Consider the following 125,196-nt stretch of genomic DNA (forward strand, 5'->3'; position numbering starts at 1 on the left):
TACTTTCAGGCTTGCTTTGCTCTATTCTTGCTGCTTTGATGGTATTAGGTCTGTTTTGATGTGCCGAAACTATAAAAGTATCAGTCTTCAATCGCTATAAAATTGAGCTCTTGCGTCCACGTGGTCACCTTTGAAAATATGAGTTTTTAAAACAAAATATGTTTTCCACAAAACATATTATAGTGGGTCAACGTTAAAAACAATCTAAAAAAATGCAACTTCTGTCTAAACAAACAATTCTCTATCATTCAGTATTTGCACAAGTACAAGTATCCAAAGTCGTGTGTGATGAATTTGAAAGGAATATAATAATGGTAGACAAAACTTCCAAACTGTATGATATAAGCTAACGAATTAAATGAATTGATAACTTTACGTTTGCAACTTGGGTTCAATGCACGCGGTTAATTTAATTTCGTTACCGCCTACTTAAAAATGTATCGTGTAAATTATTGGATAATCGAAGTATTGTTTTCACTTTCAGTGGTATGATAATTAAGTTACATAGATTTGTGAAATATGTTGCACATAGACAAAAAAAACAATGTTGATTATATGTAGTCATATTATGTGATTTCTATGTCAGTTCCAAGTTTAGAATTCTAATTCAAAGAAACAAGTCCGGAATTTCTGAACAAATTAATTCTTCCGATAAAAAAAAAACGTCAAAACATTCACCTCGCAAATTAAAGCTACCAATCAACTGCATAGGCCCCGTAAATAACAAAAGGCATTCATGTTCGAACCCAAAAAGTCCAATTGCCTATTCCGAAAATGACTTGCACAACTGCGAACAATCCATTCACACCGATGCTTAGAATGCAGCCAATAAAACTCATAACTATCGACCAATACCGGTCAGTTCGCAGATTCGGAAAATGGATTCGAAAACTCCGTACCGCGAACGCCACCCCGTTGCACTAAACACGTACATTTACAAAGAGCACTTCGTTTTTTCGGCTCCCTGTTTTCTGTGATGAACATTAACCTGCTCAAAAGCTGAAACGGCTCTCCTGCGCTGAACGCTCCACTCCAATAAAACTTTTGTTTTTCGCTCACTAAAAATGCACACGACCCATTTCAACGCACCCACTGCAATTATGTTGCGTCCTATTTAATTTTTTAGAGTTCGATATAAGGTTTCATTATTTTTGCGAAACAATTGTTCTTGATTGTACGGTTGTATTTTCAGCCTTGTTTGTTCGTTTACTTCGTCAGTTGCGAATTTCAATTAACTGTTTTACATGATATTTTTTGTGATGTCTTTAAACTGACATTGATACATTCACATCAAAAGTTAGCTATTAAAAATGTTATTCTCTTGATTTAAACTTTTTCGACATGAACTAGATGACACCAAACCCTAGTATTGGTTGGCGGTTTGAACTCTCATTTCCATACAGACAAGTGTCCAGCATGTAATTTCCATGACAATAACTCACACGAAGTCATGCCGACATGACAATTCACAAAACGCAATCGTCGAACGAACCGCAGTTAAAGCGACGTTGCAAAGGGTTTCTTTACTCTATACGTGGCATCGTTATAGCCAATGGTAGTTGAATTAGAAGTCGTATGCATGCGTTTTAGAACCCTAAATATTTACGCACTAAGTACAAATTTGCGTGAAAAGTTATCGGGAACGTGAGAACAAGGGTTGCCCCGTACTGTGTTTACGCGACCAACACTGCCATCGAGAAAGCAAACAGCGAGTAGTGGTGGTGCGTATCGATAAAGGTTTATCGAATTTATCCATTATCTTGTGTGTTTTGGCGCTAAAATCGTTCAAGTATATTGTAGTCAAACATGAAGAGGTGTTTAAGATTAATCTGTATGGAAATGGCGGTCTGAGTTGGAGCTTTGCTTACTGAGTTATAATGGGGATTGATTGCGCTGTGTATAATCAGTGATTAATTTACAATACCGTTGTTATAGTTAATGTGTAGCTTCAAATTCCGTGTAACGAACTGTACAGCCATTTAACGTAATCCCGTCTATTGTGTTTGGTTCTTGAAGGAAGCGAAAATGTAGATAATAGTGATTTAGACAAACAGACAATGGATTTCAGTGAACGTTCATTTCCTTACCATGAAATTTACAGTTTTGATGAATGTTATAATATAATAAATGTCAGATACGGTATTGTGTTTGCATTTCATCATACAGCTAATATGAAAGTACACACGGAATAGTAAAAAAATAAATAAAACAATGTATAGGTAATCAAATAAAAATTACATGGTTTATCGTAAAAAAAGTCGATAAGATAACGTAATGAAATGTGCTCTCTTATTTAAAAATAAGTTTGAAGTCGTGTATAACATCGGACTTGATATAGCAAATGACCGAAGTGTATCTCGTCTCATAAAAACTAGTGCCGCCATTGTTCGCAGCTGACTTTCCGAGTTACGTAGCTTGTTCATCTGTTACCACAGACCTATGTTTGTGTAGATAGTATATACATAAAACTTGTATAGAACCAGTTGTTAGTAATAATGTACTGTAAAATTGCCTTGTTTTATTGAAAGGGACAATTTTTTAATGGCTATACGTTTTTATTTTAGTTCAGTTTTCAATTTAATTTTAAAGCATTTTAGGTGAAATCGAAGGCCTGTGACGTGTCTTCATTTATTTTAAGAATATAATCTTACAGCCCATGATCCAAGGAATCTTATTTTTCGACTTAAAAATAGGCAGAAGAAAAAATAAAAAGGTATTTTTTTAGAATAGTCACTCTATATCGGCTTAGAGACTTCTATTTTAAGCTTAAATACAGCCAACGAACCGACTATTATTGTAATAGAAAAAGAACCGATTATATAAAAACACTTTGAAAAAATATTATCCTCGCAATAGGTTTTCCTTATCCTTATCACACTATAATAATATTTGTCTACTAAGCTGACAGACAAAGACACTTAAGTAAGTTATTCTTTACTGGAATCAAATGTTTACTGTTATAGCTACATTGTTACAATATTTATGTAGTCCGAAGCTTATGTAGGATTTCAGTTTTCTATTTTCTTATAAAAAACAACTCCCACATTTAGGAATTTAATCCTTGTGTCGCCAGGAGTTTTGGTAACGTTCAAGTCACATGCACAAAGACACCAGACTAAAAGCATGCATTCTTAGATCACACAAATTTTTGCCCTACTTGTGGATCGAACCCGCGGCACGTCGCATCTTGCACATTGGGATTTTGTTGATAACTCTACACTACTCGGCTATCCTTGCAGTAAATACATTGCTTGCATTGATTTAAATTACAACAAGACATAATTTTCAACATTCCATTTTAGCCCTTCGTATTAAAAAGCAAATGAACTCAGCATTATTTTAACTTGAAAAATATTAACAAATAATAATTAATTAAAGATTATTTCCTATGCAAGTTACATAACAATTTAGCTGCAGGTCTAAGCCACTTAGCGCGCTTGCGTGCCTGATCCGATCCAGTGCCATTATATCATTAGTTAATTAACAAAAGCTAAACGACCGCTTATTCATTACGCTGACCAGGAATGAGTAATGACGTAGGTTTTACAGCTGTATTCTAATATAAAAGCTAGTGGGGTGGAAGCTATAGAGGGTGAATGTGGTGTAGAAATAATTTGTGGCGTGAAATTGGTGGTTTTGATTTTTAGTTTGGTTTTCAGTGTGTAGTTGTTATAAAGATAGAAGGCATTATTTATTTTCTTTATTTAAGGACCTAAAGAATTAAAAAGTAACTCAGTTGTTGAATTTCCGGTACCGTATGTTACCAGGCTGTATCGCATGAACTATGATAGCTAAGTCGTTCAAGTTCAGAGCTAATGTATTTCTCCTGACGCTATACCAGCAAATACGTAGAAAAAAAGAAACATTGAATTTATATATTATTTTAAAAAAACGTGCTTTCAATTGGTAAAAACGAGTCACTAAATTGTGAACATTTAACTATTCGCCTTGTAAAAATTGTCCAATTTATAAATTGTATCGAATTCAATCCATATTATGTTCGTATTTTCCACTTTTGTATATTGCCAGCCTTTGTTAGAATTTCAGGCACGTAGAGTGAGCACTAATCTGTCGGCATTCACTATTGATATCGTGTTGACTATACTTGTTTTTAAAGCTACATAATCTATACTAATATATAAAACTGAAGAGTTTGTTTGTTTGAGCACGCTAATCTCAGGAACTACTGGTCCAAATTGAAAAATTATTTTTGAGTTGAATAGACAAATTTATTCATCGAGGAAGACTTTAAGCTAAACCATCACGCTGCGACTAATAGAAGCGAAGAGACAATGGAAAATGTGCAAAAAACAGGGCAGGTATAAATCATAACTTATAATATATCTTCTACCCACGGGGACGAAGTCGCGGGCAACAGCTAGTAAAACATATACAGGGTGTCTGGAGAAGTAGTGACAATCGCTTGCTCAGTAATTGAGGACACTTAGAGGTACCCGAAGCAAACCATGTAGCTACCGTAGTATTTAATCGTTTTCGACTTGTCTTTCTCTTTATTTTTTTAACGAACTCCGATTTATGAAAGTTTATATAAAGATTTTGGCTTCAGGTGGCTCTACATCTAGCAACCAACCACTTCTTTAGTTGCAGATGTGAAAACGAATTGCCGTTTTACGCCGTGTAGGGCCCGGTTTTGCAATAGTTAGTCGTAACCTACTCACTAAACCTCTAACACTCCTCTGAGTTCTACTCTAGTTCATAGTTTCCGGAAATTATTCTGTCTAAAAGGTGAATTCAAATTTTGTTGTTAAACTTATGTTTTTGTTAGCAAGTAGTGTAATTTGTTCATTTGCATTGCCTATTTGCAGTACAAGACTCAAATAAAGAACTCTGTAACTAATCTTATCAAACTTGTGTTTACTATCAGAACAGTAAGCTATTTCATTAGATGTGCTCGACTCAAAGCAACTATTGTAAGCTCTTTACTTAAAGCAAACCGTGGCGAAACAATTGGCTTCCACGTTATACTAAGAGCGGAAACGATACGGAGAATATTTCTAACGTTGGTTCACATAGGGATAATAGTCATTAAATCTTGAACGTAATTGCTTGTTTTCTTTTCGCTTATAAAACATGCAAGCTGCAGTGATCAAAAAGTTACATTCAAGTCGTCTTTCTAAAAGAAACGAAAATTAGTAAGCTGTGTCTCACAATCTCACAATCAATAAATTGTAGTTGAATACTCTTTATTACACGTCATCATGTGAGTACAGGACTGAATAAAAATTTATGTTTTTTCTTACGAAATATGAAAAACAGTATAAAATCGAAAAAAAAACCGTTCCTTTTTAAAGAATGCTTGCAGCGTAGTCTTCAAATGATACCGGGCCCATTTTTACTCTTATTATATCATCGGTGCGTTTATGTACCCTATACAAAAAATCTGACCATAGTCACTATTCCTATCGGGTAGTGTCGTATTCGACATCTAGTGAAAAATTAAAACTTACGAAACATCACGAATTCAGACCTATTTTATAACTGACACAACATTCAGAATTTATTGCGTTTCTCAACTGTTATTTAGCTTTTGTTCGGTTTATTTTTTCTGTAGACCCGTTATTTACGGTAAAACTTACACAGGGAAATTACTCGTTGTAAAATTGAGTTAGAGGATTGCGTTTACCAAGGAGTTCAGGATTCCGTGTCAAATGCACGGTTAACCGGGATTTAAGTATCAAGCAACAAAAACAGAGGAATTACAGGGAAAACCTGTCCTGCACAAACTTTAAGCACTTCGTAGATAAGTTTAATTTTTACGTACGCTTTCGATTTTTTTATGGTGGTTGCATGTTAAAAATGATCTGGGCGATTGTTTTACATAAATATAAATGTTACATATAACACGTAACGGTTGAATGAACTTTAATATAATAAAATGCAGTCCAGTAAGAGTTTGAGTAAACTAATTTTACAGAATTGTTTTACAAAAATGGTAAGATGTGCGATTCACCACTGTAAGCTTATTTCACCGGCGTCCCATACAAGCTTTTTCTGGATTGTGATACGTGATCAAAAATCTAGACTGAAAGTGTACGAAATAGATAGACGTTTCAATTACTATTTTGTCAGCGAGATTCTACGCATAGAACTAAATTTACTAACTTTTTTTATAAATGTAATCTGAGTTAAATAATAATTCTTGAAAACTAAATAATCTGTAGTTTTCCTGTAAATCATACAGCTCAAAAATGTTGAAAAGATGACTCCCACAAGTCCGTCGATGTAAAAACTTAATGAAGCATGTCCAACTCAGAGAAGATCATTAAAAACAAGTGTCCGTTGTCAAGTTCCCCCGCCAAGTTACTGTTCGCACTAACCGCAATGAAATTAATCAGGAGATAAAATGCAGAGCAGGCAAAGAGTTTCCTAACTCCACTGTTTAATGGGTTACAAAGACGGCTAATTGAATTTAACGGAAGGTAATTTAGAGGATACCGTTGTTCTGTAAAATGTGTTAAGTTCAAAATAGAACAATTGGTCTAGCTATGTTTGTTAGCAAACTCAAGTTTTCTCAATAATGTGACAAATGATAAGGGTTGGTCAAAAGTCTTAAACAAACAAAGATGATACATTTTCCATGAATTACGCACATCCAATTCAAGATGAAATAATAAAACATTCTTTGATTTTATTTTAAAAGAGTAACTTATGGATAAATTCTTTCCGTTGGCTTCTTCTTCTCCCGTATTGGAACTCATAGTGCACATAGACTCAATACTGCCACATGTTAAAAGAGCTTGAAATACCTACTTGAAATAAAACCTTTTTAGTTTGATTTAAAGGTACTCACTGGGATTAACCGCATGGCCCTCATCGACGACGTGCATCGAAAGGTGAAGAAACACCAGCAACGTTGCTGATAACTGAAACAAAATACATTATAGCTTTATTACTTTGTATAACGTTAGATTTACTTAATGTTAAGAACCCATTTGATAGACTTAAAACTGATATTAGTTTTTATAAATAATATATTTCGATACAAACATTTTTTATTCATTATGCTTTTGTCAGTATGTATTATTGTACTTGTCAAAAAATGTTTTAACTAATGTTTAGAAGTGAGTTTTGCCCACAATTATAAAAAAGTATTTTTAAATGAACAAATTTGATTACTCTTGAAATAAAACATATCCTAAAAGACGTCATGTGTGAGAATTTAATTTGGTATGATCCTTTCAGCATGTCTAGTATAAAATCTAACCGTAGGGAGCAAGAATAGCATTATATGTATTCAACTCTACTTTCACGAAAAACACAATAAGAACTTTAATTTTGTTTCGCCGTCTACGTCGAGCAAGTCTTGTAAGACGGGAAAACAAGCGCGATTTACGTCGACAAACTGGCAATTAAAAGTTTAAAAAAAATGTTTGATAAAACCTTTTTGTTAAGGCTTTAAAAGAATAGCGACACTTCATCTCATTGTTTAGATAAGGTGATTGATGATGTTGAACTTGTCGTGTTGGTTTGGGGTTTCAGGACTTACTTCAGGTGTACATACGTACAAGGCAGCTTTTTGAAAACCACTTTGTGACCAATTATTAATTACATTCTTTGTAGTTTCTCAATATCCTGATTTTCGACATACTAAAATGTGAAAAATAAAAAAGGATTTTATAATACCTATGTGAGTGATGTCTCCTATTAAAAGTAATAGATTAAATTATTCTATCTAGTATTTTTAAATCCTGTTTCGAGTACGTATTTTTGAAAGAAAGAAAGAAACTTCTACCTTCGAGTTTCATTATACATTTAAAAATAAAGGATTCACATGAGTGAAAAATGTAGACCCTTTCACGTTATTTAGGCCCCTTTAAAAATTCAGGCTTTACTTATATCAGTGACTCGGCTGTAAGTAATTATTTTAGGTCCATTCTGTACGTGACACCTTTCGTAAGGCATGTACTTTAAAAATGCCAACTGCTCTACAATGCGACTACTAAATTGCATTAAAATTCCTCTTTGTTCAACCCCGGAGGAAAATGAAAAATTGTATTTGTACGTAAACCCGGTCTTGGCTCCACCTCTGGATTTTTGTAAATAATGCTGCAAGTATTTTTATGAGCTACCTCCGCAATCTAATATTTAACTTCATAGTGCAACTAAAGATATAATTTTATGTAAATCATATTTCATCTGGTATTATAAGTAGCTGGATAATCTAATAGGGTTGGGTTTTCAGAAATATTATGATATTTTTAACCGTGTGAATATTTCATGCAATGCTGCAATGGTAGGTATTGAATTTTGAAAATGCCTACAGTTTTAAGCCTCAGTTTTTATATGTATTTTTGACGGCAACACAAATACATGATCTGTGAAAATTTCAACTGTGTAACTTTTCCTAGGGAAAAAGAGAGAGCCCTTGAGTACTAAAACTGTTTATTGCAAATTTTTGAGAACAAATTTGATTGGAAGCTAAGGATAGGTATCTAATAGGCTCTGATAAAAGAAAACCGTAGCATCTTTTCTTATTTTCACGAAAGTTGTTATAAAACATGGCCCTAATTTAAAAAAAAAAAAATAGTACAATTTCCATATCCTATAGAAAACCGCATAAAACCTCCGCTGAAAATCAGATTATCATGCTTAGTCATATTTCATCAGTCACTTAACACAACAATGTTTATTGCATTATAAAATGTGTGACGTTGCACTAAAACTACTAAACACAGTTTTATTAATGTCAGGTACTATATCAACGTCGTTTTATGTTGTAAACATTCTCATTTGTGTAATTAAATAAGGACACGGAAAGCTTGTTATACTATCAATGGTGTGTATGTGTGTGTATGGGAGTGAGTTGTTGTGTGTTTTAGTGTGGATTTTATCATGATACTGACAGATTGTCTCTTGTTATGAATAAAATAGAGTTACTAAAAAGAAAACTCGAAAATCTTGTTATTTATAAAATCAGGCTAATAAGTTTTGAAGGTCAAACAACCTTGTTTCCTTCCTTCTTTTTGCCAACCCTTCAGAAATATATCGAAAGTTTGGTCTGGGTTTGACATACTATTTTTTTTTCTCCTAAAGGTGAAAAATTAAAAATTAGAAATAGAGAGTTTTTGGACGAGTACTTAATATATCTAGTTTTGTTTCTTTTTCTGCTACGATTGTCGCTTATTAAATCACAATTGATATTACATCAAAAAAGAAAACTATCATTTATAGAAGACGTTGTATGATATTATCATTATAAATTCATTTTCGTACTTTCTCTCACACAATTCAACTGAAAAATACCACCAAAATCATATCACTCTCAGCCCTCCCTTTTATCTAAATAGTTTTAAATTTAAGCCATGGCCAACTTTTGCCAAAACAAGAGAATCGTATATCAGAAGAGACCTACTCTGCACAGTGCAGGTCAAACTCGTAAATTATGACTTAGCACGGCACCGTATTGTATTGTTAGAAAAGAATAAAAGGCAATTTTGTCATCGGAACGAAAACTAGGATTTATTAACTCGTTCGCTCTCGGCTTGGTGTCTTTTTTCTTTTACACGTACCTACTGAAGTTATTTGAGTTTTGATTTTGTAGCTATTTTGGTCTTTACAAGATAAGAAAATACTGGAAAGCTTCAGGTTACTAAAGAGGCAATTACAACTTTAAAGTAAATATAATAATGACAATATGTGCTTAAATGGCAAATGAATTTCATGAAAACATCCTGTAAAATATTTTTTAGGGTCACCAAAAAGATAAAAATGGAACGATAATACGAGGTACTGGTGTCCCTCTGACACCAGGTTGTATCTCATAAACTGTGATAGCAAAACAGTAAAATTTTCAGATTATGTATTTCTGTTGCTTCTTTATCAAAAAATACAAAAAAAAAGATATTGAATCAAGGTTAGGCATCGATCGTACCAGTTAACTTTCACCTAGCCAAATTGTTTATCTTTAGCCTATTTGAACAAAACCCTCAGTGACGCGATTCAAACTTGACTAGATTTTTCGAAGACATAATATTAAACAAGCCAAATAAAAGGTACTTGTATTGTTCTATCGAGCGACGTCAAAGTAAAAACAAATACTAACAAAACTCGAAGTTTAATAGCACTTCGGCGAATGTTTTAATCGCAACAGACAGACACAATATTGTAGCCATTTATCAATTTAGTACAAGTCGCAAACAAACGTTAATTGCTGTAATTGGCTACACCAGCCTTTGAGTTGTCTCACGTAGTAATTTGGTCTTAATTGCTATCTGCTATTTCTGTGTTTAGCAGTTATCTATTACTTTCATAATTCTATATTGGTTTGTCCACTTTGTCTTTTATATTAGTTGTTTATCTAATCGTCTTAACCTGAAGACAAATAATTCCCTAAAAAAAGAAGTTTTTTTTAAAAAATCTCTGTTTTTTGTTTCGAAATGATGTGATGCATAAAATTATTCATATTACATTTTTTTTATAATCCATCAATGACGTCGATATAAAAGAGTTTCATTTGTAAACAAAAGAAAACTTTCTAACAAAAAGACCTGTTCTTAAAACTACGAACTTAAATTCGGGTTCGATTGGCTTCCAAACGTTTGCAAGTTGAGGATATAAGATCTCGTGATTTATTAAGACCAACAATTCACATTAATCTTTTTCCCATTTGTATTGGGCCAGGTGTTATTAGGAGCGGAGGGGGGATTATTGATGGACGCTTGTCGTCAGCCTGTCAAACCTTAATGTCTGTTATTATACTTACGAAATAAGATGAAACGTCTTTTGTATTTAGAAATTAATGGTGTCACTTATTTAGCTGTACACAAGAAACTACAAAGATTACCTAGTGCGTTGGCGTTTGGCAGATAAACTTTTTTTTTATTTTTTGACTGTTGCATTCTTTGAGAATTTACCTGAACTGTCTCTAATATATTATTAAATGATGCAGTGGTTTACTCACGCGTTTTTATCGGGGTTGCCCGACTAGATTATTAACTCTATGCGTTAGTAAACCGTTACATATTAATAATAAATCATTCTCACGATACTTACTATAAAAAAAGTCTCTAATATAGTTACCGATAACCACGTTCAGTTGTTTTCAAATAAAAAGAGAAACAATGTCTAAAAAGTTCCTATATGTAAATGCAACTTTTCAAAAAAATAACAACAACCTTACTATACTACTCTCCTCACGTAACACCGAGAAATAACCGATACCTCGAATTGACGGAGCAGCTAATTCAATACATCTGAAATTCTGAACGAAGGAACACGTTTCCACCACAACCTGCACGGTGCGGCCGTCCGAATAAATATTGAAAGAAACAAAACATGCACCAGTAAAACGCATAAACCATTCTCGTCCAACAATACTTTATCTTGTCCGTTTTTAGTGCCCCGAGTTAGTTCTAAACAAACTTCCAGACTGGTTTTGCGCTTAAAATTCAGAACGAACAAATGCCGTCTAAAATTTTAGTTTTATTTTATTTTAAACTTAATTTTAGTAAAGTTTATGCTTTATAGGTAAGGTTTTGTGCAATTTTGGGTTGAATTTGTAAGGTAAAGTGGAAGATGTGTTGCTCCATTTTCCTGACCGTGTTTTGTGAAGTTTGTAACTTTTTAGATTGTTTTCTGTTCCTGTTGAGTAGCAGGGGTCTGCCTGCAATACGAAGTTTAATACCTGAATTAATAAAAGTGTGGGCGATAAGAAATTGCCCCTCTTTCAGTTATCTAGAGGCAATCAACTACTTGAAATTTGAACTTTACTGTGGAAACAAATTAAATAGGCGTGTAATAATGGTTCGTCTTTGTTCTCAACTAAATATTTGTCTCACAAAACATAAAAAACTGAGTCAATTAAGCATTACGTTACAAAAAAAATGACAGATCAGATGATTATGATAGATCAGAAAAATAAATCTTCCTCAAATCCTGTCATTATGGGGTGCAACAAAGATTTCCAAAAAAATATAATAATAAAATAAAACACTGTTGGAATTTATAACTATTATTTATTCCAAACTTAAACTGCCACACTGCAGCGTTGACTATTTAATTTGTTATATTAATTAATTTAAAAATTCAGGTGTCCTCTCTCTGTGCCGCGTGACTCAACAATGAGGTCCCAGACAATAACCTCGTTTCGAAAACGTGTTTATACACAAATTAAATAAGTTGTTTTGAAAGCCCTCAAAACCATCCTCATGTTTATAACGGAGTGGAGAATTAAATTTATTTGAAATTCATTTTCTGTGAGGAAACGACCGAAGCCAAATGACATTTGCAGTACTTTTTCAATCTAACTTATAATTTATCACTTTTACATGTTCATGAAACTTTCAGTCTGAATGAAAAATTCATAAAAAAACTATTTTTGGATATCTGTTGAATGTGCTTCGTTGCTCTTTCAGTGGTCAGTTTTGTCGAAAGTAAAAAGCTTTTAGTTTAATTTTTTCATGTTCGTTATCATGTGGAATTTAACAATTTGTTCGCCTTACTATACCCTTAAAACAGTTATGCACGTAATATATGAGCTGAGCGTCGAAATCCCGATACGAAACTGCCAGAAAAGTAACTGATCTAAACAATTGCCATACGACGAACGCTGCTCCATGACTTAAATGGATTTCAATTTCGGAAATCCGAGAACAAAATACGAAGTTTTCGGGAAACAGTTGTAAACGGACTCTTCTCGAATTAATACGGTAACTTCGGACGAATATTCCTGATATTCCAACGTGCTATTTGCAATTTCGTATTTATTCTTTTGTTAATTCAGTCTCTTTTAGAACGTTATAGGGAATGTCGTTATTTCATAAATTGTAAGTACCTACTCAGAAGTGAGGTATTATATGAGTTAGGATTAAGTATACAAAACTAAGAAACCAACCTTTTTTCAAACGATTCATACCACTAAAATATTCTAAATTTTACTGTCGCTACAGACGTAAATCTTTTCATGTATTAATGTCAATGTACGATATTTACTACCTTTTAAATCCACCAAAGCCAAGCTTTTAACCGCACATTTTATTCATAAAATCTTTCTGTTAAACTTGTACATTGCTATCACTATTTATTCATAAACTGGTACAAGGCAAATACTTAATCCTACAACGTGCCCGGAACACTGGTTCTGTATTTCAGTGGTACATTTCCGACGCCAAATGCCAAATATAAAATATATATTCGAAACGTTAAAGAACTACGAATAAAATATATCATATTTTTGTGAAACTCAGTTTTTAATGCATATCACACGTACATATGATATTTACGTACAGTTATTATTAACTAGCTAGCTGTTGCCCGCGACTTCGTCCCCGTGGGTAGAAGATATAAGTTATTATTTAGGTATACCTGCCCGGTTTTTTTCACATTTTCCATTGTATCTTAGCTCTTATTAGTCGCAGCGTGATGGTTTATAACCTAAAGCCTTCCTCGATGAATGGTCTATTCAACACAAAAAGAATTTTTCAATTTGGACCCGTAGTTCCTGAGATTAGCGCGTTCAAACAAACAAACTCTTCAGCTTTATATATTAAGCATAGAAGATATGCGGTTCCTGGTAATTCAAAAAACAGTTGATTGACATTTTTTTTTTGTTATGTGAAGCAACTTAAGCAACTTATGTGAAGACGATTCATACTTAAATAATACAACCGGTTTACCCTCAAGTCTTTATCGGCATCGCCCGATTAGTTGAACTTAAGAGAGACCTTAATCATGAGCTGCAACGCGGCGGTAGGGCCGCAGTTTAAAAAGTAAATAGTGATTTTTCTTCTTTAATTCTAGTTTATAAATACAGTGTCTAATTATAGCTTAAAATATTAGCTATTTATAGCGATTTATATTTCTTATCTTTATCCTTCAATCGGTAAATGTCACTGACAGCATGTTTCAATACCTATAAAATAAACTTTTAATTATCTTGTCATAACAGCGATATTCTTCTAGGTAACAAAGTTTAAACAAAGACAAATTAACAACTAATTAATTAAAAATCTCGTAAGAGTAACTTTAAATTTTTCCTTTGTAAGTTTCGGAAACTTCTCGTAGGTATTGTTCAAAGTTTAAATTTCTAATGAATCATTAGGAGCGGTAGACGTTATTATGTTTAGGTTCAGTTTAAATTTTGAGCACGTCCTGTATACCTTGCCTTACTTAAGTAGGTAGCTATACAGGTTGTGTTTAAAATCTTGTATTTGTGGAAAGTGGGTTTTGGTAAGTTACGTGTATTGAAGTTGTGAATTATAAGTTTGGTCTTCATCGATTGCAGCGATAGCCCAGTGGTATGGTTGTCGGACTCAAGAGTCCATGTCCGTACGCACAGTGACTTTTAGAATAAATTCGCGTATTTCAAAGTCATTATAACTTGCCAAAAACATCGAAAGAGGGCATTGTGATGTAAACAGGACGCCTGAAAAATTACTCAAGAATGTGTTAGAATACCTATGTTTGAGTTATATACGCGATTTAAACTCTGTCATTAGGTAAAACATCTATTATTGTGAAGAAATGTGCAAGAGGACGGCAATCGCTTCAAGATTAAAGTACGCACTATCGTTTCTCAAAATAAAACAAAACTATTTATTTTATCTAGAAATTAACAAAAACACACAATATGTCGTGCAACAAACATCAGAAAGAAAATCAATATAATGTCAATCATGAAACACATCCTAAACCCTTTTTGTAAAGGGTTGATTCCCAAACCTCCAATTATGTCGATTGAAAGTACAAGATTCTCCACATTTTCCTCTTCAGAACATTTCTCCAAGCAGTTGATTTTTTATCGTTGCCAGCTTAAATATAACTCAAGCGCGCAGTATCTACTAATTATCACAAAACGGAATCAGTAAGCCGGACAATAGAGCACAGTATTTAACGAAGAAGACTAGTATTATTTTAATTAAAGGAGAATACTAAGTCCAATAAAAAATGCTAAGTATTACGGTATTACTATTTCATCGTCCTATTAATCCTTGGATTTATATCGGGATGGAGTTAAATGGGGCCTTTTAATGATAGAGCTTTGTTAAAGTTTCGCTATTCACTAATAACTTGAGGGTACTCTACTCTATGATATTATTTGATAGGAGTTAGGTCTGAATACGGATTCCGGGATGGGATAAGCCTTTTCTTCATGCCGGCTTCATACGTGATGATTAAGGGAATATTGTAAAGGGTGATTTGAAACTGTCATAAAATAGTGAATTTCAATGGAATTGATAGAATTTGCCTTTTAGAATATTATTTGAACGTTGAAATTTTATCATGAAAAGTTAATTGGTGTGTATTTTTTAATACCTCTGTAGCGTATATTCACTATAATTATGTATTTATAGGTGTTCGTACCAAAGGATTAAAACGGTTTCCTATTACCAAATCTCTATGTCTGACTGTCCGTCTGTCATCAGATTAAACGGGGTAGCAAGAAAGTTAAAATTACCACACCTTAAGTGACGGATGAAAAGGTCATACGTCAGATGCGGCGGGATTCAGGGCGTCAGATCATTTAATAATGAATCATTTTCACGATAGTTACTATCAAAACATTAATGTTATTTGCTTCTTTGAAGCAAAAAGGCCCTGGCATTATTATCTTATGAAGTTTTTCTTTATACTATTTTTACGGTACCTTCGATATCGCACCTCGCACTAGACCGTATTTTTTATTAAAATCATGTGTCCATTTTCTATTATTTACAGTTCTGCATTTCATTTCGTTAGTTAAATTTGTTGTCCCGGAAAATTAACAGCATTACTTTTATTTACGCTATGCCTTTAACAAAATGCAATGTTTTTTTTTTCAGTGTCATTTTTACGATATTAAACTATTTGCAGCCACTTCCAAAACTTTTAAAAGACGCAGCTACGTACTGCGTCTGCTTTTTAAATAAGTTTCTAAATATTGTAGCCGAGTGACATTTTAACAATCGTTAACGTCAGCAAATAACGCTCAAATGTATGAAAATTACATTTCGCTCAAAAATGTCACGTGACATTGACATTGAGCGTTTCCTATTAACATTAGCGAGCTGTTATAGCTTCCACTCTTCACCTATTAGCTGATTCAGCCCAGATTCTGCATTTTCTCCTTCAGAGATAACTCCTTACAAGCTACCCCAAGTCAGTCTACAGCCATCATCCTATAAATACGGTTGTGACTCAAAATTCAATGATAGTTCTAATTATGCTAATTATTTTTCCTAGTTCAAAGTTAGTGTCTTGGAAAATTCTGTATTACATTTACAGAATGTTATCAATCCGATCGTAGTAATTTCACTTAGCTAGAGAGACAGACGGTATTAATCCCCAACATACGTAACACTAAAACACAGGGTGTAGCTAATATAAATTCTATGTTTACCACATCTGACCTCACTATAAATAACATTCTGGTATTACCTAATATCACAAAGATGTACGGCATATGTTCAATATTAGCAATCCTAGGAGACGCCTAAATAATTCAGGTCTAATATTTAATTAAGATTATTGTAGGCCGAAACTGCTTAAGCGAATTCCTTTGCCTATTGGCTGTGGTAAAACCAGGCTTAAGAATGTGCCTAACACTACAGTAATTATTTACGAGCTGAGGGCTTAGAAACCCTTTTAGCTATATTATGTTTGCTCAGACTTGTGGTGTATTGGGAGCAACGTTATTTGGGATCGTATTGGGTATGAAGTTGTTTATTTAGGCAATTCATCGTGAACTTGCGATACATCATAGATATAAAGAAAATACCAATGGACTTTTTGTTTAGTTCTTTGTGTTAAAACAATGTAAATAATTGTTACAACGATTTTTTGAGAATAACAAACCATTTGTGCGACAAATGAATTTGAGGATGACCCATAAATATTAGTACAGGCATCTCATAAACAACGTTAAGCAATGTTACGAGTAGTTGCGGTATGCTATAATGATTTTGGCTCAAATATTTGCCGCCTAACTGATTTTTCTTCAGCACAACTGTACGAAACACTCTCATTGTCGCGAGTCCGACTCGCCCTTGAACGGTTATTTTCCAAAGACTCTTACTAGAATAATCACAAACATGCACGTTTGCATTTCGAAACAAGACGTTGCCACAGAACAGCAATACCTAAACATAATAATGCATTTAGTCAGACTAACCCGAAACCAATACATATCAAATATCCTGCCTAATTGAGCGAACTAACAGCGCCCTAATTATAAATATTCAGTTCGATGCAAGGTTAGCAAGATTAATTAATCATGACGATATTAGCATACGTCCCACGAGAGATGATTGTATCTAGCGTGATGAATAATGGTCATAATACTCTAGAGACAAACGCGTCAATCTTTGAGTTAATTGAGATCAAAAGTGATGTGTGTTTGTGATCTAGAATAGTTGATTTGTTGTTATTTGATGGAGTTTCTTGCTGGTTCTGCTCCATGGGAATGACATTTTGCGACATCCTGATCTGAGTCAGTTTGAGGTTTCAAAAATGTTTCATTGAAACCAAGTCTCCTCCCCATATCGTCTCAGTGTACGAAAATCTTAAACTTCATATAAACTAGACACAAACTGGGTTACGTCGCCGTAAATAATTTTCTAAAGCGTGTTTATGTTAAAATTGCATCAAGAGCTTTGTTCTACTCTCACTCGTAGTCACTACAAGCCTGCGAAGTTTTTAACGCGATTTGTCTGCATATATTTTTCAGGTTTTACTTAAAAGGTAAAATTGTACTTGGCTCTTACGTAAAAGGTATAAATTCGTTCAGCGAAGATTAAAAACTATTTTTTAGAGTTAAAAGTGTTTTTTTATAGTAAAAGATGTTTGAAAGATAGTTCTAAGTAGACGCCAAGATTCGATCTAACAAGCTGACTGCAGTGACTTGTATCGTCGTAGACATATTGAAACCTAGCGTATCAAAAATGGCACATCGTCGCAAAAGCTATATAAAAATATTAAAATGTATCACTTCTTGTCAGATATTCGGTCAACTAACCAGTTATTTCATTCTCTAAAATATTTAGGCTAGAAAAAGTAAAATCTAATTTATAAATAGGATAAGAACGATAAGGGTTTCCACAAGTATTTTGTATGATATTTCATTCGTTTTGCAACTTACGGCTTTATAGAGTACATCAGATAGCAAATCTATAGAATATCTGCTCTATGCGTGTTACAAAATAACACGAGAGTCGTAGTATAAAAAATAAAACCAAGTCTCTGCACCAAGTTCGCAGACAGAGCCTTATTTCAACAATTGGCGCGAATGTGGGCCATCTCCCGGGATTTGGTGAAGGACAAGTCGCCTTTTTGAGAGATGTTTTTCCAGGAACTTTATCAACTTTGACGACGTTGATGTATGTATGTTTACATATTAAAAAAGGGTAGTGTTTTGAGCGGTCAATAGAAGGTTACTCTCTAAAATTGTTAGTTTATCTAAACTTTAGTGTGCTTATAAAGTATTTACTAGAAATTAAAGTTGTTTTTTTTTGTTTTTGAGCACGGCTTATATTTGGAACCTTTTGTAAATACAGTTCCATGAATTTACGGTATCAATTGACTGTCATTACATCAATTACCACTCATTAAAAATTAATCCATCTTAAATACTAATAACTATATTAAATAAATCCATCTAAATCCTCAATAAATCTAGAGTTGTGGCATATTTATGGTCTAGTCGAAAACACGCCGTGCACGCTTTGAACTAAACGGGCCACGATATATACAAATTATGGTATTATATGGTGAACTCGCACAAATCATGAGCGCGGCAAAGGAGCTAAGTTAGGCAATAAAAGGGGCACAATATGGCGCACAGCAAATGGCCGAATGATGATAACATATGAACAAATGAGTTTGGTGACCTCCAAACTTTAGCGGGACTTTAACACCAACTATTAGTAGTAATGACCGCTCATTTACTGAATCCCAAAACTCAGATAATTAATTTTTGAAAGAAAGAAAAATAAATTATTAATGATGCCTTATAAGTTTTCAATTACTGATATTGAAATGGAAATTAATAAGAAATAATTAATGATTCTTTTAAATTATATTCAACTCAAAAGGAACAATTAATATTTTAATCGAAATAAGACGTCATAAAATATTACTTGAACGACTAATTATTTCTTGTGATTACTACTTTTAAACATAATTACAAACCTTTGATAGTTCAAAAAGAAATGTTACATTTAAAAAAGAAAAAAGAAGAAAAATAAAAAATGCTGTTTCAGCGGTTATATTACTTCTTTGACATTTAGACCTTGAAACCTATTTGTAAGAGAATTCAGCTCAGTCATTCCTGTACAGTCAACAACAAAAGTCCACAAACACTATTCGATTCGCAATAGATATTAATGAATAGGTACATTCAAACAGAAAAACTTAGTACTAAGATAGGCAGTTTGAAAACGAAGGAACAAACACCAGTCATTAAAAATTTTTGACTGAATACAAACTTTACAAAAAAAAAAATGACAGTTAACATTTGTTATCAGTCTTTTGTTACTGACCGTACAACGATTTATGATTTCGATGTCTACAAAGAAACGCGGTTCGAATGGGAGACAAATCTAATATTGTATATCCCGATGAGAAAAACGCGAACAAAAAGCCATCATATGATGCCTCTGTGGGATAACTTTGATGTTTAAATGCGATCAAGAATTCGTTGTGCTACCGTGACATTGGCGAATATAATAATGGGCTGGGAAAATTATATAGAAGTTCTTCGTAGATCGTGTTTTTTTGCCTTTCTTAGCTTTATTGGTATCAGCCTGTGTCGTAGTAAGTAAATCTTATATCATCTTTAGTATGTATTGAGTGTCATTCTAGTTCCATTGCAGAAGCTTTATTTTTAAAGATTTTAAATTCCCGTATGGTATGTTTTAACCTCGATTCTTAAATCTATACATATAATAAAATTGTAGAAAAGTGAAAACTGTACATTGAATATTTAAAAAAAAGAATAATTGGAGGGTGGTCTACGAACGATTCCGATGCCGAAAATATGATTTTTAGAATTTTTGTCTGTTTGTCTGTTTGTCTGTTTGTCTGTATGTATGTCCGGAAAGATCTCGGAAAGTACTGGATAGATTTGATTCATATTTTCAGAGAACATCAACAAGAGGTCCGGTCAACATACTTTTTACTTATTATCTCGCTTTTCGTTACAGGGGGTGAGCAGGAGCCTTTTATATCTATACACAAATATCAAATTATCTCATAAACTACTGAATATGTTTCGTTCAAATTTCGCATGAAGCTTATCGTACACATGATACAACAAATATACAAAAACCATAACGCTACTATGCAGGCGGCATAAGCAGTAATGTTTTAAATTTTTAGACTCACCCGTAACATCATGTAATACAATTATGAAGTGTATTTTCACCCCATTGAGTAGGAGGCAGCACGATCATCAATTTACTCAAAAAACATCACGCTATTTATCTTAAGACTTTTGGCAGAGCAATAATATATTTTTTCGAATCTATACATATAATAAAATTGTAGAAAAGTGAAAACTGTACATTGAATATTTAAAAAAAAGAATAATTGGAGGGTGGTCTACGAACGATTCCGATGCCGAAAATATGATTTTTAGAATTTTTGTCTGTTTGTCTGTTTGTCTGTTTGTCTGTATGTATGTCCGGAAAGATCTCGGAAAGTACTGGATAGATTTGATTCATATTTTCAGAGAACATCAACAAGAGGTCCGGTCAACATACTTTTTACTTATTATCTCGCTTTTCGTTACAGGGGGTGAGCAGGAGCCTTTTATATCTATACACAAATATCAAATTATCTCATAAACTACTGAATATGTTTCGTTCAAATTTCGCATGAAGCTTATCGTACACATGATACAACAAATATACAAAAACCATAACGCTACTATGCAGGCGGCATAAGCAGTAATGTTTTAAATTTTTAGACTCACCCGTAACATCATGTAATACAATTATGAAGTGTATTTTCACCCCATTGAGTAGGAGGCAGCACGATCATCAATTTACTCAAAAAACATCACGCTATTTATCTTAAGACTTTTGGCAGAGCAATAATATATTTTTTCGAAACTAAATCATTTTCACAAAATCAGTCATTTTATTCTCTTTCAAGTCTAATGTAGACCTAGCGCGACAATAATTAAAATAAAAGAAACATAAACTATTAATACTTTTATTATTATTCTTTTGATGCAAATGTTACTTCGTAATCGGTACATTCTTGAAACAAAGGAACTTAAATTATTTTTATTTTTATTGGTGTACTAAAATTACTCAAGTTCAAATGTAGAATGCCGTAATATGATTTTGTGTTTATTTACGATAGGTGTATATACCTATGTCTTTAGCTCGGTAATGTTGGCGATGCTACTTCAAGATAAAAGAATTCGTAGTGACACTCAACCCAAAGTTGCATTTAGTTCACATTGATCTCATCTATAATTATGCATAACAATAAATTACTGAACGACACAGTTAATTATATTACCTTGGTTCATCTGTAACAACTAGCAACAAAAATATAAACTTTCAAACAAAAAAAAGCCTTTCAAACAATGAAATAAAGTTTTCTTAAATTTGCAACATTACATAAGCCAAAAGTATTTCGGATAGAAAAGCCCAGAAAACTTGCATAAAAACTTCATAATAGGTATGCAATGTGAAAGATCTATAAGACTAAAGCTATCAATGAATAAGAGCGTACGCTAGACGGTTTTTGACATTACGTATCTATTGATAAAACAATGTCTACTGATACCTGGGATTTTTCAATATTTTAACGATTTGATTGGTCTACATCCGCCATTACAGAGAACGCACACGTGGCCTTTCCAAAGATTCCTTTAACAATTTATTGTAATCTCTACTTATTTAAAATTTTCTTCTATCGTAGCCTGATAAACACAGGGGAAGGAACGAGACTGAATGAGTTTTTGAGATCCCAAAGCTAAGCCGACGAGGATTAGAAACATATTTTTGGAAATTTCTCCAATAAGGCTGATAATAGCATGTAGCTATCAGCACTTACATCCGTTATACAATGTCTGGAAGATTCATTTTGGTTGTCAGTATCGACAGCGTAACCTCATAACCAACCTCATGTAGTCTTTATTTAAGTTCCATTTATGCAGTAGGGATGACGGTATTTTACTTCAATGATCGTCAGGTAGGTTAACGAATAAAATACGTATTTTTTCTTTGTAAATTGGTACAGTAAATAGAACTCATGCGCATGAAGTCACTTTTATGTTCATATTTTGCTTTGTCGTAACATCACAAATTAGACATATCGTATACTTTAGATTTTTGTCATTGTCAATTAAAAAAAAAGGGGTGTCTAATATTTTTTTTTCACGCTATTTATTTATTAGCAATTTAAAGGCAAATCATGATCAAAACACCAGGTTTACCAACATTTTTATTTTGGAAATATTCCAAATGTTTGTGAGGAAGATCAGTTTTAATATTAAGAGGACAATCAAACATAACGTGTTTCAGGAAACCGTTTATCTGGGCGCAATTTTGCAAAATCATATATCTTATGACACTATGTAACATCCACAGTTACCGAGCCCGACTCTCACTTCACCAGCTCCGTCCACAAAAATTATTTGACATCTTATTTATATCGTCAGAAAACATCGTGTGTGAAAATAACAACTGTCTGGCTATCACTGTTCCTGAGAAAGGTGACAGACAGACGAACGGACACCGGGGCCTCAGTAATATGGTTCTGGTTTACCTCTTTGGTTACAGTACAATAATAATTTTATGATACCTCATAATCCGTCTAACAATTTCAGGTGTAGGCCGGCCAAAGAACAGACGTGCTCGAAAATCATAACCCACCCAACTAGAAAATGGAAACCCTCGAAAGTAAAACATTTTTAGCAGAAGTGCTAAGACTGAGTTATACCTTACCATACTTGCACCCCCCCCATTTTTAAACGGCTCGATTTGTCAAACATGTCTTAACGAACTCTCGCACATAATTCACGTTTAAATTAAAATTGTACAATTCGTTCGGAAGCTATGATGTCACAGACAGACGGGCAGGCAGGCAGATATGTCAAAGTTATAAGCCCCTCTTTTTGGGATTAAATAAGAAAAAATCATTAAAACAGCTGTGAAATATTTGACACCAGGATAGTATCGTAAACGATGAAATGTGTTTGATTCAAACATTTGATAGTCTTTGGGGCGCTCAAGATTCATTATAATTTAGAAAAAAAAGCAAGCTTAAAATGTAAAAAAAAGTTTTTCATTTTCAATATTGCATTACATTTTTGCGATGATCGTTATTATTAAACTTCATAGTTTTTCACATCTTGAAAATCACGCAGACGAAGTCGCGGGCAACAGCTAGTTTATAAATAACAAGGGTGTGGAAATTGCAAGTTTTAATGGCATACGATGGCACCAATGATTTTATGAGCCAAGTCATTTGAGCAATGTTTTCCTAATTATAAGTTTTTGTATGGATATACAAAGCGGCATTGATACTTAACTCATTAAACGTTAATTGCCTCCATTTAAATATAGTAAGTAAACTTATACCCTAAATCAACAATTCTTATTTTTTTAGAGAGACTCTAAATAAACTCTCAATCCAGGGTTCAATGGCTTTTACAAGAGGATTTCTGGAATCTCGAAGCAGCGAAGCGACGAGTCTCTACCAACTCAACTTTGTTGCTAACTTGAATTAACTTAAGCATGTTTCGCTAACCAGAAAGCCTATGTCATAGTTCAGCTTTATTAGGGTGTGCACTCATGTGTCTCTACAATCCTACTATTATCCCTCATCATATTATAAATGCGAAAGTTTGTATGTATGGATGTTTGTTCCTCTTTCACGCAAAAACCACTGAGTGGATTTACACGGAACTTGGTACAAAAATAGTTTTTAACTAGGATTAACACATAGTACATATGTATACCTACTGATTTTGTGTTCTCGTGGGATCGTTTTCGATTTATGTCGGGCCGGCCCGCGGGCATCAGCTAGTATTATCATACTACATTACTAATACTTCATATGTAATACTCTTCTTTGTGTAGCTCCTAAAGCTGAATGGTTACAGCTGTGAAAAAGAGAAGGAACTACATGCAAGTAGAGCGTTATCTCTTTTCCGCAACATCAAGAGTCCTACTTATACACAGACACAGGTTAATACTTTTTATGCGTAAGTATACTTCAAGAAGTTGGGTTACCCTGATGCTATGTTCCGGAACAATTGAACAAGCCTAGTTCGGTTTTTATACACAAGTCAACACCATACGTAGGTACTTATGACCATTTTGTTCTCAATTTTGTTAGTCTAGTCAACTTTTCACTTCACTGAACTCTATACAACTTTCAAAATGAATATTTTTAGCGACGGTTATCTATAATTCAATTCTATTTAAACTATAGTCCAAGCAACTAAAAGCCTAAGTCTTGTTTTGCCGCAGAGCGTGACGCTTCCAGGACTTACAACCTTCTAAGCAATTTTCTGAATTTGACAAAGACTATAACTAAAATGCGATTTTTTCAGAAAGTATATTATCAAAAAATTTCATTAGAATTACAAATGAATTTAGTTAATAAATGTTCAAAATGTAAAATATGCTTTAAACTTCAGTTCTAAATACTTAATAAAAACACACTGACGTAACAAAACACGATCAAACTCAAACTACAAATCATGTTCGTTATAAGTGAGCTAATCCGTAAACACGTGTGGCTAATATTTCGTTCCATTACCCGTTTATATTATGAAGGCACAAGTAATGGAGCACACGGCAGCAGTAAATCTTCGTTTACTTTGACTGGTGTGCCCACATACTGAATCCAGGAGTGTCTTAGACTAATACCTGTCAACACGGGGGACTTCTAATGGTGATTAAATAAGGGCTCGATTCACTGTACCAGAACAAATGACGTCGTTTATAGAAAGCGCTGTGATCTGCGGCTCCGTGGGTGGATTCCTTTGATATTTTTGCTTCGGTTCTTGAATTTTACTGACGAGCCATTTATTTAGCTTTATCTGATGTAGTCTAGACTATGTAATGTATGGGTACTTTGTTACATTGTCAAAGGGCTTTGAATTTTTGTTTATGTATAGGACGATCTTAAGTGTTACATGTCTGTAAAGAGTCTTCCAGGCTCTTCTCAGATCTGTCATGTGTGTGATATGTTAAACACTAAAGCTAAAAACAAACATCCTAATTCAGTCGAACGTATCAACGTATCATAATTCCATAACATTGCTTTGGAACCATGTCAAAAGCCCTATGGATCAATATTATATTTTAGGATTTCTATTTGTTGTTTACAGGTACATAAGATCAAAAAAAAAGCTTCAGTATATACTTGCTTTTCTTGCAATAATATTTTTGTACCACAAATTTCTTTTAAAACTTTTTTAATGGTTCTAGTTTCAAAACTACTTTTGTTACATTATTCATACAACGTGGCGAGCACATAGCAGGGTCAGGCTAAAAAGAATAAATAACGCTTCGAGAAATCGAAGTAAAACCAAAGAATTACCCACTAGGATTCTTGTAGCGAAACGGCTATAAGCAATGAGCCAGAACGAAAAAACACGAATAAGAAATCGTACATTCGTCCTACATTCGAATCTCGAACTTACATTTTGCGGTTAACAAAAGAGAAATAAATGGAACATACTTTAATGGAATTTAAACCTTCATGCTATTGAATTACGGTCACAAGATTGGAGTCATTTTAAAATGTAATATTTAATTAAAATTTTATAGGTTGAATCAAAAATTCCCTTAAAAAAAATAAGGTTCTTAACTCAATTAGCCTTTATACATTATATGTATCTAAATTTTCGTAAGTGTTTAAAGGTTGAATACTTTTCGTTCCTAACACATAAACATTTGTCTTGAACAACTAACACCAATACTTAATCAATCAATCAATTTACCTATCAAGGCCCACTCCTGGACATAGTCCTCTAACACCAGAACTGCCGTCTTTAAATCACGTCAAAAGCCAATGACCAACACCGATCATAAATGAAGTGGCAGTAATCGGTTTTGGACCAACACAAAATGGGATTTATAGGTCCCGAGAAGAAGTAGAGCCATAACATTTTTTAGAAGGCCAACGTTTTTCTCTGAGATATAAAGTGTGGATTTACGATGGAGTTACGAGCTACTATGTACATTATGGCCGGTGTCGGAGTGTTATGTTTTGTTTATGTCTGCTGTGGTTTGTTGATATCATATGCCAATATAATGATTAAATAAAATGTTTGGACTAACTGTAATGGTAGCTCAAATGGTCAGTATGGGTAAATATCGTGTAAGTAAAAATACATCGGATTTGTTTTTTATACATAACATAACTGATAAATATAGAAGTTTCAGAAACACGAATATTATGTGACACAAAAGTGATCGTTTCGTGTCACAAAATAAACAACAACACTAACATTATATTCACAAAAGTCCTCAAAGAAATAATAAAAGCAACAAAGTATTCAGCTCTATGAACTACATTGACGACACTTGTATAGAAATTGTATCAACTTCACAGCTTATCTTAAGCGAGCGACAAAGGGAACGTAGCGCCAAAACACGAGGCAAAGAGAAACGCGGAGAACAGCGGATAGACGAGGAGAGGTAAGGAGAGGAGAGCAAGGTCTCTCCCCGCTTCGTAGCGATCCGCAGCTTTTTGATAAGCACACCGCTACATCGCCTTCAAAGTGAAGATTTGCGTAGCCGAGCATCGTAGTAACAATGTAGCTAAAGGCTGAGCTCAAGGAAAGATTTACGACTGCATTTGACTTGAACACTGTTGTTCCATTTATTATGTTTTGTATTTTAGTGTTATAATAATAATAAACTTGAAAGTGCACTCGATTGATGTAAACTTAATTTATTGCACTTATTTATTAGATGTATAAAAATCTTCGAAGAGTTGCGCTTTAAGTTTGCTACGTCGCACCGCGCTACGCCGTAGCTTGCTACGCGCTTGTTCTCTTTAATGTTGTATGCAATATATTTAATTACCGTTATTGTTTCTTTATCATTGAAGTCATTTATTTTAAAAAACACGAAACCTATAATAACTTTTCCTCCAAAAAATGAAAAACTTCAGTCAGTATCGCATCGTAGAGCCAAAAGTAAAAAAATGTTGACTAAAAAAGGTATTTTAAGTAGATCTTCATAATATATTCAAGACGGATTGTTAATCCTTGATGCGCCAAATATGTCAGACGCAGTGACCTATTTATGTTGAACAGTAAATACAGTTTGATGCGACACAGATGTATCTCGATACATTATTACGTAGGAATATTTAGTGCCTTCTCTGTATGTCATCTAGTACAGTAATGTTCGGAGATACCATCAAGACTCGTGATAATTCAGTCCCTTCTAATACTTAATCACGTTACACAATATTGGACGCAATATTCTGTCTTGTTATTTTACTTTATAATTGGTAGAAATATAATAAAACATTATAACAGTTGTAAAAGTTCTCTACGTTCGTCAACGTACCAAAAACGAACCAAATCCAACATATAAACCTACTAGCTGTTGCCCGCGACTTCGTTCCGGTAGAAGATATATGTTATGATTTATACCTGCCCTGTTTTATCACATTTCCTATTGTACCTATCTTCGCTAATATTAGTCGCAGCGTGATGGTTTATAGCCTAAAGCCTTCCTCGGTGAATGGTCTATTCAACACAAAAATAATTTTTCAATTTGGACCAGAAGTTCCTGAGATTAGCGCGTTCAAACAAACAAACCAACTCTTTAGCTTTATATATTAGTATAGAAGTATAGATTTACATTCTTCTGCTGGACACAGCTTCTTCCCGAATATAAAAGGTAGGTAGGTTAAACCTAGCTTATTCCATTTCCTCCCTTTACTAGGAATCTCAAGTAATATCACAACCTTTACGTTCAAAAGAGCACTAAAGTCATTACTCATTAACCTTAAGCCATAATCTAGTAAAAATCTACCAAAGAAAGTGGACACAGCTACACAAGATCCTTAAATCTTCATTAAGCGTGGGTCGACAGATGCGATCCCAACTCGCGAAACCACAAGAATATTATATAAGAGTATGTGGACGATACTATATTGAATTAAACTACGTGACACTTTTAATAAAACATTCAACCCGTCTTATATCGTTTTTCAGAGGACTGTGAAGTGTTTATTGAGTTATGTTTTTTGAGGATAGAGTTAATCCCAAAGCGACTTCCTTGCTTCCTTGTAGCGAATTACTATATTTAAAAAATAGAGTGTATAGAAACATATTTGTAATGTGGATCTTAGAGAGTCTTAAATTGGCATTGGGCTCTTAGAGCCCATGGTTGGGTCTTATTTTGATTACACTGTTCCACAGAAGACCAGAGAAAGAAGGGCCGGAATAATTTAGCTGGACGAATTGAGACTACTGGAAGAAATGGAGGGAGATCTGCCCACCTAGTGAAGAGGCAAGATAGAGTGAATAATAATTAACGCAGTAATTACGTCAGAATTTCAATAACAGTGAGAAATTACTATCAAATTTTCAGTGCGATCTTCCTGTCAATGCACTGAACAGAGTAAGTTTTTGTCACTTCCAAGCCATTAGATGGCCGCTGGGTTTCCTTCAAATGCCGGATAAGTCGAAAATCTCTCGAAATGTGTTACAAAGATCTTACTTAACACCTTCCACCATTGAACGAGAACTACCTTTTCACAAAGATTACGTGCAGGTATTTTACTCAGGGTATGAAAGTTATGAAGACTGCTGCATTAGTCACTCTACATTTTTAGGTTGAGTAGAGTAGTTTCGGACTTTTAATTATCAATGTCCACTTAAGTTTCTTCTTTTGCTCTTTATGTATGGAAGACGCGGTAACTCTTTTGGACAATCCCGCTGAAAATGATAACAGCTAAAAGAAGAGAAGAGATCTCTAATCTGTTTTTCATAAATACCTTTCATTAGACTTATTCTCAAGCAAAACTTTGTAAAACAAAATGTGTGAGTGAAAATTCTTTTTAATATCAGAGCTTCACAAGACCATATCAGCCAGTACCCACAGCGTCGCGTCGTATATTCGGACGTCAGTAGTTGAGCTCCCGATGCGTCCACGTCCTAATCTAATCTCTAAGTCGGAAATCTTTTTCGTGAGAAACTTTCAGAGCTAAAAGCTCTTTCGACTAAACAAGTATTTTGCTTTTATTTTCGTCGACGTGTGTTCAGTCCAGTGTGTCCTTAGCTTTTTGTTTCAATCAATGTGTAAGGTAAGTAGTTTCGAGGAAATCAGCTTGTTACAGGTGGATAATTAATTATTTGTTGGATAGGTACTTTTGATGACGATGCTAATATTTCCCTTTACGTACTCAAATATCATTTTCCGTTGCTAGTTTTATTTGTAGTATATTATATCAACTGTACTATTTTATGTACTCTGCGTATAAACCAATAATACCTGGAATTCGAATACCAAAAATAATTCGGAGCGCTTCAAATTGTACGTAAAATAAAGGGATATCGGAATACACTGTTATCAGCACTTCACCCACAGATCTGGTTATTACCCACTACCGCAATAACACGAGAAAATAAAGGACATTGAACTTGAAAGAGTTCAAACAGCAACGTAAGGGTCGACCCTTTAAATAAATATAGGTAAACAATCTTTATTTGATCTTTCTTTTGTGTGTTGTGAAGATCAAATCGAACTCGTAAAGGGTGGAAAGGGGTAAAACGTACAGTCAACGATGTGGGACCCAGATGTCTTGAAAGCAATTTTGTCTATTTGGCTGTTTACTGCTCCGACATGTGTTAAACAAATTTTCTTTCATCCACGTAAAAATAAATGCAGATTATGTGCGCAATTTAAAAGGAAACGTTTTCCAACATTTTTTAACGCAGTAATAACTAATTTTTATAGCAATGGTGTTTTATTTCTCAGCGGTATAATTTGTTTCACGTTCCACCGACGCCATTCTTTTCAAATAACAATAGACTCTATATCATATCTTACAATGAACAAATGTAACTTTTACACTGTAGATGAATATAAATTACGAACTTTTTCCTCGGCCTTAAAAAGGATAATAATTGTGTAAAATGTCATTAACTGTGTCTGGATTTATTACGGCGTTTATGAGAAGCTAGTTATATTTGCAAATTCAACCTTGCGCCCATTCCATATAGATGATTTTAGGATGCATTATTTAATATACAAAACAAATTGTAACTTAAAAGCAAAGCATCTTGACTCAAACAAATTAAAGCTTGCTATGTATGATTACTAAAAAACTGATCAACATACTTATAGACTTCTAAAAACGTATTATAAATCAGTAATGCTCATTTATCATAAAACCATTTTTCCTGGGTGGAATCGAGCCCACGATCTTCAGCATAGCAGTGAGGACATACCACCAATAGACCAATAGTCAGTATAGGTATATATATAGACACTTATAAATTTATACCTTTTAAATAACGAAAGACCTGGTAAAACGAATAGATATTTCTTTTTCGAATAAAAAGTCTCGCTTTTCCACTCCACTGAACTTTGATTACGGCCTGTTATAATACAAAAATCAATTGCGCTATTGACTGTGTAATCCATTTGTTTGCCCCTTTGAATCGTTTCGTTTCCAAATATTAAAAGTATTTCTAAAATTATTACAATACTAGACTGGCATTGAAACTTTCGTGTATGAATAATACATTTAAATACAATACCCATTTATAAAATGAAATTGTTTGTAAAAACTAACAGAATTTTGCTACCATAAAAACTGTTCTAAATGTGATTAAACCTAAAATAATCGAAACGTATTATATAAATGCAAATTCGTTAAAACCAATTTCAATAATGAGGCAAAGTTATACATGCAAAACATAATCGTATCATGCCCCACAACTGGGCAAAACTCGCAAACTGAAGTCTCCGAATTTAAATAGCTAATGAAATCTATTTACGAATATAAATGTATGTGTCGACGTTCCCCGGCTTCACTTTTAGAAAGTTAACGGTGTCTCACGATGTTTAACGAGCTAACTTTCTGAATAATTCGTCTTGCCTCCTCTCGGGCTGAGTTGAAAGGAATAGTGGAACTTGTGTAACTATTTATTGTGACTCACATATTAGCTGAGGTCGTCCAAATTAGTTTTATGTTAATGGCCCTCGCTTAAGTACTGACATTCAAACTGGCATTATAACTGGCGACGAGGGTACTGTTGTGAACGACTCACCGTTGATAAGCTTTGCAGATGGGATTGTTAGTGAAGACGATAGTACTTTATCTCTTGTCTTATCAGTTAGTGTGATTGTCATTGTGATAGTTTCTGACGTCATGGTGGTGATATTGCACAGCAAATTGGGATATTAGCAAAGTTACGTGATTTATGATGGCCTAGAAATACTTACTAAACTTATACTACTACTATACCCACTAAAATAAATAGATAAACGAGGGTTACCTTCAGGGCTCATACTTGGCCCCGTATTCTTTTTTCAAAATTAATCGTGAAATCAATTTCTAATGAAATAATTGCATCGTTCTTTTCATTTAATTCAATACGGCAATTAGCTAGACAAGAATAAGGAAAATATCTTCGTTATCCAGATGAACGCTTTATTCATTCGCGCCGCGGTAAAGCAAATTAGCTAGTCAGCAAGTTGTAACGAGTCTAACTGCAAAGAGTTCCCGACTGATACAGTTATCGTCACTCGGAAACTCGCACCGAGCAAATTACACGAAACAGAAGAAACAAATGAAATTGGAACTGGAATACTTATTTTTAAACAATACGGAACAGAAACGTAAGCAGAGCCAAACAAAAGGATACGTAAAACACTGACATTATAACCAGAATGAAAACAAAGGAACGAATTCAACGCTAGAAATACCCAATTGTAAAATGCGGCAAAGAACTTTTGACACAGAGCCGTCCTAAACTGGGTGAATCCAGAAACTTTCGTGAATGTAGGTGAAAGCCAGTATATCTTTGTTTTCGACCCGGCTGTTTCGTTCGTGTGTTATAGAAAACAAAAAACTGTGGCAGAACACATTTTTCATGGACATGATTTATTAGGTTAAGGTCTTTAGAACTCTGTTTCAGGTGCATTAAATGGATATTGTATACACGCAAATTATATTAAAACTTGGGTAATGGATATTGCAAACTTAGATGTATTGTGAAAGGTAGAGAAACATGGGTTCTATTTCTGATCTTTACTAGTCTAGGCAAATACCTACCCAATATTGCTTCACTTCTATTGCTCATTATAACCATCCTAGAGAAACCAGCACTGGTTACACCAAATCCAATTATAGTAATATCCTAAGCCAGAACTTTCCACAATGTCTTAAATATTCAAATACCATGCAAACCGGACTTCTAATCAAGGAATATCCTGTCTAACACAGTCCGTACCCATCCTGATCAGTTTTCTCACAGTCAAAGATTAGTATTCCACACCCATCGCTTCCTTCCACAAATAAACGTTTTTGGCAAACCAATGTTATCGAAACGTAAAAAATCGTGTTCTCTATGTAAGTGGGGATCCGAACTTGTTTTTGTAGTGATCTGAATAATTTTAAGTAAGCTCTTACTGTAAGCTGATTTTAGTGGAAAACGGTCGGAAAAACGAAGGTTTTTTGATGGAAAACGTCCGAATATAATGTATATTTTTAAATATCACTAGTGTTAAAATCTGGTTTTAAACGTGAGCAATAAAAAGTAAAAGAAATTCATATCTTTTTACTGCTGTACGTGCTCACAAAGAGGGTAGAGCAAAATTCAGAAACAATGTTATCATACTTTCTCAGTCACATTTCACCCCTACTTTACAAGTCACGGGAGTCACCATAAAAACGAGTTTCAACTTGAAAAGCAAGCAAAAGACCTGCCCTAAATACTTTCATTCCTAGAAATAACGAGACGATGCATTAAGTCGTTAAGGTCGTTCAATGTCAGCTCCGGTCGCGTGCGACAGCCCTGGTACAAGGAGCGACACCTCTATTGTCGCCTACCCACCCAAGGAAGGCACTTTGTCATACCACCTTTTGTTACTGAACTAATGCTTCTTAATGCCCCCCGTGTACCTAAGAGCTCGAAAATGGGTGGCATCGTTTGTGATTTCTTGTTTTTTTTTGCCCCGCTTTAAAGGTACAAATATTGTAGAGCGGAATTTTATTTTGGGAACGTTTATTTGGTTGATGTTTTGTTCTTAATGAAGTTACTCTTTGTCGTGACTTTTGATAAGTCTCGTTGATAAAGTAGCTTTTTCGACTGTTAAAGATTTTTTTTTCATTTTTATGTATGAGCAGTAATTTTACTAAAGCACTCCGTTTTGTACATTATAAGATCCAAAACACATTTTACAATCAAAATGATCGAACTTGGTAAAAAGCATAATATTAAATTAATTCTGATGTAAATTGGCTTGTTTCCCTGTGTTAACATTTTTCGAGTATCGTTTCCAATATGTATAATATCGATTTAGCTGAAAATAATTTTAATAGGGTGATTAATTACATATTTTTTCAACATCCGAATAATGAATTCAGCATTAGAATAGGTACTGAGACTAGTTTATCATAACTTCTATTATGATTTCTCGATAGTAATAAAAAGCTTAAAAAATACTGAAACTGATTTCGAATGCAATAAAAAGGTAATAACTGTCCTGAAAGCACAACACATATACCAGTAAACAGTATTCCACTAAAATAATTACTTATAATTATTACAGAATATTATATCTAAATTAACTATTCCAATGAATAACAATTAACATTCAAAATGAAACAATAATAAACACTTCAATGTGTAATCACTAATTAAATTACATCAAACGTCATTGACCCCAAATGAAACTGCAAACGCAGTACAAAATAATAAACTCAATGTTTAACAAAACAAGAAATGTTCTGCTCACTGTTCTTAGTGAAGTTAATTGTGTTTCGAGTAACTAAATCCAAGTTAATGAGACAACTTGCAGTAAGTAAACTAGCCCAAAGAGAAGCAAATACTTTGGGGGTATTAAACGCTCTTAATAGTCGCGTATTGGACACGGGATCTGGATTAAGCTAGCATTCAACTACACAATTCCCTTGTACCGGATTCGTTCGAATTAGACTTGTACTTGTAGAGTCATAAATGTGATTTATTTAGTGGATCACTTTTCATGCACTCGATTCAACTGTCCGAAATCACTTCTCGAGGTTCGGAAATAACCACGGGAGATTGCTATTTTTTTTTAAAGTTTGATTTCGTCTAGTTATCCGGATGTTATTATCCATGTATTTAATTACTCAATTAACTTTGCACAAATTAATTAATGTTTCAAACTGTCAAATCATTACATTACTGAGGCATAATAATTATATTTTGTTTATTAGCATATTTAAAGTTCATTTACCTATTTAACATTAAATTTATAATACTTGTAGTACCTATGTTACTATGATAAAGTGTGGAAGCGAAATAGAGCACGTCTCTGCGTAAAGCGTCGTCTCTTTTGCAACAAGATATAATTAAAACCCTTACAGTAAAAAACACACCTGCCATCTTTTAAATAGCTGGACCGATTTTTAACATTACTGTCTAAAATTAATGCACATAATTAACTTTTAATAAAACAAACTAATTGTTATCGCTAAATCCGTTGGAGATGGACACGTCAAGCTTATACCCCTTTGTGCGTTGAGGTTTAAAAATGAAATAACACATCAATATATACGTGTTGGTTGGCCCTTTGTACCTTTTCGCGATTTTAATACAAGTCCGATTCCATATTTTTCATATAAAGTAAAAAATAACGAAATCATTCGTACATTACAAAAAAAATCTAATCCAAAAAAGTGCGATTATGTTCGTTATAAAAAGAGCTGAAACAGAATAAATTACGATCGTACAGAAGTAATTCAAAGGACAGACTTTATAACACTTGCCTGGAATAAAATACACGTAACAAATTTTATAACACAGAACCTGAAGTGATTTAAAACTCCGAGGAAAGGATTTCACACTGGTATTAATATTCCCGGATTGATTTAAATTTAACCTGCAACATGTAATGTTAAGTGTTTCGTTTGCATTTTGTAATTTTTCTGAGCCGCTTTAATATATTGACATTTATTTTGATAAATAAAAGTAAAGGTATTTCTTCATCCCAATACTTCTTCAAAGTAAGCTTATAAATGACTAGCTGTTGCCCGTGACTTCGTCCACGTGGTTAGAAGATATAAGGTATGATTTATATCTACCCTGTTTTTTCCACATTTTCCATTGTATCTTCGCTCCTATTAGTCGCAGCGCGACGGTTTATAGCCTAAAACCTTCCTCGATGTATGATTATAGAATTTTTCAATTTGAACCAGTAGTTCCTGGGATTAGCGCGTTCAAACAAACAAACAAACAAACAAACTCTTCAGCTTTATATATTAATATTGAAGTATAGATAAGAGAAAATAATACCTAAGTAGCTTGATAATTAAAACTTGATGATGTTTTTAGCCACCTTTCTGTTCCTATCATCAGATCAGCTCTATCTACGTCACAGTATTGCATTATAAAATTGCATTTTATTATGCTGTAGAAATTCAGCTCAATCGGAAGATAGACGACGCACGTTGTGAATCTAATTCAACTGGCAAGATTTGGTTTCAGACTGACAAACAACAACGGGTCTAGTGAAACTAAATAAAATCACCCTGTTTATTTATCTTTTTGAACAATCCAAGTTTTAATAAACGTATGAAGAAGCAAAATAATTGAACGATATTTTTTTATTCTTTTTTGTCCCTATCTACCAAAATAAAAATCTTTTTTTTAATAAATAATTCAGCAATGAACAAGCAACAAGCTGAGCTAGTTAGTAGCAAACTCTGTTTAACTTGATATAAATCCTTTGCTTCATTATGTGGAATGATTTCATCCTTTGTTTACGATAAAAAAAGAGCATTTTATTGTTCCGACCTCCTTTTTTCGTTCCTGTACAATTTTATATTTAGAAACCCGTTTATTTCTCTTATTTGAAATTGAGAACCGATGGCTTGTTACATTCGGCTATGCCGCAAACTACGAGTGTATTGTGATTATGGCTTAAATATATAAAATTACTGAGGTTCCGGTGTTTGTCCGTTTGTCTTCCACCAGGCTTTACTCATGAACTGTGTTAGCTAGGCAATTGAAACTTTCACAGAATAGATAATAAATTAGACCATAAATTTGGGTGACAAATAAATTGGTGGGGTATCCATCCTATAACATAGCAGTCCAAACGATTTGCTTTTCTGTAACCTATTTTTTCGAATAATTAATGTTTTTTTTTGTTTGACATATCCTAAATAGCAAAAATACTAAATACGTCGATTTGAAACTTGTTCCCAGTTACCGAATTTGAATTAAAACCGCAAACGTTACCAGCAGAGCAGCAAAATTGATTGAAATAAAATCCGAAAGTTTTTGTGTTGCAATCGACATTCCATTTAACATTTTAATAACTTTAGTTAGTTGTGCTGTGACGTGTTCGTGAATTGAACGGGCCAACAAACAAATGAACATTCAAACAATATTGGGTACATACAGTGCAGTTACTTAGATATCTTTGCGTTGAACTAGAGTAAGGCAATTTTAATTATTCCCTACCCAAAGGGTAAGAGATTAAGACGGAACTGTCTGTTCCGACGATGTGCGACTTAAACTACATTACGGTATTTGAAATTAAAATCACACACAAGAAAAGTCGATCTAGATCGCTAATATACCGGGTTTTTTTGGATCAGAACAAAAAATCATAACCCATTTTCTTACAAAAATCTCTTGTCGGCTGAGACAACCAGTCAAACCAGGTTGGTTCAATCACAAGCAAAAATGAAGTTATATATGCAAGCACATTTACATACCCAGTACGAATACATTCGTTCGATGCAAAGAGAATCCCGAAATTAAATCTTCATTGACTAGTACAGTACACTAGGTTCATAAATACGTGTGATGGCGACTGGCGTCATTTCCATTCTCAGAGATATGGTTGTTAATGGTCATAATATATGGATCATTTCGGTATGAGAACGTAAAGTGTGATCCGGGGTATTATCAGTGTTGTACTGCCGACCATATTGTTACGAGCTCCGTTTGTTTGCTAATCGAGAGATGTCTGGGTAGAGGTTTTAATGTTGTCTTGTATGTGTGAATATTTTAAAGTGGATGTCTGTATGTGTAATGACTATGTGTTTCTTAATTTTTGACTATATGTATATTCGAGTGGTTAAGGTCAGCATGCCAAACTTGCTTACTGTAGAGTAAGCATTTGAACACGAATGCTTATTCTGATTCTGAGTGTCTTTGAGGGTGTGAATTGAATATTATTGACGACTACGACTGGGAGTTTAAAAAAAACCACACAAAATGGGTGTTTTAGGCCTAGCAAATAAAACAACATAATTAGTGGACGGTGAGTTAACAATAAAATCTTCCATTCTATTCAAATTAACGACTGCTTTTATTTGAATAACATAAAAAAAATCATACCTATTTCAAACCATCTAAGCGAGGCCTTTATAAGTCTCAAAAAAACAAATGACGAAATAAACAAAATAATTAATTCGACAGCATTGAAATGAAGCCACATTTTTCACTCAAAACCCGGCAGACGTGATTTAATAGAATACTAAAGCGAAGGGGTTAAGTTAAGACAGCGGCACATCATTAGGCATGAGTTAATGAGTCCACACTTACCCCAGTTACAGCCCTCATAGGGCCTACAACCGACGCTTCAAGTAAAATTGTTGCAATCGTGAGAGAGAGATGCCACTCTACGTCGCCTATGTTCCATCTCGCTTCAACAGCTGCGACAGTCACTCTTCAAAGATGTCGTGGTATGCCCCTGAGGTACTTTTCATGTAACATACATTCTGCGCCTCACTTAATAATGACTCGCGATTTATATGTAGCGCTCCAGATTATGTTATACGATACGTTTGTCAAGTGTCGCTTTTTGGAAAATGTTACGTGTTTCGAAAGGTTGAGGTTGGAATATGACGACGTCTTTTGACTTAAATGTACTTACCTACAACATAAAAAAAGTATTTTTATAGAATGTGATAGTTTTTACTAAAATTACATTTGGAATTAAACTCCTGACAGGGCATCAAAAATGAAGTCTGATAGAGTACTTCATCAACTTCAAGAAACCACCTCTTTTCCTATTATTTCTTCTAGACATTAAAATATGTACTAAAAAATAAATAAAATATCAAAACATCTTTTCCTAAATATAAGAAAATCGGTCATTTTCCCCTTTTCACACATAATGACGCATCTGCCATAAGAAAAAAAACCCAATCTATAAATGTTACGTTTATTGTTATATCACGTCATAGAATATGTTATGAGCAACTGTAATTGAGCATGCCATAGTTCCTTTATACTAATGTGACAGATATCACCAATATTCCTATATTTACCGAGAAAGGGACGGCGAATATTCGTCTATAAAAATGAAATGTTGCATATAAACCTTTTGCCCAAAATGTACTTTAATAAATCTTTTTTTTTACCTATCATTATTATTTTTCGGTTATATTTGTAAAAACTATTTTTGTGAAACTGACACAGCGAAAAAGAATCAAAATTCGTTAAACTGAGATAAAAAAAAAAACAATTCAATTCCTTGCCATTTGTACTGGCTTTCTTAATCATCAAAATTATTGTATCGAATGATTTAATGAAGACCGAAAATTAATTTGTTGCTAACCGTCACAAATAATTTAAATGAATCAACCTTCACTCTAAAATTGAAAACCTGTTTATAGCAGTGACTCCGGTACCTAACTTCAATGAAATACATCGAAAAGCTGACAGAATAATTAAAGTAACTGGCAACATTGCTTTGTTACTGAAACTGGCAACTCAATTTCACAGCTCAAATATTGCGGCTCAGATGATTTCATAGTCAAGGGGCGCTAAATATCGAAACGGACGGATGAGTCCTTTGTTCAAGTAAATCGTAATAGGTAATTACTGACCACCGTGAAACCACATGCAAGGCAGCACTGCGGCTTAAAACTGGGTTCCGTACTGACATTACCATGCAAACGCATAGCCAACAACTGCGAGCTTGAGTTACGCAGCTTACTGTACTTCAAACATTTTAAGTTGTTAAGGGTTGGTACACGAAGGGTTAAGACGGAATGCTATTTCTCAGGCACCGCTGTCGGTCGGTCTGTCACCAGGCTCTATCTCACAAACTGTCAAAATTACAGCTCTCTGAAAGTTTAATCTATCTAGACTGAATTTACTGTTGGTGTATTTATTTTGCTACTATAGTAACAAATAGTAAACATAAAGATCGAGGTTTGGTTAACGTTAACAGTAATAGTTGGGATCAATGTGTAAATTCATTCGATTCAAATTACTGTAAGATTGGCAATATGAAACATAACGCCGGATGTTGTATTCAGGTTACTTATCTGACGTCAAACCTTATATTTATACTAACTGGTGAAGGTTAGGTAACAAGATACTTTCAATAAACTAGAAAATATCCTTAATATTCTTCAGGTCTGTTCAAGACTGGACATAAAATTATAAATATATATACTGTTAGTCGTAAAATGACACGTATTAACCATTATCTGAACAATAAAAAATTATAAAGATAAACTGCTTTAAATCTCTGGAGTTGTGACGTAACGGCTTAGCACTTAAATGTGACGCCATGCGAAAGTTTCGCTTTACTTAGATAATTTCATATTTGAGGAACGGAAAAAGAACGCATTGATGACGACAATTTTCTTTAACAACTATCTGCATTTACGGTACCCATATGAATATAATTTAATTTTAGTTTAAACGCCGATATTGAGAACAAAATGTATATGAAATGAAATTCATATCCCTAATCCATGAAACATTTTTACGAGGGAAGCAATGACATATAGAATTGTTTACACAATAAAAAAAAATATGAATTATTGTCGAAATTCAATTATTTAAGTACTATACAATTTGACGGGCCTGTTGGTATAGTGGTTAGTGACCCTGACTGCTATACCGGAGGTCGTGGGTTCGATTCCCACCCAGGACAAATGATTGTGTGATGAGCACGATCATTTGTTCTGTGGCTAGGTGTAATTTACTCCTAGCTATTTTATGTATGTATTTAGAAATATATAAATATGTTTATCAGTTATTTTGTACGTAATACAAGCTCTGCTTAGTTTGAGACTAGATGGCGTTGTGTGAAAGTTGTGGTATATTATATAGAACATCGAGATATACTGTTCTATCACTATTATATTATTTCGTTGTTTACCTATTCAGCTTTTGTAGTCAGAGGTATTAAACATGGGTTTATCTAAATCTATGTGTCTTATACGTATGTAAAATGTTTTTTTTTAAGAACGCTTGCTGCTTGGTCTGCATAAAACATCGAAACCATATTTTTACAAATTTTCTCTGTGTGCTATTTAATAACTGTGCAACGCCCTATCCGATTAAATCTGATCTGATGTGTTGAGAAAACTTTACTGAATATGAAGTTTTTGTTTCCTTTTAATCGGTTTTATAATAAAAAGTTATGCCAATTCAGACAATTACGTAACAGCTAAGTTCAAAAGATGAATCCAAAAAAAAATCTCAAAGTCACTTTTCTCGTAAACAAAGTCACATATGACAATTGAACAACAAACCAATAGTAACTGTTTTAAAACAGAGGTTTTAACACAAGACATAGCTTAAGTAAGAAATCAGTTAAATCACAAAGCTACATTGTCCCAAGATCTTATAGGATAAACAAAAGAAAATCGATGCCGCTACACTGAATCTGAGCTAAGTTCATTAAATGGCCTTTGTTTTATGCAGATAATCTGACTAGTCTTTATTCTACTCTTTGTTACCATACAGAATTAAGAAGCACTTACGTTTCCTTAGCCCGCTTTAGCGGAGTGACGTATTAAAATTGGTTGGATTTTACTCGACTAGATTGCCGTAGTCGGGAGGTTTTTAAAATAATCTTTTTCAGTTACTTTGTCCGTGATAGCGCAAATTTTTGGCTGTCTCCTCGCTTCCCGTTAGAAAATTAGCTTTTAGCTGAAGTGGTGTGTAAGAAATGTTGCAACTTGATATTTTTGTTCCCTTTGAGAGGAAACGTGTTCCTGGTAAGCATATTAAAATACTAAGATAACGCTATTGTTTCCTTTTCCCTTGGCTGCTACTGGTATTTTAGGGGAGAATATTTACGTGCGGAAGATACAAGTCAGAATGTATTAGAATTGACAGTTATTAATAAACTCATAACGACGCGGCGACGGTAAGGTAAAGGGGCCTGTTATTTATCATGTAGCTAACGTTGTTTATCAAAATTAGTTTTTGTGGTATCACTGTTACTCCACTACTCCTTATGCTTTTTCGCGTTATTATTATGTTTTTATTCACTTGTTTATCATGTTATACAGTCGTATACCATGTTTTTTACCTATTGTGTTATAGAAGGCTTGACATGAGCCTTATGGCCGCCTGTTATTCCACTGTTTTTGTATCACATTTGAATTCACTGGTTTTTTTTTCTGGTAAGGAACAATAAAAATCCTTAACGACAAACTAGTCTAGACAATATTCAGTATCCTATGCGTAATAAATCACTTTGTCCGGAAACCTGTTTTTGTTAACAGACATCTAGCCTCCTTTTTACTCAGGAATTTAAAAACAAAGACAGAAATTCCAGAGATCGTTTCGCAAAATGAACAATTTAATTAAATAGAAAATTTTTAGCAAAAAATCTTTTTATGGCTTTAATAAATAATACTGATTACGGGATACAAAGATCAGGAAAGACGTTCAAAATATGTAAATGTCAAATTGAAAAAGCGGGTCGTCTTAATGTCATTTGTCTTTTACCAAAATTGAGATCGGTATTTGTGAAGATATTGTAAGTACTTATACAATAAGAGAAATGTACAGTCAGAAACGAAAATTTAAAGGCACATACAGATGGCAAAACTCAATTAGGTAAATGTATGTCACAACTTTTTATTGTGTTTTATTATTTCCGATAGGTAACGAAAAAATCTAAAAGTAAGTAAGTAGTATATTTAAAAGAAGAATTATTGAATATTCTTGTATTAATTTAAAAAACCCGGCCAAGTGCGAGTCGGACTCGCGCACCGAGGGTTCCGTACAAACCTGCAAGGTTTACAAAGTTCGTTCATTACGACAATCGAGTCATATAAATATATATTTTGAAATGTAACTAAAAATTTATGGTTTTCGTAATTTTTCCTTTATCTATGCTATAAGACGTTGCTTCGTACCAAATTTCAAGATTCTGAGTTCACGGGAAGCACCCTGTAGGTTTTGATTCCCTTGCAAGTGTCGAAAATTTGCGGCATAAACGGCTGTATCTTTTGACTGCGTTGGCTTAGAAGTTTGATTTTTTCACAGCTTCAAGGGACAGTAGACCTGAGTAATTGATATAAATTTCAGCTTCATACCTCCACGCGTTCCCGAAAAAAAGGGTCTTGACAGACGGACGGACGGACGGACAGACGGACGGACGGACAGACGGACGGACAGACGGACGGACGGACAGACGGACAACAAAGTGATCCTATAAGGGTTCCGTTTTTTACTTTTGAGGTACGGAACCCTAAAAACGATTAAACTCACGTTCGAAAAATAAAAAAAGCAATACAAGACAAAAGTATGTAGGGGAGAGCGGGGCTGAAAGTGCCGGGGGTAAATTGTGCCGACGCGAATATCTCAAAAACAGAAAGAGTTAGATATACGATCGTATTGTGTCGCGTAAGGCCTAAGAGTCGCGCACACGCGGCTGCCATTTTAGTCGCGTCAGCGACGCTGACCGAGTCGCACTGCATGTGAGGGTCCTCCAGCGCCACGTAAGTAAATATTTTCGTTTCAATACTTTTTGGTCTCAAGATAGCATTTTTCGTGCTTTTAATATGTGAGTTTTTGTAAAATGTTTGTTATTTATCCTAGTTTGTTATGCAGTGTAATTTTAATGCTTTGTGTGCAGTGATTTTTATATGTGAGACAAAATATCACACTATCATAAACGGGGTAAAATGTGCCGTTCATGTGGGGCTGCTTGTGCCGCGGCACAACCAACCTATATTGTTTCAGTATTGTTGTCCTGGGCCAAGCGACTGCAGCGCTGAGTGTACAAGAGCACCATCAGGTAATCAAGAGCAAGAGACACGTCAGTGCTCTCCGGAACCTATCCCTTGCTGCAGTTTCCAGCCTCCTCAATCAGTTGATAATAACACAGGAGATAAAAATGCAGCAGTTTTCTCACCAGGGCTGATAAGACCACTGCCTAAAGCACCTCCCCGACTAATTGGACATGCTTTTCTTGCGGGCACTCCAGAGAATTTTTTTTATTAATTTAGCAGAAGAACAGGCTAGTAAAAAGAAGAAAAAAGAAAGCGAAACTAAAAAGAAGGTTAAGGGAAAAGGGACGGGAAGATGCAAGGAAAAGGCTAAACAAACAAAAAAGGAGACTAAAAACCCCGCTAAGAGAAGAGTATTGCAAGATGACGACAGTTCTGGTGACGAACAAAAATGGTTCTCATCTCATTGATCTCATTTGCATAAATATAAGTACAAACTACTGATTAAAAATACGTTTTTATGTTTGAATAATTAGGTACATAAGAAGGTTTCTTTTTTTTTGTTATAATACTTAGTATTATACAATTAAACTTTAAAAACTGTTGATTTATATTAAAAAATATAACGAATAAATATATTATTATAAAACTGATGTGTTTTAATTTCCTAATTAATTTTCATTCATATAAAACTCCCAGCATTATCAACGGCACAACCGACCTCAGCTACGGCACAACTTGCCCCAGATTGGGGTTGGTAGTGCCTTGCCGCCTGTGTATAAATAAATCGCATTTTCATAAAAACTATTAAAAATATGCAAAATCTGAAGTTAAATTTGTAAAATAGATTAAATTTGGCTTAGGATGAACCACTACTTTCAGACATAGTACTTGTTTTATCCGAATCTTAGAAGGATTTGTCAAAATCGGCACTTTCAGCCCCGCTCTCCCCTACAAAAGTCTTTAATTACAATACTTCAAACAAATTTATAAATTAATACATTCTATAAACTCTTGGAACTGTCTGTACATACACTGCTGGGGTATGTAAAGTTGGCTAAAGTTGGGAAGTAACTCCACATGCATGTTTAAGACAGTTTAAATCGTATATTAACATAACCTACATACAATAACTTCAAAATGTTTGGCCGTTGTACATGTTTAAAGCCCGATTTAGAATCGTGTGGTTCAAGTTAGAATCTGACCTGTATTTCAATTTGTGTTAACTGAACTACCAATAGGTGATATGTTTTTTTATTGGCAATGTGTCTTTTTTCTTTTATATTCTCCATGTTTCCTTATACTGATAAAACATATGACACATGTTTTACATTTTTGTTGCAGTTTATATTTAAACTTAACTACCTCAATTCTATGTAACACAAAAATATTTTTTTCAATTCGGGCCAGCTGGTTCTGATATGAGTGCGTGCAAATAAACGAACAAACTCTTCAGCTTTAAACGATTTCATACTTATTTTGTGTCTATTATTCACTTCATGTAAGTATATTAATAAGTTCTAACTGAAAACAAAATTATGATAGAAATAAGCAACAGCTTAACCATGACCTACCCTAAATAGGGTATCGATAAAATAAATCCTCCTAATTTATTCTCGGCTTACAACCGAAGCTTAGTACTAAATTATGTACAGTCGTTTCCAAAACGCAATATGTAGGCCTGAAATTGCGCGCCTAGCCGAGTAGGTAAACAAACGACACGTAAGATGGATGAAATTTATTACCGAATATATGAATTTTAACCCCTAGTAAACAATAATACCCTTTACCTTGTAATCTAAAATGTTTTACAAATGTAGAATGTTGTTATTAATGTTTTCTATTACTATTATTACTTATTTCTATTTTTTGTTTTCAATGTACACATTTTCATTTGTCCTTTTTTTTCTCCATTGTTTTCTAGTAAATTATGTCATGATGTGTAATATTAAACCTGTGTGATTTATTAACACAGTCACCATAAATAGTCAAAGTATAAATTTTTTAGAGGTGTCAGAATTATCAACAAGAGATTAATTATTTTCTTTGATATAAAATGGTTTAGCTTATTTATCCGCTATCAAGGGTGCCATGGGGATGATGAATATTACAGGGATAAATAGACAAATAGGTTTATCACCAGCTCACGACCCCCACAAGTAGTATTAACTGCTTAGTGGTAAACGTCTGATGCCAAACAGCTGACACCCGGTAGCCATGACATTAATGTTACACTACTATGTGAAGTATACATAGTAGTATAGATATATATGAGACACACTCTCTTTTTAATTTGAATTATATTTTCTGGCATAGAAGTGAAACTCTTAAAAAGTTTCTAAAATAAAGTTGATATCCAAATCAACTGAATAGTTTGTTTGGGCAAAACAATATTCATTTTTGGATTAGGCTAACGGTATCTTACTTTGTTTATAACTTTCATATACATACAATCACGTTGGTAAAATACATGAGGTTTTCTAAAAGACCTTTTGTAAATAAGTAGAGAAATAATAAGCAAAATTACATTAAACCTACTTTCAGTTATTTTCGCAACCCATTTCAAATTTATAACCAACATCTGTTACAGAAAATTAAGAACACATTTTCTAATCCCATTGTAGTTTCATAAAACCCGAACATTTACACAAAAATAAAAAATAAAAGGTGTAATATGTAAGATTAATAGAACATTTTGTTTGGAGTTTCAATCATTCAGGCTCTTACACAAAATAATCCGGCGTGATGGATTAGGTTGCAAAAGTCTGAGTTTTATGAATTTTTCATCCACACTCTTCGCTGACGTGGAGTTATAATACTTATGATAAAGGATTAGAGCTGATATTACAATACTTTAATTTATCCAAATTAAATGTTCACTTCGATGCTTTTTTTTTCGTTTATTTCATCTGTCACGTTAGTTTTTAATTTGACTATTTAATTTTAAATTTAATATCTACATCTAATAGCGATAGTATCATAGAAATCTAAATAATTATAAATCTATTTCTATGGATAATTATGTATTATTGTATTAAAATTGTTTTATTTTTGTACTTAATTCAAGTGGACTAATTAATAGGTTTTTGGATTCGGAGTAGTACAATTACAGGCCACAGATAACAGCAAAGTTGGTTCGTAACATGAAACAAATCCGGCTAAGAGTGAGTCAGTATCTCGGCTCATGAGATATAGTCTGGTAACAGATGGCGAGTCAGACATAAAAACCTAAATAATCAAATTCCTTTTTTACCCTTTGGGTACCTCACCCTAAAAATAGGAACTAACAATATTAATCTCGCTTGTAACAATATCCGTCAAAAAAAAGGTTTGGTAATATTGGCCTCTTAGTATACACATTGTTTTAGATAAACAATATAGGCATATTTGTATCTTTCATTAAACACAACTATCCCAATATTAAAGGGGTATTCAATAAGCGACGGTTATTGAAAAAAAAACTATGAATATAATTTGTTATGAGCATACCACAACAATATATTAAAAAGATAAAAGATATTTTTGGGTATTTTCCAACAAAACGAATACGACTACTGAATTATTTTATTCCGATAACCGTTGTTAGTTGAATAATTAGTTTGAGGTATCGTTAAAATGTCTTAAATCTGAGTGACATGGTGTATATGAATCTCATTTCATTTACGCAACGTTAGTCGTCTAATTGCGTACCTATATAGGCCAAATTGCTTTAATTATGAGGTAGAATACAATATTTATTTGTCACAATTTAGATTACATGAAAACTTTTGATCAAGTCACGTGTCCTGACGCGAGTTTAACATTTTTTTACCCATTACAAAGAAAGTGTTCAACGCCGCTAAAGAAGTTTACAAAAAAGAATAAAATCTGTTGTAGAGAATAGTCATTTTTTTACTATTCTCTCATGTCAAAATAAATCCATCAATGATAATCTGCTTCACAAATCAGCTTAAAACAGATTAAATACTTTTCCAATCATTCATTATTGAATACTCTTAAAATAACTTACTTTACAATATTGTCACGACTTTATTTAATAATGCAGATTAAAATTTAATGCCAAATTTGAATATTTTTGAAGCCATTGGCTTCGCAGTTTTATTAAAACAGGCTTAACTTGGCAGATCGTATTAAAATAATAAAACTGAGAATTAGCTTCAATGTGAAATTTAATATTCTTTAAGGTTTATTCGTCTCTATTTTTTTAATATAGAACTATTATAGAACATTTATTTACGGTAACATGATAATTAGAATCGCTAAAAGTTACGCTTTCTATATTTGCTGGTCTCATTTGAATTAGGTAAGTATTTGACTTCAAAAATCTAATACCCAGAAAAAAACAAAGGAATCTGAATTAACCCTTATCACATTTACGTTACACGTTACTTACTAGATACGTTTAATTTACGTGTCTGTCTTTCTTTGCCATGATTACTCCCGAACGGATCTCTCGAACAGACTAATTAGATTTTTCTCTTTTTCTAAATGAGAAGTTTTGTTCAAAATAATAAAAGCAGAACAATAAGGGCGTAAAAAGAAAAATATTAATAAAAAGAAGCCGGATAGCGAATTCCAAAATTTTACTATAACAACAATGCAATAACAACATTAACATGCACTATCAGTTATTACACCAAAGGGAGTGCAAAAAAATAACACAACGATATTTTAACACCACCACGCTCCAAAAAACATATAAAGGCAGAAAAAAAACAGTTTTGTCACCATTTTCTTTTAGTAAAAATATAAGCGAGTGGTATCAGCACTTAGAGTGTTAAGACTACTTAGCCTTGTGTTGCAAGAACGCGTTAAAGTAAAATTTCAAAAGGAAAAGGGAAATATTCTGTAAGGAGAAATAATCTACGAGTAGAATATTATACAACTTTTACACAACGCCATCTAGTGTTCAGCTACGCAGAACTTGTATTATGAGTACTAGACAACTGATAAGCAAACGTATATGTGTATTTATAAATACACGATATACACAACTTACACCCAGACACAGAATAATAGAGAACAAATAATAAGTCACAACCTCTGGTGTCAATAATTTTATTGGCCTTCACTACAAAATAATATGGAAAAGTATACTTTAGAATATGAAATCTAAATATTCTGTAAGCATTTAGGGACTACGTAAGCGTAAAAATAATAGTCTTTTTAAATTTGCGACTGTATTAAAGTTGCTTAACGTCAACATTTTTTTTTTGTTGGAACATCTGTAACACTAATTCATTATCTGTGAAAATTTCAACTGTTCAGGTTATCACGGTACATGAGCAGCCGACAGCCTTGTGACAAACGGACGAACAGTGGAGGGACAGTATTTGCCCCTTTTGTTCAAAACCTTAAAAGTATAAGCCTTAAGATAAGAAGATTATCCTCAGATCATAGCACATATACCTACTTCAAAAAACTCCAATCATAAAATCCTTGTTACAACAAATACTAAAACTAGTTTCGTGTTAGAATCCCTAATGGTTACAACGCTAGGAGTGTGTAACCGCCATTAAACATTGGTTTACAGCATGATAAAGTCTGACAGCTAATGTTAACCATCATGTAATCTTTAAACTAATGTAAACGCGACAAGACTAAAACTAGAAGACTTTTGAAAACATAAATTACTTGACATTTTATAATTATCTTAAAGTCGGTTTCCAGTCTAACCAGATGTAGCTAAGTACCAGTTTCCACTAATCATCCGAAGTAATAGATTTTCATGAAAATATATGTATATTGATATACGTCATCATCATCATCATCATCCACAGCCTTTATCTTCCCACTGCTGGGCATAGGCCTCCCCTTCTCGTGCCAATTTCTACGGTCCTGTGCTAGCCTCATCCAGACTCGACCCGACACCTTTATTATGCCATCGACCCATCTTGCTTGCTATTGATTTACATATTTGATTGAATTTCTTCAAAGCAGTTTTCAACACAAACGTGTTGATTTTTTGAATCTGAACTTTTGAAACAAAATCAAAAAATATTAGACTTATTTTAATTTTATTAATGTGAAATAGTACACACACAAAAAACTATCCATCCATTAAATATTTACAAATAGAAAAACAATGCTCATTTTCGATTCAAACGTTTGTGACCTGCCCACAACAATATTAATATTCATAGTAACAAAACCAACAGGTAAATAATAAATGATTTCATGCGAGTGCTCAGTGCTGCCATCACGGTATGACGGGCTTGAGAGAAAACTATGGAAGCGTCAAATGTACAATGGATATTAAAAACGAAAGCAGTAATGTCGAACTATTATCGGTCTGACGACAGCGTTTTTTGGACAGCTTATACTTGTTTTAAATATTTCAATTAAAAGTCAAATTAAATAAGACAATAAATCATTTTGGTAAAGTATTGTCTCTTTACCAAAATGATTTATTGTCAAAACTTTAAACTTTAATCAGCTCTAAGTAGCAATTGAGCACTCTGTCAACGAAACATCAAAGTGCAAAGAAATTACTGAAAATTATTAAGAAACATCTTTAAAGCTATTGTGAGTTACTAACAATTTTTCGGCAGTTTCTTATAAACCGTTTACTCACACGTTTTTACCGGGATTGCTCGATTAGTTCTGAACCAGGCACTCTTCACTAGTGAGACAGTTCAAGTCACCTCTGAATTAGCTAATGATTCAAGACTCCCGTTAGTGTTGGGTCGAAAACTAGTCAATTATTAATAAATATTTACATATCCGCCTCATGAGAGTCATTACAATGATTTTCCAGTATACAAAGGTAACATTGAATTATTCAAATATTATTTAACATGTTATGTTACGCTATTTCAGCCCAATGTACATCATGTTTGAAACGGCTACACGTGACAATATCGCACCTTACATGGACATAACCGTATACAGATATATCGCCCTATTCCAAGTGTTTACAGCTATTGAAGCCGCTGAAATTATACAAGACACAATAAACGAGACTGAAGGATAAAGGCAACAAAATGTAAGAGACGCAGTAAAATGAAACGGTGTTCGTGTTTTACTATTAGTGGTAATGTTTGACATTAGTTTCGTTCGGGTGCCCAAATCGTCGAATAAAAACGAACGAAGTATTATGGGAAACTTTGATTGTTCGAGTGTTGTTTACTTTTTCTTTTTTTGTATATCGCACAGAACAACACTAAGAGTTTCTGCCACGAGAAATCCCAACCTCTTTCCACCCACGTGAAGAAAACAAGGTTATTTATTTGAAATTATAAGTAGACTTTTACCACTTTTTACCTTGGATCAATCACTTTAAACTTAAAAGGATAACGGACGATACGTAGTAATCTTAAAATTGCAGTATTGGAGTCATTAGTAATTCTGAAATCTGCAGGCTTACTCCCGAAAATGGTACTTTCTAGACAAACCATGATTGTATTGTTATCCAATCGTTATTAACGTCGTTCCCTTTTGAACAGCGTAATCCTAACTAGCGGTACAGCACTACTGTATTTTCCGCGAAGACCAAAAGTACAAATTCGAAGGAACAGAACTCGAATTCGAACTCCAGAAATTACCACCCAGAATTTTCCACTTGAAAACTAGGACGTATCTTAACCACATAACCAGTAACTGGCGCTTAACATGCCCCTCAACGTAAGAGGGGATTAGATGTCTCATCGTATGGGAGGCCTAGCCATCCACAGTTGGTAATGCTAAGCTAGAGCTCAGTTGTTAATGGGACTATCTGCGGCCAGATGGCCACATGTAACTGCCGAACCTTGGATTCAGTAACAACTTATGACGGGAATAAAAGGCGAGATAGAATCTCGGTCACTATACGTCTAAGTTACTTACATGATTTTGGGTAAGTATGGCTATCTCTTCAATAACGTTTTTAAAAGTTTGATCACTCAGAGGCTGAAGAAGAGATTTTGAGATTTTGATCATGATAAACTTCTTGATTATGAACATTCTAGAACGAAAATACCGTTATGCAAACAAAACATTATGAAAATCCATCTGAAGTTGCACAAAAACTCTCATCAAAGTAATAAACAGATTCCCTTAAACTTCAGCAGAAATATGAACTAAGTTTAAATCGTGGCGCAAGCAATACTGCATTCAACAAATTAATTGCCGATCCATTTGCCAAGCTTGGACGAATCTAGAGAGTTGATCTTAGGGGTGAGTGGACGATCGATAGCGATATTTACTGTCCCAATGCTATGAGTTATCGGCGAAAATATGAAAATGGAGAAACACAGTTGCAAGGTTCGTTTGGAAAATTGCTTACTTGAAAACATTGTCTTGGAAGTGGCTACTTCAATTCAAGGATTGGTATAATTCAAGAGGTTAGATAAAGATTATGAATCAAAACTATATTTTGAATATTCGGTGGCAGTGGCGGTGGGTTAGTAGATGGATTTTCACTCACAAACTACATATTTAGAATATTAACAGCACCATGTACGCCAGATTAGACACCTTTACTATACAGTGAAATATAATATCCTAAATTAATCTAAAACGAATAAATTAAATCGATTAGATTAGTACGACTTAGACGAACGAAATAAAATGGAATAGTTTTCGGATTAACATGGAAGCAAGAATATACATTACACAACCGATAAATTTCCGTCCTCATTTAACTTTTTCCATCTCATAACGAAGCCTTCAGATTAGTACGAGTAGGTTGATGTAATACGCGAAGTTTTATTATGGATTTGCATGATTTTTTGGAACCTCGAATTTTATACCGATTTTATTTTCCTACCAAGCCTTTTCCAAAAAAAATGTTGTTAGATCTGCTTATCAAGATTCTAAACCTATAGAAGTGATTTGTATCAGTACCATCATCAGGTCCATATTTCTATACTCGTACAAGTCCATTTCCTACGGGATGAATATATCTCTTTAAGGGATTTATAATCTTGTATACCTACTTACTTACTGGTGGATCTAGATTCTAATGTGAGTCAACTGATTTAAAACGCATTTAATTATATCAATGGTACAAAACGAGCAAAGTAAAAGATTGTTGATGTATCCACGGATGATACCACTGTGACCGTCATTTGATAAGTAACTTGTTAGTCATTTTTCCTGTTTCCATTATCCTATGTGTACGAAATACTTTAGAGTCTTTACTTAATATGTACAAAAAATAGGTAGCAAAAATCAAAGCTATATTTCATATCGCTTCGTCTGATCATTAAAACACAGTAAGCTCTTTGTATTTAAGCCACTTTACAGCTGGCCGACGAATCTGATTATTTTCATTTGATAAGATCTATTTCTGAGGTTAGTAAACTCTGTCCGTGACATTTATTTTATAGAACGACCTGAACGAATGTACTTAATTATATTTGATTGCTCGATCTACAAATAATTAGGGACAGGCATTTGATTGATGCATGTGTGATTGAATTAGTAATAAGTAGAATAGATTAGGCCAATTTAAAAATTAGGACAATTTATAAATGGATGGCGATATAAATATAATCCAAATAAAAGTATTTTTTTGGTTGAAAACCTTTTTTTTTTACCAATTGAGATTCCGTGCGCCTCTACCTTATCCAGCTAATTGATTGCAAAATAAACTCTATTATTTATTACGTGATTTATATTATTAGTTTAGAATTGTCCAAGTAAATAAGCTTCACAATCGTGAAATATTGCACACAGAAAGTTATTTACGGGAAAACTGAGTATTTTAACAGCTTCAGGCGTCTTCAAGTTTGCGTCAACGACGGTATACGCAACGAAAACTTGTGTTTTGTTTTCAAAATGCAGACGTCTGGGTAGAGGAGATTGCAAGTGTCTGTTTCTATTTGTGACACGTTATACTATTGGCGGTGAAGAGAGATATACTATACATTTATTTGTATGATATATTGGACAAGCGTTTTGAGGAAAATATAAACAGGAACTACTTATGTAGGTATTACCTTAAGTATGATAACTTCGTTTTAAATTCAATCTTCTTATGTTTTTAAATGTAAAGGAACGTCGTCTGTTTGTTAGATTTAAAAGTAATTTTTTATCAAACAACACACATTTTTATCGAACATGTCGCTCATAATTCGCCATTAATACAAAAGATAAAATTAATTGAAATCGCTGAATCTGTTCGGGAGCTTTAATGCCACAGACAGTCACGTCAAACTTATCAGCCTTGGGTTAAATACAGCTACTATGTTCTAAATCTCCGAATCCCTGTTACCTGCATGTATTACGTATTCTCAAGCACACCACAACACTATCTCTCCTCAAACTACGCAATTTGTTGAACAACTAAATTGAATGTATCTGCAATCTACATGGTGTTAGCATCCTTTGTTAATACCGATAGTCAATTTTGTTCCCTTAACGTTTGGTGGGTTTGTGTTACCATCCTGTTACTTGGGGTTCGCAGGAAGTTGGTCAGCTATTGTGTACGTGAAGTTTCATTTCGGTCTTTGTTCGTGAATGTAGATAGGCTACCTACTTCGTTATATAATGTGTTTTACGGTTTTATGTGATGTTTTGGAATACAATTCACTTTTAGACGCACGGTTTGTTTTCATATACCTAGCTTATTTTGCTCTAAAAAAGTAGCTTTAATTTTATTTATAAGGTGGCTTTGATAAATGATATTGGATGCTTATTTTTTACACAGTCAGTAGAAGAAAATATGCAAGACGTCACTTCTACAAAGAACTTTTGCTTAGTTATTATGTTACCACTTCCTTTCCTAAAAATAAAAACCGTTTAACTTTGTTAATGTCTGATTAACGATTGACGCCTTGTACCTAATCATAAAAAGGAAGCTTAGTTAAACTCATTAATACTTGCTTTATAAAGCATAGATGTTAGCATAACTTATTGTATCAACAAAAAACATAATATCTCGTACTTATTTAAGAAAATAAATGAAATTGATAAAGAAAATAAATCGAAGTCGTCCACTTTTTCCCTAACAATCTAGGAGCAATGTCTTTATTTCTTCCCCGATTGGTTTCAACAAAATTGAAGCAAACAATAAATGAAAAACGAGTATTTAATCACTTAAAAGTGAGCAGGAAAAAGGGAAAGTTAATTATAGGATGTACCAATTATTCTCTTTTGCGACAGCCGATCACTCTTCAAATTAGACCAATCGTGTTGAGTTACGATGATACTTAAATAAATTGTTTCAAGATCCCAACTGTTCCGAAATTAAGTATTTAAAATATTAGGGAAAGTTTAAGATGTATACTCGACCTAATAATGTGTTTTTGCTGTTCCGTTTGAACATTTATAAACTTCCCATTTAAATACTTTATTTATTGTAACTTTTAATTTTAAATTGTTTGTAAGTCGGTTTTAATGAGCTCCTGTTGGTGTAGGAAGCTAAATCCGATATAAACGAGAGACAATGCCTCTCTGAATTGAATGGCCTCGGAACTAATACACAACATTTATTTGCTTTATTCGTTTGTTTATCATTTTACTTCGGTCAGCTTCCTATATAACAATGATTTGATTCTTATGTTAATAGTTTGGCCATAAACACGTAACTCCTTTTCCAAAATTATGATGTTGGACTTGGCACCATTCACTATAGCAGGCCTTGTTGACGCCCAATGACTGACTTTTTAGGACAATTCTTTTTTACAATGGCAATAAACGTGCTGGCATACATTCTGGCCTACGTCTGCTATATCCTAAAACCAAATGAGTCCTACCGACGTCATTTTCACAAGGACAAGATGTCATTCTTGATACCAATATCACCACAGCCTTCATAATTTATCTAACACCACACCCGGTCATTAGATGACGTCACATGAGCGACAGTGACGATAACCTTGTACGCAGAACTTCACGAAATGAATGACTCATTATACTGAGAAGCCTCTGTTATTACTATATCAGTCTTTTACACTACAGAAGTCCATCAAACAATGAAACAGACAAACTCGCATCGACGTGAACGAAGTGAGTTTACAAAATGCATTTTAACTTGAACTAAAATTGTCGTCACACAAATGTACTAATGGTGGCACTAACTCACATTTTTGTTCGTATAAAACTCATATTTTATAGGAACACTGAGTCAGTCGGTTGTGAATCAGTCGTCATGAATATTCATCGGAATAAATTCAGGTAGTGTATGTCGGATAGTAAATTACATAGAATATATTTCTGGGAGAAAAGTTTGGGTGTTACAGCTGCTTTCTGCCCATTTAAGATGGTGGTGCTGACAAACATATTATTGTTAAGAAATTACAACGAATGTATCCTATCTTATGTTTTATGAAAGAAAAAAATAGGCACAACTTTAGATGTTAAGAATAACTTTTGCATTTCAATGATATTTTCAACCGACTTTAAAGAAGATTAATTTCTTAATTCGTTTGTATTTTATTTTATGGCTGGTACCTCGGAACCGCTTTTTTCTTTTTGGTTGATGTTTTTTAAACTAGCATTTGTGTTGCATAAAAATTTTGCTATAAATACAAGTTTAGCTCATTATTATTTTTTTGCAGTCGATTGTACGACTACGTTTCTGTTGTTAAAATAATATTAATCATTATATTTTATGACGCAATAACTTTGAAACACTAAACGTAATAATGCCTAAGCTACACAACCATGACGCAATCACAACACCAACAAAAGAAGCTCATACCACATGATACTCTTATTATCATAATATCATCAGTACGTTAAACAGAATGGAAATTAGCCAAGTAACTTGTGTCAAGTTTTAAATGTTCTCACTCATAAGATCTGTACTTAAGTACATACCGAAGTTAAGTTAACTTATGAGTGTCGTAATGCTCTTGAATTCCAAATTGGGACGAAATGAGACGAATTTCGACGACGAATTGGGACGAGTTGCGACTGGCAACACTCAATGGTCTAACTTTTTCCTTTGTTGTAACAATTGTCATTGAAGTTGCGGTTTTGGAAAACCTACTTTAGCTAATTTTGCCGCGGATTTGAGTAATTTAGTACAAATAAAGTGTTATTTAAGTAGTTTAGTATTAAGTAGGTTATATATATAGCTTTTATACGTATATATACCACCTGTTTGTATAAATAGTTAACAAACTGTCTGAGGCTTCAATCTTTGAAGAAGACTTTGAAACAGTTTTATCAACGCTATTTTTTTATTGTCTTTTTTATGGTTTTCTTGATAAAACTAAACTAATTAATTACCTATGTCTTATGTATACTGAGTTCTCGCTTCCATTCTATCCTAGTGCGCAGTTTAGTAAATATAGGTATTATTCTTTTTTTATTGTTAAACTCTTAAAAACATTATTAATTTTACTCATTAACTTTAAATAAACTCATGAAAAATATTTAAATTACATGTATTGACATGTCAAATAAACCTATTCAAAATTAACCCCTAAATAAATGTAAAACATTGTATTATTCTGTGTCTCAATTTTAAATAGAAGGCATTCCCGACTTTTAACTCAACAACAATTGAACACAGTAATAAAACCAATTCGAGTGTAGGTAAGTAACAAGAACAATAAATTAAGTATTATAATTAGATATTTTTAAAAAGCAAAGTCTAGAACGTTTCCTTTCACAGGGGCTGTATAATTAAATTACTCTAAATTAATTATATCTGTTTCTGTTCTGCCCAGTAAAGGGCTTACAACCTGTCACTTCCAAGGGCCTGAAACAACCCTTCAGTGTAATAATAATAATACCCTTTGTTACTCAAAATAGTAATCAGGCCAAAGGCAACGAAAAAAAATTAATAAATGTTATATCAAGTTTTGTGATCAAGATTAACTTCTTTTGATTAATCGTCGGTATTTTTATACTTTCAAAGTTGACTCCCGCACTTAAGACATTATTAAATTTATCTCGGCGTATTTACAAATATTCAATAACGTGCAATTGCCATAAGTTTCATTCAGTATCTAATAATTTTAGTCGCCAATCTTGCTTACTTATACGTCAAAAAAAACTGCAATAGTAGTCGCTATGAAAATAAATTCTCCAAGTATGAGAAAGTGACAGGAGAATCCAAATATAAAGGGCCATCGAATCGAGAATCACAAAAAAAAACTAATAAAATAACATGAATATAAAGCGGATGAACTTTAATCTGTCAAAAACAAACATTTATCCACATTGTAAAGGACATATTTATTCACAACAAACGCTATTTAAAATACAGTACAAAATAAACTGGTCTCTTTTTTATTAACTGTGTTAAATCCTAACGCGTTATTCGCTGATTGAACAAAACACAGGGAAATCAATTAAACAACACGGGATTCGCTTTGACCAATCGTCGGATAAAACAAAGGATGCCGAAATAAACTGCTGCAAATATTTTAGGGTTACCTTTTATTTTATTACTCAATTAGATGTTTGAGAGATGTTTAAAAGGTTTTGAAGGTTTTAAACTTTTTTTGCGTTCCGTACGCAAAGTCTAAAATTGGAACCGAGATTATTAAGGAACCCGCAGTCTGTCGGAAAGTCCGTGCGTCTATCACCGTTATAGATAGTTTTTCCACAATATGAATTTCTGTTGCCGTTTTTATAATCAAAACAAGGACATTTCTTTCAATCAGGATCATTATCTTAAAAATTTGCTCAGATATATTATTGCTTATAGCAAACACACACACATCAAACTCAAGGCATAAACTATTTTACAACTTACTTCAAAATATGTTTAAAAAATTTCAAATCCGTCTCTTAATTATCAGACGAACAGTATTTGATAAGCTACTTAAAAGAGATTCAAAAGTCTAGACAAGATAATAAAGAAAAGAAAATACATGTCGAGAGCAAATTGAAAAGTCTTGTAAAAGAAAAACGGTTCTTAAACTATTTTCACATCGAATAGACGACGAAAAATATTAAAAAAATTGTTAAGTGTTTTTACAACAATTTCATCTGGGCCAGTGTTTTTTAACGACAAACAAAACGAGACGAGTCCAAGTTTGGAACTTGGAGTATCGTTTGTCGAACGTTGAACTGCGCTGGTGCTTTTAGAGGGTGGTGTAAATAAAAGAATTCAGCGGGTTATTAGGAAATAGGAGTAATGGTGATTGTGAAGATATTTTACTATATTTCTGAGATAAAAATTGAGAACATATTTTTACGAAATTAAAATGCAATGCACACGCTTTTGTCTAGACATGCAATAGAGATTGGAGAGCATTAGTTAAATTCTTTTTCGTATATTTTAAAATAAGTCTTATTTTTTTTATAATTTAACTGTCTAAACTGAAATAACCATCCAAATAACATGCATTTGTAATAAATCGCCTTCATTTCCTCTAAAGATTGGCCTCGAACTGCAATGATCCCTAAACAGATTTTATTTGCTGTAGTCTTAACATCCTTCTTTATTTATTAACACTATGATCAACCTAGACGTCGAAACATATTACTGTAATACGTCCTACTTAAAAACAAATTCAGATCACAACTTTTAAAAATCCATTGCTTGTACCATAAACAGTTCTATATCTATTTCTCCAGTCTCGCTACAGTTTCATAACTGAAGCCCGGGGATCTCCCGCTGACAAGCGCTTCTCCGCCATTATTTTATAGCATTTTTTTTAAACTTTTGAATACCGAAGCGTGGCGTCCTCTTTACAACGTCCGATGCTTTGTTTTTTACTAAATAATGGATAATTTTGTTGCGAACTCTGCCGTGTTATTGTTTATTAGCTGTTTGTAGTAAGCTTGGACTATTTTATATTTCTAAATATTGATGCGTTCACTCTCACACACTCTCGCTTGTTTAATTCGAAATATGAACTTTCATAAATGATTATGTGTTGCACTGTTACTTCTAGTCTTTAACCTCAAAAGATAATTTCTTGATAAAAAAGCAGATTATAGTTTTGTTACTTTGATCACGATTATGAAGTTCTGAAGCCGACTGTACAAGAACATATGAAACCGAATCCGTTTCTCAATTAATCCAACAATTAAGCTTTACGTGAAATTGAGATTTTAGGTTAACTGGTGTTTGTACGGTTTAGAAATGTTCAGTGCTTGTGGGCTGGAAAATGAAACGAATTGGTGAAATACCACGTCTATATGAAACCTCCAAAAGTACAATTGTTGTAGGTAAATATCTATTCAGACCGGCAGATTTTTTATTTTTCGAAACCGTCTTCAAAAAGGAGGAAGTTTTCAATTCTATATAATAATAAAATCTGTTAAATGCGAGTCGGACTGGCGACACTGAAGATTCCGTACTAATAGGGTACAGAAAACAAATTACAAAAAATCACCCATCAAATTTCCTCCCTTATCAACTGTTGTTCGATGCCGAATTCTATATTCATTATTTTACGTTTTAGCGGCAATGGAAACAAATCATTAAAAATTGTATGAATTGCTCGCGGACGGACTGCCAGAAGGCGTTAGTAGGTAATAAAGTTTTTGCCGTTTGGTTATGGGACCCTAACACCAGGTCTGCGGTTACTACGAAAAGCTATTTAAGTTATGACTCTAATTCCGTACTTCCCTTAAACCTAAGTCTAACCAATCATACAAGATCAATCAAAGTTTAATAAATTCCAATATACTTAAGTACATTCTCATTAAAAGTACGGAAATCGTGATCATTAAAGTTTATATTAAAAAACTTTTTCGTCCAATCGCAAGTTTTGAGGAGTAATTTCATACTTGGAATGTTCTTCACCTAAAAATATTTCTAAAACAATATTTTGATCTCTTGATAGCTATGTATTGCATAATCAACCTTCATGTATCTCTGTAAAATAAAGTTGTTGTCTGCATATTAAAATTAATAGATTAACAAAATCTAAATACACACGTTGTTAAATGTCACTCCATTCATATTTTATCAAAATTTGTCTAGACGTTTCTATAGTTGTAAATTGCATTGTCATCGGGTTTGAAGCTACCCTGAAAATTTCAGCCTGCTAAAACAAACAAACAAGAAAAGTGAGTGGGAAAAAGGAAAATAAGTTTATAAGAACGTGAGAAAATATATCATGCAGTGCACTGTCATCCTTCCACTACCGCAAGTACATATTAGTCCTCACTTCGTTCGACGAGCCATTTAATTTTGATTCCGTTTGATATTCAACGCTTTGCATGGGAACTCAGAGCCAAGTCCAAAACCGGGGTACCCATCATGACTGCATTTAAACTGGGCATAAGTAACTGGCGTTATTCCAACAAACATGCACTAGGAATGCGTTTCGTTATGTGTTATTTTTTCATTTCAATGCGCGGAGACATTTTAATAATGATACATTATGTTACAACATATTTCTTTGGGGAAGCCGTTTAGGGTTGAAGTTTCGCATTCATTTTGTTTCTTTGCTCCTAAAACTGTTGTAAATTAAGCTTACCTTCTTCAAGTCTGATCCAACGTATCCTTATATCTGATCCAGCCGTAATTCTTCAATATTTTTAAAATACATAAACCCCGAAAATATTTATCTCCTTTTTGGCCAGACGTGAACAGAACATTATATTAAAAAAATAACAGTTTCATCTCAAAGAGAAGTAAAACGGACAGTTAAAAAACTAATTTGCCTTAAAGCAGTAGAAGACTACCTTTAAGCATCTTGTTTTTCTAGACATGAAACTGAGCATTGGAAGATCGATGAACCTAGACGTGTCAGACTGCAAACGACCTTGTTTTGCGACCTAACTCGTCTAAACCTATAAACCTACTGTATTTTGTGCCCAATCTGTCAACAGCGATAGGCCGTGTTCAAATTTACTTATCAACATCTACAGCTTTAATTAAAATAGAAGACAGATCAAGAGAAATTCGCCTTGAAAATTGAATGAACGATTCCACCAACAATTAAATAGGTACGAAATTTTGATTACCATATTTATACAATAGACATTATATTGCTTGGTAAACAAAGAATCTAAACATATATTCGACCATTGTAAATTCAGACCCATTCCCTTTGTTGCAATCGGTGTTTACTCCATAAAAGTAGAATGTTATTGTCCTATCTATGAAAATCGTATAGCGGACAACATTATGCATTTAATGGGCTCGTAACGGCTACTTTTATGTCAGCCGTATTCGTCGGGAAATTATAGTGATTTAGTGAAAGAAGAGAAAATGATTGGAGAGGGAGGGATAAACTGGAGACCGGACTATTACTAGCGAGCTATGATGGTGTATTGATTTGTTTTAGTGGTTATTGTGTAGAATTTATGAGTGTTGTTGTAACTTTAGTTTGCCAAAAGAAACAAAAAGCAATTATTATTGTTTAACAATTATACCTAGATGTGACTTAAATGTTTCTAAAAAGATTACTAACTGCGGGAGTTATAAAAGATATGTTTTTAGTATATCGATTAGATACGTCGGAGAGACTGCCAACGCAACATACTCAGTATTGCCATTGTGAAAGAGTGAAAACGCTCTACATCGTACCGTGTGACATCTCCCTTCTATACGCCAAGCGGTTACTGTTACTTTAGGGAAGTGACAGTAGGGAAGCCTCGGGTTTCTAATGATAACACAAATTCCGTGAACAGCCGATTGGTATAGGTCACCATGCCACCACGTTCACCCACCGTGCTCAACGTGTGTTTATTCCCGCGTAAGAGCGTTTGTGTGATCCACCTATGCTTGTACTGCGCCTCCTAAAAATGGAAGCTTATTTGAGTCGATAAAAAGGAAATACGTTTTCATACTTGAACATTAGCAAATAAAACAACACACTCCACAATTACACAATATTTATGTTTGGGAACATTGTAAATGAGCTAATTAATTGAATATCAACAGATTACATTCGGGTAAATGAGCAGAGATCATATTATACTGTTTCACACAAGTATCAAAGTGTGATTGGTGTGAAAATTCCAAATGAAACGCAATTCCGCGTGCATGCGATGCGGTTAATGGTGGTGAGATTTCTAACGAACTTGGCTAACACTGCAGTGCAATTTGTTTTACGATTTTTCAGCATTCATTTGTTTTTTGTTGTAATAGCTAAACGGACTGAAATTAGTTGTAATCTAAGCTATGCTTTACTATTTGAAATTGTGTGTCAGCGTCGTTTCATTTTTTTTCGTTGTGAAAATAAATTTTACGAAGTTGTTAATTATTTTATAACTTGCATCTATTTTAGTGCCGTATTAATTACCACAATCCTTATCTATACTAATATATAAAGCTGAAGAGTTTGTTTGTTTGAACGCGCTAATCTCAGGAACTACTGGTCCAAATTGAAAAAATATTTTTGTGTTGAATAGACTATTCATCGAGGAAGGCTTTAGGCTATAAACCATCACGCTGCGACTAATAGGAACGAAGATACAATGGAAAATGTGAAAAAAAAACAGAGCGGGTATAAATCATAACTTATATTCTCTACCCACGGGGATGAAGTCGCGGGCAACAGCTAGTACCTTATAATACTTATTCATAAAATTGCACTTGCAAATGAATAACAATAATTATGTAAAACAACATTATCTACAATTTCAAAACTGAAAATAATGATCACGTCTATTAAAAACAATACTCATTTTCATTTCACATAACATTCACGATAAAATCATGAAAGTTCAATAACATAAAAGTACATTCAAAAGAGACAAGTACCATACAGCATTACATAAACTAACCGAAAATATAGGATGATAGATATTACAACTTTGTTGAAGTTAGCTGTAGCGATCGAAGTCCTTACAGCTAATTAGAGAGTAAATGTTTAATGAATATCATGGACGCAGTCGTGTGACAAAGTTTCAGCCGCAACCGATTAGGAAGCGAAGGCTCTAATATTTGATATGAACTCACTATACTGATGCTTACTTGGTATTGAAATATCGATCTATTTGAGTTTTAACTGGCCTGTTGTTCTAGTAGTCCATAGTGGAGGTCTTGGACTTGATGAGGAGAAGGAACAAGATCATTTGTTCTGCGTCTGGGCGTTATTTATCGGTAATATGTATTTATATGGATATAGAGGTGTTTATCAGTGGTGTAGTACTCATAATTCAACCTCTGATAAGTTTGACACTAAGTGACGTTGTGTTAAAGTTGAGGCAAATATGTATATTTGATTTATAATTCGTAAAACATATTTTTGCAGCAAATTTATAAGTGCTATAATCGCAAATAATAGTTTGAAAATATATCTATTTAATAAACTAAAATACCTACAAGCAAACCCTGCATGAATATTTAAGTGTTAGTCACTACATTCAATTAAGATGATTTAATTCCATTAATCTCAATTAAGTTTGCATAGCATAATTATTTAAGCAGTAGGTAGTGTAACTTCTTGATTTGATATTAATATTCATAAACTATATTATATTCTTAGGTTTAGAATGATTTCTTCGTTTCTTACCTACGTGCATAAGACTTAAATTTTTGTTGAATCCCTGGCGACACACAGATTACAAAGACTAAGAGCCCTGTTCTTAAAAAGAAAAAAAGTATACACATACCTCAAGAGGTAGCTCGGGACTTTGCGTCTACTATATACATATACCTAGTTGTCTAAATCCATTAATAGTGTGCGTGGAAGTACTTTTGACCTCCTAAGAAAAGTGCCTGGTGGGAAGGGTAATGGCGCGATTAACAAAACATACGTTCTTCAAAGATTGTCATTTGTCTATATCTCCGGTCCCGCCATTCACATACCTCAAGAGGCCAGTTCTCAAAATTTTTAATATTCCCGATATTAAATACTTTCGACCCTTCACGTTTCATTTAACTTATTTAAAACCATTCACACATAATTCGCCTTTAAAACAAAATAGAAATCACTCAATCCATTCGGGAGTTATGATGCCAGAGTCAGACAGAAAGACGCGTCACACCTAACAACACCTATTTATGAGTTCGGGGTTTAAAAAATAATTTGTACTCACCTCCATCGCACTACAAGCCCGTCCCATGGCGACCCGACATCGCCTCAAACAGTCCAATTCTGGGAACAAACAAAGCACTAATTAACTCCAAACGGATCGAAGAGAAAAGTTTTACAAACTCCAGCCATTACAAGTAGTGAAAGGCATTTAGCTTTTATTTAGAAAGAGCTGTATTATAAAACTAAAAGAATATTATAGTTTAATTTGAAATGAAAGACTGCTGTTATTCCGAAAATGTAAAACTAAATACATAAAGAGATGAGATTAATTTTATACACCATTTTGGTCAGAACTTCTTAGAAAAGTCATGCGTTAAAATTGCCTATTCCTTTATTGAACAAAAAAGAAATACCTAGGTATAGTTTTTGATCATTTCTTATTTGTTTGTCAATTTTATCTTTGAGAATCAATTCAATCTTTAAGAAGTTTACCTAAATTGTTCCTGAATTATTTAATTGGGATATTAATGCACATCAATCATGTTTCGACTAGGTTACACTGCACTCACTGCACTGGCTAGAGTCGCAAGCAAATTGGTAACAGTGACAATGAAGACGATTTGATGATTTGACAACTACCCTGAAAATTACAACCACCGTATACGCTACTATGTCTCTATTACATTAACAATCTCCGTATCTTGGGGGCCTATGGCAATGTCTAAGAATTATACTGTTGCTATTATTGTGAAAAAATGATGCTGCTCTACGCCGTGTATGTCGCTGTCTACCTTCACAACCATAACATTTTTACTATACGATGTGGAGGTAGACCCTCTGATCGATGCTTACTTGTGCACGTAAGCAAAGTTGTATTAATCAAATCACTGGACTCTTCGTTACAATTTTCACAGATTATGTAATAAATAATGTAGTAACGGTGGAACGGTGGTAAATGTGTAAGGACGTAAATAAATTTGTACTTATTAGCACGATGCTTGTAAAGCATATTTGTTTTTTACGTTTCCAGCTTAAGCTTACGCAAAGCTACAAAATATTATAAGCCAGTAAAACCAGCGGGCGTCACTACTCTCAGATTCGTTAGAAAAGTATCATTATGACACCCTAAAGTTCCAAAGATTATGAAAGTTAAACTTGATCATTGTGTAGTTAAATTGTTTTGAATGAAATTTGGTGCGACTGTAGACACAATTCGTAAACAAATTATAACTATTCATCTTGTATAATCTAAGAAATTTGCCTGTTGGGTAGTTTGGAGATTTTGATATGATTAAGGTATATGTCGAGGTACCTGTCCGATATTTTGTCACTTATTGTGGTTGCCAAGGTAAATAATTATTCTAAAGCTTTCTAAAAAGATCAAAGAGGCATCTGGAGATATTATTTTCCTTTTGAAATGTTTGCGTCGACTCTTTTCCTTTGTTCTATACAAAAAATATAAACATAATTACCAACTATAAATTTTCAATAACCAAAAACGAAGATGGTATTCCGCAATATCAATTCATCGCCGACAAATACATCCACCACATAAAATACGACAAAACAAATGAGTTTTCATCAGGAATTGAATTTACCGCTGAGGTTTACACCGGAGCTTACTGAATTTATCAATACCATAAAACGTTCACAAATTACCTATAATAAATGTTCAGAGTTTATAACCGTAGAGCGTTTATTTTAATGGAAAAATGACAAACGATCGACATTATTTGCGATCTGGCAAACAGATACGCGCAATCACTTGGAATTGTTTGCCGTATGTTACGGAGCATCGGTTGTTTCTATGTAATAACGACATATGCGTGGGGCTCCTGGTCTATTTCATCTTTAACTTGTAAAATATAGAAAATGGCTTGAATACGTCTCAGCTAGAAGTATATACATTGTGTTTTAAACAGCTCCAGGTCAAATATTAATCCTGGTTTCTGTGCATGCATTCAATCATTGACATAGTAAGCAAAGAAAAATGTAAATAGTTGTCAAAATTTACATTTTAAAAACTGAACACAAATCAACTGGACTCAAAAAATGAACATCCTATACCCTAGTAACAGACGTCTGATAAATGAGTAAGAATAAAATTAGAAATTCTCGATTCCAACGAAAGTAGCAAAGATAAAGAAATTGACCCAGTAATAATGTGCAGTTAACCTATAAACTATCTTCCTGACTTTTCATTACGAACATATATTTTAAGTATTTATTGTTTCCTTGCCAAGAACCATGTAACATTCATTTTCTTTTATTTTTCAATCCCGTACTCTTATTAAGAGTTCTTACAGCTCAGCTGTTATAATTGTGGAAAAGAGATGCTACCACGCTGCTATGTAAAATGTATTTCGCTCTCCCACTTCCACAGCGACACAAGGTTTTCTTCAAGATATCGTGGTACAGGCATAAATCTTGTTTCGTGTCGTATTTATTTTACAAGTCAAGTGGTAGTACTTTACTATTTCTTATCGTAGTCGCATTTATTTCTAGTATATTTTTATATCTGTGCTGCTAGACTACAACTCGCTGATTGCGCATATTTGCTCACCAAGCTTCATTTTAAAATTCGCAAGTTGCTTTTCAATATTTCTATAAATTTATTATTAAAAATATATTTTGGAAACTAAAATGCAAAAGCTTCAAATTCATATCAATTGTTCCGCAAAAGACATCCCAAAAAACTATAAGCTGTCCCACCCACTTAATTCTCTGATAGCCTTAAACAGCACTTGATGGACACAAAATAAAAAGTTTCTAATATAATATGTAATAAGGCCAAGTCCTTTGGAGTAAATGCTACAATTTTAATATTTGATACACTTGGACCCTTCTCAAAGAGTGATAGACTTGCCCTTGAAAACTTTTTCTTAACCTGTAATATTAACTAAAAGAGGAACTATTGCCGTTGTAGATGCGAGTCGGCAAATGTACTGCCGGCGACTGTCTCGCTTTTACAACAAGAACTGTCCTAACATAAATGTTCTTAGTAATTAACATTAATAATCCTAATTTGCTATGTAATTTGCTTCATTTAGTGATAATTTTCTAAAGCTTATTAGAAAAATGCTCAAATGTTTTTCATTTCGAACAATATTCCCTAACTGCATAGAATCCAATTAAGAAGTTAGTGCTTGAAATTCAAATCCAATATTACATGTGAAGGTTTAATTTCGTTCTCCAATACAAATATTGTACAGCTGAGAGCGTATTATAAATAGATTTCGTCGTCTATTTTAGACTGGATTTAAATAAGACGGTAAGCAGAGGTCACCACGCCACAGTTCTTGAGCGCAACGTGTCGCTTGTCTGATCCCCAGTTATGACAAACTTTTGTGTGGTCCATTAATGCTTGCCCTGAGTTTAGATATCTTTCTACGTGTGATGTAAATGTTCATGAAAACCCCCGCACCAGAAGGATTAAATTCCTTAATTCATGAGTCGTTTTTTTTAAAGAATACTTGTCATTTTCGAATCAATTTCTTTGTTACAAAGCTATATTATTATGTGAAAGAACGGGCACTTGATCTATTAAATAACAATTTTTTCGTTCAAAACGAAACCCACCTTTAAAAGCAGTTGTGGAAAAGAGACGCCACTCTACATCATGTAGTGTGCTCTCACCTCTACACAATGTATGCAAAAATATTACTTAAAGTGCTGATGCTAGGCCCTCTGATTGAACAACAAAAAGATGCTTAAAAAATAATAAAACTTAGTTAGGTATCGCGTGCCGACTCCAACAAACCACAAATTGCGATCGACATGAAAGCCTTAACGATTGAGGAAATTTGGTAAATCACTTCATATATAACGAACAATGTTGAGTTTTCACAATGAAAACGTTTAATCAGAAACGTATTTGGGAAATTGACATTTATTATTGCTTCTTTCCAGACTGTTCGATTGTTTTTAGAAACAAAAGAGTAATCAAACCAGGATTTCAGTTATTCTCATAATTATTGCTATTCCTGCCAAAGAAAGTCTTTCTTTTTTTTGCATGAATTGCATTTTTTCCTTGTTGCAATATGAAGAGCTCTAAGCTACACATGATACGGTAGGCCCGGGGATGGGTGACCATCTATGTCATAGCGAGTTCTCTGTGTTTCGGAAGGCATTTTAAATTGCATATCCCCTCTCCTATATATACATATTTGAAGGTCGTTAGAAGCTCACACAAGGTTGTACACCAACTAAATAAAATAATAACAAAAGCTCTTGATTCAAACCTTATAAAACCTCCGCCGTTTTACCTAAACACAGCAAAACTTCTATCCCTTATTGGCTTAGAAATGTATCTATGAAAAATCTATTTGAAATAGATATCTGAGTTGTTCATTGTTTATTTAGACGGGTTTACGTGAACTGGATACCGACACAGCTCCACAAACATGAAATAGCGAATGTTTGAAAAACACGAACTATTTCGTAGTATCAACTTGTATCCAGACACAATTTGATAATATTTTGTAAATACTTTTGAAATAATTTTGAAAGATAAATATTTGTAAATACTTAAGCGAGTGATGGTTGTATACTTAGTTGCTTGTTTTTTTGTGTTAAATACAAAAGAATTTACAAAATAAGATAATTTTAAGCAAATACATTTTTGTATTTTTCTTTGAAGACGGTAGATCGAACGAAGACTAAGATCACGAACGTTTAGTGATTTTAGATAAATGTTGGTGCTTGAAAATTATGTCTTTGATTTCTATGAACAGATGATACCTACTTTCAGCTATTCAATGTAGCAAATCTGGCTGAGAACTCTTTCAAGCAAACAATCTCAAAGCTGTAGCTCATTTTGTTCGAGATAAAATATGTATTTAGGTAATATGACCTCTGATTGCTATTTATGAATAAAAAAAATCCAAGGAACGCAATTCCGATGTATTTTGGGAAAACTATAAACTTTTTAATGTTGTTCCCATTTATGTAGCGGTTGCTAGTTCATTTCCCATAGGTTCGTCGTAAAAGGAACTTCTTTGTCAAGTTTTACGAGCAGGGTTCAATGCCTTGATGATGATTACATCAATCCTTTCTTTCTTGTTCCTTGTTATAGACAATTTAACTGTTTTTTATTTTATATAAAGCCTACCATTAACGAACATCTTTTATTCAGTTTTCAATACGAATTTAAGTTTTTATTAATCATACAATTATTTTCCATTTCCCAAAAGCTCTCTGATAAATAGATTAAATGTTTATAACGTCTTCATAAATCTTCTTTTTAAGATCAGGTGTACCTTGAAACTTACAAATTCAAAGTTGAAGATACAAATATTTTTATGTTTATTCTTTTACCACCACAACCTTTGTTCGCCCCAAACGAACTCTTCAATAAGCCTCAAACTATACGTCAGGCTACGACACCTCATGTCTTAGATAATACGTCAAATCTCCTTAATACTATCCTTTGGAGACGGTTCTCTATAACCAGTTTCCAAGAAAAATTGTATCAGCAATACGTCGTGGTAGTGTGAGTGTAAATCTGACAAATTGCTTGCGTGAACGATGCTGACAGCTCGACGTGCACACAGCAATTCTATCAGGTATCGATATCCAAGCAAATAAGGAACAAATTGCAATCTATCGGATTTTTCTTTATGGCAACACGGATAAATGCGAGGATATTGATGAAGAACTGAGTTCATTGTCTGTGTAATGCAAGATGAAGGGTAGTTTTAAAGATGTATGACAAATGAGAAGGGGGTTGCAGAGATGCAGTGTTCTATAAAATAGGTTTTGCTTGTAATCTTATATGTATGTATATGTAAAATGAAAGCAAGCGCGTTTCTTCTGGAAAAAAGAGTAGTTCTTAAAAACAGGAAACTACCAAAATTTCCAAGTTTAATTTTAAAAACTCTTTAAGTTACTTGATTTTATAATGGTACTCATTTTGATTTTCCCTAAAATACTAAAACTTCGTCAAAAATCCGGACAAACATGGTTAACAAAAATCTCTTGTTCGCGTAGCGCTAGTGTGAAAAGAAAATGTGCAAATGTCAAACCTTTTAACCCTTGAAAACGTGCACAATTTCCATAAACCCGACTCCATGAAATACTTACACGGTTTTTAAATACAGAACACAATGAATAGAAATAAAAATGTAGACAATTTGAAAAGCTTTCTTTTACGGTTCATTGGTAAAGCAATAAAAGAGGTACAATAAAAAAGAGAGAGAGAGGGAGAGAAAAACAGTTATAAAGAAGAAATAAAAGTAATAATGGTAAAACGTTTTGTATGTAAATTGTAATCAATCGGTTCACGTGAACGACACGACGTCGACAGTGAGTGAAAACTTTAATGGGTTGTTGAGTGTAAACGACACGGTTTTTGCTTGTAACGTCGCGTGGTACTCCATAGTACTGAATAATAATGACTGGCAATACTGAAAAATCAGCCACTTATATTGAAAAGGTTTTTCGCGTTTTTGTCTTAATTGCATTTCACAACGCCCCGAATTGTGTTTTGACAACATGATGACAGACTGTTGTTGCAGAGTTCTTGAATGATGAAATAGCATAAAAACTTTTTATACCTACATTGTTTTCCTTCATAGCTTAGGTTGGCTTTGAAAATTAAAGGAGAGTATTATAATAAATTGAAAAAGAAAATGAATTTAAGCAAGAAATTTAAAAAAGCACGAGTAAACGTAATAAATATGGCTGTTAAATAAAAATAATTTTCGATCCAAACGAAAATCAAATAAAACAACAAAGGCGCTCAGCAACTACCGTTTACAGTCACGTGCCCAATAAAAACACAATAAATCAAAGCAATAACAATTATTCGCGCAATTTTTCATGAATTATGATTTCATTTAAGCGGAGTCACTTAATTAGAAGTTCAGGACCCAACGTTACTTATTGAATGAATTGTTTTCACAAAAAAAATGTTACATCTAATAATTCTGTTCACAGCTGCGCCCGGCACACTTAATTGACATAATTGAAAAGTTAAAACCTCACGTTTTCCGCTCACCTTTTTAAATATTTACTTTAGCACCCAATTAGTGTGTCGCTAGTAGATTTTCCTTTACAACTAAGGTGTGTTGTACACTTAATCAGCTGATTCCCAGGTTACATGCCTAGAAACTATTTTCTTTAGAAAAGGAATGGGACCTGGGTACGTCGGCGTCATCTGTGTTAAAGCATATCAATGCTTGAATGAAGCCAATCCACCCTACTCCTACATCACACATTTCCATGTAAATACAGAGCGCCAGACACACGCCACAGAGTAAAATGGGCATGCAAATGTTGAAGTAACGTCGATAATAGCGTCAAAAAGCAAAAATATTTTCGTATGACACGGCGGATGTAATTTACATGCTTTTCTCGTATTCCGCTGGTTTAAACCTATGCAAAGCGAGGCTGGCGTGTCGGGTACTATTCCAAAACCTCCGACGACATGACGTCACGAGTATGAGCCTTGTGTACCAACCCTAACGTACCCCGTCCTTTTGCCCCCACTTTTAGCAGGTCGACTTTCCACCAAGTTAACGGTAAAGCTAATTTCGTTTATTTTTCACTTTACCTGCAAATTAAGGCTTAAATATTCTAATTTATTATTTCGTTTAAACGTGACCATTTGAGTACGCTGTTTGTTGTTAAGAACTGACTGCTTAGAAAATGCGAGAGAAATAAATTGAATTACTTGGGAAGCAGCAAAATAAATATTTGTCTTGGTAATGAAAGTTTGAAAACAGTGTTCTACAAATGAAAGCCAGTTGCTCAACAAAATAAAAAGTACAATATTCAATAAAAAATATCGAAACTCGAGTAAGATTAAAAATCTATGACATGAACATCCATTTCATTCTTAGTTCTTTGAAATAGAGTCCAAAATAGATGAAATCGCACAATGCTCTCACAAAGCATGTTTTCTTATGACTAGTTCTACTAATGTCGATAAATCGTTGCGTGAGGAGTTTCATTATAACAGTATAGGTGGAAATTCACTTGGTCCGCACCCATTTTCGTATAATAAACACGCACTTCGGGCAAAGTGTTGGGCGGTGATCGCGTGTGCCGCTCTACATTAAACGAAACTATGTTATTATATAAAGCTTTTATTATTTTATGTCTTGAAACTAATTAACTAGGTCTTGTTCATTAAGAAAAGATTTTGATTATTAAAATATGTGCGGTTCGTGTTAAGCATTGTAAAAGGAGTTTTTACCTACGTTTGACATTTACTTATGCAATTGAATAAATTAGCTATGTAGTATATTGTTTAAGCCCGCAGTTATTCAACTGTCACATGTCAATGACTATATTTATCTAAATATTAGAATTACTCACTGCTGTATCCAGAAGTACGACATTTATTGGCAAGTATTTTAAGATATATTATTATAAATTAAAGTTGAATATAAGTTTAAGTTCTATACAAGAATAAGTTTAGATACCAAAGTACAGACCGATAGGAAACTCGTAATATGTACATCTTCTCAACAAAAAAACACTTCGAAACGGAAAAAACCTTTCACAAATATAGACACAACTCAAAGAAAATAACACTTTACACGTGTTCCTAAAACTTTTCTAGCAAAATTCGTATCAAGAGCAACAAGTCAAACAAAACAAACTGCCCAACTAATTTACATAAGACGATATCTAAGAATTGCTTCCTTATTCGCTTTTTCAAAGCAAACACCAACCTGCGAGCCTACCATAATATCTTAAAGTAAGATAGATGCTCTTGAGGAAGGGAGACAGCACGCTACACTACGTAGAATAATGTAGAGCGCTGTCTCTCTTTCGCAACGACAACAGTCCTACTTGAAGGTGGCGTAGTACGCGGGCTGCTTGATATATTCATAGTAACGAATATATTTATCTCTTGAAGAATTTCGAAACGGGCTTTACAACCTTTTTTATGGCTTTTCTTCCGTCTTAAAGTGATTTCAATTAGCATATAAAATGTTCAGCTGGCACTCAAATAATTTAAGGTTTGTGGTGCGTTAAGTGGGCCCTTATTTGTATTAAGGCATGCTAATGAATCATCATTTATTTTATCATCACAGATTGAAAAATAGCTAGTTTTAGTTACGCAAAATACCTTTTACTAAGTTTTTATTTCAGTTTGTATCGAGTCGTATGAAATTTTAACGAAAATAAGTGCGTATCCATGTAGAAAACAAAGTGGCAATTGTATAAAAGCTCCGTGGATCCACACCTGCCATAAATCGAAAATGTCTACCTTTATAATGTGAAACTATTACGGTCAGCCGACGGTTAACTTTTAAAAGTATCTTGTAATAGACACGCCATTCAAAATTGCTTCCTAAGCCGAAGATCTAAAGCATAAAATCCAAGTTCTAGTTTTTCATGTGCATGGTTATTTCGGTCGGTGTATACCGAGGGTGCGAAAGTTCATTCAGGCATAACAATACCCCCTACTATAAGATCCATTTAAACTTTTCGACACGAATTTGTTCGCGTGAAAAGAAAACGAGAATTAGATAAAGAACATTCTGTTTCTATATTCGAATTGTTTTCTTTGTCGTGAAACTCTGCGGAGGTTTGTTTAAACTTCGATGAAATAACAGATGTATCTCGAATTTTAAAACATTGGGAAAAGTCAACACGATACTTTGAGTTTCGTTTTTCGAACTCGGAATTCTACGAATATTTCGCGTTTGCTGCCAATATGATTGAGCCGTCAATATGAGTTTGCAAATAAAATCATGTTACAAAGCAGTTATAAAAAACCATTGGATATTTTTCCATCATCACGCTTTCTTTCTCAAACAAAGAAGAACATCACTGAATTATCCCAATTTTGAGTAAAGTCGTCTTCCCATAGAAACATTAAGAACTGATACATGATAACTGTATTCTTTCCTTTAATTTCCATGACTAGTACCTACACTATCTCTCTAATTAATCAACCTGACAAGTTTCATAGTAGCGGGCGGAGTGTTAGCCAACGAGTGGGTATAATTGGGACCTTCCGATTGCGGGCAGGCCATTTCACCACGGTTCAGACGTACACTTATTTATAGTTCAGTAACACCTTTAATGTACCTACGTAATGTCATTCAACAACACACAGTGTTAATCCTGAAATAGATTTCGGAACGTAACTATTTTCTGTTCGTGAATATTGAATTTGGTTAATTTTTAACGGGTTTGAAACTCGAAAATTCGTATTAATTGTTTTATTAAGGTATTCGTTGTTCTCATTTTGAACAAATGAGGTTTTATACATACGAAATTGTCACAGACAACAAAAAATTTGTGAGGAACTTTTTTGGAAAAATTATTGCGCTTTTGAACAGAATAGTTTATTCTACATTTACAGAAGCAGTATTTTTCCTAATCTGGTTTAATAACGTCATATTGACGGATATTTTAGTATAACCTATACCGTGCAGGAGTAAATACAAAAACGATAGATAAAATGCAATGAAAACTGCACTTTTCAATTGCCTTGTAGGTATAGCCGCTTGATCGCCACCTAACAAACACTGTAAAACCAATATTTGTAGAACATACAATACAATTGTTTGCGTTCAGGAACCTTCGACAGTGGCTTGTTGGATCTAGCTCGCGACTGCATGCACTGCATGCGATTCACTTCAATATTTATGTAAGACAGTAGTTTTATAGTTCTAAATCAGACTAAAATTAAATATTTTGAATTGAAAAAAATCCCTGTATATAAATTCTTGTTGTCCTAGCAAACGTTGTTTTTCCATACAAATGACTTCTAGGGAATAAAAAAATGACGGTAAATAGATGCATATTATATATGTGGGAAATAAATCGTCTTGATCATCTTGAAAATGCGTTTATTGCAGTAAATGGTAGAGTGGTGAGAGCGGTAAGTAAATTTGACTATATGTTATTGTCAACAAGTAGAAACAAATCACTGTAAGTGAGCTCATAAATTTAATAATTTCGTGACCCAGACATCATTAAAAAAGGTAAGAGTATATATAAGAATTAATACTATCGTACACGAAATTCATGAAAAAAAATACGAAGTCCTCTCATCATCACAAAAAATGATTGAAATTAAAGAAAATGTCTTTGGAAACTCGTAGTAACGCCTTGGAGCGTTATAGTCAACGAGTGTACATAATTGCGACCTTCCGATTGCGGCTGGCCGTTTCACCGCCGTGCCTCAGAAATGGACGCAGATAGTAGATATACATAGTACTTTTATATTTAGACTTCGGTCTAGGTATACTTAGATACTGAAGTGGTTATGTTCAGTTAACAGTGAATTAACACGTACCTACAGATGGTTGAACTCATCTGTACAGTGTACAGTGATAGACAAATTACTCTCAAAAAGAGGGCTACCCACACGTAACGTCCTGCGCAAAAGTGAGTCGAATTGAATGTACGCACGTATGGTATTTATTAATTAGATTATTACTGCACACCCTTGCCAATTGAATATTCGACGAAAAAAAATTAAGAAGTCTGTCAGATTTCCAGAACATATTTTTCTTTTAACACCTTACTTTCACATGCTTCACTAACTTTGATGTGTTTTATTGTAAATGAAAAATACATACCGATTTATTTTTTAAATACCTGACTCACTAATTAGATTTGGTTAGTTAAATACCCAATTGTGAAGGGCGTTAATCTGTGCAACTTAGACTACATATATTCAACTCTCGTATGTCGTGCCTTCCGCTTGGTTTGAAGTCAATGATAGAATTTAGAATTAAAGCTACATCCAACTACAATTCAATTTGACATTTAATAATTAAGAATTAACATAATAGTTTATCGGCCTTATTTATAATCTAGCTTAAGATTGTTGTGGCACTACAAATGAATTATAGTCAACCTGTCTTTCACCGAGTTTACTAAGGGCGGGTCTGCTTGCGTTAGTGAATAAACGCCTAGCTATTAATATAAAATGACCTATATTCTGAGACACACCTTTATGTTAGCAAGCTCAGTTAATTTTCAAGACAAATGTTAGGACATTCATAGTTTATTACAAGTGAAAATTGTTATTTAATGTTCATAAATATTATATTCTTGTGCAAGATTGGTAGATACATATACTCGTTTCAATTATGGGATTAGTTTAGATGTTATAGTAAATGTACTAGATAAACAAGCTAACGTTTTTTGTTTCTAGGGAATTTCTGGCGTAGAAAAAATACCATACCAATAAATAAAAATGGGGGAGGATTACCCTTAACGTATAGGTGGGTGAAAATATACACACAATATATGTGTAATCTGAATATGTATGATTCAGATTTATATTAGACCTTTTTTCCACTCCTGATTTTTTTTCTAATTCATTCCACAAATTAAAAAAAAATCAACCACTGTCATTATTGTGTGTCTTAGTAATTATTTTGAAACAATATTATTATCAGCTTTAATAATAGCTTACAGTAACTCCACGACCTTTAACCCTAAATGATCAAACTTCGAAAGATTTTGATTAAGTTTCAAAGTTCAGAAATGTATAACTTTCTTTTCTGATAACAAAATACATGGTCTTGTAATTTGACGGATAATTTAGACGTAATTGAAAATGAAGCAGAAATAATTATGTTCGATAAAGTGCTGATATTAAATTATGGAACTGATGATAGATAATATTAAGCAATACACGATTTAAGTGAGTTTAAGTGGTTACGATAACCAATTAGCACGAGTAGATCATTCGAAACAATGTCTTAATAAGCTACAGAATATGCTATAATAATAGTTGAATAAAACTTAGCTGAATCATTTTCAATTTTTAATATCTAACCTAACCAAATATATCAGCAATACCTTTCTTAAACGTATACGGTAATATTGGGCAAAATGATAAACCAAGACCAGAAGAGAATGTTAAAATGGTCGTTCGGTCTATCACACGTCGATCCTTGACAGCTGTTGAAGGTTAAGGCTAATTGATTCAATAGTAACAGGAACGCACTAATCGTATGCAAAGCTATTTATGACACGTGTCAAAGCAAGATTCAATATGTCATATTGAGCTGTATCTACCTGTATAGTTCATTTTTAACTTTTAATTCTATACAATTTTGATAGTTTTAAATACTATGGGGTAGCACTTTACACCGACACCTCGATAAACATGAAACAAAGTATACTTACAACTAAATCTGGGACAGTAAATTGAACGCATAGTTTGCAAGGTAGAAAAAAGATAGGACAAAATCTACTTTCAAACAAAATAGTAGAACAGCAACGCTTGCCATGCAGCGACACCAAAAAAGGGATTTAACATACCAGGTTTAGGTTTAGTCGTATGAAGGATAATTCAACGCATTGCGATACAGCGATACATAAACGCAAATGACGTAGCACGGGGGTTCAGGTTTAGTTAGCAAGAGTCTGACACTACCCATTTCCTCCCCCGAGTGAGTACATGAGGATTTCCCCGCCTTATCATAAAAAAAACTTCTTTGGATTTGGTCATAAGAGTTTGTAAGTACCTATTTCCCGATGAATGAGTGACCATGAGGATTCATGAGGATTACCCCGCCAAAGCAAAATAAAATCGTATCAAATAAAGTAGGTAAGAATAATATCCCGTTGAAATGAATGTAACAAACAAACGAATTGAGCTTAATCTGATTATGATTATTGAGAACGGTACCGGAGTAAATTTCGATGTGTAAATTACCTATTATTTCAGTCGAAATGGGAAAACTCGGCTTTTGTAAATTCAAGTACCTACCTACTCCAATATCTAGGAATTTCGCTCCATTCACCTGTAATCTAGATTGGTTCGGGTAAGAATAATATTTTCGCCAAGTTCGTAAGGTGGAAAGTAAAAGAATGTCTGTTATTAGTTTGAATAATTTTCAAGGTAGATTTGCTTTACGATATGATCGTCTGAGAAGTAATTTGTTCGTAGTTAGCTTAGCAGGTCTACGTTTAATCTATTTTTAATCTAAGCGCACCCTGAGCTCCCCTGGCACGGCCTTGCTAACTCACCGATTTTCTTTACCACCGCATTAGCCTCGACGTATTTTTAACACAGTAAAATATAGCATTCATATAACTAGACATTATAAATTTAAATTTATGTTCTGCTTGTTTAATTCTAAATAATAGATAGTACTTAGAACAAAAACGTACAACCAACTTAAAAAAAAAACTGCTGAGCCAAATTTGATAAGGGTTTTTATGGGAAAGTTTAGAGTTCATTAAAAAAAAGCGACGAAATCAGAATCTCCTCTTTTTTTGAAATCTTTCGATCGGTAAAACAGACACAAAGAATGTTTTGTAGTCAATTTTTTAACTAACTATATTTTAAATTATATAGTAAGTCACGAGTCGGATTCATGTGCTGAGGCACCTGTACCACCATAAAATACTGAATACCAGATTTACACGAAAACAGCTGTTCATTTTATGCACAGAAGCGATATTGCAAACAAAACTAGAGACTAATTAATATTCCTTCTTTTATAGTATCCTATAAAAGATAACAATATAGGTATTATTGCTTACTGCGAATAGTTAATTTGGAATTGTTTGTGGCTGTACGGCTTAGCTATGCCAAAATTGTACGATATACAAACGTGCTAGATCGACCAAGTCCGTCTAATCATTCGGCTCGGTTTTGAACATCAATAAATAAACACATTACTAAATGAGTATTACATTTGAGAGAGGCAATATTGGTTTATTTAATTTGATTATAGAGGATGAAGCTTCTTGTTTCATAAGTGTCATCCCCTTTATTATGACCGTAATGATACTTAATCTCGATCACTATCGTTGATATTTTTGTTGCCGCTATGGCAACAAAAATATCATCTGTGAAATTTTTAACTGTCTAGCGATCTTGATTCTTGAGATATAGCCGGGTGACAGTGGTGGTTCAGTAATAAGGTTCCTCGGTAGTAAGGTAACATCTTTTCACCATGGAACCCTAGAAATAGGCTCCAAACATGAATGAATGAATGAATTTAGTGATTTTGAATTATTAATGACGCTTATAGCTTTCTAGATTTCAAAGTAATACTTTCAATTATTTTGTCGAGCTAAAGCAAACAAGCAGAACATAAGGAACAGTTATATTAATGTTATATTTTACTGTTTTATACACCGTCAATGGTTTTGTTTTTCTCCGTACCATTTTCCCAAGCTACGATGCACTTACTGTAAAAACAAAACAACACTAACCTTTTCGGGATATAGAGAATATTGCAATATTAATCTACATATTTCAACATAAATATATTAATGAACACATTACTAAGAATACAGATATTTTATTACACAAATACATTGGCGATTCAATTAATACAGTTGCTAATAAATATACTTGGAAATGATAGATTAAACAGTGCCAATTATACGAAAATGATATGAATTTAATCTATTTTGTACATGTAATAAATACAGTACTCATAAACGCAGCAATTAGTCCGTTTTATGGTAGAATAACGGAACATCCACGTCCATATTCCGAATAGAATTTTCATATGTACGACATAACCGTAAATACGGTTTTACGAAGCGAAATCAATAATAACGATTTTCATCCGATAGAAAATTGAAAACAAAACGTGTAGGGACATTTTTATTTGCGATTTTAACACGGCAATATAGTAAATTGGGGACAATGGCGGGCTCGGACGACGGCGCTTGAACGTCAATATATCATTCGCCTGACATTTCACTTAGTTAGCATTTTCATTACTCTGCGTTGTGTCATCGGAGTTAATTGACTAGAAAGTACACGCTGTCGATTTGTTATTGTGTGTCTTTGGTTAGATTTATGTTTTATTGGCCTGTACATATATTTTAATTATCCTAAACGTTGAAGCAGAATTATGCAAATTATGAATGATTGATATATATTAACTGACATTCCACATCTGCAACATTCTTAATTATTTATTTGCTAAAGGTTTATTATTTACGCGTATTGGAAACCCCGACTGGTTTCGGACTCAACCGGAGTCCTTAATCATGAGCAACCGCGGCGGCCAGGCGCTAATCTAAAACTTGACAACGATTTTTTCGATATTTTTTTTCTTCGAGGCGATCGAAGACGATAAATGTCTTCAATTTCATAAATTTAGGTAGTTCAATTATAGCTAACTCCAAACTCGACAAAAGAGAAATATTCGTGAAAAAAACCATAACCATCTTAATATCACAAGGACAAACTTTTACTTACTCCTTAATAGATAGTCTGAGAAATCCATATGAACAAACTTCTTTCCCCGAAAGGCTCTACATTCACAAACTCTTATAAGTTGTAGTTCTTACAAATCCCAAACGAGATACTATTTGAGAAAACGAACCTTGTCTGAAAATATACTGCAAGTTCGGTGACTGTCATTTTATTGCAATTTCATATATAATCAGCTGTTTGAAAAGAGATTATTTAAAGGTTACGTATGTAGTTCAAATGTATTGCGCGTTGCAAATTGCAAACCACGTAGTTTTTTTAAGATATAAAAGCGACTTCAACCAAATCTTTGATTGCACACGGCGTTTGATTCTGGGATTTAAACTTCTTACTGACAGCGCGTGATCGAAAGCTCTACGCAGCGGAACTTATGATAAACCTAATCTCTCAATCTGTTCAGAAATTAATACACTTAATCATAAGTGCCAATAGTTTCGCGTAAGTTTAGACGTTTTTAACATGCAGAAACATTACATTACAAAAACTCTTTAAACTTCTGACGTTTAAATTGCAACGGCGAGAGATATATATATGGAAGGTTTAGAAGACGTAGAGGGTTCAAAACAGTAACGCACGTGTAATTTAAAAATGAAAAATAATTAAATTCTTAACATGAACGTATGATACCTATAACTTTATTACGAATATTTAAAAATGACGATATGCCGAAAACAAACTTAGACAATATTGCACAAAATAAACGTATAAAATAATTAGAGTGTGAAACTTTACGACGTTTAGCATATTGCCAAATGTTTTTTTTATGATAAAATATTTTTGGACCTTCCATATTCCTTATGAATAGTCTGTCAAAGAGAAATTATAACGTAAAATAATTCAACTTTTATAACAACAAGTCACTAAATTATTCAGTCTTAAATTACGTCTTGCTATTAAATGTTCTCAATTCATAAGAACCTTATTTATGTAAACATATGCAAAGCATAATGAGGTTAAATATATTAAAGCCTACAATTGCAATAATTTCGACTCAATATAAGTCCAATACTTATATTTCTCTCAGAAACCATTTGTGGCGGATTTCACCAGTAGGGGAAACGTTTATAGCCTGAATTAAGTTATATGAGAAAGCGTTCTAAACACACCGAACAACTTCAACAAAAGGAAAAAAAAATGATTTTTCGAAACCTTTTTTTATTTAAAAATGAAACTCAGAGAGAAAAAAAAACAAAACGTAAAACAAACTTAACGAAGAACTTTTTATAATTACATTCCGAGTCATTCTTCTATACGAAATCGATTAATCAAACTCAAAAAAGTTAGTTAAACAAAGTTAGACTTGTTGGTTAACGTCAACATAAATTGGATTATAATATTTTTCATGAAAGAACAATTAACGAGATTGATTCTATTTAATTCAATTTATTTCGATATTCAAAACTAATTACTCATGTTATTATCCCATAAGCTCATTAAAACTTGCATACAAATACAATATTAAAATTTTGGTTGTTTTTGTATTATTGAAACAACGCTTTATTTATTGGGTTCAATTTTTTGATCTCGGATTAAATCTTGCAAATAATGTTTTATTACGCCCATCACATTATAGGCGTAATAAAACATTATTTGCAGGATGATTTCAACCCAAAACACTTATGGAATACAATTATATATCGAATTTTCATTGAGCTGAAACACAACAACGCTGATTCTCAGTTCTACCGTAAGAACATAAAAATCTAAAAAAAAAAACATTTCGAGGTCGTCTTCTTTGGTAGGAATCTAAGTTCTTGTCAATGCGAATCAAATCCACCTACACTCGCTTCAGCAATACGAGTATATTGTCATTTCATCGCAATTGGAAATCACAAGCTTGTCAAATTTAACTTGCAAAATTTTATTACAGACAGAGGAACATGTCTATAACCTGTAAAAGAGTTGAGTACCTTCTATGTCCACTTCAACTACAATCTCATTTATCTTCGACCGCTTATGACTTGGACCACCCCTTAAGTCGGAGGGACGCCATCAAGTGCTAAGTTCGCGTGAGCTAAACTTTTACCGCGACTCCTTTTAACACTTCTGTAGCTATTTACATTTTATTACTCCATCCACAGCGAGCTTACCAAAGTTGCCAAACCACTTTATTTGTTTCCTTTATTTATTTTGTGTCGTTTGTGTTTCAAATTAAACAAACAACTTTGATATTTTTGTAGCGAGATGTTTTATTAAGAAGGTTTTTCATATATTTCTTCCGATCAAAATGAAGTGAAAGAACTGTGTTTTGATTTGTATACCTTTAAATTGCCAAATGTGTTACGTAAGTGACATAAGATTATACAAATCCTAGACAAAGACTTTAACATTTCCCTATTGATGTATTAGATTGTGGCACTTTCTTATTTATTTCAATTAAATCTGCTGGTAGCTCTTTTTCCTTCGTATAAGCGTTGTGTCCTGAAAAATCCAATCAACACAAAGAAAACTAAATAAAAAAATATATCTCATGTTTTTGACTTCACTATTAATAACACATTCTTCATGCATACATTCTTCACTACGCTCTTACAATCTTCCCTACAATACCCGTCAAAACAATTTCCGATCGGCTAAAGAAACATAAAAAACTCATTTCATTAAGGCGGACAACGTATCACACAAGTTGAACGCTCGTAGTTTCCTTGCATGCTCGCCTCCCCGCACTTCTTGCTACATTCGCCTGCGTTCTTAATCTCCAGCCATTCCTATTGTTGACACACTGCCTGCGACCTAAAAACGAACTTGCTGGCTGTATTTTGTATTTGTATGGCCAAGTTTTTTATCTAAGAATTGTAGAGAATCCGAAGTATGTATTAAAAAGCCGTAAAGTCGAAATTAAAGATGTGGAGAATGAAAATGGAATTCCTTTTGCCACCGCTTCCATTTACAGGGAAACTTAAGCTGTGAGATTGTTTGAGGTTTTATTTATTACTGTTGCTAGGTAATACTTTAGTCACAAGTCGTTGTTCTTCCTTTCAGGTTTAAAGTTTTCTGTGAATCTTCAGAAAAATATGAATTCTTGAGATTTTGATCATAGCTTTTTATTTATTTAAAGTTATAGAATTTAGCTTTGACCTTTTCTTTGTTATGTTAAGTGTTCTTGTTATACTGACTCGAAACTTGTGCGTTTATTCGTTCCAATATTACTTATTATTTTATTTTCCTAGTAATTATTTCATTAATACTTTAAAAACCATCAACCAGATGCCTTTTATACTACTTATGCCTCCTTTTTAGAAAGGCAGAAAAGCATTGTCATTTTGCAGAAGCAAGACAATTTTAATTTAGTTTGCTAGGTATATTTTTTTGCTTTACATAAGCTTCACCGTATGTCATGACATCCTTATTATGTTATTCATCGCATCATATTCATTTCATATCAGCCCGTCAAGTTGGTGAATTTTGATAACAGCATCTCCGAAAATAAAGATGAAAACGTATAAGGTACCAGGACAAAAAAACTAGGTACACTGATAAAAATTACAATTAAGAGCTTGAAAATTAGCGCCAGCTTTCCAAACGATAATCGTCATAATTTAAATGCAAAACAAACAAAAAACTTAAAATATTACGTAATAAAACTTAAGAACGAGGAATTAGCTGAACAGCAATAAAAACGAAAAAATTAAAACCATTTGGCAGCGAACGGAGAATGCGAATGGAAAGTGGCTCGAACGTTAAAACAATGGACTCGAGGACGCTAATTAAGAAGAAAATGCTCTTGCTATACAGTAGTACATGCTAAAGAAAGTTTCGATGCAGTCTGTCCAAGTACATTCTCTTGTTCACTGGGCAGAACAGTACATGGTCACGCAGTAGTCTTGGTTTGAGTAACTTAGTTGTTGTCATATACGGGGTCGCATGTATGAGATTTAACGGACTAAATTGCCTCCAAGTCGTATAAACATCTGTCATAGAAACTGCTCATGTTTTGACTTGGATATTGTAGTCGAAGATCTTTAGTTTGTCCTCCACTTTGCCGCGAATCTATGAGATTATTTATATGGCTGTCTCGGAGTTGAATCTTATACTAAAAGGAACATTTAGTGCCCAAATTATTGCGAATCTCACTACCTTGTTTTGTGTATCACTTGAAGAAGTTGTTTGCCAAAATACAATATTATCTAGTCGACACAACAAAACACACGAAGTACTATGAATGTAAATAACAAAGTGTAGTCAATAAAACAAATCCGGTGCCGGTTCCATTCTAAACAAAACCAGCTCTCATGAATAGTCAAACCGCAGTTATTGTTTCCTGTCGAAATTTAGTCGCGATATTTCACCTTAAAACCACTGTTTCAATTGAAAATTTAATTCCCTATTTTTAGCGGCGAATTATCGAAATGTTCAGCGGTTTCCTGCAGTGCAAATTCGTAGTAACGTAAGGTTTACGTTACTAGGTCGTGTGTCCTTTTTTCACATGACTGATGTTTTTAGATTTGGTTAAGATTGCTATAACGCATCTACCCTATGTTCATATTTCCATTTAACAATAAACTGATATCTCTAGTGGATCCTATGTGAATTTCTTATTAATTTCAAATATTTTATTAATTTTACCTCCCTCAGAGGATTAGCATTGCCAGTCTTTTGGGCACACTCCCAGCCGGCAGCGATGCCGATGAATTTTTTGATGCTTTGATTTAATTATTTTTTGTTTTTTTAACTTGTAAATATTTAACTCTGTAAAATTGTAAATAATCTGAGGGAAAATAAATACTTGTATATTTGAAGATTTCAAACTATAAATCATTAATATAATAAAAAAATAACATGACGTTCCTCACTGTACCCAAGACAATTAATTTAAACACAGAGAAGAATAAATATCATGGATCCTTTTATAATCCCAATGTCACTCTATAAATAGCCCTCAATAGTTGTCTTAATACGATCAAGAAAACAACATAGAAAAAAAGCATATCCTAAGTTAAATTCCCCTAACCTTATAAAACCATGCACAATTCTGTGCCAGTTCCCACTAAATCATCCTCCGACTGTCGCTCACCTACACGAAAGTTGCCATAGATAGATACCATTGTTATTTTCGCTAAAGCTACATCACTTGCAACAACAGGACAAACTCAACAATATGCTCCATACATCACTCATTTATCAGAATCGCATATATTTCCCTGTCACAGACATAACTCTGTGTTTATAGTTCACAGGAACGCATCAATTTACCATCTTATGTTTGAAGTGAATTGATGTGTTAGCGATGAAATGTATTCCATAAATGTTATAAATAATAAAGTTTGGTTATACGTTTGGATGGTGGAGCTTTTTTGCTTTGTATACCGTCATATTTTTTGAGAATATTTGATATATTTTTCACTTTTTGGGTGATAAGCAAAATTAATAACAGAAAAAATACGTCACCGGCTTAATTCTCCAAAAGTACAATTTTCATTTTTTTTATTATATTCAAGGTTCGGCAGAGGCGTCTCTAAAATCCTTTCAACATTCTCTATTCTAGGCCTCATCGAACCATCCCAGTCAATTTACTATACAAAAAAAATAGTCACACACATTTCAAGCCTGACACATCAAACATATTTAAAACAAAAGTGAGCTATCAAAAATCCGGATCGTCACGAAGACCTCCGTGCCAACTAACGTAACAAAGGATTTACACTTACAGAACATGCCTCAGCTCTTCTACTAATGTAAGCTTTGTAAGCACTGTCACTCTCCAACAACCTTATGTCCCTCGTAATAAAATTTAATTTCGCGTAACAACAATTTACGTCAAATGTCAAGTTGAATTTGAATACATAAACATCAACGCGGGAGTCTATTCTGAGCACCGCAAAAATAAGAAAATCTTTATTTTGCGTTATTTCAAATCCAATTTTGTCTTTATACCAATCGTTACGGAAAATGCCATCGGAATACAGCAATGGATTATAAATGAACGCGAATTGTGTGTGTACGGAGTTTTTGCGGACCTTCTTCAGTAGTGGAATGTCGAATGAGAAAAATTTAGAAAGAATTCTTGACGATAAATCGTGTCCGACTCTTATAAAGGATTAGGGTTTTGGCAACGAAAGTATCGCGAGGTTTTTCCTTCGATGGAGAACATTTAAAGTATCATCCTGTGTATAGTTACTGGATACGTTACATGAAGATTTTCTTTGTTCTTCACTTCGGTATTTGTACCAGAAGTGTGTATTATAATGGAACTATACACAGATATAGAATGTTTCTTTCATGGAATGTTGCATCGCTTTAGAATAGGAGTGGTTGAATATAACGGAGACAAGAATTTAATTCTCCTGGATTGTTCTTGTTATCATTGTCTTACCGAGATAGGCAACTGTATAATGCTTTGTTTTGTTGCCAGAATAAGGGGATTCTATTTAATACAGTGAGTATTTGTAGTTGTTCTATTCTTATTTAATTTCCATGTTATTTTTAAGCAATGGAAAGCAAAATCGTAAGTAGACAAGTATTAGTAACAAAAATATTATAATAAGGTTGTGCTGTGGAATTAATAAAAAGATTTATTTATTTACTCACACTTATTTTACGAGGAAAAAGTTGGTTGCTATATCATATATAATTATAATTAAACAATATATATAATAATATAATATATAATTAAAGATTGATGAATAATTGCATAATTTATAAATTGAATTAAATTATTATTAATTAATGATAACTTAATTATCATTATTTTGTATACAACAAGGAAATTCATTGGATTTTTTTTCGTATTATATTAGTTTAGTTTAAAACAGTCCACATTAACAATATCCTTTTTATAATTTTCTTGTTCAATCTTATCTCCGTCCATTTGAATCCATATTTCTAACTGCAAATCGTTGCAGTCAGAATAGAGTACATCGTTAAAATACGCGTCCCAATTGTTCAGTGACACTGAACTATCACGTATTGTACATGAACCGGAATCTATGAAAATTCATTAAGAAGATTAACTACAGCACTAACAGTTGACTATCGGCCTCCCGGTTGACGCGAATTGCTATACGAATAGTCAAATATACTTCGTATAACTCACGTGACTGGGTGGCTGTACTACTAATTGAGGAACTACAGAATTTTCTATTGAATGGGTTGGATTCAGGATCAATTGAATTTAGTTGGATTAACACGGTGAGCTCATTGATTTTAACTTCACTACACAATTTTGTGGATTACTGGAATTTAGGAGGTAGTGTGTAATAGTAGATTTTGTGCATTAAACTCGACGATTACGTTGACGATGTTATATATATCGTATGTATCGACGTATTTATTAATTAATTTTCTTGAACTTATTTTTTAACGTAGGACGGGGCGATTGCGTTACACAAATGATTATTTTCAATCACTATTTTGACAACAGTAGATTTTCACACATTTGAGGCCTTTGATAACGTTTGTAGAAATGCACCTTTTATAGACAGTCTGTTAGTTCATAGATCCACGCTTGCTTAGGTTTGGTTTTAGTTTATGGCAAACAAAAAATAACACTTTAAAATAGGATTTTATACAATTTTATACGGTTTGAAACATCGGCCATATTTTTGCTAAATTTGTTTTTATTAGCCTTTTCGAACAGAACCCTCAGTTTAGCGAGACCAACTCGCACTTGACCGGGGTTTTTATACATAAAACAACAAAATACCACAGTATCGCCTAACCGTTAACCAATAGTAATTAATATCGTAACACTCCATCACGTTTGGTCAGTATCGAAATATATTAGCCCATTTTTAGTGGACGCATTTTATCTATGGCTTGAATTAATGTGATAAAATATGGTCGGTCACAAAACAATTTTGTTGGTATAACAAACTGTTCTGTGAATGCAGTTAGTGGTTGCAGTAGAACCATTTCAGGTCATAAATACTTAAATTTTAAAACGACTTTTATTTTGGAACGAATTTTAATTGACTTTTCGGAGTCCGCAGTAAAAACGACCATAACATTTTCATTTTTTCATTATTGCATAGTTACACTGTCTATAAGTATTACTGATACTGTCCATCTGATAAATTCCAGTGTTCATAGCCCTGCTTTTACAAGAGATTACAGAGCATTAACACGAACCCCAAATTTTATTCAAACGCAATCCCAAGAATTTATTGCTACATATTAAGTTAAGTAGGAAAAGTAGGTTGTATTTATGTGTCACACTTCCGTGAACATTCAATGACAAGTAAACAATGAAAGGCCAACACTGGCATACGAAAAAAAAGAAAATATTAAAACGAACGAATATCGACAAGGCTGGAAAGTTTAAACCACTTGAAAATAGAATAGAATTTTATTTTAAAATAAAACTGTACGTTGTGTATTTTTAGAAAAGTTTTTAGTTCTGTGCAATCAGCCAGTGTTATTCCATAAATGGTATTATGTATAGTAAAAGCATGAAAGAGGTTTTAACCTTAAACTTCTTGTTTTTATTTCGTATCGTATGAAGGAGTAATATAAAGAATAAGTGTTATTCAAAACGAAAGGTTACGGATGCCATTATTGAGAAAACCTTTAAAAGAAGGAAGATAAAAAATTAACTTATCGATCATGAAACTTGTGTGAAACTAATACCAGTATTATGGGTAATTTTAATCACGCTTTGATTGAAGTTATATAGCTTTCTGCAATCCTAAATAGACCGCATTTTTTTTCTAGTCCATTAAATATTGTGTTTGTTTCTATATTAACCGAGATTCTGATGCTTGAGATAGCCTACTACACGGAAATAGTTATTTCGATTTTGTTATTCTGGTTTTTGCGACATACATAAGTAAATAATACCAATCCAGACTCGAGGCATCAGGCAAAAAATTACAAGATTATCCTTCTTACGAGAGGCTTCGGAATACTGATTGACATATACCTTTCTGATACGATAATACCTCGCTAATACAATAAATAAAATTCTGTACGAATACACGGAAATAGTAGATTATGTAGTAAATAATGATGTCGCTGGGACCAGAGTCTTTGGTACATAGATTCATGTTGACGTATTGTGACTTACATTAAGTTTGGGATTTTGTGAGTTGGAAATTAGATAAATGTCGATAAGTTATGTACATACCAAGTTTTTATTTTCGTATTTCGATTCTTTAAAAAGTATTGAAGAACCTTCCTCTAAACAAGCAAATTTTCGCGGCATTTGTTCGGTGCAAATGGGCTCAGGAATTATACATTTTCGATAAAAAAAACACCCGTCAATTTATTGGCCACACCGACCATTGCTAAAATGCAAAGTTTCGATGTTTCGATCCCCGCGTAGGACAAGCATTTGTGTGATCCACGAATACTTGCTCTGCGTCTGGGTATCTTTGTGCATGTGAATTGTATGTTTGTTAACCACCCGCGACATAAGGATTAAATTCCTTTGTGCGGGAGTCGTTATAAAAAAAAAACAATGTTGTTGTAGCCGCAAGAAAACTTTATGAGATACAGCCTGATGTACAGGCAAATAGGCGCGCAACAAAATCTTAGTTAAAGAATTTCATTTTAACCTTAGGATATTAAATCCTAAAAACCTACACCGATTCCATTCTTGTTTTCGAAAAGAAAACTGCCCTGCATAGAAGTATCATTTAAATAAGATCAGACTGTATTTAAACACGCTGTATAAAACTGTTCTGCTGTGAATAATATACACGACTCTACCATAATTCTCTAAAGAGCGACAGAGTAATGTAAGACTAATTTAACTTTTCAAAGCAAACCACTACTGCAGCTTAGCATGTATTAAGTGAGGCCGTTTGGCGATAACTGTAAGAGTCAAATGTTGGTATAAAACACAGAACCTCTTCGTTTCCTGAAAACTTTTAAAGCCTGATATTTTTTAAGTATTTGAGTATATTTTGGTTTACCATAACTTGTTACTCTGTGCGAGTCTTTGATGTAGGTACCCCGTGACTGTACGGATAAAGGTTAACACACGAAACCCACTGTGTTTGTCTTGTCGTTTGTTCAATCTCTACGTAGGATAAGAATTAATGCGTGATTGTGATTTTAATGTTCGTGATAGCCATTTTCTCAAATTGGGACCAGAAGAAATACTTTGACGAGGCCATTCCTGTCTGTCTATCTGCCTGTCTGTAGTATCTTGCCTCCTGAACAGATGGATCGATTTTGATGTTGTAGTTTTAATAAAAAAGAGTTTTGACGTTTCAAAACGAGATAAAAAACGAATATTTTTGTAGGAGGTTTGTGCGAATGTTATTGTTTTTTTTATTATAGTTCCTAGTGTCCTTTACTTGTGTCATTTACGTATTGCGTTTATTATTTATGTTGTGTGAAAAAAACTGTATTGTACAATAATATTAAGGCATTGCATGACATAAAGTCGATACCAGATATTCGCCTATCTATATCCAATTACGTTACACGCGTTAAATCGTTTGAAGTTCATAGGTTGTAATTATTGGAAATAAACATTATGCCAATGTTTATTTGATCCCAATTAGCTAAACGTTGAAATTCGAAATAGAAAACAGCCTACACGATCTCTATTCAAATATGTTCTGGAAATATGTATTTAACAAGTTTTTACTTATATAAAGTTTTTTCGTCAAATTATTATATTTAAATAATTGTACATTGTTGGCATTTTATTTTACCTTTCACAAGTCTGCTCGATGATATTTTTGAAAGGAATAAACAAAAGTTTTGTACCTTTTTTTATTTTGTGGTAATTTCAATTGTTTGTAAACGGTTACATAAATAAATAAAGATGAACATCCTTAATAAATTTACAAAATATATTTGCTCATCAAACTTTAAAACAAATAGATCACAAGTTGACTCCAACTTAAAATCAACCTTATCACTTTCACCTTAAGATATAAAATCAATAACTAATCCATCCTAGAGTTAGTTATGACGTGACCTATCACACCCACATTGTTGCCATTTTCTTCAGCACTCAAAGAACCACTAATGGGTTTTCAAAAGAACTTGAAAACAAAAGAACGTTGTAACAAAAGAAAACAGTATTTAGACAAACAGTATTGTTTACTGTGGATCCTTTTTTTTTCTTTAAGGTGAGAAAGTAGGACTCTCTGTTTCGTATCATGTTTCACTGCTTAAAGGATTACTTGCTTCTGTGCCCAGGTTTGCTTGCGTAAAGGTTTGTTATTGTTGTAAAATGTAGGCTCCCTTATTTCAGAGTTCAAACTCAATCCACTAAATTAAAGAGTTTCTTTCCGGTTCTTCTCCATGGAAATGACATTTTAGAATCATGTGCCTAGAGTCATTTTTATAATTTTTAAAACTATCTTATAAACGACCTACTTGAAATAAAACCTTTGGTTTTGTTTTATACAACAAAGTTATGATTGTGAAACTCACGCGCAAACTGACATGTCACAAATACCACTTATCTTATTTTTACACACATAATAATAATAACATGTCTTTACCCTTGCCCTACGTCTCTATCAGAGTACTCCAAAAATGCAGAGTTGGGTATAGAGTGACCTACAAAGATTAAAACAAGTGAAAAACTGGGGATGAGCGAGGGCACCCGATTGGAAGCCATAAATTTATCCCTTCCCAACCTTGTTACTTTCACGAATTATTTTTATTATATTTTAAATATTCCCTTCCCCTGAATCTTGTCTTGAAAAGTATTAAAATCGCTCATTTGAACTTTCCCGTTGGGACTTTTTCCTTTAAAAGGGCCTACCCCGTAAACCTTTGCCTCGAGGGTGGACCACAAGGGATAATTTTTTCTTGTTATCGTCCATTCAAAACTTGGACCGAAGTGTCTTAGATTATATCTGATTTTATTCTGAAATGTGTCATTTTGGAGGTTAAATTACAAGTTTATAATTTGTTTGATTGTTTTATACTGTGACTAGGAAACTTACAGAGGGGTTATCACCGCGTCTTAAAGAAATATAATTATAGTTGTATAAGCTTAACAGCGCTACATACGCTTAAGATTTCTCTTCAGCACACTACTAAATTTAAAGTGGAAATGAAAATAATCAAATAATTTTCTGTATACGGAATTTTATTAAAAACAAACCAATATACTGCTTGATTTCATAAAGCTATAAAACGTTGAAATATTAAATCTGTTCTGAAATTGAGCGAATGAAAAATTAATTTGTTAACAAATGAAAATTTATTTAAACAATACATTAATTTTGACAGTTTCAGCCCAATTGGATTGTTTAATATTGTAGGTGTCATTTATTATACTAATTATGGTATTGTACACCTAATAGCTATTTGTTTTATTGAATTTTCCAATTCATGTTACAGTTGTGTTTTTGACACTATGGTCGCAGGTGATCTAAACTAATTCACAATTGTGTTAACGAACATTACTTGCTAAAATAAAATAAAGTTTTCAATAAACAAGCTTTTGGTTTTTTTTTCTTTGGAATCAAAGTACTTGAAAACAGAAATTAAAAGAATAAGAACTGGATGGTATAAAAACGGAGCTCTCATCCAGCATCAGATCGTCTCTGTCTTGTAAGTATTAGGTATAGATAAATTTAGAGTATAGGTCAGAAAAACTATCATTTGGTAACTGGTGTTTTGTTTACTTTTCAAACAGTAATTGATAGAAAAGATACTAATCCATTTAGACTGCATCTTAAACCTTCTGTACCTGCGCTTTATTTCCACAGTATTGGCAGAAACTATTATACAGCATGGCGAAAAATCACCATCGAGCCAAAAATGATAATTTATAAAAAGTTGACCCTTATAAGTACTTTCTTTTTATTTTTGCGAGCTTAAACCATCACAAATATCATGTTTTCCTGTGATTTCGTTCCGTTGATTTCAGGACATCCTGTACATTGAGTATTCACGTCACGTGTGACCCTATCGAGTTCGACCGCGACTCGAACTTGTTCGGTGGGACAGAAATCTATATGTCATATGGGAGTGGGGACCTAACACGAGCATGTTTGTTTAGGATTGTTGTCGGCCTAACACGTCCCGCGCGAAGTCTACTTAATCGTTTGTTTCTGTATGACTTGAATATTGAATTTTGTAGGAAGTGTATCCTTGTGGTGTAGAGACAGATTGTCTGAAAGTTGAAAACGCTTTTGTCACTTGTTTTTTTTTGTGCGAAAATCACAACTAATTCGCACAAAAAAAACAACCCATCAACTTTGCATGAGATAAATCAATATATTTATATAATAATTAATATCGTTAAGTAAAAAACAAACAAAGTGTTTGTCTTTTTCATATTCTTCTACTCAGGTGGCTTATAAGGCCCACCTAATTGGAAGCTGTTACCGTGGCTTTGGACGTGTGTTATGAGAATGTGCATGGGAATCAAAATAACGCTACCTACTTTGAAAAACATTCCAATACCTTTAATGAAGAACCCGATGTTTTAGTCTCTATTAGACGACAACTGTGTATAATAAAGCAAAGTGGACAAGTTACCTTTGTAATAATATTGATTATTATCTTAAAATATTGCAGAAAAACGTTGAAATATGAAACTAGTAGAGTACTGACAAGTAGTCGTATGAAATATCGAAGTAATAAAGAAATTACAAGTATTATGGATATTCGATTACGCGTATATAAGTAAAAAATATCTTAATATGAGATAGATGGTTCAAATCACAAGATCGATACAATGTCGACAGGACGACCTTTTTGGATAGCTCCCAAATCCCATTGAAAGGGCTCCAATCAAAAATAAAATGTAAATAATAACAGGCGTGAACATTGTTGAATTCAGGGGGCTACCAACGGTTCCAAAGGACTGCGACCGTGGTATCCGTAACACGTCTTTATCCCATGTAGTGTGTCGTTCTATTTGCTCTACAGCAACTGCTATATTTTACTAAACGGCGCTATTCAAAAATCTGAATACGAATATTTTAATTCCGAGTATGTTATTTGTAACTTTGTTTATTACTTTCAAATGTTATTGCTGTCTTAAAAACTAAGGTGTAAAATAAGTATTATTAAAGCCTCATTTTTCTGCGTTCGATTGGTATTATTATTGTAATACTAGTGTGAAATTACGTCGAAACGTGTATCAAGAACCCTGTCAAAAAAAAACCTACTTTTAGTTTCTTAATTTATTTTTGCAGTTTGTTTTGAGAGTCTATGGTAGGCCTCCAGCCGTCGATTGACGCCCGCCCCTCGCGACTCACAATTAGATTTACTGACGGCCCAAGGCACGTCCCCTACTCTAATCTCGTTTGCTAGAGCCTCTCACAACAATATTACATATCAATTTCTATGAGAATACCATTCGATGCGAACGTGAACGAGTTTTTTTTATTATAGGGTTTATTAAATTAAGGCTATTGTAGTTGATGTTTTCGGAGTTTTCAGTTGTTTTTGCATGGAACATTTATACAATCGTTAACGGCAAACCACGCGAATGTATGGTGAATAGTGATGATAGGTCATAGTCAAGTGACTTATTGAAACGGAATGTCACTGTCATGTCATTATTTTGAGCGTTTTTACGTAAGCGGTCGTAGGAATGTCGCTTGGCTAAAGAAGTAGTAGAGGTCACCACACCAATTAGCAATACAAGTCTTTTGCTGCGGATCTGTACAAGTAGTGAGTACATGTCTGTACAAGTATTTATGTAATGACTAAATGCTTATTATTATTCTTGTTTGTAAGCATCTTAAATACCCACTTAAGCTTCATGCGGAATATATTTTTGTTACTAGTTGCTAACTAAATTAAATTAACGATAACTAATAAAATTGTGTTTTAGTGTAGTAATATTGACTCTTTATGGCGAGTATTATCAATATGATTATGATAAGAAAAAACCTTATTTAAATGCTGAAAACATATATAATAAATACAAATATTTATGGAGAGTCAAACAGACATAGAATCATGCTCAGAAGACTGGCAGCATTACAACTTTGAATGTCAAAAAAAGACTAGCTCTTGATACAGTGTTACTTCAAGAATTTAAATAATAAAATAAATGAACACAATTTTCATATTTACTACCATTTACGATGAATACAAAAAGCAAAAACATCCAACATGCCATTAATATTAAAACGAAACACCGAGACACGTTCAATACATTTTTATTTAATTAAAGTACTGGCAACATTCCGCATACGACCGTTGATGTCAAGTGCCGCTTTGGAAATTTATTTGCGTCGGCTTGAGAGGCAAAATGCACTGTACATGGTCTTCGAATAAGTATCAAAGGGGAAACGTTCATTGCGTTTGGCAAACGACGACTTTCATGATATTATGGATATATTTAGCGTAGAAATGTAAATCTTACGACAGTCTCTTTAGTCCAATGAAAATGGATCCTGTTCTGAATTGGAAAGAATTAATGTTTCTTACGGCGTTTTGAAATTTGTGAGTAAGATTGATGTTTAGTAGGAAGGGTTTCTATTAGCTTTCTTCTTCCGTACTGAAATTTTGTGCTGGATTCTAAAAAAATACTTTGTCCCATTTGTCGATTTTAAATTCTTACCACGTCGGCTGGTGACATGTGGCGCAAGATAGATGCTCCTGGATGGATTCACGTCAGACTGAAACCCGCGATATGCTGCGCACAGTGGGTTCGGCTTGGTGTCAAAACCAATCGGATAACCGAACAGAAAAGTGGGACACAGTGAACTAGATATAAACAAAATAATCCTTAACCCAGATCACTAGTGTGATGTGATCTTCCGGAAATATTTCAACAACTAGAATACGATGGTATAACAATTACAAGCTAAGCAATTAATAGATCGATTACCCCACAACGTATTGAAAAATAACACACACAAAGCCATTTTCAATATTCCAAACTAAAACTTCACCACGCTATTTTGAATTCGTTTCCTCTTTCTACTATTTTTTCATTATCGGGTATTGCCGAGCGGCTACATTCAAAGACGAAAATGACTGTTGATTCGTTTTATGCAGATGGGTAACTCCACCAGCCACCAGGTTTGCGCAAAAAGATAGGCCCAGTGAAGCCGACTGCAGAGCCAGAAATCAAATGATTAATTTTTTATCTAAAAACCGTGGGATTTCAAAATCATTATTTGTTTCTTCTTTATTTTAAACATGGATAAGAATTTTAAATAACGCATGCAGTGGTAAGATTTACATCTAATATATAAAATTCCCGTGTCACGATGTTAGTTACCGTACTCCTCCGAAACGGTTCGACGGATTCTTATGAAATTTTGTATACATATTAGGTAGGTCTGAGAATAAAACAACATCTATTTTTCATACCCCTAAGAGTTAAGGGTTGCTCACACTAAAAAAAGATTTAATTTCTTGGACGAAATTTTTTACAAACACATACAGCTAGAAATAATTTATTAGGCAAAACAACGTTTGCTGGGTCAGCTAGTATTTAAATAAATTTGAAATACTTTATATTTTTTTATAGCATCATTTAGTAAAAGCGCGTATAAATTACTACTAGTATTTCCATATCACCAGTAAAAGTTACTCACATTCACATGGATAGCTATCACACAATCCCTATTAATATTATAAATGCGAAAGTAACTCTGTCTGTCTGTTACGCTTTTACGTCTTATTGAAATTTGGTAAAGAGATAGAGTTGACCTTGAGAAAAAACATAGGATAGTTTTTATCCTGGACTTTTGAAGAGTTCTCTTGAAAACGTGATATAACCGACCTCGACGAGGGCGAAGCCGCGGGCGAAAAACTACTATTCATATAAACACGTTATTCTACTCACAAATTCATAAATGGCAAAGCGACAGAGCACAGCGATAGTCCTATCAACGGGAGCATTCTATTCGCGAGAACTGTCAAAAATCTTCAGTACGGCGCCGTTGTTCGTAATCGGCGATCGTGCATATTTTTGTTCCCTGTTTCAATATCGAATCGTATTTTTTTCTTTCAATTTGTTTCACGAGCTCCGCATTCATTTGCTTTGTGGTTCTGCCGTTCAATTCATACAATGGTAGAAAAAAAGTTTTCAATTGAAGACAAAGAAGAATCGATATTGAGCGAGATACTCAATATGCTTATAACGGTTTCGTAGTACTAGGTCGCGACTTTAAGTAGTTTTTGGAACCCAATTTCTATATAATTCTTTAAAACGATTATTTCAAGTAGTTTTATCAATATGCTTTTTCGTCAAGTCACAACAACTTTTATCCTATAACAGCCATTTTGTTAAATGATAAATTAAAAATCAAATAGCTCTAAATATCTTTGATAGCGCATAATAACCTCAACTCACATCATTCCTCTAAGCGTATTCATCATCAAACGATCTCGTAACTGGATACGAGGGCTATTATTTCGGTACGCATTTCCCGTAATTACGCGAATTACGCTTTCGTTCTGCAAAAGAATACGGGTAAAGAAATACGCGTACCAAAATCCAATTCCGTTGAATTTGTCTTTGATTAATGGAACCCAGAAATTAAGGTTTGAAAGCTGCGTTGTTTTGTTGAATAAAAATAATTTGCATAATTTGCAAACAAAGAGGATATGATTGCATTATAACAAAGGATGTTCAGTTTTTTGTGTTCATTTACGTGGAAATAAAATTTACCTGCCAGCTGATGTGGGACTAATGGTTTTTTTTTTGTTTATGATAGAACAATTGTTACTAATTGTTGTACGTTTGGATTTAATCGTGAAGTTGTTTAAACGCCGTTTTTGAAGCGTTGATTTAATAAATGCAAATAGAATTTGAATTTCTATTTAAAAACTTCAATTTCCAAAAAAAGTGTTTTTGGAAATTGAAGTTTTTAAATAGAAATTCAAGTAAATTACCTAGAGAGATTATGATTTACTATACTATACTATTTACTAATGTACAAATTTCTAATGTATATTTAAGATTAAAATTGTTTTAAAGATTTTTAGGAATTCTCCAGTATTAGTAAAAAAATGAAATTAATCTGTGAGAAACTTCATAAATTAAATGCGCGTCATTTATATATTTTTATATATATCTCAGAATTGCATTTGTCTTATGTCCGTAATAGGTACATGTGAACTAAAACCGTCTATCTTTTATTTCTTTCACAACACAGTGCTAATAAAAAAACCTATAATTTTTGAGTATTGAAACGGTACCTTTTCCGCCAAGTTCGGTAAAATCTAAAAATGCCAAGATGAGCATTTTCTTTTACACCTTTGTTGGATGTCAACCCTAGCATATAACATAACAATAATTTATTTAGACGGGCCAGATTCTCGGACGGTGTCTTTAGTGCATTTGGCAGTCTGCCGGCGAGGGCATAGGGTTATATCTCCTCTCCGCCCCGGACAATAGGGAGATGAAAGATGTAAAATATTTGTCGGCACCAGTCTCTCAAGAGCTTTAACGACCGAGTACCTTTGTTCCAAACCAACATTTAATTTATAAGCTAGGGACTTTGCAAGAATATTATTATTTTTTAATACCCACTTGAGACTAGCTTAAGACTAAAATCTATCGTAGTGGTTTAAAACTGTTTTACAAGATGGTATGCTTCTGTTGATGGTTGGCGCTCTTTGGGGGAGGCCTACGTTCAGCAGTGGACGGCGATAGGCTGAGATGATGATGATGATGATGCTTCTGTTGCCGATATAACAACAAATAATAAAGATAAAATCTAATTAATTGATATTTCAAATTTGTTTTGGCTTACTTCTCAGAGAAAATCAGTTCATTCATCCAATACTCGAAGTTTAGATGGGAGGTGGCTATTGTTTACTTCGAGAAAGCTATTCATCTATAGACAGAAACGTTATTCGAAACAAATAATTTAGGTACATTCAATTATGTCTATTAGCTGCCTAGTACTCATAATACAAGGTTTGCTTAACATGAGTCTTTGTGTGAAAGTTTTAGAATATTATATTATACTAGCTGTTGTCCGCGACTTCGTCCGCGTGGTTAAAATATATAAGTTATGATTTAGGACTGCACTGTTTTTTCCACATTTTCCATTGCATCTTCGCTCCTATTAGTCGCAGCGTGATGGTATATAGCTTAAAACCTTCCTCGATGAATGGTCTATTCAACACAAAAAGAATTTTTCATTTTGAACTAGTAGTTCCTGAGATTAGCGCGTTCAAACAAACTCTTCAGCTTTTTATATTAGTAAGTATAGAGTATAGATTATCTATTCACAAAAGATCTTACACTACTAGACGTTCTCCATCCAGCAGTATTGCTACAAATATAATACTTTAGACACCTATTTTCCTATGCGGAAATCAGACCAGTCACGTGAAACGAAAAGCCGCATTCCCTTTACGTCATTTAGGTCGGCGTCAATTTGGAGCATCGTAATCATTAAGCAGTATTAACAGGTATATACGCACCTATTGTATGTCTATACAAAGTACAACGTTGTGAATTCTATATATATACTTATTCGGTTGTAGGTTGTATGCATTGTATCGCATAGTTTGGGCAGCAGCTTCAGAGGTATTACGCTGTCAGTTACTGTGAAAGGATAATGCCTTCTCGTAGAATAAATGGAATCATTTCTATGTTCAAATTGTTATGATGGAATTAGTTTGTGAAACTGAAAATGATTGAAATAATAGCAAGAATAAGAATGAATTTACCGTCTCAACTCAATATATTTGCTTAAAATATGACTTAAGGTAAAATTATTTCAACTTCAACTTAATTCTATGTAATTTTTACAATGGCTAACTTAAGCTGACAAAAGATAGCTGTTATCTTGGATATTTGAGTGATGAAAGGTAAATAAAGCTAATTTTTTTTACAATAACTGTGTTTAGAGCGAATGATAGGATACGAGAGATAAGTGGTAATATTAAACAATAAGAATGATAAATACCAGATTTACACAATATTATACTTTAGTATGTTATAGAAACATTTTAATTGTGAAGTTTAAATTATCATTACATATAATACTCATCTATACTCTATACTAATATATAAAGCTAAAGAGTTTGTTTGATTGTTTGTTTGTTTGTTTGAACGCGCTAATCTCAGAAACTACTGGTCCAAATTAAAAAAATTGTGTTGAATAGACCATTCATCGAGGAAGGCTTTAGGCTACAAACCATCACGCTGCGACTAATAGGAGCGAAGATACATACAATGGAAAATGTGAAAAAAACAGGGCAGGTATAAATCATAACTTATATATTCTACCCACGGGGATGAAGTCGTGGGCAATAGCTAGTACTCTATATAACTCTAAATTTAAATTGAATAACATTGTATTTGTTTTAACTATTTATTTTTTGTCTGTCGTATGCCAAACAACCAATGGGCAAAAATTACCACTGAATGGTCCGTGACACAAGACCGACGTCGGCGAGGCAGACCCAGACGGAGATGGCGGGATGACCTGGATTCGTTCTTACCGAACTGGTCACTCGCGGCTCATGACAGAGACAAGTGGAAGAAGAGTGGGGAGGCCTTTGCCCAGCAGTGGGACATTCCAGACTAGTAATAATAGTAATTTATTTTTTAATGAAAAATAAAAGTAGCTGTTCTATATTTTTGGTGTGATCAATTCATGAAATCTTAAAAAAATAAATAAGAAAAATCCAACCGTTTCGTTTATAATTACTATTTTAACTTTGTTAGCAAAGAAATAAATGCTTATCTTACAGTACAGTAGATAACAGAGGGTAACTAGATCACCTAGTTAAAAACTTCCCTAAATAATTCAAACAAAATTTAAATAACCAATAATTCATACCCAAACTTTATAAACGAAGTGAATGAAAATTATTTTGATAGCTTATTCAATCAAAACAGGCCGAATTTCATTATGAGTGTTTGTTTGAAAGTTCCTAATGTATTGTCATATCAGTATACCAAACTAAATCGAATAGCGGTTTGATTCTAATTTAATTTAACACCCAACTATCTGGTATTTTGCCAAACATTGATTTGAGATCTGTTAAAATATTTGCATTCATTATGTTCGGTGGTTTGAGACTGATAAATTTATTTGACTCGACTGAAATTAATTATTTAATTCGAATTTAGGATGGCGTTATGAATTTGTTTTGTTGATTTTGAAATAGAACGATTTTGTTTGTTTTTTTTTTATTATTATTCTTGTTCATTTTATTTGGATTCTATGAATTAAGTTTCGAAAAACTTAAATTCAGGTTTATTTTTGTTAGTGAGCAAAATTAAATACATTTTGATTAATTAAACCATTGACATCAAAGACTAATGAAATTAAATTCACAAAATTAAACCTATATTTTTATTGTCCTTTTGCAACAAAATAACACGATTTTTTGTGTAAGGATTACACAATAAGCCCCTAAGGAACTGACATTTCTACAATCGTTAACGTCAATAGAAAACGCTCAAATATATGGATATGACATATTGTATAAGTAACGAAATTAAGTGGAGTGAAATGTAATTTCCACATATTTAGGTGTTTTGTAAATTGGCTGTAACGGTACTTGTGATACAGCCTGGTGACAGATAGACTTCTATTTTACCCATATGATTCAAAACACAAAAACCAACTTAACACAAATAATACTTACAACCTATTCACCCAAAAGCTCACATATCTAAGTTATCACATACAACGACAACATTTACACATGTCCAACACATTAGGATTCTGTACAAACGCGTGCGAATGAATTCCGAGATTACTTTGTTTGTTTATGTGTTACAACCGTTTATTCCCGTCATCTGCTAAATCAAACTACGCGTAATGACTTTACACGACGGCCTGTTATAACGTTATGTGCATGATATATGCATGCGTAATTAGATCACTTAGTGTCAAGTTTAGTATACACGTTTAGTTAATTTATTATCTAACAACTGTTGGTTATAGATTTTTATAGTGACTAACGTGAGAAATTCATTATTAAATGATGCAACGATTTACTCACAGTCATCTATCCGGATTGCCCGACTAGTTCGACTCGCAACCCTACCGCGTCAGCTCATGATTTTGACCTCCAGTTGGGTACGAAACTAGTCGGGCAATCCCGATAAATACGCACGAGTAAGTAGTTGCGTCATTTAAAAATACTTAATTATAGATTATTCCTGCAAACATTTAGTGAAAAATAACATCAAATTATGGCGCATGTCATGCTTCTTCTGAGTTGATTTTGCACATATGACTTGAATGTTTGCTAAAACTTCAGGAGGTTATATTCTTTAAAGCACGTATAGATTTAAAAAAAAAAAAACCAAAATAATAAAGATTCTCCATTTCTCTTCCACAAAATCAGACCATAATAATAGCTAAATGAATTCGATTAACTTGGTAGAAGTTTTGATCATTGCGAAAGGGAAAAAGGATGGGAATATAAATGAGGTGGAATATCTGTCACGTGGTCACGTCCGCGATCCCCGGAAGGTGAATCTTTGAAGGGTTAATAATGACGATGTGACACGAACCTGAGCCGAATAGATTTACTCCAATGGTGTTCGCTGGCGAAAATTTCTTGGATCATCCGCTCAATTTATTCTTATAAATATTCTTCGTTTAGATTTCGTTTGGATTAACTAGAAATAAAGTATTACGATCAATGTTCAATCTTTCTATATGGCGTTGGTCAAGAGTGGAACATTCAAAGGTTTCATTCACACCATTCTTAGTTAAGCTATTTAAATTGTAATTTTAACATCTAAATGTGGTAGGTAGTATAATTCGGGTAGGATTTGATCCTACGACCTTAGATTTGGCAGTCCGACATTCATACCACTATGCTACTTTTACCGAAGAGAACAAAAAAAAGTTTTTAATTACGCAGTACACTTTGCTGAAACCGCAAAATAGCCCCGAGTGTTATAATGTACAACGTGTAACCAAATAGGCCAATATTTTTATCTTGCAAAAACATCGAGCGAACTCGCAGGTGAGAGCATGTACACAAATATTAATTTAATCCATTTGCTAAAGTAACGCTGTTGACACGTACGGTTCGTCGCGGAAGTATGCTTTAAAGGCAATTTAGAATCCATCAATAATATTCGCCGCCACGCTACACCGCGGTAAGGTTGCACTCGATCGATACCATCCCGCGTGATTACATTAAAATTTTTAAAGTTAGCACTCAGCGCTATGGATATTCATGAAGTCATTTGAGTTGGGAATACAGATTTTTTAGGGAAGAAAGTAAAAAGAACTAAAATGTGATCCTAATGAAGAGATTTCTAAGAAAAAAACCGGTCAAATGCGAGTCTGACTAGCGACTCTAAGATACCGTACCGAAATAAGAGGAAATAAAAACAAATGTGCAAATAATTGTTTACCCATCAAAATTATTTACCGTTGAACCTTAACCTCACCTCATGATTTAATGAGAATTAAATTAAATTCATAGAGGCTCGAAAGATAAAGCCTTGTAACAGACAGACGGATAGACAACTAGACGGACAGAAGCCTTAATAATAGAGTTCTAAAATCGAGACTAAAAGGATTTAAAATGGAACTTATTACGAAGGTTTCTCCTCCTTCTCCTTCTCCTCTTCTCATTTGGGTACACAATCCAAATAAACCAATACAAAATATCCTGCAAAGACATAGCTAAATATATTGAATACATCTTGAATACGAAAATACATTCATACAGGCAAAAAACTATAGGTAACAACGTAGCACTACGAACAGCCCCACAACTTATATCTCCGCATACCTTGTTTGAAACAAAAGTGGAACGTTTGTTCCCAATACGGAGCGCAAACTGTCCCTCTTGTCTCGATAACAGACGAAGTGACTGTAAAGTTACTGCAGCTTCAGATTACGGACAAGCATATACATATGTATATCATATATGTTATATTCGCTTCATAGTTCTGTATTCAAAAGGTACAGTTCGTTAACATGCTATTTATAGATTTTGAGAACTGTCTTTTCAGGTCTTGGTACATTATCTAAATTGTCGAAAAAATTCACAACAAAGAGGGTTCTGTGCAAATAAGCTACGAAAGATAAACAACATCTGAAAAAAATAAAAATTGGTTAGTGACTAATAAATTTGTAAGTACTTTCAAGTTTAATTGTCACCCAACAGCAAATTTGTGAACGTAATATCTTTATTGTTAGCAGTAGAGACACATCATTTGTCGAAATTCTTACATTCAAGATGAAGCCTGATGACAGACAGATGGACAAACAGAAATTTACAAAACTAAACATTTGAATACGGAACTTAAAAAATACCAGCAAAGACAAAAAGATAACTAAAAATAAGTTATAATTAATACACGCAAGCAAAACCAAAGCCATACCTAGTATAAAATAAACAATTCCAATAACGTCTGCTCTTCGTACGATGTTATTCTGTTATAACCTCAGGGAGTCCTAATACTACAATGTCGTGTACCTCAGACCTACGTCTCGAGGCCTCGGTAAATATGAAAACGGGCTATATTAAAACCGAGATAGTTTACTACGATAGTATCTCAGGTATTCCTCTAAGGCTGGCTGCACAGCCGTAAGGGAAACCAGTGACTTAAGCTGCGTTGCCACCAGAGATGTGCGGTGGAAATGTGTCGAGCGAGGATGTTCGCTGAGCCGTTCAGCCGAGGCACAAACACATCCCTCGCCGCGCATCCTCGAACATCTCTGGTAACTGCACGGATAGTCGAGTGTTAAAAGTCACCACGCCAATCTCACCGTGCGCGACGTGTCGCGGTTTTGATTCCAGAATAGGACAAGCATTTGTGCCATCGACGAATGCTTGTTCTGAATCTGGGTGTCTTTTTACATCTGACTTGAATATTGTAAAATTCATGTCATGGGTATAAATTAAAGTTTAAAGCTAAAGTATACGAGATACCAAGGGGTGCTGCAGCACCTGCAGTGCTTCAAAACGTTGATACTCTGTCCTGTTTATCGGAACCGCTGTACAAGGGCAAAACGGTGCATGATTCGTGACCAATATGCATAGTGTGAAACAATGATAATATTAATCCGCGGAATACGGATAAGGATTAATTCGCAGCGCATATCTATGTTCTTTTATATCAATCATAAAAATCTAAATTCTAGCACCTCACGTAAAATATCTCCTTACTGGAAGCATACGTCGACTACGGGATAGCAGTGCAACCAGCCTAAAACTAACAAACTTTTAGATGAACTAAATAAGTTATCTGAAGTCGAAGTTAACAACTTAGTTTGGCCAAAATGTTTTGCATACAGTTCTATATAAAGAGAACTTAGAATAGAAGCTCACTGTGAGATTTTGCCACTTTTTGATTTAAATGGACCGTCAGTTCTATTTATAAGAGTGTCGCATGGAACGTGAATTTGTCTATGTTTAGTCGCCGGTACTACTCAATTCAATCGTAGGGAATTTTCAAGGCAGTGCTTCTTATTAAAGAGCTTATGTCCTTCAAGAATCGGACAGGGTTTTTCATACATAATGCACAAAGATTCAAGATGGCTGATTTATAGCTACAGCTGACGCCAGTGGTCTTTCAGAAATATCGAAACTAAAAAAAATACAATAAAATAGCTGTTAAACATTTGCACATCACCTATTTTCATAAATAAACAGATCCGTATCTTCACGCGAAGATAAAATAATTACGTTAGAAACACGCCATTAGGCCAACTGTCTAACGAAACAAGTGAAGGCAACTGTAATTATCTAATGGTCACCAAAGTTGGAATAGTTCGTAATACGAATATGTAAACTTTGTCACGACTACCTGCGAATGCCGTCTCACTGTTGGCTGTTAATGGGCGTTGTAAAGAGGTTAGGTAACGAGTTCCGTTGTCACTGCACTTACTGAAATGTCACTCTGCAGTTTACTTGAAGAGCTAAGAGATTTCTACAGCCATTATGTATGTTGTCGTAGGCTATTTAATGAGTACATTTATAGAACTACAATGACGTCTTTAGTAATTGCAATCCCACGTGGTTTACAAAAGTTCGTGCCACCATATACAAATAACAACTAGTCCCCAAATATGTAACGAGATAAAATTAAAAAAAAACCATTAAAAGCTTTCACCCCCCAAAACTTTTAAATGAAATATATCTAAGAACAATCGCACATTATTCTCCTTTAATACAAAACAAATTAGATTAAAATTGTTCAATCCGTTCGGGAGCTATGACGCCACAGACAGACGGAAAGACAAACAGAGAGGCATGGCATTTGTTTACAATAATCTAAAGTATTATAGTTTATAGAAATTCACAGAAGACACAGAAGTTCACATACCTTCGCAATAAGCAATAACTACAGAATCCGCGACTTAAACGATCTAATCTTTCACTTCAATATTAGTGTCAAAAAACATATTACATATTTTTACTGGTCTATTTTACCAGACAGTATAATATGCTAGATATCAAACGCTTTGCCTCTAGCCAGGAATTGTCGGTTGTCATGAGAATGATAAGGGTTTATTTCAGCTGGACAAACATCATTCACGCCATATGTATAGGGAACAGGCAACAGCTTTGTTGGTTTTATACTTTGTAAAGCCTTGAGTGTCCAATGAATGTGCCTTTCAGAATTGAGTACGATGTGGTATTAATATTGACAGAATTAGCTTATATATCACAGTGTAACATGGCTTTGTAAAAGAAAGATGACGATAGGTGTAAGTTAAGTAAAGTGTAAGTCTTTGTTTAAGAGCTATTTACAAGTATCTTTCGTACATCATGGATTAACGTTGAACCTTTTCGGTTTGATTTTTTATGGTTGGTAATAAAAGCTCAAATAAGTGACCAAAAAACGTTCGTAATATTCGAATAATCCATAAAAATATCATATGTAGGATCAATTATACCGAACGCTATCCAACAAAAACATGAACGAAAAACTGTAAAACCTATTACTTACTAAATAAATTGCATACCATTTATCAATGAAAATGTTCGCAACTTTTTGGTATCGTTATACGGCAACGCATAATTGGCAGGTAACTGACATGGCATACCGCCTTTATAGAGTTTTCCAAACTTACATAACACCACGTATACGAGGCTAAAACCATATCTGAAAGTAATATTACCGCCGGTGTGTGAAAGAGTTGCTGCTCTACGCAGTATAGTGTGCTGTCACGCTCACACAAGTGCAATGATATTACTTTCAGATGTGGTGGTTGGTGCCCCGAACATTTTTGTATGGAAATTTCACTTGGGGTGGGAAGTGTGTAACGTTTCAACATTACTACTTGAAAGCAACTAATTGCTTGCTTAAAGGTTTTCCTAGATACTTGAGTACAACTTTAAGTTCTGAAAGTAACTCGTTAAATAGTTTTTAATTTGATCGTGGAAGACTGAAGTGGGCACTACTTTTTAAAAATAAATAGGACGTGAATTTTTGTTGTTGTTTTAGAGACATGTGTTATTATACTGTTTAGTATTACTCTATAAACCATTCCTATGTTACGAGACAAACACTACTTATCACTTTTATTTTATTCTACTAAAACAATGAGTACGATCATATTTTCTATGTCTAGGTATAGTATAAGTAAGTTTATATCTAAATTTATTTTGCGAACAAAAATATACAAACAACAATCTACAATAAAATTATCATATTCAATATACATTCCACCACAGCACGTAATCAAAACCAATCAAACACAAATAGACACAACGTAATCCAGAGCTTATACAGAATTAATCGTCACAAACGAAATAAAACGACCGGCGGCGATATCAAAGCAACATAAATACTGCCTGACTTAATTATCTTAACATTGAACAAACAACGCATAAACAGTTGTAATTGCCACCAAATTGCTGTTATTCAACAAGTCCTTAACAATGTTTAATAAGAAACAATCAACGATGCAATAAAGGTATTGCAATGTAGCGTCTATTGCGAGGACTGAAACGGCTGACTGTTACACCGGAGTGTAACATGTATAAATTTATAAATTAAACAATTAGGATCTTAAATCGTGATTAATAAATTGTATTTGGTATTATTTTAATACAAATACTTGATCACTTACTAGAAATGCTTATTAGTATAAATTATACTTGTGTCATTGTTATAAATAAGTTTGTCAAAGGTGGTGGTTTAACGCCCGCGTTGTGCGGCTATACAATTGGTTATACCTAAGTCGAAAATTCTCTAAATATAAAAAATACATGATTAGCAATAACATACATACTTACTAGTCACGATAAGTTTAAAGTGGATTCTCATACAGACAAAAACAGATATTTGTTTAACATGTCGAATTTAATTATTCTCTATCCAAAAACTCGATAAAAATTCCTAAATATCCAATTTCACTTAAAAAAAAACTCCTTCTCAGAATCTTAGAACTAAAATCTCTAAAAAAACGATAGTATAATTTAATTCAATTTTTTTTATACATTACATGTTCTAATTTAACAAATTCCAATAAAAAATACACACATAATTCTTCGGTGTAACATGTTTCTACTTGAATAAAATCCTCTCGGAATAAACAAACACATTTCCAATTTTAATAAAACAAATACACAATAACGTCACCTTCATTCCTTACAGCATGACTTCGGTGTGACAGGCGTTGTTTCAAGCATAGCGCCTTTGTCCCAGTTCCACCGGTTATGTTTCACATCTGTTCACATTGTTACAACGTCTCACTTGATTTGTGATAAAAGTGTGTCACTACGTGCACTTACTGTGAATGAACGTCGAATGGAACACGATGGACGTCAGGTGGGCCTCCAATAAAATGCACTTTAGTTTACGATTTAATTATTGGTTTTGGTTGTTGATTAAAAAAGCTTACTTTCCGCAATTTTCGTAACAATTGATCTTATGATACTTTTTAAGATATTGTGACGTTTTTATTCTTTTCGTCGTTATTATTGTTTTGCCATGAGTAAGTAAATTACTAGGCTAAGTAAAATACTGGAATTTTTATTAGTCTGAGCTCATTTCGTTTGAAAATGACAGTGGCATGGCAAAGAAGGGGTAACTTACTAATGGTTTACTCACGCATATTTATCGGGATTGCCCCACTAGTTTTGGGCCCAACCGGAGTCCTTAATCTTGAGCTGACGCAGCGGGGTCGCGAGTCAAACTCCAGTATTAGGTTTAAATACGCATTACCTTGCCGTTATTAAGTAAATAATTCTAAACAAATTTACAACGCTGAAACCTACAAAATATTTGTGCAAAATACCATAGACATCTAGGCTTTCAGGCAAGATGGTTTATAAGCTCTAGATTTATAGTTCATCATAAAAAATACTCCCATTTCAACATTTTTCGTGCTGAAACTCAGCGACATTTTATTGTCAGTGAATTATATCTTTAACCTTAACATTTATCTAAACGAAAAATAACGAAGGGACCTTGAAACGTACCTGACAGTAATAAGTATTGTAAATGGTCGCTGCGACAGTATTCTGGACATGTAATGCGTGATTTTATTACATTTATTATCACATAACTCCATAGGTAGCTCGCGATGAAAAATAACCTTTAATTGCAATAAAAAACTTTTTTGCTCTTTGCACAGCCTTTTTGTGCCTGAAATATTCATAGGTGTGTTGTGTTAAACTTCGTACTTGTTGAAGGGTGATAAGTGATTCCTGTTAATCTATACTTCTATACTAATATAAAGCTGAAGAGTTTGTTTGTTTGTTTGAACGCGCTAATCTCAGGAACTACTAATTCAAATTTAAAAAATATTTTTGTGTTCGGTAGACCATTCATCGAGGAAGGTTTTAGGCTATATAACATCACGCTAGAAGCGAAGATACAATAGAAAATGTGGCAAAAACGGGGAAAAATATTAATCTTCGAGGGCTTTCGTTCAAAAATTCCTAACTTATATCTTCTAACTACGCGGACGAAGTCGCGGGCAACAGCTAGTAAGATAATATAATATAATTATTTCTGGTAACTCATTGCTTTTTTACTTTAGAAGTGTTTGTATAACTTTAATTTAAGGTTATAAAGTCTACGTCATTTGTAAATTATGAAATAAACTGGTGAGTATTTACTGTCGCGCTACTACTCCGTACTAAGTACGCTGTACAAGAAAAAAACCCTCTACCTAACTACTCTACCATACAGTTCCGATTACCCTCTACAACTATATTACACCAAATTGTATACACAGTACTGAACCCTTCGTGCTCAACTCAACTCGAATCCGACGGGCTTTGAATCTTACATTTTAGTGTTTTGACTATAAACTCTTTAGGTGGTGAATAGCGTCGCGTGTTGCGTACACGTGTCACTACCGTTTTACTATCGCATTCGTTTGTGGCTTCGAACACTGACATATTACGCACGGGTTTTCATCAAGCACGCGATTGTGGGACTATTGTGCAGAATGGCAACGTCGCAGTGAAAGAGGAACGCGTACATTTTAATTTAGTTATGCTCTATTATGATATAAGTAGGGTGACTGTACAGCTGTTCTTATGTGTGCAATTCAACAAATTTTATAGCAATTAAAATTTGTTCAGGTAGGCAGAAAGAATAAGCTCATTCTCAAATTTTAAAATAAATTTCGAATGGAACGTTGGAAATATTGATGGTTTATAGCCTAAAGCCTTCCTCGATGAATGTTCCATACAACACAAAAAGAATTTTTCAATTTGGACCAGTAGTTCCTGAGATTAGCGCGTTCAAACAAACAAACTCTTCAGCTTTATATATTAGTATAGAGTATAGATATAGAGGATAAAAATGTAGAGTTCTTAACCCAACTTTTTTTACACACCAAATATATTCTTTCATCATCTCGTAGTAATTGGAATGTGAAAGGCTCTTTGTAGACAAAGAAGTTCCAATAATGTTACATAAATTACGAACTTTTACTACTCAGCAATAAAGTATTTTATAAAACAGTCTGTCTAGTAAAAACTTTTTTGTTTTTGTTAACATTTCAAGTTAATTATTGAATTAAGTTTGTATTGATCGAGCAACTGTCTACTGAGGTTGTAGGGTCGTAGGTACATACAGGGTGGTGCAAAACGTGTATAAGAAAGTCTCTGTATTTTTACAATCGACCTTTGCGTTCATTCAATCGTTATAACTTTCAAAATATCAAAGAAATGTTTCATAGAAACATAACTTAATTTACGATTTCTAAGAAAATGGAAACCAATTAATTTTGCTCTATTCGATTTGTTTTCGATCTTATATAGTGTACATTGGACATAAAGCTACAAAATACAAAAAAAAAATCTTACGCACGTTGTCTACTACAAACATGGACAACCAACATCATATACATACATATATAGGTATATGCAAGTTTAAACAATACGTCCGTCATTAGCAATCGATTCAGAGTAAATCAAAAGCGAATTGGCAGCAACATAGTATGGCATTGATTACTGGGAAATAGGTATATGACGTCATCATAGCGAGCACACTGGCGATATGAATATTCTAGTCATCAGACCTGGTAGCAACGGACGCTTGAATGCAGTTTCAGGAATATACAGCAATCAAGGCAAAGATTGAGGGATTCAAGCGTACTTCACACAATATGTTCTCTGACGTCATCGTGTTCGCAAAATGGAATATCGAAGTAAATTAACAATAAATACAAACCTATTGAGAGTGCGATATACCTCACATATCCGTAAAAAAAACGTATACACTTGTCCTGATAACGTCGCTAAACTACGATAGACCAGTGTGATGATCAGTGCTCATTGACGACATGGGAAGAAGGTTTTACGTGACAGAAGGACATTTGCAGGCTAGTTTTTTATAAGTATTGTTGACTATAAACTCTTGTTATATATTGTGCTTCAGAACTAACTACGTGTGGATTTGATCACTAATTAGTGCAATAAAAACTAACAAATCATATCGCTTATTAAAAAAATGTTTTTTTTTTTTCTTACCATCAGTACAATTAACATGTTCTACATAATGATGTTAAAAAACATATGAACATCGGTCAAGTACAAATCGCACGTAGACTGAGGATTCCGTAAAAATAATAATAATAATAATAATAATAAAACGTTTATTTTCTCACCACAATATAAACACATTATATATGTACATTTTAGAATCTCATAAAAATAAAAGTAAACAGTATATTGTGGGAGACTGGTGCCTAAGCTAGGCTTTATGGGCCTGTATTTCAGGTCACCAGGTCTCCACCCTTTAGCCATTATTGCTTTTTACAAAATTTTGTGCTATAACTATTATTGCGGTAAGTAATGTTAGTTAACAAATTTTACTTACTTAAACTAATAAAACAAAGTAATTAAAATTAAGAAAACAAAACGAGAATAGGTATTTAAAATAAGTTTAGTTGTGTAGTGTAGTGTGTGTGTAGTGCGAGTGTACATGTGAGTGTTTATGTTTTGTGTGTGTTCGTGTGTGTGTGTGAGGGTGTGCGCGTGTGTATGTTTTTATTACATTACCTAGTTGTACATAGTACATAGACAGGAATTAGACTGGTATGCTAAGTAACTTTTCGGTTTCGATATAGTTTAATTGTAAAAGCCATGAATTTAACTTTTTTTTACACATTTTATTATTTATTAGAAGATTATTTATTTTGTTATATAAAAATCCACCAAGGTGGCAGAAAAAGCGGTTAGAAAAAGCGGTTTTGAGATAGATGCCATGCCGATTTACAGGATTGAATCGCCTTCTACTTTCAGCCAAGGAGGGTTGGTAGGTGAGAAGAGAGTGCTGCCTTAAGATAGTGTTAAGTATGAACAGCTGACGCACCGTTAAAACTTTAGAGCATTTATATAGGTCTTCAGTAGGATAGCGATATGGTAGAAAATTGGAAACTTTTAGAATTGCTCTCTGGGCCCGTTCGAGTGCAATTAATGATGTTTTAGGAGCCCCACCCCAGATAGTGACGCAGTAGCAAAGTAGCGACTGAGCCAGCGCGAAGTAGACTGATCTCTTACAGTTTTCATCAGCTACTGCTCTTAAGGTTTTGAAGACGTATATCAGCTTCCGTAATCTGGCACAGAGTGTATCTATGTGTTGCTGAAATCTTAAAGTGCTGTCGATTTGTACTCCTAGATACTTTATACTGTCTGTTCTATTTAGGTAGATGCATGTACAAGTATTATCTTGAGGTTTCGAACACAGGTGAGCTGTCAGTAAAAATTGATTGGACATCGGAGTATTGTTCTTCTTTAGGGAAAAGGTGATATACATCGTTTTGTCAGCGTTAAGGGTCAGTATATTATTTCTAAGCCATTTTGATACGGTGTTGAAGCCCGTTTGAGCATGGGTATAAACTTCTGGCCAAGAGTCGGCGTTGAATAATAAAGCAGTGTCATCTGCAAAACCGATAATTCTGCCTTGAGGTAGAGAGAGCATGCCCAGCTCGTTAATGTAGATGAGAAAGAGGGTAGGTCCGAGCACGCTCCCTTGAGGGGTGCCGTATGTAACAATTCGTTCACTACTGATGAACTCATCCACCTTAACGCACTGAACACGCTCACTCAGATAGTCTTCAAAAAGTTGGAGTGGTGCAAAAGCACGTTGCTGCAGATGTATTTCTGATGCAGACGGTCTAGAAATACATCATCTGAAAGTTTCAACTATGTACCTATCTTAGTATTAGCTTTTCATGAGATATATTGAGAGACAGCCTGATGGCAGCTAGACACATAGACGGACATATGAATAGGGGAGCGTATGAGGGTTTCGGTTTTTACTAATTGGATACGGAATCCCAAAAAATGCTTTCAATCTTCTTTAACTTTAGCTCCGATTAAAATATACAGATGCTTCAGCTGTTTATTACTCATAGATGACAGTTTTAGTTCAAAGTTAATAAACACTACATACCCCTATTAGTTTATAATTACCACGCAGTCGGCTAGATTTCCTTAATTGGTTTTTACTTTATGACTTTTTATTACACTACTGACATTCGCAGAATTGTAAACGTCAACATTCAGTGTTTCGTGCAAACCAATAAATGCCCGATAGTTAGTCTCTAGAAATGCGTTACAAGTTTTTCTGTTAATAGTAGTTACATAGCATTATTTAATAATAGAACTTAGGTTAAATAGTGCTAAATTGATAACAAATATATTTTGTTCATTCGGTGTCCCCCGAATATTAGTGAATTCTGAGAGCATAATTAAAAAGTTCCAATTTATTAACACACGTATAAAATATATTTGTTTATCTACTGTCACACTGAATAATTGTTAACTGTAAAAGTGCTGTAAAATTTTACTGAAAATTACAACCATTAGACGCGAGTTCAATTTGTTTGCTATTCCAATTTAAATGGCTCACAAAACTGGTGATAGTCGCGAAATTGTGTCGAATTCACTATGAAATCCAACTAAAATTAACAACTTTAATTATAGCGTTAATTTATACTTGTTTGACGTGTGGCATGTAATCATGAAACTAGCGCTGTCAAACGCTTGAAAAACTAATGATATACCGACCGACCATCACTCGTTGAAAATAGTATGAAATTTGAAGCATAGGTACATGTTGTGTAGTAGATTTCGGAATGTGACAGCATTTGCATGTCTTCTTTGTATATATTTTGTGGTTTAATGTAAATTTATAGTCTATACTAATACATAAAGCTGGAAAGTTTGTTTGTTTGAACGCTCTAATCTTAGGAACTACTGGTTCAAATTGAAAAATTTGTGTTGAACAGACCATTCATCTGGGAAGGTTTTAAGCTGTATACTATCACGCTGCGACTAATAGGAGCGAAGATACAATGGAAAATGTGGAAAAAACAGGGAAAATTATTTATCTCCAATGGCTTCCGTTCAAAAATTCCTAACTTATATCTTCTAACCACGTGTAACTTCTAGTCGCGGGCAAAAGCTAGTAAAAGATATAATGAAGAACAATCTTTACAAAATCGTATCTTAAAAATTAAATTTGTAAAAAGTATCGAAGGTCCATCTACATAGGCTACAGAACTAGGACCTCAAACAATGAACATGGCGAAATTAAGTTACCCAACTTATAGAACTGTAGAAACATATGACACAAACACTGTTGTTACGTGATTGTCAATTGTTTCTTGGTGACTGTAGAAAATAAGAATAAGAATAATTTATTGTGTCACAGTTACAGTTTCTATAATATTGTCATGTCCATGTCATGGAGTTTCTTGCCGGTTCTTGCCGGTTCTTCTCCATAAGAATGACACTTTGGAACCGTGCAACTAGAGTCAGTAATGTAACGTTTTGAAACTGCCGGAGAAACGGCTTTTTGAAATATTTTTTTTGAAATAAAAACTTTTTGATTTTGATTCACGAACAGTGGTCCCCAAACTAAGCTGAAGCTTGTATCTTGTGGGCCTGAGTGTCGGAGATTTAAATTATTCTTGTGATTTGACCTCTGAAGGATTGACTGGAGGACGAGTGCTATGTCACAATTGGACATCTTTCGATCTTTAATAGAGCAGTATTTTAAACGGAGTAACTACTCAGATTTGAACAAACTAACTAAAATAATAAGTCTTAATGTTGTGTGGAAATGAAAATTACGTCCACACAAAACCAGGCCAAAAAATACTGACTCGTCGAATAATTATCGTAAACAGTTTCTTGATTTAGAACGTTGACATTAAATGAAAATATTTTTTATATATTTTTTTTCTAATAATAAACTAAAACGTAATTGTAATAGTAACCTAATCCCCTTTATTTTCAAGGTTACCAATATTACGTTACTCACGGTTTAGAATCGGTTAGAATCGAATCATAGTTTCTAATGCTCGATTATGTATTTGACAGCTGCCTTTTGTACTTTAAAAATATAGACACAAATCTATACTTGTAGCTATGATTCATAATAATATTTGGTCTTTCGAAAATGTCATGCAGTTTCATATTGAAGTGCAAGTTGGTAACTGAATAGAGAAGTCATTACTTACCTCCCCTTTATGACGAAGCATTTAAGTAGGTTACCGTGTGCACTATTCAGTCACTGCCCTCTCTAAATGTCACTGAACATTGTTTTATTAAATAAAAAAACACTTAAAATTAATACTCAACTATTTTAAAACAAAACAGTAATTCATTATCATAACTTACAACTATACTTATATTTCAAAATCGAACGAAGTTATCACGCGACTCGTAAACCTGTCTACGGCGTAGCGCGGCTACGGCGTAGGCGTCCGTACGCTTACAACGACCGCGTCGAACTGAATGAGTTTCCACCAACATTCCTTTTTGTAGGCTTTCAAGTACTTATTTTCTATTTGAACCGAGTAACGAAGGTTACTAATGCGAACTTTGTAAATAACTAATCTGTCTTTGACAGTTGAATAAGAAAACAGGCCTTTTAATCTTAGTAGATTAGCCGAATACCAGCCCGAGACTAGGGAATTTAACGTAAAAGTCTTTTAACAATACCGTAATTAATTACTTTAGATACATTTATATTTCAACGCTTCGTTACAACTTAAATACAGTGACGACGGGTTCAACCTTGACGGAGTGTCACATATTTTAATACAAATAAGATCATGTGTCGGTCTAGCAATTTTGTACCTTAGGTAAAGCTACATAGAAATCAAATTTCTATAATGCTTTAGTAATTATTACAGTAGGTCAATCAAAACATGAGTGATAATTGACTGTGGGACCGTACGTGCATATTCCATTCGAGGAAACTAAGGTTAGCTTTCGTATGTTATTATACCATTAGGTATTAATTTATTTTGCTTTGGGTAACAGTTTGTGACGTCATTGTTTTGTGTCACTTTTACTGGTTGAAATAAGGTATTATTATTATGATTTAAATAGGATTGTTGAAATCAAAGGTAAACTTTTTTTCTGCTACTGTTATAAATATATTAAATATGTTGGAAAAGTGAATTAATAATAGACTACATAGACCATCTTTTTTATATTTTGAAACAAAGACGAAAGGCAAGTTGAAATTATAAAAATTCTAGTTAGCTTTGCACACGTACAAGAATTTGTTCGTACGTGTTACCATTCAATTAAATAGCTATTAATATATTGTATGATTGATTTTCTCTTTGTGTAGGGTTCTTTGTAGCTAAACTATTAATCTCTGGCTTCAAACCAAAATTGAGAGCTTTTTAGATCGGTTCACATGTTTCGAAATGGATAAGCGAAATAGAGAGCGCTCTACAATAGTTTAACTTGCGTGTTAGTATGAATCCTAGATACTCATATTTTGGAATCCCTTCTCTTTCCCAGGGATATTATACAAATTACAAACGGACTTTAAAGCGACTTTTCTGATGGAAAGGCATTGTTCTTCGTTCAAATGACAATTTTGACAGTCAAATTGTTGTTGCGATTATTTTGCAACTTAGCTGATGTCCCTGCATTTGACAGTTTTTCATAGCTTAGTGACATTTTAAATTGGTCTGTGTTTTTTTAACATTTTCGGATGACTTTTCAACGAAGTAATGATCCTCAAAAGGAACTTTATAAATATTTCTAATTTATTTAATTATGCATATAATTTTGACCTTAAAACATTTGCATGTCAATTCACACATATAATGATAGACAATGCGGGTGTAATTTGTCGTATCATTGCCATCTAGTCAGATAATTGTTATGCAGTCAAGTAATTACCTAAATTGATATGCAATGATCTGGAACTATACAACCGCATAACATGCTTGACCGACTGTTATTATATTAAGGCGCTACCCCGAGCAAATGTGATTACGCGTGTCACCTATACTCCCACACCACCCCTTTGCAATGTATAGTTGGTATTTTACTAAAATATCTCAAGTCGCAAATGGTAAGAACGCTACGTGTATGATTTCCACTAGCGATGTGCGAGGATGTATAGCGAGTAATGTGTTTGTGAAGAACCAATGAAATCATTTTATTTACTTCGTTTCGATAGGCACAGCTCCGGTGGAAGCAGACATTCTTGCAAAAACTTGTCTCGCCTGACTTTCGGAGTTCCTGTGCATAATTCAAAAGTTATAATCACATGCTAAAACCGATAAGGAAATAATCATTAGGAAAACAGTCGACATGAGAATGTCTTAAAGGGATTCAGCAATTTAGATACCAGACTACTTTTATTGTACTAAACAATTGTATTAAGATCCTTAACGTGTCCAACTATAAGCTAAAAAGCAAGAAAAGAACGTATCATTAAAATTTAATCGTAAACCTAATATCTGCTTTAAAATATTAACATAAAATTGCTGGCCGGAGCAAAACCAAGCATTTATGTTCACACGAAAACCGTAATCTTCGGTAATTTAGTATTTATAATGATAAGAAAACTAAAAAGAACCAGGCTACAATTTTGTATTCATATAGTAAAATTTTGTCGGGTCTAGAATGTACTAACTAATTTCTATGCTAATCTGCCCACTTTGGAAGAACTAAGCATTTTATTTTTTATCACGAAACTTGAGTAGGCACTATTATTGCCATGCTCAGTCTTTACTTCAACGAAATTAAAGTAAATTGGTGTTTTTAACACTCATTTTACGTATCGTAGAAGAAAAATAGAGTGCAAGGTTCTAAAACTCAATGTTTAAAGTTTTCCTCTAGAAGTCTATTGCTAATGTGTCATTAAACATTTTCCATCGTGTGGTTCATTTACATCTTGTGTTAGGTGTCACATTTCTGAACCTCTACCCCCCTCCCATAGCCCCTTAATTAAAACACCCAAAGAAACCCTTTTTAATAAATACTAAGGTGTGCAGGTTTCCTAAAGATATTTTCTACAGCGGTTTTAGCGAACTAATTTTAACTTCAAATATTGGTGCGTCGAGTGGATTTGGTAGTCTGTAAGTCCAGCCATCCCAACTCCCTCCAGAAGCGCAAGTCTCCTGGGACGTTCGCAGGAGATGGAGCTTTGTGTACCGAGGATACCACCAAGTAATTTGCGACCCCCGTGCTCACCAGGACTGGAGCTGGTTATAAATTAATCAAACCAAACAAAGGTCACACAGTCCATTGACTTTAAAATCCGCATAAAGATTACTCATTCTCATTTTACACGAATTTTAATTTCTCTACATTATGTTGGTATTGCGTGTTTACTTTTGTTGCTTTATATTTTGTATATCGGCTTGTTTTCGTGCAGTGTACGGTCACGCACTGGCCTGGTAGCCACGAGTTCTAATTAATATGATATTAGTTGACCTAGCTGTTAGGGCACAAGTGCTCGCTTAATTACAGTCTTGGGTATGACGCTGGTAATTGATTTATAATAAGGTTGTAGTATGTGAAGAATAAGCGTTTTAATTAAATTTTGAATTAGATTGATATTCTCGAAAGATACTGCATCTTGCTTTACACAGTAGTTGCAAGTTATGAACTAAACAAAACCGGTCAAGTAGAAGTTGGATTTCAGAGACAAAGGTTAGTTCATAAGATACAGCCTGAAGACAAACGGACAGGCGAGACGGCGAAAACTTTACTTTTACCAGTCAAAGAAAACTACGAAACGCACTCCATTCATCACTGAAAGTGAACAATTATTTGATTATTTTGAATTATAATTTATACACATATTTTAGTGTCATGTGTCCATTTGCTTTTTTTCGTTTTACGAAGTTTAAATTATATTCCCGTATTTATGTATTTGCTTCAATATATTATACCCCAAGTAACTACTAGTAAATTTCTATTAAAATCAGTTCAGATTTTTCGAAGATTAACATGATTTAATCTTTTTCTCATATGACTACAAACAGAACACATAAACGTATTTTTGTCATATCATGTGTTATTAATCAGTCTTAATATGACAAAGGCGGAAGTTATGAACCCACGAACCAGCTACAGTCGCTAATGTGCTCGTTTAAACTTCACCCATGTATTACGATGATTACATGTATGTACCTGCATAATTCACAGCAATTAGTTAAATTTACGAGCTCACTACAAATTATGTTTTATGTCAGGTAGAAATAGAATTCATTATTCATTGTACTTCACATTTTACTATTCATGTTATCATCATCAGCCTAGCCCTTTGGAGTTGCCTTTTTGTCTAAACAGATGTAGCTAAGTTCCCGTGTTTTAATAAGAACGACTTTCTAACTGACCTCTTCAAACCAGTACCCTGGGTAACACAATACAATACGATACCTATATACGAGCTATAACTGTTTTTGCCTTTATTAGTTCCCAGGTTCCTAATCTAACTGCCAAATTTCATCAAAATATATCGTTCAATAGTAATTGCCTGAAAGAGTAGCAAACATTCATTTGAACTATAGTATATTGTGAATGTACACATAAACATTTTTAAACAACGCATAAAAACTTCCACAAAGTACCTAGCGGTATCTACCACGATATTTCACAATTGAACGTCGTTCGTTGAATACTTGGCACTCAATGCATCCACCAGTATGATGTATGAACCCGAGGCGATGATTCACGAGCAAAATGACAGGCTATTACAATCTCTTTTAACGTTGCAAACTTAAATCCCACGGTAGAGCTTTCATACTGCGCTGTCGTGACGATTACGTGGTTCAATTGATGCTATATTTATTTGTAGATTGATGCGTTTCTGTTTAAGTTCATTTGTTTTTATTTCACAGATTATACTATCCTATATAGGCCACAGGATAGCATATAGTTAAAAAGACCATGTAAAGATAAAGTTCTTGCACAAAACCGGTCTTTTACAAGTCGGGCTCACGACACTTAGAGCTCCGTATATTTTGTTAAACGAACCCCGCATTATGGAATTCAATCCTTATGGTCATAGGGGGTTCACAAACACTTAAGTCACATGTACAAAAAGTCTTAGGACAAGCAAGTCGTCGATAACGCAAATGCTTGTCTTACGCAGGGTCGAGCCCGCGTAAGTTAAGTAGTCGTTGCCAGTAAGTTTGGCATGGTGACCTCAACCACTCAGGTAATGTGAAATGATTAAAAATTTATTGGGTGACAAATATTCTTATTGGAGTACTTATCCACAACTCTACGAAGTGGTATCTCGCATCCACAAGTGCAACAGACTTACAATGGTGCTGAACTTTGCATTACGAAATGGTTAACCCGATTTAATTATTGATTAATGAATAAAGCTTTTTGGTTGTAAGGTGCTAACAATATTACAACATCATCGTAAGTTAGGACTCGAAATACAAGAGGTTCCGTACCAAAAGAAAAAGAAAAACACATTTGGAAAAATTGGTAAACTACAAATATCACATATCTACAAATATTACATCATCTGTGACAATTTCAAATGTCTAGCTATTACGGTTCATGAAATACAACATGGTCACAGTCAGACAAACATAAAACGATAATCAGTAACAGAGTTCCGTTATTACCCTTTGAGGAATGAATCCTAAAAACAACTACTTGATGCTAAACAATTACGAAGCTAAGCTCTTAATTATACAAAAAAAACCTTACGTACTCTGGTACAACTAGTTGTTCAAACATTATGAGGTTCAGTCACGAATGTTCTTCTATAATTATAGTAAAAATACTCATGTTTTGTCCCTTCCGTGACAAATATCTGAACCCTACGCCTAATTGGATGGTTTCATTTTCATAAATGGAGACTAATAACAACGTTATGAGTTAGTGGCGATCGTTTGTGAAAACTGTGCCCGACTCTGATTACACAAGAATTATTACGTCATGAGTTAAAGGAATAGTTTTTGTATTATACTTGACTTTTTTCTGTCTCGTTTATCCATTATATTCTAATTGTTTTTAGTATTACTTTCGATTATTTGGTAAAGCAATTCGAATTGAGATCCGAAATCGTTATAATCAGCTGTTAAGATAGGATAGGTATAATAGGTCCTCTCCCAAACCTAGCTAGTTATAATTGGGCCTTCGATTGAAAAAATCTAATTAATTAGTCCGATAGATCGCCGTAAAAATATTGAAAACGTCTTTTTTAACTTATTACCTTAACAAAATTAACATGATCGAAGTTGAAATTTCATGTTACGAATCTAGACTTTTACCGACAAGTGACGTTACTAGCCCCTCTTCCTGGGCAAAAATTCCGTTATTAACAATTATTGTATTAGCAAAATCTTAGGAGAATACGATTAACGGAATTAGAGCCCGGTAGTTTTACCAAATTTGATGCGTTTGCTAGCTTTGCCATTATTTGTTGGATTAAATGAAATAAAAACTAAACAACATTTTGAGAAATCTATGAGGCGGACTAATTATATTTTAACCTATAATTAGTTAAAAGGTTATTAATTATATACGAGTTCTGTAACGTACGATATTCACTTATGTATACTACCTCTTTATAGATTCGTCAACCCAGTTAATCATTGCGGTCACCATAACATTGACATGTTTGGAGTTAAATTAATTACTTAGACCCTTAAAACACTGGTCCACGGTCAAACCAGAACGGCTACGGTCGAACCATCAATCAACCGTATTAATAAACTAATAATAAACTTTATTCAAATGACTTACAATTCAAAATCCTTTGGATGGTTAAAGTTGATGTATGGAGGCGATATCGACAAATTTTCGGAAAGCCGAACATTCTACATGTAATTAGGCAAGTTAGGAAAGGAGCGTAACCGCGTTTTGGAGAGTGGTTCTAACTTTGTGGGTTATTATAATCTATCTGTAAAGCAAACACATACGTAGAAGTCAATATATTTAGAAAAAACACAAGCATAAAATCAGCTTATCCTCTTTCCGATCGAGGAGTAACCTTTTAAGCAAATTTGGAGCAAAGTAACAAGCTAACACGACATTGGACTTGTGGTAATAATATCACTTTCAATTGAACAATCAACATGTTGCTCGTAAATTTTATTTATGATTAATTTTATGAACTGTCAAAAGGTTACTCCTAAAACGGACAAGGTATGCGAGAGGTCGTTTTAAAAATTGTAGTAAACCTAAACTACGTTCCACTGCTAAATAGCGTTTACGCTCTGAAAAATAGCTGACAGTAAACCAGCATCGCTTTTTCTGAGAAGCTAGATTACTTTCAGAGCAGCGAGTTCTAAAACTTTGCTAACGTTTTCTTTCTGTAGGTGTACTCGTACCGTGCTACCTGTTTGTCCTGCGGGTGTACTCTGTACTGTTGCTGGCAGTTCCCAGTCGTTTAACGTTGCACTAGCACTACAAAACTGTTACGGCACAATTATACAGAACACAATTATGTAGGAAACTTTGCTCTAGAAAATTAGAAATGAAAATTTCTTTCTAATTTTTTGTAAAGAAAACTTTTATGTAACAATGATGGTGAAGACATGACTTAATATGAGTTATAATGTAAAGTAATTGAATCTTGGAGCCTACCTAGTTTTTTCAACATCTGATTGAAGTGATTGATGTTTGTTAACTCTTAACCCAAATGTTTTTGCAGCTTCAACCGATATCAGTCTGGCGAAGCCCCAAGCAAAAGCTAGTTTGAACTAGCTTTTCCTTTAAGCAAAATTAGTTCTTAACATTATAGATGTTAAGAACTAATTTTGCTCTCATTTAGTATTATTTGTTACAAGAAGTACAAGATAATCCAGTTTTTTTTTTTAAGTCTAAGAAAAACGCTACGTAAAAGCGGTAACTAAACAATACACTATTAAATTAAAAGGTTAGTCGCAAACTGTCCAACGATCTTACTGCAGAACCAAGAACATACAACAACAAAATTCATTTACAAATGCAAGAACAACAAAATACTCGTAAAGCCGTTATAAAAAGTATAAACAAAACAGCTATCCTCGTGCCACGATCTAAACTAAACGAAATACAAAAACAGCTTAGCTTAGCATGGCGTGTGAGCTGAAATTAGTGGGGAAATAATTACAGTGCAAACCATGAGCTTCGAGGGCTTGCCTTCACCATTATTTCAAGTTGGACGGCATCGCTGTGAAGTCTACTTATCTCAACGAAATGGGGGTTTAGCACACGACGTAACGTTTAAAAGAGATGAGGATTTAGTTACATGGTTATTTTAAACAAGTGAAGAAAGAAAGAGTCTTTTGTTGTTCTTTGAGTTACTATTGTTACGTTTTGAGCCGCTATGAATCAGTTTGAGTTTAATTGAGGCAAATTCGCTCATGTTCGCGTACGCATTATTTAACTATGTATAGATGTTAAAGCGACAAAATATAGATATAAAAGTAACATAAAGGGCAAGGAATATATGCAATTAATGTAATGTTTTGTATAATTACTTATTAAATTCATTTTGACAGTCGTATTTTGCATGGAATGTATGTTGTAGTATTTAGTGTTTTGTTCTATCAGCTTTTAGACAACATATTATTCATGCAACTAACTGTTTATCGGTAATTGCAACAATTTGGTAACTGGTTAAAACAATCTCGAGGAGATTTAAAAAAACTCTTTTTAACTTAGTAAAAATTATAAAAAAACTTAGTAAATAGTATACGAACGATAAAAGTCATCGTCATTTTTGTTTACTCAATAGAAAAAAAAGTTTCGATATTTTTTTCAAGCCTACCTAACATTTTAAATTTTATTCCGAGTATCCAATACAAGCAAAAACTTCACACAGTATCGCCATCTAGCGAAAGTACAAACAACAGAAAAACACAAAACAAAAATCAAAGCCGGATTACTGTTGTACTGAAAGATAATAATTCCCTTTCGTTGGTTTTTAAATCCAGACGTAGCTTTGTCATTCGTATGCTTTTCACTGTATTTTCGTTGTAATCAGCTTACAGCTTACCTATCTACCAGTGGGAAATGTGATACAAAAAAAGTCTGTTTATTTAACACAATAGGATAGTTGACAGTTTTTTTAAATGTTTGTCAAGTAGATGTATAAATAATCTTGGGTGCTATTTAGGGTTTCGTGCCCTAAGGGTTAAGGCGGAACCTTATTACTGGGGCACCGCTGTCTGTCCTTCGATCAGCCATGTATCGTGATAGCTAAGACAGTTGAAACCTTTGCTGTTATGAACCAATGTGTATTGCGGTCTTAAAAACTAAAATTAAACCTATACTATTTCTAAGAGGAATGTTATCCAGGCACTTTTAAAACACTACAGTAATGAGAAAAAATGTAAAACGAAATATACTCTTAAAAGTTACTTTACAAAAGTTTTTCTTCTTAAATAAATACTTCATACTCAGAACACCTGGCATATTATTATTAGTAACGTATGCAAAAACAGCGTAAAAAGAACGCTAAAAAATATTTGATCACTGAAGAGGAAAAGAAGCAATAAATTTAATTTCACTGCTGATACGCTGATACAATACAAAGTATTCAACAACAAAAACAGAATAATTATATTGAATAATTTCAATTGGATGAAAATTTTACGTAGAGATACTAAATATATAGTCCGAATCAAAATTCTCATCCTTTCTCACTAACAATCCACTAACAACTTATAGACC

General features: G+C 33.6%; 1 long non-coding RNA gene across 1 annotated transcript; it reads right to left on the minus strand.

The window, feature by feature from the left end:
- Nucleotides 1-6,804: 6,804 nt before the first annotated feature.
- Nucleotides 6,805-116,202, minus strand: LOC113496486. The gene is made up of 3 exons (XR_003400823.1): nt 115,767-116,202; nt 63,928-63,986; nt 6,805-6,884 (listed from the first exon to the last, which is right to left on the minus strand). It is a non-coding gene; the product is annotated as an uncharacterized LOC113496486 (long non-coding RNA).
- Nucleotides 116,203-125,196: the final 8,994 nt, after the last annotated feature.

Source organism: Trichoplusia ni, chromosome 8, assembly GCF_003590095.1.
Source record: "Trichoplusia ni isolate ovarian cell line Hi5 chromosome 8, tn1, whole genome shotgun sequence".
NCBI lineage: Eukaryota > Metazoa > Arthropoda > Insecta > Lepidoptera > Noctuidae > Trichoplusia > Trichoplusia ni.